The sequence below is a fragment of the Strix aluco genome, chromosome 1 (assembly GCF_031877795.1).
Source record: "Strix aluco isolate bStrAlu1 chromosome 1, bStrAlu1.hap1, whole genome shotgun sequence".
In the NCBI taxonomy this organism is placed as follows: Eukaryota; Metazoa; Chordata; class Aves; order Strigiformes; family Strigidae; genus Strix; species Strix aluco.
In genome coordinates, this window is record NC_133931.1 from 59,724,673 (window position 1) to 59,868,851 (window position 144,179).

The window sequence follows — 144,179 nt, forward strand, 5'->3', positions numbered from 1 at the left end:
ATATCATTAGAGAACATTCTGCAAAATATCTTCTAAAGAACATGTTCCTGAGCTTTGGGGGGTTATTAGGTAGGTGTCCATAATTACTGTGGCTCCACAATGGGTGGGCAAAACTCCTGGAATATAGGCAACAGTTGCCTCCAAAAATCAACAGTTGCCTCCAAAAATCAGTTTCAATAGGAAATTAAGCCATAACCAGGAGGACATGGAAAGGCAGAGACATTCCTGTATTGAGTATTTTGTTAAAGGCAGTGAGTGTCTTCAGTTGCAATAGGCCTTTTGTTATTCCTTCTGCTAGTTGGAGAAATGAAAACAAAAGAAGACTGAAGACCAGCAATGCTCGGTTCTAGATTTGAATCAGAGCCAGTGTAGCCACAGCAATGGTCAGTGACTTCCCATGTGATACAGAAGGTGAGAAATTCACATCAGAATTATAGCCACCTGTAAATGATATCTCTGGACAGCAGAAGTCCTTTTCTAAGAGTCATTTATAGAGACATTAGTGCTTGTATAGGGCAACCATGTGCTAATGGGGGTAAGAAGTGTTTTCCTTTAAAAAAGATCTTAAACTGCAAGCTCTCTGACTTGCCTCATGAAAGCCTAATACCCATACAAATTTTTAGGAAAAGTAAGGAAAAGTTATCATTTTGCCTCTGAGCATAATACATTCTCACATTGAAGGAACTCTGCAAGCTGTTGCTGAGTGCATAATGGAAGTTATTTCTGCCCACACAGTCAATGAATTACCAGCATCCAGGTAGCAGTTACCAGACATTGCTTTTTTTCAGAATGTATATTATGAGTTAGAAATGTTAATGTTGAGACACTGTCAGTGGCTCAGGGGACTGAAGGCAACTATAAAACTTTTCTGTTTTCTCCTTCAGGTCAAAATCCTCCCTAACCAGGGGCCATCAAAGCTCTCATTGTCTAAGAAGCATTTGAGAGCATGTTTCAAAGCAGATTTTGTGGTCCTAAATCTGCCTATAGATCCACTACACAGAACAGCAGCACAGCTTGTGCTGTGAAAAGGCATCCTTGACACTTTAAGAAGTCAAAAGATGGGAAAGGTGTCCGTACCAATGCACTCTTTGATGGCCTGCAGTTAACCTGTACAGGGCCTACCTAAGAGACAGTCTAGCATGGTCCAATGTTTGTTTTTACAAATCGTAGACTTTCCTCTGGAAATGGTACACCCTAACTCTCAAGATGACTGAATGCACTACAAAATATATTAGAAAGAAATACAACAGCACTGTAAGTATGGATTACAGCCAAAATGATACAGTCAATGTATTGGAATGGACTGACTCATTGGCAAAAACCCGCAATCAAGACAGTCAAGAACAAATTGTATTAAAAAAATATACATTTGCTTATGTTACTAAAAATGGTAGATTGCCAAAAGTGACTAAGAATAATTGCTTCTTTATATTGCCTGTGCAACGAAATTAAATTGCTCTGCTTAGTCACACTTTTTGCTTGGAGTCACTGGGCTGTTTTGCTCCCATGAAAGTCAAAGGGTTTAATACATTTTATTTTGATATGACAGCATAAGCATTTAGAAAAATAATCAGACAAAAATATCTATCCTATTTTCAACACAGTAAAAATAAGTTAAAATGTTTTTACAGACATATCATTTAATGAAAGGTTTTGCTTTAGAGAATATAGATTTTTGGAACATAAAGCACATCCTTGAGAGAGGTCTGTTAAGTTAGTAAGAACAAAATGAAATACTCTGTGAAGGTCTATACTTTTAATTGGGTGATAATTGGCTATTCCAATTCTCTATTAGTAATATCTGGATAAGAATCAAAGTTAATAAGAAAGAATCCTTCCTTTATAAAGATTTTAAGTGATCGTAAAACTGTTTAGTCCCTATTTTGAACATGAAGAGGAAAGAAAAAGTTTGAAGACGTTAGGTAAAGTTTATGAAATGTGTGACCCCTTGTAAATTCTCTTTCTGTAATATCCTATTCCCAAACAAAGTTTTTTTCCCTCTATTTTTAATCTGTTCTATTTTCACCACTGAAGTCATAGCTACCGAATTAAGTAGGAAAAGATAAGGTTTCCATGTACTGGTTACATCTCTGAATGAATTTGAAAGAAGATAAAGCAGAGGTGTTTGTGATATTTAGTGAGGAAAAAAGATAATCTGTCCTTGAATTTTGTCCTCTAAGGATCAGTGCAAAGAGTCTTATTTTGATTAGTTTGTGAAAGATGAATTAGGGATTGGAGGAAGGACAAAGGAAAAAAAGAATCCTTAATTACAATCTTAAGCAACTGTGTGCAATCATGTTTCAGGATTTTCTTGCCTGAATACATCTTATTAAGTTGTAACCATGCACTCAGACGCTCCATAACTTGGAGAATGAAGATTGCTTCTAGTTGCGCTCTTTAAACCACTTCTTCAGTTTACAAATGCTATGATGCTGAATTACCTCTCTCTGATTAGAAGGGTGACATTGGAAATCACATGTCAGAAAATTAAGCTAAAAGACAAGGAACACATCACAGTTACTCATTACACTTATTAAAATATTCGTGCATTTATGTATTAAAAGGCTACAAACAAATTCCAAACCTAAAATGATTAAAAATATCTTTTGAGATCCAAACCAATTATTTTGGTGTTTTTTTTTTTTTTTTAAGTGACTTTATCTTCACATTAATTCTTGTGGTGTTCTTGACACCACACTTCACAGTATAATGTATAATAGGAATGAAAATTAATTATAAATGCACATTATTAGTTTGTTCATAGTGTGTTGAGAATGCTTTTCTGGTAAAGTTATAAATCAAAAGACATTGGCCAAGGCTCATTTCTTACAGTTGCCCTTGGTAGGATCCATTGTTCTAAAAACAGTACGTGTTAAAAATATTTTTGTCCGTGGAAAATGTCAGTTCAGCAGCTCTGTCAACATTTGGAACCTCTGCCTTTTTTTTCAGGAGGCGTCCTGGCTCTTGGGTGATCACGTTTCTGTTGCAGGTCTGTTTCATTCTGCAGCCCCAAAAGGCTTCAGCAGTGCTGAAATGAGGCAGAAAGTTTGTGCTGCCGCTTTCGCAGCCGGACGAAGTGCAGACAAAGCGGGTGCTCATTTCCCAGAGCGGCTTCCCCGGGCAGCGCTGGGCTTGCGGGTCTCTGTGTGGGTGCTGCCAGGCACCAGCCCCCGCCTGACACCGCGCCTTCTCCTCCCACCGCTGCGCAGAGCTCCCGCACGGGCACAGGCGCCTCTCTCCACCGTTTATTCTATGGAAACACCTGGTTTTTTTTTTTTTTTTTTTTTTGCCTCTCCTCCCTCCTCGCCCCCGCCCCCCCCCCCCCCGAATCCGCCGCTTTAAACAGGGGCCGGGTAGGAGGGACAGCAGCACTAGGGAGGCTGGGGGCAGCAGGGGGGCGGGGGTTTAGGCCCCTTGAGTAGGTCCCTGGCAGGTCTGTGCCTTGTCCCGGGAGAGCCGCGCCGCGGCCCCGGGGCCAGGAGAGGGGACCCCGGCCCCCAGCTTCCCCACCGCCAGCCTGGGGAAGGGGCCAAGGGAGGAGGTGTGGGTTTTGCAAGTGGAAGCAGGGCAGGCTGAGGAGCCTGGAAGGGCAAAACTGCAAAGCAGGGACCCCGCAAGTTCGGACTAGTTTTACGACTTTGCCTTCACACCTAGGGAGCTCAATTGATCGCGGCTTCTAGGACAAGTTGAGGCGGGGGGAGGAACATATAAAAAAAAATTCTTAAACTCTCTCCTTCAGCTCCGCGTTTCAAATGCAAATCGGGAGATAGATTTGGCTCCCGCCCCACCCCCTAGCCCGGCTCCTGATTTTTATCCAAAGGACTCCATCTGTATATCCTGTCAAGGAGGAGGAGGAGGGGGAGGAGAGGCGGGGGGGAGTGGGGCCGGTCAGGCTGCTGGCTCCCTGGATCCCTTTTCAATAGCCACCGCTGGGTCTTCGGGAGGTACAAAGAGTCGCGGTGCCTCCGCCGCCCGCCCTCGGACGGAGCTGGCAGCCGGCTCCGGCCGCCGAGCGGTGATATCCCCTGCCCAGAGCAGCATCCCCACCTCCTTTGCCTTCTTCCCTCCTCCCCCCTCCTTCCCTCCCTCCTCTTCCTCCTCCTCCTCCTCCTCCCGCAGCCACGATCCGCACCCAGTCGGAGCTGGGCTTGGCACCGGCACCCACTTCTCCCACCGTGTGCCCAGCGGCTGGCCGTGCCGCGCCGCGCCGCGCCGCGCAGGAGGGGGAGAAGGAAAAGGAGGAGGAGCAGCGGAGCGGAGCGGCGCGGCGGCGCTCCTACCTCCGCGGGTGCGGGCGAGTGCGCGGGTGGGCGCGCAGCCCCCATGCCAGGAGGGAGCCCCGCCACCAGCAGCCCGGCCCCCGCCCGGCAGCATCCCGCCAGCACTTCGCCGCGGAGGCACCGTCGGCCCTTGGGATTAAAATCCTCACTGCGCCGGGGCGCCGAGGGAGAGGGGGAGCAGGTAAGTGCGGCTGCACCTGTGCCTTCCCTTGCTTCCCTCTCTCCCCTCCCCTCCCCTCCCCTCCTCTCCTATGTAGGCAGAGGGGGATCGGAGTAGTTGCAGGAGAGGGCGGTGTGCGGCTCGTCTCCCCCCGCCCCGTGCCCCCGAACTGCCGCCGCTCGGCCGCGGGCCGTGGCTCGGCGGGGGCAGCCGGGCGGCGCGGCCGCGGGCGCAGCGGCAAGTTCCGTTCTCCCAGTGCTCGGGGGCGGCCGCGGGAGCACCGGTACCAGCCGGGGAGGGGAACCGCGGAAAGTAAGAGCACTAACGCTATATGCGAGTGTGCACCTTCTGAAAAAATAAGAGAACAATAGCATCTCTCTGACTCTTTGGAGAAGTCTCACAGAGAAGCGGGGAGGTGAGGTGGGGGAAGGGAGGGCCTCAGACTTCTGCAAAATGTAGGCAGCACTAAGTCCTGACTACCTCAGTCCTTTATGCCACACCAGAGCGGCTGTCTTGCTTGATCCGAGTCCGGCAGTGATGCTACAGAGCAAAAGATTACTGAGGCCAGAAAATTTCCTGAGTTATTTCCCAGAGCTTTCCTCCTTTTATGTCAAGGATGTTCTAGAGTTTGCAAATGTTGAAATGATGGGAGCTTATTTCTTTCATTAGTATTCAGCTGGTAAGGCTAGCTCTGCAGTGCTTGGCTGATACTGACCCTTCCCCCTCCGCCCCGTCCCCCCATCTATCCACATATCCACGCACAGGCATGTCCTGCTTTCCTATAATAGGTTGTGTGCACCGGTAGCAAGTCGTTTGTGACCTGGATCCTCAGACTTCTGGTTGCTAAATGCAGGAAAAAATATCCCTTTTTGAGATAAGATTTAGCCTTTACACTCATGCTCTCAAAAGGTGAGGTAGTTCAGGTGAGCCAGGATCCTGCAAGCGACATCTTCCCCAGCAAATCGGGGCATTTAGGGAGGGATGGGAGACTGAGACTAGTGAGGCACTCTGATTCTGGGAACTGAAGTGTTGATACTTTAATCTTTTCCCATTGCAAGGATAAAATCTTGTGTTCTGATAGATAACTTCTCAAGTCAAAGTAGAGACTTGAAAGGGCAGCGCATACTTTATAGTCTCTCTAACAAGACATACTGCCTTGCCATTTTTCATCTAAAACATAGGTGATTGTACAGCTTTGCAGAAAATAAATCGCTTTTCCAGGACAAATAAGTAAATACATAAAGGAGCCGAACTCTTAAGAATGCCAGTTTCTGAACCAGTCTCTCCTTGACAATGATGTGTAACTTTACTTTTCTACCCTTATTAAATTTATTGTTTCCCTGTTACATTACGTGAAGTTTGCAGGGAATTGTTACCGGTGAAAGTTAGATATTTATTCTGTTTCTAAAAAAGATAGTTCTGCATAATCTCAGGTGAAGAGCTATTTAGATGGGCAATAGCATGAAAGTTGCGTAAGTAAATTGTTTACTTGGAATATAGCTTCTGAAGGTACAACAGGTCAACAGATAAAGATCAGTTGGGAAATGATGCTGATTTGCTTTTAGCAATATTGTAAGAGTTTTAAAGATGCAAAAGTGAAGTGAGGATGTTTAGAGATAATACAACTGTGCCTCATTAGAGCTAGTTCAGTGCAACCAGTGTGTTATCATCTTTGGGGGAAAAAAAAGAACAAAAATCCCACTAAACAAATCCAGAGGAACTATCTAGGGACCAAATGTGACATCCTGTTTAAAGTCCTTGTGCACACTTTTTAGCTCTCCAACCTGCAACTGCCAGGGGATCTAATCTAGACACACTTCTTTTTTAGGGTCATGAAGAAAGGCTAAGTAAGATTTAAAAAACAATTGCAAAAAAATCCACAGCAAAGTGAGAAGAACAAAGGAGCTAAAAGCTGATTCTGACAACTTTTAAGTATGTCAAATATCTTGGGTTTGAGTACTTAATATAGATTAAAAACTACCTGGAATCTTAGGGAAATATCAAAGGTAATCTGAGCTACCACTGCATGTTAGAAGTGTATATCAGTTAACGTGAATAAAAATACAAACATCAGTAATGTAGACTGTTTTCTTGCAAAAAGCCATTAAAGACTGCAGTTTTAATCAGAGGGTGTTTCACAGTTATAATGGGAAACTTTACTGTAATTAAAGGCTGATGGAGGTCATTAGAATTGTGTTAAGAGTCAGATGACAGCCTCACAACTCTCATAGGTCTACTTTTATTGATTTAATAGCAGAGCACTCTTGATTATTTGTTATTGATTTAATAGCCAAGCATTCTTATCTTTCTATATAAAAGGGTAACTATAAAGCATTTGTGTAACTGCAGATCATCCATGAATTATCTGATGAGAATGGATATAGCATCCATGTAGATCTTCGCCTATCCTGTGTGTATAACTGTGTGCATGTGCATGTTGTGTCCATATTTTTCTGTTTCTTCAGCAGAGACTTGACTGAAGAAAATCATTATTAATGCAAAACCTTAGGCTGTTCTACTCTAAGTTAAAGTCCTACTTTGCTATAAACCTAGCTAAGCCTTTTCTCAAAAGTATTCAACTCACAAATTTACTTCAGTGTGCAATGAAAATAGAAAATATTTTAAACTTCAAATGGTTTGCAGATGAATATGCTGCTTAGGAGTCAGTTTTAGTGACAGGCTGGCTAGTAAGTTTCTGTCTATGTTTTCGGCTATTGGCTTCTGATGTGTTCAGCAGTTCTTCAGTGAAGGCCTTTCTTGAGCCATTCAGTTTCTTTTAGTTTATCATGCACATTTTTTTTCATGTACACTTTCATGTTACTACTGGGTATTGTTTTCTCGTGGCAATAAAAATCATTAAATTCTAGCTGAGGAAGGGTGCATAAAATAGATGATGGTTACTTCGGTTCTTCCCATCAAACCAGGCTTAACTCTAAGCAGTAATGCAGGAGTGCCTCCTCTGGGAATTCAGCGGTTCTGCAAGAAAGTCATCCCTAGGTATTACGTGAAGTTCCTCAGCTTGAATGAGGCTGCAGAAACTGAGCTTGTGGAAATTTAAATATTTAACTTGATTGGTCACAGATATACAAATACTGCTAGCGTTTCTTTTCAATAACTGATCAAATTAGCATAATCCTTTCCAGCAACTTAGATCTATAAAATGTGTCATAGCAAGGTGAAAATCCAACAAAGCACTTTCACATGGAGAAAGTTATGTTAAAAAAATTTAAATGTTTCTTTTGTTAATTTTTCTTAGGGGAAAAAAGAAACCTATCAACAACCTAAACAACTTAGCACTCTAGCCACATACAATCTTATGATCAACTGCAGAGCAATATGAAAGACCAAAAGCTGTTGCTTGGTTTTCTTTACACATTTTTTTGAATCTGTATCATTTATTGAAGTGTGCCTAGTGTTTTTCTATTGTCTCATCAGGTCCTTCCACCTGAGTCAGAGGGTATTGGAGCCAGTTTAGTGTAACAGCACCATATGTTTGGAGTAGTGATAGTTTTTTGCTTGATAACCAGATGCAGACTGCAGGATGTGCACTACATTTACAGATCTCCCATGTGAATATTTAGGCCAGTTAGCGGCAGGAGGTTGTGGTCTGTAGTTGTAATGTCATCTGGCACAGGGAGTTAATAGGTTTCATTGTACTGCCTTGACTTGCAGAGCTTCATTTCATGGAAGGGTCAGTCCCCACCTCACTTGCTCCAAGGCACCCTCCTTTTTTCCTTTTTTTTTCCTTCCCTGAAAATATGATAACCAGACGTTGCGATAATTAGACATGTTATCTTCTATAAATCCTTTGTCTCAAGGATCACAGAGTTCCTGTGCCTGTGAAGGAGTCTCCCATGATATTTAGGGTGTGTGACAGAGAGGAACTGCAGGCTCATAACAAAGGGGAATTTTCTCTGCCATGGAAAGTGACACCCTTTCCAATGGGCATTGTAAAATTGAATGTCAAAACATAAATATTTCAGTGAGGGTAGTTCAGCTGTCAAGGGGCTCACCTGCTGATTCCACTGTGTTTAAGGGATCAAGGTTCAAGATCCAGTGGCAACAGTCACCCTCAGAATTATCTCAACACTCAAGGTCTTATTTTATTGAATGACTAAAGTAGAGGGAAAAAAACCCAAACAAGGGATAACTGTGCACTATTGACCAAGCTAAAGCAAGATTTACTAGCAGATGTCTGGGCTGCACTTTCAGAGATTGGGGTCCAGGTTTACACGGTAGATTTTGCAATGCTATCAAAAATTGAAGCAATGTTGATGAGAGGAGAACAAGGGGGGGGTGGGGTGGGGGTGGGCACAGGGAGAAGAAATGCCATAGGAGTTCAAAACTTCATTCTAAGATTTCAAAATCGACAAATGTAATCCAGACTGGAGGAGTTTAGTAGTGGAAAAGGTTTTGGATTTCCACTTCTTCCTGAAGAATTTTGTACATTGGAAAGACCTTAGGACCATATACGGTGAAGGACAAAATTCCATGTTAGATTGAAGAGGTTGACAGGGAAATTATGTGGTTCATAGATTATGATGGCACTGTGACACTGGTAGCAATGTGTGAGTGGAAGTCTGCAGGAATTTGCATTTTGACTGTAAAGGTTAGGTGGTACAAAGATGATCTCAAGACCCTTCAGCAAATGGCCCTACAAGGCTGGGGAAATCTCAGGGGTGGGGAAAGAGGGCTTCCATGAGGATATCTAGGAGACTGAAGATGTGTTTTGTCCATATCTACTGGTGCTCACTGCTACACACAAACAGCAAGGACTAGTCTTGATGTGTTGTTTTAGAAATTATGGAGCAAAGCAAAATATTCAGAGAGATTTTCAGTGGGTGTAAATTACCCTTAATTGCTTGCAGTGAGGGGAACTATTCCTTAAAGCTGAGGATCTTATTCATGATCTGAATGTTTTCAACAAATCAAGATTGTCCCTCAGAGACAGTGCATAATAGTGTCTTTTTGACACTAGCAGATTGTTTTGGCAAAGTAGAGTAGTAACATTTTTCAGATCAGCAGTGTTCACCAGAACACTTCTGCTACTAGACTGTGGCTTAAATATAGTTCCATTTCTATACAGCAGATGGGAGAAAATGTAAGTTTTATGGTATATATTGAATAAGGAGGTTATTATTTTTTCAAATGTATATTCTTCAGTCTGAATGTTTTATATATCAACCAGCTATTTAAGAACACAAACACGAGAGATTAGATATTTAGTGGATATTATTTATGTATTTGTTTTGGATTCTTATAGCTGTTCACATAGACAGCACGTTACTGCTCTGGCAAGACATACTACATGCACAGTCCAGATCACAGAACATACTCGTTGAATTACACACTGTTTTTTATACTTTATATTTTTCATATTTGTGATTGTCAGGACTATATGAAAGTAAATTGGGAATACAAGTTTAGAAGAGAAAGGTAGAGCCTAGTGCTTTAAATATACCAGCAGACAATTTTGTTTTTAAAGCTTAAATTACTTTTTATGTAGGCAAAGCTTGAGTGAGGAGACATGATTGCATTTTGTCCCTGTTTGGGGAGGGGATTAACATTTTGGAGATCCAGAAATAAGATGTAAAGGTGCACTTCTGTCTTAGGGTAATTAATGACATCAATTACAAGTGCAAATATGGTTCAGTTCTGTGTACTCTGAGTTCTGTTTGTGAAGAAAGTGATACCATTTTATAAAAGAACATCTTTAAACACAAAATACAAAATGGTTGCAGGTCAGTTTTGCCTTCACTTCACACTCAAGCTTGTAAACACAAATGACAGAGAAGGCACTGGAATCAGAGCACTGCATTCCCTCTATTGCTGTCAGTGTTAGTCACATCCACTGCTGCAAGTGCAACCCTGAACACTGAAGTTATGCCTTGAGGAGGATAAAAAAACCCAACAGCACCTTTTAGTTTTCAGTTTTATGAATGCTGTGATGTTGCTTATGTGGACTTGTGGACTCCATACTTGAGGACCTCACAGAGCAGGTGATGTTGAAGTGCTAGTTACGCTTGGGCAGAAATATATATATATATATATTTTAAATCAATATAAATATGTATATCTAGATCAGTAAAAAAGGTAATGAAATGCAATTTAATAAATAATTATTCCCAAAACAGAAAAGATTTTTAAATACCAGACACTTTTACTCTTTCTTTGGGAAGTATCACACTCAAAAGGCAATGTGCTGAAAGAACTATAAATAAAAACCTAAAAAAAAAAGGGCTCTAAGAGGAATATGAAGCCTTATCCTGAAGAAGGGGAGGAAGGGAGGGAAGAATGTTTCAGAGTAGAAAGTGCTGCCACACCACTGAATAAAAATAATTGGAATTCTGGAGACTGTGTTGTTTAAGCATTTGAGAATGAGTAAACGACAACAGTTTTGGTTGGTGGTTTGTTTTTTTTTTTTTTTTTTCCAGGGGGTGTGAGTATTCTGCTTTTCATCAGATTGTGCTGTCTAGCATATGGACTGTTTTTCAGTTGGTATTTTGGGTGCATTTTTCAGTTCTGTGCTGTGGTGTGTGGCTGGGGACCATGGCACTCCATATGGTGGCTTTCATACTTTCCTGCAGGTGTAAAAGAAAGGATATAAGAGAACACTGTTCGAGATAAAGGTTAGAGCAATTCTAGGTTTGAAATGTCTGCTCAGAGCAAGAACAAGACATTTTGAACTGCTTCGTGGAAAGACTATAACATATTGTAAATGTTTTACTGACATTTCTTAAGAAAATCCATTTCATATTTTTATCTCTGTTAAATAACAATCTGCTGCCTCTTTGAAATAAACTGACAGTTTATCAATATCAGATGTCTTTAACCTGATGTAACTTAGACACAGAGAGGGAAAGTAAAGGGTGAATAAACAGCCTGTACTACAAACAACACTTATTTTATTTGAACTGAGCAGTAGGAAGTGAACATATCACCAAGGAAGCACAGCTACTTTCCTTGACACTCGTGGCAATGCTCTCAGTAATTACTACGGCATATAGTCATGATTCACCCAAAGGACCAGATCAAAACTGGACTATGACTAGTTGAGATTAATAATTTTAAACTATGCTCTGCTAGCGAGGATGATGCTTGCGTGTTAATCCCGCTGCAAAAAGAATCTTGGTCCATGTTGGAGAGATGCCTGTTACAACTATAGTATCACATTTTGGAAATTAGGGTCTTTAGGTAAGACATTGCCTATTCTCTTTGTTTTGCCTGTAGGGAGACACTGGATTTTCACATATGGAAGCTTTCAAATTGCTGCTGCTTAGCAAACATGCTCAGTGGGTTTGTGGTTTATCCCACCAGTCTCTAAGTAAAGCCTTTCTGGTGCAGGGCAGTACCACAGAAGGGATTACTATAAAAAGGCTTTAAATACAGTCTGTAATCAGAAGAGCTTTTTATTTGTTTCATGTTTCTGCCCTCTAGGTACCTTTGGCAGAACAATGCATAGGCATTCTGTAGCTAAAAGAGCCTGACATACTGAAAACAGCAGAGATCACATTTCACTCAGTTTTAATAGTAGTGGGTAGGGATATAATGATAATCTATCTAGAGCATTTAATGTGTATGTGATTTAATGTCTAGCCTTTTTAGATTAATTAAATGTAGAAAGGATGAAATCTTTCTTCCATGGCTTCCTAAGTAGTAGCGGTTTACTCCAAATGAATGCCTTATTATCTGTTTTAATTTCATCCTCATTTTCACCTTGTGTTTGGCACATCTTAAATTCTTGTCTGCTTCATTGCTCCCTCAGACAAGGAGGATGTGTATTTCAGAGAAAGCATTGCTTACCTGGGGATAGTGCAGGTGATTCCCCTTGAAAGGCAAAGCTACTTTTAGTTCTGACTGATAGAACTTATACTTTTAAAAACTTTATATACTAAGTATGAGTTTTTACTTGACCAGAGAAGGCTCACAATTGTAAAAGGTAGAAAAAAAGACTTGTTTAATTATTCAAGGTTTTGTGGGGGGCTTTTTGTAAATGATTATTTTTTTTTGTGAGTTCTACTAGTTATTAAATGATCAAGATTTTGAAATAAAAAGAGACAAGATGCACAAAAAGACAAAAATGGTATGTGTTAGTGCTGAAAAATCATTCGTCATTAAATCAATGTTTCATTAAAAAAACACAAAATCATATTATTCTCTGATTTTTCTGAACATATTTTTGTATAAGTATCTAAACTAGTGTAACATACTTCTTACCGTACCTGACATTTGCTTTAGGAATGTAGTAAAAAGTGAGGAGACTCTGAGAGCTTTTTAGCAGGTCAGATTCAGATCAGAACAAATCATAACATCTGGTGTACTGTGACTAAGAATCAATCAGATTGTTCCGATTCATCTTATACTCCTTTATTTTACTTTTCAGTTATATGGAAGAGAGTTAAGCTAACATATGTCCTTGCCATTAATATAACTTCCAGCCTGTAGCTGGTTTGTCATTATATCATGGTAATGGCAAGTAAAGCAGACTGTAGCAGGCAGAGGAGGAAAAATCAAACCAAATAACTGTAAATAACTACACTTGCTTTAAAGAGAAATAAATTCAGCATTTGTACTGGGGAAACTGGTGTATTAACAGAACAGTCATGAGAAAACTTTATAGCTATAAATACAGCTGTATCAGCAGTAGTAATGACATCCAAGGAATACTCTCTAAACTCTCAGAGACTTATTATGTAAACTCAACTGTGTTGATGATGAGAAAAATAATAAATGAACATGTTTGATACATTATGTGAAAGCTGCAAAGAATTTGCATTCTTTTTTTTTTAAAAAAAGAAGTTCTGACAACAGTTCTTGTCTTTTTCCCATTTAGGTACCTATTACACCATTTCTTTGGTGAAGGCTATTCAGAAGTGGTGACTTCTTCCAATCGACCACTCCACAAATTATTATCTCTGGACTCCCAGCTGACACCCTGCCGGAGGCTAGAGCTACTGAGACAACTGGAATTGTGCCCGCTCTCATCAAGGTTTTTTCTTTCACGGGAAAAAAAAAAAAAAAAAAAGATGAAGTTGGGCAAAGTGGAGTTCTGCCATTTTCTGCAGATACTAGCTCTTTTCCTGTGTCTTTCTGGGATGAATCAAGCAGAGGTCTCAAGGTCCAGGTCAAAGCCCTACTTTCAATCAGGGAGGACGAGAACCAAACGCAGCTGGGTGTGGAATCAGTTCTTTGTGCTGGAAGAATACATGGGTACAGACCCACTCTATGTAGGAAAGGTAGGGGATTTAAACAAACTTTGGAGGGTGCAGATGTTTGCTTTTTGATGTGTTTATATAGTGCAACCTGAAAATTGTAATTCTGTCAACATGGTTAACTTAAGCCAGGTTGGAACAAAGTTTCGTAGTTTGAAAAAGAAAAATGTTTAGCACTTGAAAACAGCAACATATTACGTTCCTGATTTCTCTTGCAATTTTCTTTAAGAGCTCTAAATATTAGCTATGCTTCTTTAAAGGGGTATGATAATGAAAGTGTTTTACCACCACTGATACAAAGAAAATATTTTATTACTAGTATTAGATGTATTTTTTTACATAAGAATAGAGAAACATAATTATGAATATTCTTTTATAAGAGTTAAAAGCTAGTCCCAGAAAATAGAAGTTCTGTGCTATGTTGTTTGCTCCCTAAAAATCAGCACTACTGAAGGCAAGAGAGAAAGAATCAGGCATCTGAGGGTGTGACAAGTAAAAAGGAGGGCATGTCTGCATTACTGCTTTGCTTTGACGTTGCCTGACAGATTGACACCCTGGGGGCCTTGCTGCCCTCAGTGCATAACATAGCCTTGTGGCTTTACCTTCCTTCTGATGGGCACCAGGCCAGTGCAGAGCAAGCCCTTACATCAGGGCATCTCAAATGGCTCATTTTGCATGCCCACCGCTGCATGTGGAGTGGAGCACACTGAGTACAGCTGTGAATCTGGGCCTTAGCTCATTCGCTGCCTTGTGCTGGTGGGCAATACACTTCTTTCAGCAGTTATGAAGGAAAAAAGCCCACAAACAAATAACCCTCTTGGTTTCTATGTAACGTTTATGTGTAATCATCTTATTGAAAGAAAACCCCATTTTTCTACCTAATATCAGAATCAATAAATAGAGTTTCTCATTAAAATATAGCAAATGCATAGAAAACAAGGGAGTGACAGCTTTTGGCAAAATGGCATGCTTACAGGAAAGGAGATGAAGTAATCTGAAATCCACCGCTTCAAATATACGAGTGCAATGAATTTCAGCTTACTAATTCATCCTACTGAGACAAAAACCTTGATGTTTATGTTAACACAGTTAAGCACTTAGAATTTAATCGTGCCAACTGAATAATCAAGTTAAATGCGGAACTACTCTCATGATTACAGCTATGGTTGTGTTTAGGTGCTTTTCTGAACTTGGGCTGGTACTTTGCACAATTGAGCAAAGAAAGATGTGCTACAGTCAGAAACATCATCTCTTATTACAGCAGTCCTGAAAGTTTTTAAGTTTTAGATTACGTAGCAGTTTCCATTCTGATGCCATGCAGCTGCTGCTTGGCTTTGTGAGTTTTGTCTTTTAGACAAATTTGTTCTCAGATTGGAGCTTCTCTTGTGCCTCTGGAAAATGGCATATTTGGCATTCTTGCCCACTGGTGAAAAAGGAAGTGTGGCTCTCAAATTAGAATTTCTCTCCTGGAAAAGAAGTGTCTTTAAATACTCGACTGAAGACTGGTTTTGGTCTATAGCAATTCTCATATTCATTCAATTGTTATGTTATGGCCAAAGATGCTGTGGTAGCACTAGAGTACATGATATTTGCATGTATATGGTTATTTTTAGCTTCACAGTCTGCTCTTTCCTGTCCTTTACAGAAGTCCTAGCATTCACAAGCAGATATCTTCTGAAAAGCAAACCTTTTTTTCTGAAACAGTCTGTGCCCAGCCTACTTTTGTATCAGCAGTATGAATTGTTGGCTCTGGAACTCACATTTGTACCAGCAATTCATTTTGTAAGAAAAACAGATAAAAATTTGCACTTGCAAAAGGAAGCCCATCTTCCTGGAAACAGAATCCTTGCTGAGCATCTTATAAGATAAGATGAGCCCAGTTCCTAACCTTCTCACTGGAGAGGCTTTTTATTGTGTGGTTCCTGAGGTGCAATCATGACCAAAGCTGCATTCCCACGCAGGGGAGCAAAAAGGTGAAGAAGTGATTTTCTTTCTGTATGTTAACATATTATGTGTAGCACCACTCTGAAGTGAACAGCAGTCACCTTCCTCCCCCTCTTCTTCCCTTAAAAATATTGCCGTTCTTGTTTCAAATCCTTTCAGGAGGGTAGGGACTGAGAAGACTGAGATTTGGATAGGAAGGTTGGGGGGTTTTTGTTGTGGTTTTTTTTTTTTTTTTTTCCTTTTCCCTTGGTGAAGAATCTACATCAAGCAAAGGGCTGGCATAACTCACTTCTCTCATCAAGTGAAGTGCAAGCAGCAACCAGACTCTGCCTCATGTTCTGCAGAGTGCTCTGCTCCTGGGGAGGTCAGTTCTGCACTGCCTTTCGTTCAGGATGCTTTGCAGGGTGCCAATCTAACTGTACATCCAGAAACGAGGAACCTTCCTCCAGATTTTAAGGGCTGTGAGATAAAAATGCTTCAGAAACACTCAGGCAAATGGATCTGCAATAGGGAATATTTTCTCCCCACCACTATTCAATTTTACAAAGCCCTAGGCAATTCTGTTTGGAAGGCAGCATTCGATGAATGTTAGGGTTACACAGCAAATCATTCAAGAGTCATGAAATACCAATGTTAATTCTGTGTTCAGCATTAACTCTGTCCTCCTGGGTGTGTGCATTCTGACACTTTAATTACATGATCATGCAGGGTAAAATCCTATTCCTTTTAAATAATGTAACAGAATTCCTGTTCACCTCAGTAAAACGAGTCTTTCACCTAAAATAATTTTTCAATGTTTCCATGTGTCTTTCACAAGACTTCAGATCCATACCTGAGGTATATGACAGTATTCCTTCTTGCATCCTTGACATCCATTTATTGGCAGAATATTTTTTGTTGTTTTTCAGAAAAATGTATTTACTTTCTTAAGGTGGCAGGGGCCTGTTTCTCACATTGCTTTGGAGAAACCTCTGGTCCATCAGTTTTACACTAATAGGAGTAAGAGGTGACTGAGGTTTTTTTGCCCTTTTTTTTTTTTTTTTAATGTAGGTCTTTCTTTTCCATGGTACAAATTTTAATCATCTTGGATTTAATCCTGAGTAATTCTGAGTGCCTCTTGGGAGGTGCTTAACATGTAATCAGATTGTGGACTGAACCATATACAATTTTTTTCTGTCTGTCAGCACAGCATATGTTATGTTCACTTAAAGGGCTGAAGCATTTAACTGTTTACCCCATTTACCTGTTTGGATAGGCACTATTATCTTCCAGACATATATATGTATATATGGATATACATTTGCAAAAGGGGTGCAGTTAAAGTAAAACTTTAACATTTTGCTGATTTTTTTTTTTTTTAGTTGTTTTTTACATAACTGTCAGACATCTAGGGTTTGTTTTGGGTTGTGGATTTGGGTTTTTTTGTTGCTGTTGTTTTTTGGTTTTTTTTTAAATTTTATTTCATTTTATGTGTTCTGCTGCAAGAGTGTCAGTCTCCTCAAAAGCGTTATAATGACACAAAGACTCAGTAATCCTTTCATTTTTCTTATATAAAAAAAATTTAAAAAAAAATCAAAAGAAGCCACAAATAAACCTGAAGAAGTGAAACAAGGCTGTGATCTCTATGTGAGATGCTGATTGATGACTTGCTTCACTGTTTTCTTTTGGATCCAAACCAGAGCACTTCTTCCAACAGCTCTAAATTTAGGTATAGTTAAGGACAGTTTCAAGCTCTTTGCTGAGTTCAACTCTTTTTTTTTTTTCCCCCTGAAACCTCACTAAGATATGAAGAACTGAAAAAAAAAAGAGAAAAAGTCATAGGCTTGATTGAGCACAAACCTAAGAAGCTGATATTTAACTCTGAGAGGCTCACTGGTACTTCTCAAAAATAACACTTGGAAATTGTAAGGTGCCCTGCATGTAGTTTTTATTTATAACATATGGGGAAAGAAAGCATAAATCTTAACCTTCATTTTCTAGGTGGTAAAATCAATAAAAAAATGTTAAATAAGTGGACTAAGATCATGTAGTTTGTTAGAGCTCACAGTCATGGCCTTCCAGTTCCAATTTACCTGCCTCTTTGTTTCTCTTCTAAGCATTTTAAGATAAAAAGGCTTGTTGAATTCAATTTTCAAACATGGACCTAAGTGCATAAAAGCTAATATTTGCATTATTATTTTATGGAGTAGCACCAAATGAGTGAAACATTAAAAAAATTGCAGTGAACCTAAACATTTCCTAGAAAATTGGTGCATTTAAGAGAATATACAGGTTTCTGCCAAGGCAAGGTGGGGAAAGGGTTTTTCAAGCAGCAGAATAACAAGAAGTGTATGTTATTGTTGGCATAGAGAGTGCGTTGTTTTTTCCAGCCTCATCATTTTGGAGGGAAGGAGGCCGGACAAGGAAGGACATTGGGTTTTTTTGTGTGTATTTTTTGTTTCTCAAAGGTGTTGGTGAATGTGTCAATAGGATGACAGAATTATTCACATATGATTTTTATCTGTGGTGTGACCTTATATCAAGCCATACATATGTAGTCTGAGGTTAGACTCTTTTTCTAGATCATAGCCTGACACTTTCAGATGTGGCTGATGACTTTTTGACTCACTTGGATAATCAGTGTGTTTACTAAAATACATTAAGACTGTGAGTACCTGGAAATGCTGGCCACTCAGTCAAATTCAGACTGATATGTGGGAATATCAGCTGCTGAGAAACTGAGGGAATGTCATCTGTGATGAAAGAGCTGAGGAATTCTGTACAGAAATTAACCCAGATAGCTTTTCTTCTTTCTAGAAACTACACTACAACAGTTTTATTGGCACTTTGGGAAATGGAGAGGAGATGGGGTGAATTTATGAAGGCTAAGTGTAGGTAAGAGGCTAGGCTGCCTCATTTTCAGATAATGGAGCAGGAGGTGAGTCAGATGCAATTTTCTGAAGGGCTCTGTCCTTCCCACTGCCTCCAGAGGTAACCCATGGGGACCTGTGCTCTCTGTTCAGCCTTGACCTGGGGTCTCACCCCTCCAAGCGTCCTGCGCTAGATAAATGTTCATGCCTGCTCTGCAAGTAAGCTCCTGACTGAGAGTAGCTACAGCTCTGCACAGATTTTTTTATTATTATTTTTTTTCCCCCCAAGTACTTTTGGGAATAAAAATAAATAAAAAAAGCAACAGCAAACTCAACCGAAATCAACTATTCCTCATTGGTCTTTGTGGACACTATGTGAAAAACAAGATGGCAAAACTCAGAGAGAAACTTCCCCTTTGTTATATTTTTTTCTCCTTTTCTATTTATGTTATCTTTACTTTTAGCATAATCTTTGAAGCACTGTTGTTTTATATATTCTCAAAAGGCCATTTATGAAAGTAAAAAAGCAAATCTGCTGTATTTCTGATATTTATCTATCTCAGGAACTCTTTGTTGTTCTGTGCTATAGAAATTGATAACAGCTGGCCTTTTAAGTATAACGGGACATGCCATTCCTGTTAATGGTTTTCTACCACAAATGCTGCAAATGAAACAAATGAACAGACAAAATAGTCAAGTCCTGTTTACCTGCTTTGTGGATTGAATAGTTCTTGGCAAAGGGATACTTCAACTGTACAACAGTGGTATGAATTTACCATCTCAGTTTATACTGCGCAGTCACTAGTAGCACACTTTTCTTCACTGGATAGTCACTGTGGTCTTTGTGTTGTTCCATGCTTTACTTTATTTGGATTACACCAAATAACTGAGAACTGATTGACAAACTGAATGTTTCCTATTTAGCATGCAGGGCTAAAATGTCTCTGGGGAGAATGGTGAGATTAAGGCACACAGGAAGAATTATCCAAAGGGATAACCTAATATCTACTACTTTTTCCTGGTTGATTTCATTAGCCTGCACAGCTATAGTGTAATTTCCTCTTTCCCTCGTTATAGGAAGTCATCTTCTCACATAGCTGAATGGATACAGAAATGGGTTTTATGCTGGGGATTTAAAGTGATGACAATTTCACATGCTCAAGCACTAAAAGACAATTTGTATGTAATTTCATTATTAGAAGTGATAATAGAGTTGAGACACTTACGGTTGGATATTGAACCAGAACATGCAGCTTTTTGATCTTTTAGTATAATATAGAACATTGATCCTTAACATGTGGCATTACAGAAGAGGAAGGTTAGTGAAGGTGATGACAACATCTGTAAATTATGTAGCCCTCATCGCAGCTTTTTATTCAATGGCACAGCCATGCTATTTATATAATCCTGTAATACCAGTTCTGTATTTCAGTAGACTAATAAACTACCTGCAGTGCTCTGCTCTGAATTTCTTTTGAGTATTATTTAAAACTATATTTTATAGGTCTTTGACAAAATAAAAAAGCTAATTTTGCAATGATATGTAGATGCAAGTCTCCTGTATGCTTGTCTGATTATCAGAAAATGCCTTCTTTTCATGAGAGCATGAGATTTACAGTTTTCATGTCAGTCAAGCTCATGCTGCTTCAGCTGACTTTTTTTTAGCCATGTTCTAATGTTCCTTCTCCTTTTCATCTGCTGAGTTTGTTTTTAGTCCTCTAGTTCATGCTATTGGCTGTCACTCAATATCCAATTTACCTCTGTCGTCTACTCTCACAGTTGTGTATTAATGACGTTAGAAATGCAGCACTGTAAAACTAGGACTACCAAGAACTGTATCTGCATTATTCTAGGGCTAAGGAAGTGCAGTCATGAACCAAATTCCCACTGTGCTAGGCATAGTGCAAGCAAGAACAACCCTTGACCTGAGGCAGTGGTCTTGTAAAATAAGAGGCAATAGCAGATTAAGAAGCAATGACAGAATGCAGAGAAATATGGAGATGTTAGTCCACATCCTGAAAATATCTTGAGAACAAAAGCTCACTATTGTTCTTTGCTATGAAGATAGAATATAATTTATTCTGAAAATGAAAATCATGCAATATTTTTAAATGTTAGGAACATATAACAGGGAGTTCTTCCTGCCTTTATTTTCCATCCCTTATGGTTGACAAGTTAGTTGACATTCATAAGTGCAGATCTATTTGATATCCGTGTTAGTACAAGGCTACTTCTTCTTTTAGACCAGTGAAGATAAAGGATATTTTTCCACTCTTTTCTAAAGATCAAAATGCATATGTTTTAAAGTTTTACATCTTGTAGCCTGCTATCACGCTACCTTTTCCATGTTGCCTTTTTTCTTATACCTGTACTGTTAGACATAATTGTCTGTCTACAGACTCACTGGACATTCATTCCATGTATTTAGTATTTTCCATGTGTCACAGTTTAAAAGAGCTGCCAGGACTATTGCTGCCTTGTCACAATTCTTCTGTTGAATTTCTTCTTTACTCCACACTATCGTGGGGGTTTTTGTGTTTGTTTTTTATTTTTTTAAATATTACATTGCACTTCTCGAGTTCCTTGTCTTTTTTTTTTTTAGTAATCACTTAATAAAATAATGCCTGTGTACACGTCAGTTTTGCAGCGCTAATTTTTGCCAGTTAAGGGGAGTACCTGGAACAACATATTTAGAGATCCTGAAAAAAATCAGAGAATGGTTGCTTCATGTCCAATAATTTGGCTTTTATATAAAAATATTGGTGATATATCCTGGAGAATGTGTGCAGTATAATCTTTTTCTCTTAGGATTATGCATTTCCCTTGAAGAGGTGGCTGAGTTAAGTGCTAATGGTGGAACTGCTGCGAGAAGAAAGAAGTCAATACACTAAGTTACTCACTTCTCTCAGAATAACTATTAGTTACCTTATGCTACCAGTGTCCTCTCTGCCACTTTTGCATTGAAAGAGACACTTACTGTCATGTAAATTAGAGACAAGTAGCTCTTAGAAAAAGCAGTGGTGTTTAGGCTGTTAGGAGAACTCTAATTCTATCCCAACTGTCCAAACCATAGTCATGATGTGGATACCAGCCTACACCACAAGCAGAATTTTGAGGCAGTCATAATGCTTAATCTCTGATAGCTTCAAGGCTGTAAGGAGGATCAGCCAGTTAGAAATAGGGGGGTTTTGTTTACATGATATTAAAAATATGTTTTTAACACCTAACTGCATATCACTTGACCTCAATACATAAATGGGAACCACCTTAACCTTCTCAGGCTAAGTGTAAATTTAGCCAATGAAGAAGCTTCATTGACAACAGAACACATCATGAAAAGATGCTGATCACCAAAATTAATAAACGTGGTCATAAAATTATACAATATATTTAGGATTAATTCTTGCAGATGTTTTTGACTTAGCTAAAAATTTACTACCGTTAATAGTTCCTTCCATATTCAAGTATTTGCTGGTGCTACAGCCCTGTGGTATTGCAAAAGTAATATTGTTAATTACATGGATGTAAAGCACGTAGTATGGTAGTAGTACTCTATAAATCATAAACAATATAGCAAAGAATAAACATTATTTTATCTTTCAGATAAATAAAAATACCAAGACAAATATAGCTCTTTTGCATATAGTAGTTCATGTGCAATTATTCATGCACCAGAAAATACAAAATATGCCTTGCTGTCTCAGTTTCAGGCTGTCTTTTTCAGAATGCTCCCCTGGAAGAAGGAGGTAGTTCTAAACAACTAAAAAGAAGGCAAAAGTTTTTCAATATGTGATGTTTATTAAATTGTGTTGTTCATAGAGTAACTGGAGATTTAATCCAGAATCATGAAATCAGCTTTATCGACTCTAATAGACTATTTGAGAATATTAATTTTGGAATACAACTGTTTGGCCGTTTTAAAATTGAATTTTTAACTGATGTTTTATTCTGTAGGTTAGTAAAAGAGGAATACTGAGGACAACATTTAGCCACATATTCCAGATTTTGACAGTGAAAAAAGTGCCTTTCTTTCATATAGTCATATAGTCATTCTTAGAGCACTGAAGGTCTGCATTACGTTGTTTCATATGGGTGAATAGGGTATATGTTGAGAACAGCTAAGGGCTGTGCAACATAATGTTCTGCCTCACAGGAGATTCTTTGGCCCTCTCTGAGTAGAAAGAAATAAATTAAATGTCATTTTCCAGGTGATATAAGGAGATTTTGCTGCATGAATTCCACAAAATGTTGACATAGTCATACTGTCCCATTTAGTTTTTCTATTCCTGTAAATCATGAGAAATTACCTTGAGGACTATAGAGACATGCAATTTTGTTGCTGTGGATTGCCTCTGAGAAGAATTGAGCCCACAAAGTTATTTTCCATTTGAAATGCTCCCAAAATATGGAAACTCTGGTACTTGGATCCGTGTGTAAGGATGATAAGCTGCTTAAACATTTCATACTGAGGTACCAAATTGTAACCCTGCTGACTAAGCACTCAAGCTATTCATTTTCCTTACAAGGTAGGCAGGTGCTGTATTAGGCAAAGTTTAGCTTGTTATTCAGTAACAATGAAAATTTTCCAAACACAGTTGGGAAAAGCAGATGGTCATTTCTGAAGTTTCCATAATCATGGTATAAATGCAGTGCCATAAATTAGCAAAATACTTGCCTTTCTTATACAATTTACACACATTATATGGGCAGAGTAGGCATTTGGGAAAGTACTTGGCATATTTTTATGTTTCTTTTTTAACTTGCAGGACTACAATGCTGCATTGTGCTTATGTTAAAAACTGTTAAATAATTCCTCTTGCTCCTGGATGTTCATAATCTTCATGCATATGCAGACTGTTGTTCTCCCCACCCATCTTTTACCCCTTACTATTTAACTGTTGCTTAGCCAAGCAAAACATATTTCACACTTTCAGGAAGTTTTCCTCATTAGTCAGCACTGAAGTCCTGTGTTCATCTTTACTGCTCTTTTATTCATTCCCTCTATTTTTTCAATATCTTTCTGACAATAAAAAACCATGAACAAAAGCACTCTATTATACCTTCAGCTAAACAGGAAATAAGCCAAGTGAAACTGTTATTTCTTGTCTCATTGTATAACTCAAATTGCACAATTCATGTTTGTTTCTTCTTTGCAAGCTCATGTCCATTACTACTCTGAGGATCTTAAAGCCTTATTGCTTTTCTGTTTTATACTTTCTGCTGAACCAAGTGTACTCCTGAGTGCGTATCAATCTCTCTTGAACAATTTGGAGAGCAAAGGAAATATTAGTTGTTTAAAAAATTGCTTCAATTTATTTGTTTGACTGATAAACTGAATGAAGCCATGTCAAAGGAGGTTTTATGGAGGAAACTAGCAGGAATTGGAGTGATAGCAGTGTACTCATAAACATATGTATATATATATGTATATAAACATATGTATATATATGTATATATATGTAGGAAACAATGGGTGTACCTTACATTAAGGAATAATTCCCACTTGTACTGATATATTTATTCAATTCAGATTTAACTTGAGATTGAAAGAAAATGTAAAAATTCTATTCTTAATGGCTTTAGTACAGGAAAAAGGAGATTGAAAATGTTTAAGGGAAGAAAAGCATCATAAAGAGTAAGTGTGAGAATGAAAGGACCATGGTGAAGAAAGATGCTATGTTTTTCTCACTCCAGAGCCTGATGTAAAGCTGAAAAGAACATAACAAAGGAATCAATGAAAAGATTAATTTAGATTAAGATAGAACAATCATATGTATAAGACTTTGTTCCCTTTGCTCTTTGCTGAGGATGCTATATACGTGTATATGGGGCATACATTGGTTTAAGTCACATCAATCCACCACACAGAGGTTATAGAAAGAAGATTTTGTAGGTACCAATACTAGCTGACTTAGTTATGTTAACACAGATAGGAAAGGTGGGCAGCTAGCCAGAGATCCAGTACACCCAGGTTTGAGAAATATGCAGGAGACTAGGTAGGTTAACCAACAGATGCAGTTGAAAGGGACAAAAAGGTGAGTAAAGCTCATTTGGAATCAAAAGAAGAAGATGCTACATACAGCAAGGTAATATGTGATACAAGACAGCAATAAAACCAAATATCATCAAGATACAAAAAAAAAAAACAAAAACAAAAACAAAAAAAAGTGATTTTATGTTTCTTTTCTGGGAAGAGGGAAGAAAAGGAAAGATGTAAATATTTCTTATAAAAAGGAAAGATGTAAATATTTATTATAAAGCGCTCCTGGAAAGAGCTAGAGAATTCAGAATTCGGTCAAAAAAAGCCTAAAACATGAGCAACATGACACCAAACAACATAGGACAAGAAAGAAAACCTTTCCATCCATAGAGATTCCGAGAATTAGTGGGTCAAGATAGAGTGTGAACAAGCAGAAAAGCAACGTACAGATCTGGAGGAGTCCAAGCAAGTCTGATCTCTCAGCAGATGGATGGAAGGATGCGAATATGTGCATCTGTCAGGGCAGCAACTGGGCCACGTCCAGACTGCTTCCAAATTAAGAGCTGAAAATCAAAAGGATTAATGCTCTGGTCTACTACTAAGGAAGGCAGCCTGCAGTTCGTAAAATAAATTTGTGTTTGGAGTTAAGAGCATGAAATAATGACACTCGTGGGTTTTCTAGGTCTTTCAGAACCTCAGTAGATGTCTTTCCTTCTAGACTGGTATTTTGACATTCATCATTTCATGTTACTGTATTTCCTTGAAGCTATTTGCAGGCTACATGAGAATTTTTTCCTGCAGAGTGATTTCAGTATTCTGTCAAAATTAGATTTTGTTACGTACTATGTAAGCCACAGTATCACATTCAACAATCTCTCTTCATCTATTATTTTAGTAAATAGGGCTGGGTAGAAGATGATGGCCCATTCTGCTAGTCTGATGGCAAAATCATTATTCCAGAATGATTTTTTGCCAATTTTACTTCTGGTAGTGCAAAATGAAATCAATGACTGCTTTTCATGTGGGACGATACAGACTGAGGGCCCAGGTGCTTTGTCTTGCTTCCAAAATATCTGCCAAGCAGGCAATGAGGCTATGAGGAAGATGGAAAGATTAAGATGTCCACCTTGATGACAGATCCTTCTGATACCTTTAGAGACATAAGTGTCTGTATCTGCAGACTACGCTAAAAATTGAAGATATTTACCTTTGCTTCTGAAATAATTTTATCTTCTGTGTATTAGATACAGTGGCCCACCTTCCATTTCTGTCCATTTCATGTGTGCTTTGTACTGTGCTTAAACTGCAAATATCAGTTTGGAACACAGTTTTGGACTGTAGCAGGATGAGCTAACAGGTTGTGGATCAGATTCAATTCTCCGGAAAATTACTTTGTAAGGTAATTAGCAAGATACAGGGGAAACATGCTGCAGCTTAACCATCAAGGTCAGAAGAGTTAAGTTTATTACAGTGAACAAAGTGTTCGGTGATATTGCAAATTTTCCTGGAGTCAAACTCTCTTGCACCTGTAAATAACCTTTACTGATAACAGAACTCTGACAGAACCAATACAAGTGCCACTGTAGAGAGTAATGGGGTGAAACCTGATCTTTTTCCCCATAATTACATTGATCTGTTGGAAATATAAATACAACTGGTGATGAAAAGTACATCCAATGTTTTCCTAATCTATTCTCAAAATCAAAGTACAGTTTTGGATTTGTTGGTGGCAACAGAAGTAACGTGTTAAAATAAGGTAGATTTTCTTAAACTCAAACCCATTAAGATAGTATTTAGTAATGTTTGCTAGAGGATAGCATTATTTTATGAATGATGTTTTGAAAGGCAAGGTAAGAGTTCTGTTCTTCATACTCCTGATGTTGTGCATGTCATTAATCAGTATACCCTTCCTGATGATTTGCTGTAAGGTTGGGCTCAAGGAAAAAATTCAATACTGTTATTTTTTTTTACCTCAACTGAAGATTTAAATGCCTTCAGGGTGGAGTGTGGGATTGTCAGAAGAAGCAGCAGGTTGCCACATGGAAAAGGCAGCTCGGGGATATGAGTCTTCACAATGGCTTAGAAACTCTGGGTATCTTCATTAAATACAATATGATGGTCTAATATACATCTGATTGTTTACAGAGTAGCAGAAAATTTGCTCTTAAAAGTGACTGTATAAAATTATACTCCGTTACTCAGTAGATGAATTCTATGTGTGAGTCACACCTGCCTGTTCTGGTGATAATTTTTTTTCTACTTATTATTGCTATTAGTCCTGCTGAGCTAACACAGCTGAGAGACAGCAAACTGCATTCTATTATTTCTTGAGTGTCATACAGACGTGTTTGTTATGTTCTGCTAATGTACACCTGCACAACCCAGTTTTAAGCTATGGGACCATACATTTTTACAATGAGAATAGAATCTGAAGATAGCAGGGGGTTTGCTTCCTTATGTAACCGGAGGCATAATTCATCTCCTGGAAAGAAAGAGCTTGTCTTTACAAGAGTCAGCTAAGGTTGCAATATGAACAAGCTTACATATGACTTGCCCACTGAAGTATTTGAAATGCAAGTCACAGAATGGCATTGCTAATTTTAAGCATGCAGCACATTAATAGAAAGCCTGTTTTCCGTCTTAATGCTTTTTTTATGATCAAATTGGTTTTCGGTTAATTCAGTTTGTTCTTTGCCAGTTAACATTGAATGCACTGGACTTGCTATTGAACAACTACTACCCTTCCACTTCTACTACTATTTTTGTGTATACATGGACATAACAACATGGCTCTATTACTGAATTTCTCTTTGATAAAAATTGAAGAATTTAACAGTGCATTCTGGTTCCTTTATTCTCTCATATAGCCGTTGTTTTTGCCTTCCAGTCTTTCACCTGTTTTAAAAGTAGTTGCAGAGCAGACTGAAGGGTATTCCTTATCTTGTGCTGTCATGAGCACTGACCACCAGTGTTTTATCACTTCTGAGAACAACATGCTTTAAAGTTTCTCATGTATTCTTCACAGAAAAAAAAAAAATAAAAACCAAATAATCTTTTTGCCTTCTCATAAATTTTATTGAGCAAATATGAGTAGACAATAATGGAGAAAACAATAGAGGAATAAGCAATAAAAAAAGATGTATGTAGGGAAAAAATAAGCTAATACTAGCCAGTCACAAACTTCCAGATGAGCAGAGGATCTGTGGGACCATTAGGAGGACAAAAGATTCCCCAGTTAGGAATGACGAATAGAGTACAGTTGAAGAAACATGATGACCTTTGAAGATGTATATAAACTAGAGACAGGTGTGGGATATAAATTCCAGCTGTGAACTACAAGTGAGATTATTCAGTAGAATTTCCTGTTCACTTTAGAAAGTTTGATTTTAATGATATTTGAAATTTATACATCCTTAATCTTCATTAGTTTGACTGATCAGCTTGTGACTTTTTTTTGCAGATGCTTTTGTTTACTTGTGTTATTTTCACAAGCTAGATTTCACCTAGTCATAAGTAATAAAACTTTTTTACTAAACTGCTATTGTATTTAAATGTCAATTTGCACAGTTTTGAAGGGAAAAAAGTACAGAAAAATAACATAAATAAGAGATTTCTATTTCATGTGCAGAAAGAGTTACTATTTGGAAAATATTTACTAAATTTAAAATAACATTTTTCTTTTAAAAGATACAAAATTTGTAGAAGTATCTATTAATGTACAAGGCTCAGAACTTTATGAAGGGGATATAATTAGTTGTTTTTTATCTCTTAAAAACATAGGAGCAAACCCTTAATAAATGGAAATTGCTCTCTCCTTCCAAGGTGGAGAGCTGTGCTGATTTACACCAAACTGCATAGAACTTCCCTAAGGGGGGATATTTAGCACAGTTTGTTAAATTAAGTGATCGTTTTAATGGACCACACAGAAGGTGTGAGACAAAAGTGAAAATGCCTTGAGTATAAAGTCCTGAACATTACAATTGGTGACAGAAGGCCTATCAATGAGACAGTAATCCTATAAAAATACAGAAAGATCAGATTGCTTGTCGAATTAGAATTGCTTTAATATGGATGCATGCAAGGGGATAGCAACGGAGCTGGAAACTTTCCATCTGCTTTGTATACAAAGTGATTAGATTGTGATCACTTAGTCCAAGAGGATAGAAATGATGCACAATTCTGCCAGGATGAGACATGCAAATTGGATCAATTAAGCTTTGAGAGTGCTCAGACAATCTGGTAGAGAAGTTTACATGCTGTGTCAAGTGAAACTTAGCAAAGATCAGTCTTGAATGCTAGGGGCAAGTATTATGGTGATTTAAGCTCTAATCTCCAAGAGTAATTCATTGTTTTTGGTTTTGGTTATAAAACCGATCAGATACTATGATAAAAGATCCCTTTAGGAGATGTTTGATGGTATACTCAAGAAGTATGACAGACAAATTAGTAACAGTCATGTGAGCTGAAATATTTAAGGTAGAAAAGAATAAATTCAGATGACTGCTCTTGTTTCAGTTAATGGAATACATGATGCTAATAACTTCTGTACCTTCATGTTGACCACAATGCTTCAGAAGCAGGGAGTGTTCTCATAAGGAACTCACTGTGTGTTCTATTTTTACTGAACCAGAGCTTACTCAAAAGGGAAACAACGTGAAAATGATCATTAGATGAGAGTGCTCTAATTTCATCAGGGACCACCTAAAAATTTGAATTATTTACGTTATACAATGTCTTTTATAGCAGCAAAAGGACATGTTTTTTCAGATAATCAGAGGGGTCTTTACATAAATTGAAAGTTCTCAATATATGTGAAGTACTGGAAACTTCAAAAATGAGTTTCTGAAGGGAGACTTTGAGCATTTTCAGTAGATTCCAGATGGCTTTCAGAATTAGAAACAGGTCTGCAAATTTGAATTTTAATGTAGATTCAGCAAGTATACATGACCAATGTAAGATAACACCTGCCGTTTTAGTATTTTCTTATAATTTGTTTATCAATGGCACATTGATTATTTTCCCAATATTTAATGGCAGTGAGTAAGAAACACAGCAAGAATGTGTTCTGGTGAAAACACGAAGAACAGATGAAAAAATCCTGGGTTGGCACTGGCGTTGTACATGGCAAAACTCATATCTATGGACTTTTTTTTGAAAATCGATGAGTGAATTTAAATTTTAATTCATAAATATCTTCTCTCATCATTAGAAATGTAGAAATATGATTTAAGGAAACATGGTGTAATGACTGCATAAGAATTTGGTGAGATTGTCTTTATAACACTCACCGTACTCACCAAAATAGAAAAAGGCACCAGGAGAGCACTACCCTTTACATTCAGCTGTTGAAATCCTTCTAAGCTAGAAGGTTTTACAATTAGCCTAGTATTGTTCATGTTAAGACAGTTTGTTATGGTCTTGAAATACTAATGCATTATCCTCCCCCCTCAAATGTTTTCTGAAAAACAGCACAGAACAGGGTATTAAAAACATTACTTTACCAGCCGTTAGTCCTATGCAGTAAAATTGCCTATCAAAATACTAATTGCTATCTTGAGATCAGTCTGGTTATATCTGAAAGCCCTGGCAGACCTGCAAATTTGAATGGTTAAAAAAAAAAAAAAAAAGTTAAGAAGAAATCAAACCTTTTAAAGCATTTATTTGCAAAGGATCACTTTAAATGATCTGAACAGTTTAAGGCAGACTTTCAAATGTCCGTATTTACTGTGCATACCCTACTTCAGCTTGTTCTGAATACTGAACAGCTACAGTGTGAATTTATGTAATGGAATCACTTAAGCTTTCAATTCTGCTTCTTACAATTAGTCTGTGATGCACATTGCTGTTCATTAAAGCACCCTTCCTTTGCACAGGGATTAAGGCTCTATTTCAGAAAAGCGCTTAGACATATGCTTAGTACCAACTTTCATGAGCGTTAATCAAGTCCTGACATGCTGTACATGGATAATGATGATATTTAATTTGATGTAGCATAGGGTTAAATTTCCCTACTCTTTGGGGTAAATTTTGGTTGGTAAAAATGGGGTTGTCTGTTAATTAACTAGCCAGTATATATGAATGGATGGATATGTATTTCAGAAACACTTTTGGGTAAAAATCAATGTGATAAGCCATCTTCAGTGAAATACATTAGAGTAGGGGAAAAAAGAAAAAAAGAAGAAATTGTCCTATAGCCTACTGAGAAAAAACAACTTATTTGTCATTCTGTGTTTTACCTTTACTGAACTGCAGTGTTAGTAATCACTCATAGTAGTTAATAGAAAGCACTACAGAAATGTTAGGGTGTTTAATCAAGCCAGACTGAAAGAGAGATTTCTAAATGAAATGTAAACATGCTGACAACAGTAACTTGTGTTTTAAGCTAATAAGTTAACCAAGGGATTCTTCTCCTCTTTTTAAGTGAACTCATTTTAAGACGGAAGACAAGTGTCTACAGGAAGATATCTAATACTGCACTGTATTTGGTCATGCATTGTTTTTTCGTGTTATATTGTCATACTAGCAATGAAACTGTAATGTTTTGCTATAGATTTTCATTGCTGAATTTTCCATATGAAATAATTTACTCATATTAAAATTTTATAGTGAAATTTTACATTAAAAATTCTCTGTTCTTGCTTTATTTCCTTGACTGTCAGCTCTGAGCAGTTATGACTCTCCGCAACACACTTTCCCAGGGACTAATTGTGTGTGATATGGGCATTGTGTCAAATACTTAATTTTGTCCTTTAAATCTAGGAGTACTCCCATTGATTTCAGTGGGAATACTTATGGGATTAGATTTGTGAAATGAGAAATATCTGGGTGGTGTAAAACATTTTATATTATATAACCAGCAAGATCATATGAAGAATTGTCAATTTCAAGTTGACTATAAATCTTTCAGGAAAGTCAGCACTAGAGTATTTCATTTATCCAAACACATAAAACTTTATAAAGAAAGACAATAAGAATTTAATTGTTAAGAAGCAACACAATAACAAACACTGATGCCCTGACACATATTTTATCATTTATGTACCTTAAAAATGGAGATGTAGACCAACATGTTAATTCTGCTTTGTTTTGACAGTTTCATAAATTTTATTTAACAAGTCCTTAACTGTTTTCAGGGAATTACAGGTTAGTGTGGCTGTGGACCCAGTTAATTACATATTTTTCTGTATTGTAAATCTTTCATCATTGAAATGATTAGATTGTGCTCTCTTCTGTAGTCCAGTACTTTATAAGCTTTTACAGACGCAGTCACAGTAATTACTTCAACTGCTTTACAGTTACATATTTTACCACTGTCGTCTAGTCTGTCAGGGTTTCAGCACCTTCCACTAACGTGCAAGGTAAGATTATAAGTGGATTTTTAGAAGGATTAAACTTTCAAAAGCAAATGAAATTTGAGGAATTGATGCAACATAAAACCAAACCAAAAACAACAAAAAAAAGCTCTACGCCCTCTGGGTATCTGTTCCTTGGTACTAATGTTCTTTGGAAGCAGGTTCCTATGGGAAAAATCATTATCAACCAAGCAACGCTGCAAGCTATTTTGGATAGTTGCAACAGAAACAGGATAATCTCTCTAAACTATAGATCAGTAGTTTGACAAAGAAGAGACAACATGGGAGGTATAATTTCCACTTTAAAATAAAGACATTCAGTATAAGTACATATCTCAGAAAATACTTTAACACAGAATGATTTTTTGTTTGTAAATTTGATATTACTGATATGGTAGTCAAATAAGAAGTGTGTATGATTATTTTTCCTGCTCAGTGCTATTACAGATAATTCTTTAGATTACAGACTTAGATATGAAAAAACAGATCCTCTAATACACTCTCATTTTCCGTGGTTGAAATCCTAGGCCTGAATGATCACGGCTAAGTAGAAAACGCAATATGGGAGAGACAACTTTCCATTCAGCATATTTGTATTCTTTTTTCTTGTATCTATTTTCAAGAACAAGGAAAAAGTAAAAGCATTAATTCTGCATTATTGTAGGTATATTGCTATTGCTATTGCTTTTCTTGTTTCACCTCCCCTCTTTCCCTCTTTCCCGTGCCATAAAGCAAAGTGCATTCATACATTCTCTGGTCATATAAATAAATAAATACGACTTTAAAATCATAAATAGTTAATAAAGAATTAACATATTTTTACAATGTATAGTGGTATAAGAACAGAAAATATATCACTAAATATATATGTATTTATGCATACATACATATATGTATTTCATTCAAGATAAGCATATGCTCAAGAAACAGTTCTTTACTGTATGTATGTTAATACTGTGCAAGCAGAGATTGTTTCATGTGTAGGTGGGGAAGTAATTTGAGAAGAAGGAGTGAAGTTCCTTGAAGGCTCTGTTTCTGTAAGCTGCTACACGTGCATAAACTTTTCAAGCCCTTGGACATCTGCCAGCCCAGAGATACTCTTCTATGAAGCATACTAGGATCTTTGTTATTTATTTGCCATGCTACATTTTTTAAGCCTGATCACTTTCATAGAAGATATATGTGGGGAATGCAGGGAGAGAGCATCTTCACACAATTTTATTGCACTGCTGAAATAGAGAGTAGTGACTTTAAGAGAATTTTGTCTTAGAGCTTCAGTGATTCTCAGCAACAAGATAAATCAAATCACTGGACCAGTAAATATGTTGGTTTAGTATATAACAGCAAGTAGTATGGTGCATTATGAATAGATATGAATCATGTGAAAATACTATTGGTGTGTATGGAAGAGAATTTAGTCCCTTTCCCGGAGAATAAGTAAATGCAGGGACCCAAATACATCTGGTAAGAATAAACATTCAGGAATTTGTAAATAGAATTTCACTCCAGTGGTATTTTCACGTGATTTATTTGTTTTAGACACTTGTATAAAGGAGGTTTGAGTCACTGGTTTCTTTAATCAAAAATTAAATATATTTGGATAAAAACAGAGCAATTTTTAAATGGTAAGTCAGATAGAAAATCCACTACTATATGGTTTGGTTTGTCAGTGATGCAGTTTTGTTATTGAAATACTCAGAATGAGTACACCAAGGAATAAATACTGATGGACTGAGAGTGGTTTGAGAACAAACAAAAAATCCCAGAGCTGAATATTGAACAGGTCTGTAAGGATTCCATGTGCATATTGTTTACAAACATTGTGGTCTGTTTCCCCATTCTAAATTCTAGCAAGATAATTTCTGAAAAGCTTGAAGTGTGTGTGAGGGGGAAGCAGGTCCCTTTTTTCCATTCCGATTCTGAACGTGTTATGTTGCCTGCAGGCTCTTGGTGGTGCTACAATACAATATTGCTGTCCCCCCACCCCCAATAAATATTATGCAATTAGTACGTGATGATACACGGCATACAGATGGCTTTTACCTCCCAAAGCTGCCAAACTGTCTTTTTAAGAGTGTGAATGACAAATAGTCATTTTGGAGAGTGACATGTCATGATGATGGCCCATTAAAACTACTCAAGAATACTCAGCCGGCTACATATGCCCACTCAGCTCCATCTACAGCAGCAGCTGCTTCTGAGTTCCTCCTGTAGCTGCACTAATCTTAATGGGCTGGCTGCACAATTCCCTGTTGCCACAGGGCATTTCGTGTCCTTACTAAAACTGGGGTGGGGAGAAGGCACAGATCTGTGAATGCATCATCTGCAGAGACTGGAAAAGAAGAGGACAGAATAAAGAAATGTACGTGTGTGTGTGCATGTGTGCATATGTAGGTGTACATGCATACACTTAAATGTACGCATACATTGTATACATATACACGGTCACTGTATCACTGGCTGTATAAAAAGCTAAATAGAAGTATACAGAGAGAGAACGTTATAGACACAATTGAGTGTTATTAAGGGAAAAAATGTCATAAAAATGTGACATGGTTGCTCTTATCATATCCAGTTTTCAGCATTTCCTATTAATTATTCAACTCACTAGCCTTTAGATGACAGTATCTCCTATTCCTAGAGGAACCTTTCATCTGAACTTTGTCTTCTACTCAGAAACCTTGAGGGCTTACTTAGATACTGACTGGAATGTTATGAATTGTAAGTTTTAGAATTTTGGTAATTCTATTTTGAATTTTGTTTGAACAATAACCATCAAGGAACTAAAGAAGTTTCACTGTTCTCTTTCCTGTTTCACCCCACTTTTTCAGAAAGTTGGCAAAATTAAATATTCACTTCACTTCATGTGGCTGAGGTGATAAGGTTATTATTCTCCTGGAGCACTGATCAGTCACTTAAGAGTGTATATATATATATATACTATAGGGCTATATATTTTTCACTAAACTCTTCCACCAACCTTTCTGATCCCTTTACTGGGGAAACAACACAGGGGAGGGAGGGGATAGTAAAGTCTAACTGCTTATTTCAAGTTTGATATTGGGAGAGAACAAGTCTGAGTAAATTAATAAAAATTCTTTTTTAATTTCTTAGACACAGAAACATATTCTGTAGCAGCAAAAAAAGTTCAGAAACTACAATAGGGGAAATAAGGATTTTTTTAAAAAGAATGTTAATTCAGAACAACCTAATACTTATGCTACTCTCCCTGCCCATGTTATGTTTCTTATGTTTGCTTCTCTGGTTCCAGCACTTTAGGATCAATGACAATTTAAATTGCACACTGTTTCTTTTTTTTTTTTTTTTTTTTTCCCCTCCCCTCTTCAGAGTAGGCTTTTTTTTTTTGTGATCTTGGAGTAGTAGTAATACATACCTTCAGTAAAATCACATCTGACCAGACTCAAGTTATCAGCCTTTTTAATTCCTGTTGCATTAAACAGAGCATGAAAAGAAGATGCTGGTGAAGCTATACAGCTTTACTCTCAAATATTGTTCTTTCCTAACTCCGATCAGTCACTGAAGATTGGCTCCACTTATTACTTCAGCATTTTCTTTCATTTGTATTTTTTATTTTTCCTTGCTCTTTCCTCCCATTTCAACTTGTCATTCTTCCTTTTGACTGTCTTCTTTTGCCATCCTCTTGCCCCACCTCTTCTGCCTCATCACATTCATTTGAGGTCTTTCATTAGTCTGTTTCCCATTCCAGTTCTCTCCTGGTCCATGTTCTCATCCACTTTTTTAATTTGTGCATTTTTTTACCTTTTTTTTTAAAAAAAAAACCAACCCAGCAACTTAGTTTCCTCTCTTTCCTCTTTATCTTTCTTATTTCTTTTATTCTTATCCTATACTTTCTTAATCATACGCCTGCATGAATACCTTGATGGAACTTTGTTCTTGCCAGCTTTATACACTGTTGAATATGAAGATCTCGGAGGTCAAAATGCACCAAATGACATACAATTTGCCTGCAGGAAGGCTAGTAAGGACAAGCTGTAGGATGACACAGCTGGTACTCCCAAAGGAATGTGCCCTGGTTTTACCTTGAATGTGAAATGCTCTCATGTGATAGGTAACCTCTCATTATTTCATTGTCTTTGTGGTGATCCTGGGTAGACATATTGGCTTGTGGTCATTCATAGGGCTCTAGTATTACCCGCAAGACAAAAGAGAATTCAGAGACAGTCTGAGTTCAGACAACGTATAAGGACAGTGCCGGATGTGAGGAGATCTCAGGAATGTCTTGGACCTTGGCTGTCTCAGCAGCTCTCAGTCTTTGGTCAGCTCTGAGCACTCTAGAAACAATTTTGGGAGTTAGATCAACACAGAACAGAAGTCTTGTCTAGGCTGACTGGCTTTTGAGCAAACCTGCTATCAGCTGCTTGTGTTAGATAAATATCATGTGGTTATACTGTGGTCTACAGCATGGGACCTTGTATTCCCACATGACTATCTCTGCACTTGCCTGACAAGGAGAAAGTCTGGACACAACAAAACAGTGCCTGAAATTGCTATCAAGTCAAAGTGGCAAATTCTGCCACTGTGGCACAGTTGTCTATGCTGTTTCCTTACTATACTGACAAGGAAAGTCTGGCAGCAGTACAACTGTATTCCTTCTTTTAAAACTCTGATTAAAAATGTTGGCTATAACTGTTTATATTGACTTGATCTCTTGTCCTCAGTATTATCTGTTATGCTGAAAGCACAGACCAGCATATTTCTTTCTGAGCTCAGGCTTATAATATAGTTTTACATAAATTAATAAAACCAAAAGCAAAACAAAGTCCTCCAGGAGCTTCTTTATTACTTTCTCAATATTTCTTGGAAAAAAGACTTTTATAAGAAAATCATTACCTGTTGAAAAATACTTTCACTAATGCCTGGGCGTAAAGTCAATTATATGAATTACAAACCTTTGTTGACATCAATGAAATGTTGAAGAATCTATTTCTGACCCACATGACTTCTGTAATGAGACTGAAAAGGAAATTAAAAAAGATGTCTTAAGCTGTTGATACTGAAATATGGTTACAGTTTACAAGAGTGAGTTTCATAGCTCTAGTAGTAGTAACTAATGTCTTTGTGAGACTCTTAAACTTGCAGAAATGTGATATGTGTGTCCATCGGATTTTACTTAAATGTTGACTCCATTGTCTATGCTGAATTTTAGATAGTAGTTATTATTTACATTGAAATTGTTCCAAATCAGCAACATTGCACCCTTAATTAGCCTGATAATTAACAAATATAGTGTTATATCTTAAAAAAATGAAGGAAAAAATTTGCAAATATCTAGCAGTTTATGAATCATTACAATTCAAAACACTTAACTAACAGTGATAATCTGAGGAGAAAAGGGGTTATAAAACTTCTATGTGCAACCACAGTAAATAGTGAACCCAAGAACAAAGTTTCAAGAATCTGGCTGTTGTGATGAGCAAGATTTAATAAAAATAGTCAAGTTAAGTCTTTGTTTCAAATCACCTACTTTCTTTCATCATCTGGCAATTACATGTTTAATCTGTATACACACAAGTTCCCTTTTTAAGTCTTCCCAGAAAGCAGGGGAGCATGTTGTATATGAAGACAAGAGTGTCTTCCTCCCACAGTCAATTCTCAGTTTGTGATAGCAAGTTGTAGTTATAAAATGGACAAGAAGATCATTCCTGGCTTGGTGTTCTTTCTTCTGTTTGTCCTTTTTTACTTCCTAGTCCCTCCTTGCTTTTAGTGAGAAGGCAGGAATAAAGTTGCAGTTGCGTCAGTTCCATATCACCAAGAACTATGAATGCTTGCACAGTCATGAGGAGGCAGTTTTCATTCCTCTCCTCCCTTTTTTAGTTACTTTCACAGTGAGAAGGGAGAGGGTTCAGGCAAGGTAACTCATCCTTGAGAAAACTTTTCACTTATTCTGCCAGTAAGTGTACATTTCTTATGGTCTCAGGGAGCTATGGAACTAACTTGTATTGAAACATCTCATGTTTGCTCTGTCTCTTTCTCACCATTACCTTTGTGATCCTGCTGGTGCTGAAAATCCAGCTATTTCTCATGTTCTCCCTGTGCTTTCCTTCTCCCAGAATCTGTAAACATTGAAATAAAACATTATCCATGCTGTCACAGGGAGGAACAACTGCAAAGATAGATCTTTGGAGAAGAAAAAACAGAGAAGAAAGGCATATGGACATTGCACCTGCTTTCAGGTAGTCTGAACTGAAAATCAGAGAAATAACAAGCCTCTCATTCAGACCTCAAACAGATCGGCGGTGGCCAGAAAAACTGCTTTTAAGGCATTACAGTATCTCTGCTTACTGATAAAAATAAATGTCCTTCTCTATTGAAAATACTTCATTAGCATATTTTAATGGCAAGTGATGCAAAATCACATCATTTTTGGTTGTACAGATCTGTACCCACAAAAAGACAAAATCCAGAAACTAGTGAGTATTAGAGATCTTGAAGAAAATATATTATTTAGGTTCCCCTAGAATAATCATCATCTTAAGGGGCCACATAAACATAAGTGCATTAGGTGAGACCCTATTCTAAGCTATATTGCTGCAGGGCCAAAAAATATAAGTGAGGACAAAATCACATTAATTAAAGGAGTTAGGGTAACAGTGCCTTTGCTACTGGTAAAGCTTACTGCTTCCTTCTCTCACACATAACCAAACAAGGATTTTCTAAAACTGAGAGGAGTTTTAGGAGTTGGGCCTAAGAAGATATGAGTGCCCTCTTTTTAGGTTGAGATCAGAACAGTAGAGTGAACTCAGTAAATTATCTTCTAAAAAAAAAAAACCCACACTTTTTATATGCACTGGCCCACTCTGCCTCCACAAGGCTTGTGTGGCTTTTTTTATTAGATTTGTTTACTCTCTGCTAACTATCCTAGAATATCAAAAGTTATCCTATTGATAAAAATGCATTATCTCTCTGCAGAAGCTTGCTGCTTCCCTTTTCTCTTCTCATGTACTCTTTCTTGTATATGATGTAATGTAGGGAACACCCAACAACAAAACTCTTAAAATCTTTAGCTAGATGTATGTGGAATGTAACAAAGAAGTAATAGGATCAGCGTATAATAACTGGATCATGAATCTCATACTGGAAATAAGGTTAGTTGACAGCCAAGGAAAACTGGAGATTGCATGGATATTGTGTGGAGACAGCAATGGATGGAATTAATTGGAAGTATGCAACCATCGTTACCTATAACATTCCTCTTTCAGAAAATAGAGAGGGGCATTTTATTTACAATATTTATTGCAAAGTCTTTCTGAAAGAATATGTCTGGGATGTTGCAGAACAGGATCAGGTGAGATTTACCCAGTGAATCCTTGAATCCTCCATGTCTCTTGAAACAAGAATTTGAAAATGCTTTTGTCTTGATCCTCTCTACTTGTAAAGTCATAGTCCCCATGTGCAGCTACAGACTGAGCTGCAGTTGTGTCTCCTACATGAATGTCTTTGTAGAAAGTGGGAGAAGTGATAGACAAGCTAGTAGATAACATTGCCATGGATGTTTTCTGGAGCCTTCCTGTAAAGTGCAACTGTCCTGAGGACTAATATCATTCTGTAAAATTGTTGACAAATTAATCACAAGGTCTCATTCTTAAACGTACTTAAAAAAAGGGTGAAAAAGCAAAACAAATCAAAACAAAAAAAATCAAGAAAAAAGAACATGCAAAGTGTTTTCTACAGTCAACATTTTAAGGAAAATATTTCTTTTCACTTCCTAAGATGTTGAACTAAATAGCTGGAAGTACAGGTAGCTTCGGTAGTAGCACAGCTGTAAATATGGTGCAGGACTGCTGCATTCAAAAATGTTCTTTTTAGTTACAAATCACTGATGCTTCTACATTAACGAATTGGAAGATTTCTGTTTGCAAGGATTATATTGGGTGGAACTGGAATAAAGGTGATCTGAAAACTGCACCAAACATACATCTGGATTCTGTCAGCCTAGTTTATTTTTGCATTGTTATCTTGCACTGTACTTTGAAGTTATCTCAGACTGACACTAAAATGCACATAAAAGTGATGAAAAAAATTCTTTAGAGTGCTTTACAAAGAATTGATTGTAATACATTGCCACAGGTAAACTAAATCTTGAGCTATATCGCCTTCCTGGGGTTAAGTAAGTAGAAAATGGTACTTTACTAACTTGAGCATGGGCCAGCACTGTTTTTTAAAGGCTTAGTAGAACACACTTTTAATAAAAGGTAGAAAGAATTCTGCTCTCCCGGAGCCTCAGCCTTGAAGTAACAAGGGTCAGTGCTAATCACTTTAGTAATCCATGTGGTAGCAGTTTTCTACCAAGGCATCATTCCAAAAAGTGGCTTCTATTCAGCTTTTCACTCCAGGGCATCAGCCTGTAGTGTAATCCATGAGGAGATTTATGGACCTCAGAGTGGGACTCCTTAAAACACAATGTGTTAATCAGTGAGCCACTGAGTGAGCAAACGGGAAATGCTGAAGCTACAGAATTTCTTCTTTGTCTGGGATGTGAAAGCCTTACTAAGTGCACCTTTGAGAATTTACACTTATGCCCTCTCCCCTGAAGGTCTATTTTCTTGCAAAACACTGCTACAAAGTTATTCAGGATAGTATTGGGTCTAAAAATGAGGGGAAAGGGAGGCTGTGCAGCATGAGACCCGGGTGTGAGAGCTATACTCCAGTATGTTGATGGGCTAGGCTTCACGCCCATGAGAGAACGCTATGTTGCTCTCAACAAATTGAGACATGGAATCCCTTCCTTTCTCTGCCTGAAGAGATCTACGTGAACATTTCTAACCTTCAGAAAACTGCTTTGCCTATAAATTGCTGGGTATGCTGGTGTCATCTGCTTTTCTCTCATCCAGCATATCCTTATGTATGTCACAAAAGTTGGAATAACTTTTACAGGTATAATGGTAGAGTCTCAGCCACACAGAAAGATCAGTGCTCTGCTAGAATATAGGATATGGAGAAAACTCAATCATTTCAAGAAGACAAAGACATTGAAACTTTGCATCCCATGACTTCAGTTCTTCAGCAGCATGATGCTCAGTATTTCAGTCTAGACTGTAGGATTCTGGCTATGTAGGGGAACCCACACAATGCCTCTGTAACATACAGGGGACTTATGTACCCTGAATTAGGTCACAGAAGAATAAAAGAGGAAGAAAACCTAGTAAAACAAAATCAAGCCAGACAGGTTCTTACTTGCACAGGCTACTGCTCCTTCCTAGGGAAGATGGGTACTTTTCCAGTCCAGTCTGAAAAAGCAACAAGAGCCCCAGCTGCCAGATTTGTGAGATGAACAGAAGTATGTTTTATTGAATAAACCCCCAGCCATTAGGGGCTGATGAATATGCTAGTGCTGCAGATCTTGAAAGAGCCTCAATGTGAGATACATTTTACCTTGATCTGCTCACAATGTCAGCAATGACTATTCCTGAGTGTGCTGAAAAGTATGACTTTAAATGTTGGGGGTACCCCACCAAAGAAATCTCAGGTTTGTTTAGGTATCTCAGGAGTTAGGTAGCAGTAGAATGCGGATAAGACATATTTTGGAATAATGTAGCTATTCTGATTTAGACACCTTAGTTCTGTTTTTTGATCCAGCCCAAAGTTCAGACTCCATTTCTGTCCTAAATGAGAGAGGGAGTGCACTGTAATTGCATAAGTGCAAGATATCCAGACAGTGTAGGTGAAATAATGTCTAAGAAATAGGCAGCTTCATATCCAGCTGCAAAGTTCGAAAGTGATCACAAATACTTCCCTGCTGAAATAGGAAAAGGTTTTGCAGCTGTGCTAAGTTATGCCTGAGATAGCAATTTTCTGCATGTATTCTGGAAGTGGTTACTATCTCAGTGATACTCCCAGATGAGAGAAAAAAAATGTTATCAGAGAAAATGATGATGATGATTACAGTAGAGTTACCTCCAAACTCAACATGACATGGAGCTGGGACAGGTATAAAGAAAATAAGAGACATAAAGAATCGAAACATCTTTAACACTGTCCTCAGCTATTTACAAGTAATAATCCACTTTCTAACAAACAAGCAAATACTTTGAATTTTACTGTTGTTCTTTTCACTTTTACCATATTGAATATATCATATGTGTCTGTTACTTTAATGTGAGATTCAGATCAATTACATTGTTGATACAAGTTTGAAAAGCACATGAGAATTTTTTCTCTGCTCTGTAACAGGAAGGTGAGATTCAGTAGTGAGCGAACTATCAACCAATCTATTCTAATTCATTTATTTGATATGTTTTACTGCTCTACACAGTAAACACTGAGGAAATCAGTATGTTGTTTCCCATACATGCACAGGAGCAAACACACACTGACGTTCAGTTTATTGTGACATTTGTTTGAAGTCTCACCCTTCAGTAGGATAATAAACTGAAACCAACAATATAGTTAAATTCAGGTAGGAATAAAATCACGGTTGTAATCATATGTGTGCATGTGTGTATGTGTGTGGCTATGTAAAACTCTAAAACTCTGGTATGAGAAGACTGTAAGACAACATCAAATGCATTTGAAAATTAGATTGTTTGCAGGAAAGAATTAAATTATCTTGCTCAAAAGAGCAAGCTGACAGATTCTAACAGTCCTTCACATGCTGTGCATGATAAACATTCAGCTTATCTTTCCAAGAACAATAAAATTTCATGTACTACTGCTTGACATAAGAATTATTTTTACATATCTCCATGCCACTGACTCTCTTGTAAGTTAATCTCATCTCTCATCAATTTTTCACCAGCTTCACTCTGATGTTGATAAAGGAGATGGTTCCATCAAATACATCTTGTCAGGCGAAGGGGCAAGTTCCATTTTCATTATTGATGAGAACACGGGGGATATTCATGCTACAAAGAGGCTGGATCGAGAAGAGCAGGCCTACTACACGCTCCGAGCACAAGCACTAGATAGGCTGACTAATAAACCCGTGGAACCAGAATCTGAGTTCGTCATTAAGATTCAGGACATCAATGACAATGAGCCAAAATTTCTGGATGGTCCTTACACTGCTGGAGTTCCGGAGATGTCTCCTGTGGGTAAGTGCAAAATACACTGTTGGTGGTGTGGGAAATTTGTTCCTATTGCCTTTTTAAAAATGTAATTATTTTTTACTGTATCACACTAAGCTACTTAATTATCTATGAGGCACCTGCAACAGTTAGATATCTCAAGACTTAACTGGAAATAACATGCTAGATTAAGTATTTACCCTTTCAAAAATGTTGTGAAACTCAAATAGCTATGTAGGGATTCAGAGAAGCATTTTATGGTGCATTTCTCATTCCAGAGCCCAAAGGCTTTGTTTTATAATTCTCATTAACAATAATAAGTTTCACACCTATGCTATGGTACTCAGAGGTGATAATATGTAATTTTGTTCAGATAAAGTCCGTTCTTAACAAACTCTTCAAATTCCTGCTAGTGCATAGCATATTTTTTTTGTAAGTGTTGCATATGTCAATTACAGTTTACTGTATATCTTTTCTAATACTGAAATCCAGCTCTCTGGGAAATATATGCAAGCAGCAAGGACAGGGGCACAACTTGAGATAGTTTCAAAATTCCAGTGGAATCAGAGAAGAATGGCTTTTAGAGGCTTCAGACTCTGTTGGAAAAGAAGAAATGCTAATTTTTCCTAAATCTGAAACAGAGAAGAATCTCAACATCAAATCCACTATCTCTTAATTTCAAAGAAATTAAATGCTCATTTGTTGTCAGGTGCCACTGTTCCTTTGAAAGCTGACTGATTCAGACCAGATTAGGAATTTGCCTCAGAGATATTTTGGTAAATTTTACTTTAACCTGAAATTACAAATGCAAACATGAAGTTAAAAAAAACAGAAGAACTTAATCTACTTCAGTGGAAATATGCGTACAAGAAATCTCACTTCAGATTAAGAGAGTTATATGGTGACTGAAATTAAGGTTTTCTTTGCTTAACTGATTTTAAACCATATCAAAATTTGATAATCTATACAGTAAGCCTACCCATGTAAGATTTGCTATGGTTTCCTCAATACCATCTCCTGTGGTTTTGGATGTTAAACACTGCCTCTAAATTAGAACTAGAGAGAGAAAAAGAATCTTCCCTGTCTAAGCGCCCTGAAACAATCATTAGTCAACATTGTTTTTACATCTGAAATTCAGTTTAGGAGCCAATAGGAGATAAGTAAAACATTGCTAATGAGTTTTCTATTTCTTTATTTTACTAAGCACTGAGCATAGACACTATTTCTCATTCAATATTTGACACTTGTTCATTGTCACTCAAACACTGTGTGGATGGCTGAAGAGGCAATAGTAGCCTTGGAAAGAAAGATGGACACCACAGCTTTTGAGGAGTATCAGGGAGGAGATAAAGTTGTGATACATTGCTGAGAACTTTTTACTGCTACACTTCAGAAAAAGAGAGAAAATCAGATAATCTAAGACTGTAAAACCTAAATATCTTCTGTAAAAAATGTCTATTTTTTAAAAAAAAATGTAGTTATATTTTAGAATTAGATTAAGTGAGCTGTAGCATGCAGCAATGATTAGAGTTTTGCACCTTTGTCTTGTGCCCTGAAAAACAATATCTGCATTTCCCTTTTGCATGAGTTACCTCTGTCTTGTCCTGTACTGACATATTGACATATGGACAACTACTACAGATATATGAGGTTTACCTACACACACACACAAATCCATGCCTCTACCTCTCATGCATGCTCCATTTGTTCCAAAACCATATTGGGAATCAATCTGTGGGGAGTGCACAGTGTTCAGTGGAGAACATAAGGATTATTTTTCAAAACGAGCTGCTTTTGCATATTTTGTTGAATCTTTACCACAAAAATGACTGAAAGAAATTCTCTCCCATACTGACTGAAGCACCAAATATATATTCAACTTATGTGGAATATTGTGCAAAATCAGTAACTGAGACTTGTGCACTCTCTGGGATTTGTGTCTTCTAAGGATGATTTCATCTTCATGAGCTTTCTGTAACTGTACATTTTAAACATCTTCATGGTTTGTACCACACAACTACCGGATACTACATTGTTACTGAATTAAGGATTAGCATGAAAAGCTTGTGTGGCACTTGTTTTACATAGTCACATTGCTTCATAGTTTATTCATATAACACAATTTTTAATTAATCACCTAGAGCATTCATGAAATATTAAGGAGAGAAACAAAGTATCTCTCTCCTATTTTGTTTAAAATTATATCCATGACAAGGATTTTTAATTGGATATTAAACAAAATGAAAGAGATCACAGGATTATAAACCCAAATTAACTATAAAGCTAGGAGAACTATAACCTTTAACCTAAAGGGTGCTTATGCAAGTATAATGATTCTATATTTTATTTGACAAATATTTTAGGACATTATCTAAGGCTAATTGAAGTCAATCTTTTCTATTATTTGAAATTACTTTGGGTCAGGTTCAAATTATATTTTGGTCAGGACCAATTATATTGATTATCCTAGATAGGGTAAATATCTTGATGGTTTATAAATGTATTCATAGGAAAAACCTCAAAGATATGGCTTATCTGAAAATCATAGGGCTTTTTTCTAGCAGTGTTATATTTCAAACAAAAAGATTGCAAATTGTAGTTAAAAGAGTATTAAAAGTGTGTTCCTATGATGTTGACCAAAAAAAATAGCTGATGTGAGATACTGATTTGTTTGGCTTGTAGCCAGGGGAACTGGGGATAAAACTTCCAATACCCAACATCGATTTTCTTTTATTTAATCTTCTTGACTCTCCAGACATATCAAGAGCTTTGCTTGTTACCCAGCACAAGAAATACCTTTCTTGCCAAATTTATTATTTCTGATTAAGATGGATAGAAGTATTTAATTTTTATACTAAAGGAAAAAAAAAAACCACAAACAAAAAACTCTTTATATCATGCTTAAATATTTGGTACAAATGGGTAATGGATTTTGAGAACCTGGATGAAGGGAGAGTGTCTCTTTCCAGTCACGGGCCCCCTCTGCTTCAATTTATCTGACCTTGTTGCTGGGCTGGGACCAGTCTTGGACTTTGTCTCCAAGTGAAGGCAACATAACAAGGCTGTGGGAGGAGATGAAGAGGGTGGAACCTGCCTCCAGGTGCTCTCTTTCCCTCTTTAAACTCTTGGAAAGGAAAGGCTGTGGGAGGTATTGCTTCATCAGTTCTGGATGAGAGCCAGTGGTAGAAGCACAGAAATTCCAGATGGTATGGAGCAGAACCAGGCTGGGTTGTCGCATGTAAGGATTAAGCAGGTATTATGGATAGCTTGATAGTAAAGGTGTTTAATATTTCTAGTAGCAGCTGATATCACACAGAAATGTGATGTCATTATGGATTTTTTTTTTGTATTATACATATAACCCATCATTAATTGATATCAGTCAATGTCTTTAATAACTGACTGCCTTTAAAGATAGTTTTTAATTTATTAATGTGGCTACAATTCAATTTATAAGGGATTGCACAGTTTCAAAAATAAGCATTTTTTAAGTTCATCTAGTTTTAGAAACCGGTTTTCCCTTAAATGATTTCACCAATGTTAAAAATGGAAGTCACACAAGCATTTCTCATACAAACTCATTTAAAAGCTTTGGTAAAATACCACAGAAGTTACTAGCAAGCTTTTTAAAAAGCTCTGGGCAGAGGTTTCTAAAATAATAAACTCAGAGATTAAAAAAAGGATCCCTTTAAAGGATCTCCAAATGAAAATAAACTTCAGCAACCAGTTAACCTTTATCTAACCCTATCACAGAAAAGGTTGATCTCTGCACCATCAGAAACATTGTTGAATCTTGACTTGGGTAAATTAAAGTACAAAATAATGTCCTGAATTCAAGATCCTCTCTGCAAAAACTTCTCCCTTCCTTTTGCCCTAATATCAGAATTTAAATAGGTCAAGTTCTCAGATTATTGTGATTCTGTAATATCTACCAATATCTATTAATGGTTAGGTTAAAAATGGTAGCTTACACATTCTGGAAAAAAACAGAAATCTGTGCCAGTCACACAAAATTCAGTGTGTTATTAGCTAGTATCAATAAAGAAATATGTGGAACACCCTTTGATTAGCAACATGGATTTTTCCCTCAGTATTTGCTGCAATTGCTGAAAAAGTTTATGAAGTTGCTACATGTAGGATCTTTTTTAATGAACTGATATTCAAGCTTTGTTACAATGATATAATTGTAGAGAAAAATAATTGTAGAGGAATCCATATCTGAGAGGGAAATACACTTTTTCAGTAAATAGCCCTTATTTATTTTTTCATCCTGTATCAGATACACAAACTGTAAGAAATATTTAAAGATGTAGTTGTGAAGCTACAGGTTGTAACAAGTCACTAATTAATGTTTGGGGTAGGGTCAGTGTCCTATTTACACCTGTAGTCTTGGGATCTGAACAATGCTGCCATAAACAAGATTTATGAGGACACTCATTTTGTTGGATGGGCTGAAGATGTGGTGCTGTTTGTTGACTGTCCCATGTTAGCTGTAAGTCCTAATCTTGGACACATATATGACAGCTGACCACCTCTGTTATGAAGTAGGGCAAAGTGTTCAGGAATAAAAGGAAGACTTGATTTCAGTGCAGGAACACATCTCTCCTTTTGTAAGATGATGTAGTTGGAACTATGATGTAACTACATTTTTTTTTCCTCAATCTATAGATTTATTGACTATCCATGAGTAACCATAGAGCTTTATTGGTTACATTTTTTTAAAAGGAAAATAAGCATATGAATTTAACATCAATCCATTGCAAGAAAAATTAGGACAGCTCTGTGTTGCAATGATCATCCTTTGAAGGAATTCCTATTCTTCAAGAGAAATTTGCTTCTTCTGGGAAAATCTCTGGAAATCTTCACATACCAATCTTTCCATGCATTATGTTTCCTTGGAACTGATTTCCTACACATAGGACTTTTCACATAGTTAGCATACCTTATGTTAACTTGCATATTCTTTTTAAAAAAACAACTTAGGGAGAAATCTCCCTCTTGGCATGGGACTTCTGGAAGCTCAAAGTTTTTGTGTGCAACTGGTAAATAATTAATGACAATAGCAGTTGTTTCAAAAGATCTTTTCCCTATGAGGTTTGAAGGAAGTTGATTAGCACAAAGGGACTAGAAAAGTATCAGTGTTTTAGTTGCTGGTTATACTCAAATGGGATGAGCGTAGAAAGATTTGGCATTAGAATTTCTACCTAAAAAATAACTTTTCTAAAGGATCTCTGTGTTTTAGGAGAAAGCCAATTATATTCAGATACTGACTTTATTCATCTCACAGAATGGAGAGGGTTTGTTTTCTACATCAATAGATTTTTACAGCAAACAAGCACTTCTAAGCTTACAGGATTTCCAAAATATCTGTGTTGACGTTGCAGAGCTCGTAATTTTTTGATCTTGTGTGGTCTGGAGTCCTTGAAAGCAGCAAGAGCAAGGAGCAAAGTCGTAACTGTGTGTGAGGTTTATAAACACTTTTGCCAATATTTGCAGACATTGTAAGCTTCATTGACAGGGCTTAGGGACTTTGTAAATGTGGTAAACCTGTCATTCAGAAAGAACACAGGATATGAAATAGGCACTATGATACTCTTGTACTCAAAAGCTGGAGAGACTCTGGCAAGTTTAAAATAAGACCCTGTATGAAATTACATTATAGAGTAATCTGTAAAATCAGTTTGACATACTGAAGCAAAGCTCTTAGTTACTGGTGAACAGAAAATTGATGTATTTTAAGTCCTATAACTGATAAATGGCTTGATGGATTAACTACCAATTTTCTTTTTAAACTTTCCATCTACTTAATAGTTGCCTGTGAAATTTCAGGTTGAGAAGAACCTTTTTCCTGTCCAAAAATATTAGGCAGTCCACAAGAGAGAAAAATTGCATTTAAAATAGAATTACAATCATAATACTTTGTCATGGATACCTCAGGAACAGAGATCAGGAATGTGGGTTAGCTAGGCCATAACTTAGGTTAATAAAGTTATCATATGGATGATCATTTCTGGTCAGAATTCATCCAGGTAAGTCCCATCCTTTATAATATGTACCATTATATGGAGGGCTGCGCTTTATCCTCTCTCTCTCCAAACCTTCAGCCTTGTCCCAGGACCCATTTATGGTCCTCAACTGCGAATTGAAAAGCTGAGAAAAGCGAATGTGGGACTGAAGAATTTCAGAACTTCCTCCTGCCCATTTCTTGAAAAAATCCAAATAAAACTGACCGGAATACAACTTATTGAAAGCTCACCCTGGATACTTGCGATTGCAGTTTGTTCTTAAAGGGTGACTTCTAGACTTGCTGCTCTCATTTCCGTGTGTAAAAAATGTGTTAATTCAGAAAATGAACACTCTCTTTAACAAATGTTTTTCTCTAATCTTATGTCTAAATCCATTAAAGAAGGTATCTGATCCTCTGTTGAAGACCTTTACTGGGCATCTGCCAAATTGCTACAATATTAATTTTCAACCTAACCTCCAAATGGGTCCATGGACTGTTGAATGGAAGGTCTCAATGTTCCAGACAATCTGCCAGTGAGAAAAAACAATCCTTTCTGGCCATCAAAGGATGGTGACTATGGCTAAGGCCCTGGCTCCCAAGTGTTGTTTTATTCTGCTCTCAGCATACATCATGGAAGCTGTTGTACAGAACAAAACAAATGGGAACTGACATGGAGAACATAATGAATAGGAGCTGGATACAGAGTGAGATCCTCACAAAATATACCCTTCTTGCTAACCAGTTAGAGATTTCGCTTTCTTATTCCTGTCAACAGAGACATTTCTTGCTCAAGAAATTTTTATGCAACAGATTATTACCACAACTAATAATGAAATATTTCATATTTTTGAAGGAAATGAGTACTTTTTAAAGGAATGTAGAAATAGTTCTCACCAGTTTTTCTCTGACCCGAAACAGAAACTCTTCAGTCATCTCTTTATAAAAGGGCAAAAAATTTTATAGACTAAAAATATTTTTTTATATATGTATGTGTACAGTTATCAAAATATATAATACTTGTATGTGTATATATATTTGAATCTAACTACTCATTACCATTTTGGTATGCAGACTTCTCTTCAAAGGGAAACTATTACTGTATTTCATACTTAAGCATACTTCAGGCATCACCATTGTTCACATACCCTCCACCAAACAAAAGCAGAGATAGAGAGGGGGAACTGAGTGAGATGGTTTTTACTGCTGTAAGTCAAAGGGTGAGACTATTTGGGAAGACAGAACTCCGTAATAGCCAATACTAATGGTTTACAAAGAGGACCTTATACTCTAAGCTGAATCAGCATGAAGTGATGAACAGTTGTGAAAAAGTCACCTTACACTGTTCCAGATATATATTGGCACAGCATGCTGAATAAGTGTAGTTAAGATTTTTGGATCTTTTATGTACAATAGTCCCTTAAAAATTTTGCAGGTACCTCTGTGGTTCAAGTGACAGCCACTGATGCAGATGATCCTACCTACGGTAACAGTGCTCGAGTGGTTTACAGTATATTGCAAGGACAACCTTACTTTTCTGTGGAGCCAAAAACAGGTAACTTTTCATAAACTCTATGCAATAATGCTGAGAAAAAAAGAAAATGTGTATTAAAACTTGTTAGGAACTTATTAATGTGGTCTCTTGGTTAATGAAATACATTTGGATTTTCTTGATCTTTTAATTTCTTATTCTTCAGAACAGATTATGAAAACCATGCATCTGAACAATGTGATAAGCAGACATTGCTGGAATAGGAATTTTTATCTTCTTGTCAATCTGCCAGTTCCCTGGTCTGCTGCCTGTTGTCTTTCTGATCAAGGATAATTTTCAAGATGCTGTGAACAATTTTTTTTGCAGATGTTTGTTTTAGAAATATCTAAATGTCACATAGCAAGATTTTCTTAAGTATACATTTACAGCATGATCACCTCCCAGTTTTACTTTTTAGACTGAAGTTTTTTTTGTGGAAAAACACTGTGCTTCCTATCCTTATCTGATGTAATGTTTTGCTGCCACTTTCAAAACAAATTACTGGTGGAATATTTTTTACTATTTTACTATTTTTATGAAACTTTGTGAATATTTTAAGCCACAAGACTCAACTTTTAATTCTCTGTAAGTTTAATAAACATTACCCATTGTATTGTATCATTTCACAGAGAGGGAAAATAAGTTCTTGCTCTGCTCAGTTTAATTTGGTGTCTGAGCCTTCACTTACACCAACATGGAGAAGAGTTAAAATTTCTTTTCAGAGATGGACAGGTTGAAACAAAAGAGAAGCAAACTATTTACCCTATTTATCATAAACAATCTGTGATGTGAATCAGACCTGAAACCCAATGACATGACCAAAAGATCACACTCTAAGAACATCTAAATTTGCATAAATAAGTACTATAATTACCTTCATATTGCAACAGGTCCATCCTCAGCAAGGATATATAGCACTTTCTTTTTCCCCTCAATGAGTATGCTTTACAATGATTTTCCCCATCTCTCTCCCTCTTCATGTATATGTACGTACAATGTATATTGTCATAATGACTGCAGACAGCCCTTGAACAATAATATGGTAGTTTTTGCTAAATCAAAATCTTTAAGGATCCAGTCTGAAATGTTTGCATACATTTTCACTTTGATGTGATACTCAGATTTCCTGTGTGCATGATAATTATCTTCCAAATGATTGGGTAACATTGTCTGGCAATTTAACTATGATAGAAAAACAAGCAGGCCAGAAAAAGCTGTGTAGAAACAATAATGTTATGGAATTGTATATTAATTGTATTGTAACATGTTTTGTAAAACGGGTGAAATAGTGCCAGAAAGTCTGTTTGTGAAATAAATGTTTCAACCCAGAGATGATTAACGGCAAGTCCTGCATTCATAAGGGAAGAAAGAAATAAAACTCTAACTAAACATTCAACAAATATCAGATGAAGAGATATGTGTCCCAATGTGCCTCTCCTTTATTTAGTTTGTTTATGTTTCCTGTGCTGCTGACACTAAGTGCTGGTGGAGTAAATGGCTGCCTCTCTGGAAATCAGAGTTAGCGGCTGTACTGTGTACTGAACATGAAATATTCATAAAGTCATCACGTTTTGAGAAGGCATATTTATTTTTTGATCTATATCAACAGAACTGAAAGGATGAAACGTGGAGGTTTCTTGTGCTTTTCCTTTCAAATCAGTTCATTATAAATTGTATGCAGATTATCAAATGGATAACAAAAACTACTTCAGATATTACAGTATTTCCATTAATAAATCAAAAATCCCTTAATTACACTAATGCTTTAGAATTGGGTATTTTTAAAGCAAATATATGGTAAAATAAGGTAATTTCTTATACATGCAGAATATGGCATGATATCAATATTAGTAAGAGTTAATGAAGTGAATGACTGTTCAAGACATTGTGAAATGAATATTGACCTTGGAATCTTAAAAATGAATGCAGAATATTCTGTTCTTCCTAGCTCTAAAAGAATGGGAAATCAAACACAGATCATATCTTCCAGGGAAGGGAGTGTTACTCAAGACATTATGAAGTCTGTAGTTCAGGGAGAAGATAATCAGAAAAAACAGTCATGGATGGCATTACCCAACGAATCTAGTACTAAATAAAAATTGATGGGTTTTGGTGACTACTTAAAATAAGTTTGCAGTATGTCAGTTCAGCTCCTAGTCAAAAACTGTGATATTAGTGTTGAAAATTATTTCCTCTCTTGTTGCAATCATTGATCTGCTACTACCTTTTAAAGGCAAGCTCAGCGTTCATGGTAACATATTTGTTTGTGCATTGACATATCTTGTCTTGCTGCAGGTATTATCAAGACTGCCCTTCCAAATATGGATAGAGAAGCCAAGGACCAATACCTACTAGTTATTCAAGCAAAGGACATGGTTGGGCAGAATGGTGGATTATCAGGGACAACGTCTGTAACTGTCACTCTGACTGATGTTAATGACAACCCACCCCGCTTTCCACGACGTAGGTTGTTTTGTAAAAATATGATTTGTAATATTATTTCTAAACATTGTTATTTTATTTACACATCATGCTATTTCTAAACAAAGAGTAAAAGTACTCAGCTTCCATGTTAAGTACTTTGAGAATCACTGAAAACAAGGTTGATTATTATTACTATTACTATTATTATTATTATTATTATTACTACATTGGAAGAATCTTTTGTCTTTACCTAATATGTTTCAGATCAGTTGAAATGATGTACAGCAGGTACATGTTAAAGGCAAAAAAGATACACATTAATAGATATTTATCTCTTGCCAGTTGGACTTCAGGATACATTGTCCTGTAACTTGACTCATTCCTTCATATTCCTTTGACATTTTAGCAGGATTTCTCTTGTGCATACAGTGTTTCCTAAGGAATTAATCACAGAGAGCTGGAAAGTCATCTTCCCTCCATTTACTTTCTTTGAGCAAGGTGGCTCTCTTCCTAGCCAAAAAAAAGGAGTACACAGGTGTACGCATAAACCTGAAGAGTTCAGTTTAATAGCTTTCTGTCTGGAATGCTTTTTTCTTAAAAAAAAAAAAAAAAAAAAAAAAAAAAGTCCTTGCTAAGTAGAATTAAAATAATGTGAAGAATATATTCATGTCCACTCCAGCCTCACTTCCAATGATATAAAAAATAGATCTATTTCAAGCCACCAACTGCTTGAATAAATAATAGAATAACTGAAGTTATTTTTGAAGGTGAGGGTGTTATTGGCTACAGACTGCACTCAGATACCCTTTCGACAGCATATATATCATTTTGTACTTGAATGAAGAAGCTGGAATTTTCAAGAATTCAGATGGTGTACTTACTGTTAAAGAAATGAATATATATCAGTTTCTAGTCATAGTCAGATTGCAAACTGTCTAATCAAGACACCCAGCTATAAGAGAATAAGAGTTTATATTGATATTATTTTACTTACTTGCTTTTTTTCCTGTTTTGTGAAAAACAAAGTAAAATATTTTCTGCACTGGAACTCTGTAGCGGGCATTCACCTCATGATTTGCACTTAAGTTTTGAATTACGTTTTTGCATTTTTTCCTTGTACTTCTCTCGTCGTAGGAAGAAATTATGCCCATAGTACTTAGAGTCCATTAAAAAGAAAACCTAGCAAAAAAAGGGCAATTCTATTTTAAACTGAATATATTCTGTTAGACCGAGTAAATATTCAAGTACATGATTTAAAGGAAGGAAGATTTTAAGGGGGCTAATTTTTTTTTTTTTTTGGCCTACAGTCCCACAGGACTCCAAATTAATTAAATTTTCAAATTTCACAGGATCATATCAATACAATGTCCCAGAGTCTTTGCCAGTGTCTTCTGTGGTGGCCAGAATAAAAGCTGCAGATGCAGATGTGGGATCTAATGCTGAAATGGAGTATAAGATTGTGGATGGTGATGGTTTGGGAGTATTCAAAATTTCTGTTGACAAAGATACCCAGGAGGGAATCATAACAATTCAGAAGGTAAGTCTGATTTTTCTCACTGATTCTGTTTAGATCTGTGCAAGATGAGGGCAGGTAATGAGAGTATGGGCTTTTGTTTCTAAGAGCCTTATCTGCTGTAAAATTTTCCATTGGCATATTTCATCTTGACTTCAGTGTGCGTGTGTGTGTGTGATTTTGAGCTGTTTAATGACTTACTCTGAAAGTTCTGGTGGGTTTTTTTGGCAATAGCTGTATTGTTTTGATGAGTGTTTTTTTAAAGCTCCTGCACATACAAGTTTGGATGGGAATCCAAGATATAGTCTCATTTGTTCTTGTATTAAAATGTGAAAATCTATCTTACAGTAAAAATGTAAGCTCCAATACAAAATACAAAATAGTTCCCAAATGTAATTTTTTTTTTTTTTTTTAAAAAACCTAATTGTCTTTGGATGATATTGTTCTATTCAGGAGGCACACATTGCTAAAGTTAAAACTATGTATCAATAAGAATAGTTGTTTTACAAGATAATATATTATTAAAAAATATTTCCAATAAATGGAAATATTTAAAGAATTACTTTTTCTTCTTAGTATTCTATATGTACAGTTAGAAAATTAACATTTTAAAATTGAAAAATCATGTTTATATAAAAAATATTAAACCTCAGCAACACATATTAAAGAGTATTCTTTTAAAAATAAGTGTGCTGAAATATTTTGTAAGAAAATTTAAATTCTGAGGAGAACAGAAAAAAAACCTCAGCACCTTAGACAGAAGAATCTGTTGTCATATAATTTCATACTCTTAATGTGTGAACACTTGGCAATGACAATACTGAATCCATGGTCCTAACTCTGCTAAACACTTTAATACCCCCTAAAATGTGGGAATGATTTGATATTTTAGAATATGTGTAAGTATGTTCCTGAACTAGGAGCTACGTTTGTGGCTAATATAATTCCATAGCAGATTTTTCTTCCCTATATACTTTTTAATCTCTGCAAACTTCACTTACCAGTTGTGGGGTATTTTGTTTGTTTTGTTGTTTGTTTGTTTGTTTGTTTTTCTTTTCCTCTTCTGGTGCATCAAATCCTTTCTAAAGCAATATAAAGCTTCAGTAACATTTCCTCTTTGAAATAACTTAATACTGCATAATGTTGTAAAGTAATGGGCTAATTCTCTGATGCCTTGGACACCTGCTGAGATCTGGTAAGCATCCATAGATGTTACAGCAAACAGAGAATGTTCAGCAACCTTGAAAGATCAGGCTCTAATATGTGTAATGTAAATCATCTTTTTTCAAGGCAAAGACATCCTTCTTAAGCTTCTTGCAATCTGTGCTAATTTCTGCTTAGCACATTTGAAATACAAGTGATGAAAAGTTAGTTTTCTCTTTGTTCAACAGCCAAATTCAGTGTGGCTCCTTCAGTTTGCTTAGAAAAAGTTTTTAAGCAAAGATGTGGAAGAAATATACTTATCCTAGAGAGAGAGCATCTATCAGTGCCACAGTGATCAATGCTGAATGAGTTGGGAGCTTCAGTTTCTAATTTGAGAACTGAGTTCATTTTAATTTTTAGTATGCTCCTGTCGTCATGGTGTTTGTTCCTGAAATATCCTTATTCCAGTGTTGTACAGTGGACCAAATAATTGTCATTTATTATTTCTGTAACCACTTTAGCTGGGGAGCTGAACTGGACATTTCAGTACCAAACATTTATCCTGAGAAGTGCTCTATGAAATAGCTATTAGACTACAGTAAAAAGGCTACAAAATTTTCACCTGTTGAAATGCACCAATTTACTAATCGTTTTTAAACCTAGATGCTGCTATATTTCACACAAGAAATCAGACATTTTTGTCTGCAGTGTTAGAAATTTTCTCTCATTTTCCTACTGTTACTGACTTTCTTTCCTCTGTTATACCCAAAGGTGAGTCCCCATGCTGGATGTCCTTAACTCTTCATTTGCACTCCAGGGAACTTGATGCCTTGTTCAAGGCTGAAAGATCTTCCCTGTCAACCTGGCAGAGAACATTGGCTAGGAGTGAAGAAAGTAAAGGAAGAGCTCAAGCACAGTAGTTAATGGGCAACTGTACCTTGTTCTTCTCTGGAGAACAAGTACATAGAAGACCATTAAGGACAGTGTATGCAGGTTAAATGGGCTTCAACCACTGAACCTTAGCTGCCAGATCACTGTGGAGTTGGGCAGAGGTTATCCCTGCATGATAACATGTGCTTCTTAGTAAGGAATCAGGGAAGAAATGAAGTCTGTAGCCTGGAATCTGCCCAAACATTTTGCTAACCAGCACGTGACATTCTGTACACCTCCAAGTGCAATTAGCTCTCTCCTTTTCATGTCCCTGAAATCATCTGAGGCATTGAGAAATAGCTCAGCCTTCAAACGCATGCCCATCATTTTAAACTTGTGTGTATTTATATGCTCAGATGACATGTCTGTGTACACATCAAGCAGTAAAATGGCAAGACAAAGTTTTCCGAAAAGGCAAGCTTTGGTTCTAAATGCAAATGCATGCTTTAGCTTTGCATACTTGTGCTACAATCGTACATATAAATCAGCAGGCTGGGCATGAAAATCACAGCCAGTATTTCTGAGCAGCTGAAGGCACTGCTCCATTCATTTTTGTGCTGGGTGTTTTGGAGAAAGTTTGGCATCTGGTTGTCAGTGTTCCATACACAAACCAAGTATTTTACATTCAGTTTTTAGAAGAATAACTGTTTTGAGACAATTTGAAAAGTTGACTTCCTCACTAAAAACTAAGACATTTTTTAACACATAAGAAACATCAAGTAAAAAAACCAAGTTTTTGTAAAAAAAAAAAAAAATAAATAAGAGAAGTGAGATTTAAGAATTCGGTGAGCAAAGCAGGATTTCTGTATGCTCCAAGTGGATAGAATATGAAAAAAAAAATGCTCAAGGATCAGCAAAAAATGGAATTATTTGTATATATAAATTTGGGAAAATGATCTTTTTTTAAAGAGAGATACCAAGAATTGTGGTATTAGAAAGAGAAAAATGTTACATGGCTAGGTATTTCCCAAGATTACTTGTGTATAATGGAATTGACTAATACATATATTGATTTGAAAGTTGGCAAAATTGATGAATAAGATTTGGGTATGTTTAACTTTTGGTTTGGTTTGGGTTTTTTCCATGCACATTTGAACACATTTCTTCTCTGCACCCTATGTCACAGAGAATTCAAGACATCAAAAGTCAGCAGGAAAAAATACACTAGCTACCAGACTAAACCTCAGTTCAAGGTAACATTTTGACAATAGACTGGCACTCTTATGATAACTCCCTTGACCATATGGAATCAAACAAGGGAGGAATACTTTCTCTGTGTTTTCATCCTCTTAGTTGTTATCCCTCCAAAGAGTCGAGTAGGACTGCACTACCTTATGCAGCACAACTAAGGAGCATGCATGCCGTACCACTGTACAATATTTGCTACTATATGGTTTTTCACATACTTGTGACTCCTTATTTTATTTTGTCCAGGTTAGGATGTTTGAATCAGGATTGAATGACATGTGAAATTCATGTATTCCAGCAAGTTTCTTAAATTCATTCTAGATTAAAAAACAAGCAAACAAATTTTCAAAATATTCTTTGGGATAAGGACTAATTTTTGTTCATGAATTTGTGGTTTAAATAATAAGAGGTTAAATCTGGGTAGAACTGATTTTTTGGTGATATCAGCAAAGCTAGAATTTCAACTTATGACAGGAGCTAGTAAAACCAGTATTGAACAATTTACTTGGTATTGGCACTAAAAAATAAAGTCTACCTTCTTCTGTAATACATTAACTGAATTAATTGACTGAATTCATATACAAAAATTTTACCCAGCACATATCTAGGATGGTATATCAAAGTGCGTAAGTTGTTTTAGGCTGCCATACACTTGTTTCCAACCTGCAATAGGATATGAAAAATGCTAGAAGATAAACTTTATTTTCCAGAAGCTGGTATAAACAATGAGTAAATGGGACCCATAAAACCAGTTCAGATCAGTATTCTCAGCTTACAGGAACAGTGGGAAAGTGGTGGGAAAACTAGTGAAGATCTTTTCCTCTAACCTGCTATGTCCATATAATTTCTTGCCTAGTAGTTTCAAGTCACTGTGGAAACCTTCCTATTTTTTTCTTGTCCCAATTTCTCTTTTATTAAATAATAATGATAAATAAATGAAAAGTTCTTGCTTGTCAAATGAAACAGAATAAAATTCTATTTTTATCTCGTACAGAGCAGTCTAAAGATACCACCTACTCAAACTTCATGCTAGAATTCTGATGTTGGAAATAATGGGAGAGTTTGTCTATTCTCCATCCTATAGACACACTCTCTGTAGTGAACTCCCGAGTAAAGCTAAAATAGATGTGTAAATTACTTTTAAGCAGGATTTAGGAAAACATTGATCTTAGGTCATCTTTTCAGGAGAAAAAAAAAAAAAAAAAAGTCTTGTACAGTTTTTGAAAAGGAATTGGGCATTTATATTTCTTAGAATTATTTGAAAATTTTATCCTGGTTCACACTGTGACTCAGTTCTCCATCTGTAGAGTAGGATCAATTCCTTCCTGTGGTTTAATTTGTGATTTACATTCTGCAATCAATGCTCTGTTAGTAAGGACTCAGATCATTTGCATAGCTACATTTCACAGTGGTGAGGGTGTTTGGAAGAGAAGTGTAATTTTTCTGAATATATAGGAGTTTTAAAAAATGTGTTGGATTTGTCTCTGCAGTAGCAACCTTAGAATTGAAGAAATATTTCTGGAAGTGAATGATGATCCAGACATTTAATACAACAAATTCTGAAGTGTCCATGCAAACCTATGTGTGTATGATTTCAAAGTCAATTCATGTTGACTATTCACAGAACCCTGATTGTAATACACATGAATGGAATCTTGGCTTCACTTTCTAAGCAAAATACATAAACAACACCATATAGCTTTTCGTTTCCAAAGCACTATTCCTAAAAATAGTGTTCTGAAACAGGCATCATATAAGTACAGATCTCACTTTATTCACAAAGTTGCAGTTTATAGTTAGACTTCAGTAATAATTATAGCTTATTAGCAAAACATCTTAAGATAAAAACCTGATATGTGATCTGTATACAACTCCACCTTTATCAAATACTTGGTGCTTAAAATAGTAATGGTAATTTAATAATTAAAAAAGCTGCAAGGTATATTTTTATTGTATGTATTATATGTGACTTTTTGGAAGGTTATGAGATCTGACTGAAGACATTTTGAACTCTGTGGAGAGATTTTAGTGAATTTAAGTGAAAAAAAAAAAAAAAAAAAAGCCTGAAGACTCTGAGGGTTGTCATGTCTTATTGTAGCAAGTGATGAGCATTAAGATTTTCCATGGTACAGTTCTTGCTCTGTTTGCCTTCGTTTCTCACCCCAAAACATGGCCCTACCATCAATATCACCAATCAATTTGAATATTAGAGGGCAAAATGTGAAAATAGCGTTTCTATGTTTCTTACAGAAATGGACTACTAAGAGATTATTCTAAAAGCTGAGCTTGTTCTAAAAGTAATACTGGAAAATATGAAAATGGGGTGTTTATATGTAAGTTTTTGACCAAAAAACCTTTGTATTACTGTTAACATTTCATGTTTTTTTTCAGCTAGAAAATTTTCTTTCAGTTCTATATTAGAGTTTGGAATGTAAGAACTTGAGGCTTCCATGATTTCTTTGAGAGATAAGGTGCATTTGGTTGATGTACTGTAGTTTTCAATATAAAAACTTAACTGGGTTTAAAAATGGGATTTTCACCTCTGAAAAGTACATTATTGCAAAGTTATCATACAATAAAAAATTAGCATTACAAAAATGGACTTCCTGTGAATGATAACTTCATATCCAGCCTCTGTAATATAGATGAATTGTTTTGTAATTTGCTTCAGACAGGGTAAAATTCTCACCCTTTAAAAAAAAAAAATCTAAAAAAAAAAAAAAAAAAAAGAAAGACCCCACAAACCCCCAAAAGAATGGATCCTGCACAGGATCTAATCAGATAACACTAATGCAGAGATATTAATGAAGCTGTTAAGATCTATTCACTGTCCTGAAGGACTGAAGTATGCATTGCCCATTTAACCTTCAACACTAAGGAAGTGATTTGTAGTCTGTTGACCTGGTACTCCATTACTGGAATCTTGTGCTTTTGTTATAGCAGGACATAATGAATGCATGATCTGAAGGCCAGTTAAATAATGCTCTCCGTATAACTGACATCAGTGATAATTAGATAAGAAGAAACAAAAAAAGGAAATCTTTTCAGTTCACTTTTTCAGTCTTTCATTAGTGTCAGTAGTATGTAATGTCTTTATTATACTATCTATGAATTGTTGAAACATTTCCACCAGGTCAAAAACTCTTGCATACTAATCATATTTTAGAGATTTTGTTTATTTTCCCAGATTATATTCTGCCTCAAAACCTGGTACTTGTGTATTCATCATAGGATCTGTGGATGTGTATCTTATAGGAACAGACTGAGAATGATGACTGTAGATTTTGTAGACACTGTCACACTCCACAGGAGTCAGACTCTGCTACAAAGAACCAAAATAAAATATTACTGCCCCTGTATAACACAATAGCATTTGATGTTGTAAAACGCCTTTGCCAATACATACTTCCGCTCTCAAAACGCCAACTGTTCCCTACTGTATATATACACACATCAGATTATTTATTTACTTATTTTTCATTAACAAGGACTCTTATATCTTTTGGAAACTATCAGCAGCATTGGGTACCAGAAGATATCTGATGGAATTGTAGGGCAGGATTCATATTGCTGAAAGCAGATGTTTACTTCTTCCAGTTATTGAGACTCCCTTACTAGTAGCTGGTGAAAAACAGGCATTTGTAAGTAGACCAGCTGATTTCTTCCCTAGAAGAATTTTGCTGAACTCACAGTAAGCACCATATGGTGATTTTCTCAGATGTACATGGCTAAGTTAGAGAAGGTGAAACGTGCTCTTAGTAAGCAAGACTGTTTAGAATATGCATCTACACTATCATTAGTTTTGCATCCTTCTCTATGAGAAAATACCTTTCTAATGAAAGTGGTTTTTGGTGTTCCTTATTAGTCTAACACTCCTGTAATCCAGTCAAATAAAGAATTATCTCTTTCTACACTACAGGAATGAAATATAATGATTTAAAAGTGCGTGTCAGCCCTTGTGATAAACATTCACATAGAAAACACATTTTTATGATTTCAATTATTAAAGTTCTCATTTAGTCTTCCTTAATCAGTATAGAAACATGGGAATGTCTTAAAAAAATAATTTAAATAGTATTTTTTCATTATTGTGCTTAGTCTGTTCAAATTAAAACATATAATTTGTCCAGTTACATATATTGTTCTCTATGCACTTTCTCTATTAAATCATAATTTTCATAACCTTTTTTTCTTAGATATGACTGTGGTGTTGATGTTAGTATGTCATAAGAAGCTATCTTCTCTGCAGTCTCATGATATATTTCCATGTGATTGGTTAAGTACTGCTGTAATCTCAGTCATCCAATTTCAACAGATATCACTGATTAATGAGAATGATTTATCCTTCCCTTCTCTGCTATATATTTTTGTATATTTTTACTGAAAATATACTGTTTGGTAAAGGCTCACTTTTTTTTTTTTAGCTCAACAAATCTCAGCCTTTTTTCTTTGACCTTCTTCAGGTTATAATTTCTTTAGTTAATATGATGCTTTTATTGGAAAATGAGATGTCTTAAGATATTTGTGTGCTTGGTTGTTTTCTCCTTAACCTTGATGCTTATATCAGTTGCTTAATTGTTATCACCATACAGTTATGAGACTTTTTTCATCACCCTAACACTACATGACATTTGCATTATGGCTGTGAGGTTTGATTCATAGCACATATATTGTACTTCAAATATAAAACCAAAATTAAAACTAAAACCAATTAAACATGCTTTAGCAATAAATACTGACCAGTATAGTGACCAGAATCCAGACAATTTTTCTTTTATGGCATATCTGGTTTGGAGAGCTATGGATGCTACAGCTCTGATTCAGTGCAAGAAGTAAGCACTTGCTTAACATGAAGATCACATGTATTCCTGTTTGGAGAAGTCTTTTGCTGCCACACAGAGTTTATAGAAGTTCAGTGCCTTTCTGAGTGTTGCAATTCATTTTTCATTTTTAAATCTAGACTGTTTACAGCTGTGTTATAGCATCAGCATAATCTCTGATTTTAAGATGCTCATTTGGGATTTTTCCTACTGTAACTGGATGGAGAACTTAGACCCTTGCATTTGTAGGTCAACAGATATGTGTTTCACTTCTGCTGCTCCTCTGAGTGAGTACAGGAATGTTTTGCAGATGTTGTCAGATTATTTTGCAAGCACATTTCAAAACCCTATGATGTATTCAGAATCAGAAATGCGGAAAACCTTTTTTTAATCTGTTATATACAGTTGGAATTACAGTGTGAAAAGATAGTTGAGTAACCACAGTGCAGTTTTAGAAATGCTTGGGTCTTTTGTTGCTCTCCTTAATGATTAAACTTGGAACTGCAAAGGAATAGTTATCCAGGTATTTGGTGCAAGCTGACAAACTAAGAATATAGATATAGGTAAATGGTGCTAATATTAACATGAGGCTTTCTTTCCATAGTTGCCTGTAAGGTAAGATGCCTTTTTGCTTTCAAAATAATTTTCTTCATAGGACTGTCCTCCAGATCACAGATATCCCATTAGTTGTGGGACATAATTTTTAATTCTAATGCAGTATTTATTCCAAAAGAAACTATACTGTCATCAAAGAAAATTAAAGCAGAATGAAAGTGGAAAAATTAATATGCATTTTGTTTAATAAGCAAAACAAAACAAAACAATCTCCAGACTGCATTTCAGTATAAAATATTGTTATCTAAACAATGCAGTTTAACTGATTGCCACATTTTCTACACAAATTTATACAAAACTTGAAGTAATAATCAATTAGTCAATCCCAATGTTATGCAAAAAAACCCCAAACCCCACAAATTTCTGAATGAGATGTTTTCACCAGTGAAATATATTTGAGTTGTTATGTCTGGGTAGTATGGCAAATTGTATCTGACATTACCTTAGATAAAATATGAGTAAGACAAAAATCAGTATTCATTCACAATGATGAAACAATGGGAGAGAATTTGGTCTTCACAGAAGTCACAAAAAGATTTTCCATTAACTCAGAGAATTCTTTCATTCACAGGGTAGAACTACCTTTATTGTTAAAGTCATTGGGGAATATTCACTAGCAAGACACTGTGAATAGAGTTTTGAGAAAGCTAAAAAATGAGCTGTCAACTATGCACTGCCAATCAAAAGTGCTGGTTGGATACAAATGGGAAAGTTCATTTTGTACTTACTGACAGTTTTAAGTGAAACAGTTTTACGGCAACATCACTGGATAATAAAATTTCCGAATAACTTTACCTGTATAGGAACTGGATTTTGAAGCTAAAACAAGCTATACCCTGAGGATAGAAGCAGCCAATATGCATGTTGACCCTCGTTTCCTGAGTCTGGGACCCTTCAGTGACATGACAACAGTGAAGATCATCGTAGAAGATGTTGATGAACCACCTGTGTTTACTTCACGTTTGTACTCCATGGTGGTGTCTGAGGCAGCAAAGGTCGGCACTATCATTGGAACTGTAGCGGCCCATGATCCAGATGCCTCAAGTAGTCCTGTCAGGTAATTATAAGATGTCTTAATTGTTTATTTATTTAGCATTTGTATTGAAATTATTAATTTTGCTGTGGGGGGGTCTTTGGTTACACTGAAAGCAATTAGTTTTTTTCCCTTGAAGAGGGAGGTTGAGATGTTCTAGGGGTTTGCATATTTTGACTTTTATACTTCTGAACTGCAGAAACTTTGAAAAAATAATATATTTCAATCTCTGTAAAGTGAAGAAGAAAAGATATAATTTAATGATTCCAAAGAAAAAAAACCTCACCTATTATTCATATTTATTTCTCTCTAAGTTTAGGAAAAGTCTGTTACTATCTATAACAAGTTATGTTCTCTTAAATCAACAGCACCAAAATATATATACAAAATATACTTATATGTGTGTGAGTCTGTGTGCATAATGGTTCATATCATGCATGCACTATGCACAAGAATGTAATAGCATATAGACTCTTCTATGGCAAACCAGAGCTGAGGTCCCACAGAAAAAAAAAATAAAAAATTAGAAAAAACTCTTTACATGAGAGAAATGGATAGAACAAGACACATCCTGTCCTAATCAAGATGGTTAAAGGCAATAATCTTTTGGCTTTTGTAAACTCTGCTGCAGACAAATATCTTCCATTCAAATTGGAAGATATGAACACTAGAGATGCATGAAAACTGTCAAGAGCCTCTTCTTTTTTCTTCAGTGTGTGAAGAACCTTCAAGTCTTTCACAATCCAATGCCCAGGATCATAAAAAACCCATAAGAAAGCACAAAGTCTTGACCTTATGCCTTCCTGTATCTAAGGTTGTTGCATTTAAGGGGGGAATTAATTTGGTAAGAGATGAATCCCCTTGCATTCCAGCTGGTCCTCAGAGATTAGAGGGGTTAGTGGCGGCTGGACTTATCTCTTCATAAGTATGCCAATTAGGGCTGTAACTATAGGTCTGACACCGAATGAATGAACAGCCCGTATGCTGTAGGTCCAGTTGCATTCAAAAGAAGCTGTCAAATTCACAAATAGTACGGTTTATTCTTATGCAACATCTACAGATTCTTTGAGATTGCCTACGATAAATGCACAAACTGCAGGTTGCCTATATAGAACTACACAAAAGAAAAATGATTGCAGTCACACCCACTTAATTCCTGGGTACTCACTCTGCGTAGCCAAAGGCTCAAATCTTACCAAAAAGCATCCCTTCTGGGGGGGGTGGGGGGAGGGCAAGGAGCACAAACCCATCGATCTGTCCTTCTGATTTGGTGTTGGATTATCGTCCCTCCAAGTTAGGTACAAACTTGGGGGTAGTATTTATCTTAGTATGTATGTGTGAGTAGGTGGGACTGTAGTCAAGCCATTATCTTTTGATTAATGACACGGCACATTCCTTGGTGCGAGGGCAACAACTATTTTTTGTGGGAAAAAGAGGGAGGATGACAAACAAGGCTGACTGGCTACTGCAATAATCATCCCTTGAGAGAAAGGGGTAGAACAGGAGATAAATCTGTCCTTGAGATAAGCGAAAGAATGAGACCGTGTGGCCTACACCTTGCTTCGCATTCCTCCTTGGCGCCACGACAAACACAAATCACCGGATCTCTATCCCGTCCTGTGTTTGTTCTGGGCACCCTGTGTCAAGGAAATGTGTATTTTACAGATTTTTCACTGTTTTGATTTTCTCACGCTTCCAACACCTAACAAAGGTCAAATCTCAATGATAAAGACTCACCACCTAGGTTAAACCAGTAATGAGTTACTTGTTAATTTTCTTATACAGAGTAGTAATATTAATTGTCAAAGGAACATGCAAAGGATCTAGAGGGTAATACTTCTGACTCAGGAATTTTGCGAACTTAAACATCTGCAGGAGGAGGAACACATACACAATTAAAAGTTAGTACTAAGTTTCATTTGTTTTTATTGTTCATTTAGGGCATACATAGAAAAGAACTTTACAGGTACAAAACTCATTTTGATGTCACCTTTTTTGATTATGTTAAATTTTTACTTTCAGGCGTTGAAGATTAACTTGGGACTCTAGTGTAGCTCTGTAATTTCTAAAGCAGCAGTCCTAAGTTGTAAAAATAAAGCATATGTTTCACTCCTAGAGGTGACATAAATGTTCTCTCTCTCTCTTTCGTTATATTTGCAACATATTCAAAATAGATGATTCCTATAATGTATAAACAAGTCCTAGATGGATGGTTGGCATGGATTTCCTTGTGAAATTTATCTTTGCTGAGCTCTTTCATTGCTGTGGCAGTGTTTTCTGGCACTGATGTTAGCATCTGGTGTATAATGTCAGGTTTAGCAGAATCATGTAGGGTAGGATTAAATCCAGTCCCATAAATGAATTCTCCATGCTCAGAATGCTATTGACTCCTGTGTAAACATAAGGATGAGTTTATTGGCCTTGATCTGGTTAATTTTTACAATTCCACCATAAAAAATAGTTATATCACCAGCTTAACTAATATCCTGAAGATTTCTTCTGCTTTGAAGTTGTTTGGAATTTGAGAGGGAAGAAAATAAACTTAGTGAGGGTTTATCTACACACTTGCGAACCTGCTATGTACATTGTTGGGGATACTGACAGATCATATAATTTAAAGCTGTCCTGCATTTGCTATGATATACATCAGAGACAGATTCACCTAAAATTGGAATGTGTTGAGGAAGATTAATGCATAATACCTTTCATGATCTATTTAAGAAGTTTAAATTATTAATCAATAAATAACTATTCCAAATTCCAAACATTGGTTTATATTTATATTGATTTAAAATTAGATTGGTTACAATTCAGATAATGTTGAAACTACAAGATCAGACACAATTAAAACTTAACAATAGTGGGGGGGGGAAGTAATAAATATTTTGAAAATAAGAGGTTATCTCATATGGACCAGAGAACTATTGATGTTTGAACTAGCTTAAATAAAGGATTTAAAACTCCTGTAGCTCAAAGATTTTCAAGTATTAATGGCTGAAAGGAATTAAAGCATTAAAAGTATTTAAAATCATTTTTTTAGAATAATAATATGGATACAACACTTGTAATTAAGTTAAGGGAAACTGCTTGTTTCCTATCCATAAAAATAATTTTTCTTCTTGCTTCATAAGAATCTGTCATCCAATTTATAGAACTTGTTTGCTTTCCCTCCCTCCCTCTTTCCTTCCCTTCCTCTCTTCCCCTTTCTTCCCTTCCTTTACTTTCTTTCCTTCTTCTCCACTCACTTTCTTTCCTTCTTCCCCACTTCCTTTCTTCCCTTCCCTTCCCTTCCCTTCCCTTCCCTTCCCTTCCCTTCCCTTCCCTTCCCTTCCCTTCCCTTCCCTTCCCTTCCCTTCCCTTCCCTTCCCTTCCCTTCCCTTCCCTTCCCTTCCCTTCCCTTCCCTTCCCTTCCCTTCCCTTCCCTTCCCTTCCCTTCCCTTCCCTTCCCTTCCCTTCCCTTCCCTTCCCTTCCCTTCCCTTCCCTTCCCTTCCTCCCTTTTATTGTTTTCTTGCTTTCTTTTTCTTTCTCACCTCTCTCCTTCTCCTTCTTTCTTGCTTTCTTACTATTTTTTTAAAGAAAGATCTTTGGCTCTTCAAATTGTGTAGTGATAGTGTTAATAATTAGAGATCTAGGGGTTGGCAGGAGATTGACTCCCAGCTACAGGGCCTGCCAAGATTGACTACATAGCAGAGATGACAGGCATAGTCTCGTGGGGAAACCTGCCAGCCTCAAAACAGCTGAAGAACACTGCTGAACAGATAAATAATAGTGCTGGCATGAAATAAAGTAAAAAATGAACTACAGTTAGCATAACATGGGGCGGGGGGGTGGGGGGGGAGGGGGGGAAGTGAAAGAGGGAGAGAGCCTTAATCCATGAAAACTGCTGTTACTGTTGTTTCATCTCTTTACTCTGGTCTCCCTCTCACTGTGACATAATGCGGTAAAACAATTCTAATTATGTAACAAGTGTCTGCTCTAAGATATTGCAGCCAAGAGGGGTAGATAAAAACACAATAATACAACAAAGTAGAAGCTGTTATATTACAACACAGAAAAAACATGTAGTGATCATTAGATCACTATACCTGGGATCATAAGTCATAAGATCAATATATCTGGAAAATCCTGTTTTTTAACTATCTTCCATAATTATTTCCTTCCATGTTGTTCAAAGGATTTGGTAAACTTTATATCAATAATCTGATGTATCATCAGTGTGACAGTATTTGTAATGATCACACTCAGTCTGATTCAGACACTTTAATTCATCCTAAGTGTAGGGAAGTGCTCTGGAGTACATACTTGATCTAAATAAGAGTGCAAGAACCTGACCCAATATTAAATCGAATGTCAAGAATATTCCAGTTGTAAATCTGCCTAATCAACTGTCCCTTTCTCTCAAAAGGATTATAAGCAAAGCACTCACAGGCATTTTGACCTTTTCCCTTATGCTATTTTCTGTTTGCTAAGGAGCTCATTTCCCCTTCCTAAAACAAATTTGGAGGTAAAAGATATGTTAAGCCAAAGAGTTAAGGGCATGAGCCTATGTTTGTCTAATGACAGTAAAGCACCAGGAGCTGACAGCGATGACATGCAATCCCTTGACCTACTCTGCATCATCTCTCTTTTTTTTCCCTGACCCTGCAGCTCTGGGTGGCTCAGGGGCTCTTCTGCTGGTGATAGAAAGCTCTGTGCTCAAACTGCCAGCCCCCATGGGAGCAGTGCTCGGCTGGTACAGCCATGTAGCAAACTTCCAACTCACCTTCTCCTTAGCTGGGGTTCAGGAGAATGCTATTCCATGAATAAATTAAAGTTTGCCTTACAGCAGAGAGGAAGAAAGGAAAGAGAGGGGAATACCTATAACCTCACTTAAGAGGATGCTGTGGGAACAGAGCCTGCCGCTGTCAGCACAGGTCACTGTGTAACTCTCACCTCTGTATACAGCTTTGCTGCTCTCAACACCCCAGAGAAACTGGACAAAACAAAGCTCAAAATGGGGAAAGAGTGGAAAAAGGAGCTCTCTAATAAGAAATCAATGAAACTTTTTCACAAGCTGTAACTGAACATAAATCAAAAGTTTTCTTTCATTCTTCACCTAGGTACTCAATAGATAGAAACACAGACCTGGAGAGGTATTTCAATATTGATGCCAACAGTGGAGTCATTACAACTGCCAAATCTTTGGACAGGGAAACTAATGCTGTTCATAATATCACAGTTTTGGCTATGGAGAGTCGTAAGTAACAATTTAAAGATTTTATTGGCTGCTTATATGTAAAACTTCAACTTGATTGTCATCAGCTGCATTGAGAGAAATCATGACAGTTTCAAACCATGGAAGATAAAAATATCTTTTTGCTCAATGTAAAAGAAACTGATGTGATAAAACTTCAGAAACACAACAGATTAAGTATTTGCTCTTTCCTCTGCCTCACACGTTGTGTAGTCTTTTGACTTCTGAAAAACAAGTACAAAGGAAGATGAAATATGTTAAGTCAGCAGTCTCAGCTGAAGTATCATTAGAGGAAAAGTGATACAGAGTATAGAGGAGAGCAGTTAGCCCATCTTAGTGATGGCACTCACTTAGAGTTAATTGTTGTTGGTCAACCACAGCATTCTTAAAAAGTATGAAGGAAAGGCGATGTGAATGTGTGGTTTCAGCTTCCTGACTCTAAGGTAAGACTGTAGAGGATATTTTGTACTTGGTATCTTTTCTAGTGTAAGAGAAAAAGTGTTAAAGATTTGAGCACTTCAAGCACATACAACAAAAATTCTGTTAATGCAAGTTTAAACCTAAAGCTCTGACTACATTCTATGAAAAACTATATATATTTGCCTTTATGTTTGAAGGATTTATTTCTTCAAATTTTATCCTTATTACTGCTCTGTTGCACTGTGATAATAAAAGAGTTATCAGTTCTCTGGGCTGCAATTTTCAAAATCTTCACTTCTTGTTTTCAATTAGGTTAATTTAATGTTTAATGTGAAAGCTAGCTTTTATAATTTAGTGTCTGTATTAATTTGTCTTGTATTCTCAGGAGTAGAATTTTGGTCTAGGAGGCCAGCATGGGAACCAAAAACTTTCCTGGGTAGTAACAAAACTGACAAGGTAGCTAAGGGGTATACCTGGCACAAGTGAGAATCTAGGAGCACAAATAATACCTTACAATGTTTTAATACATATTCATGACCAGTTTGGTTTTCAATAAGCTTAGATCAGCAGAGAAAAAAGTTGGTATCAAAACTGATTACTCCTCTGGTATTTTACATGTGGAATAAAAAAACCCAAACCAAACCACTTTACATTTGGATGTATTGCTTTAAATACTTAGAATATTTGCTGAAATCTGGTTGCAATACCCTATAAAAAGATAGATATGTATTTGAAGGTTTGTACAGTTTTTTATTCTGCCTTGCTCCATCACTAATATCATCACTTGTGGTAAAAAAAATAATGCAATCTCTCATTTCCTTGATCTAAAACAGAAGTGTTATCTAGCAAAATAATGAGTACACAGTAATGTCTTTTATGCTTAGTCCAAAAATATCTACTGTTTAAGATTAAATTATGACATTGGACCCAGAACAGATTCAAATTTTGGCTAGAGATCTGCATCAGTTTAAGAATGTGATTCATGCTTAAGGTGTTCAACATTTTAATGACAGTGTTAAAATACTTAGTTGTGTGTGAACTTTAAATAATTTGGGATTTGCTTGGGAATACAGCTTCCTCCTTTTTTCTGTTATACATAGCTGATGGAATTCTGATTTTAACTTCTTAATAGCCTGATCAATCTGAATTGCAACAAAGATGTTTTTAACCCATAACAACCATGCTATTCCTGAAATAGATAGTGCTGTTCTGGCTAGCTATACCCCTTGGCAATGGTTTTACATCATATTATTCTTACATATGATGTGATTCAGTGCTGTGATTAATGAGTTAGATTTTCAGTTTATCCCTGAGAGTCAAATCTTAGTTTAATCGAAGCAGCTGGAAAACATAAACATTGTTTCCACTAGGTCTAGAAGAACAAGCCAAGAGCTTACTTTGTCTTTCTAGTAGGGTTTGTAATTGATTTGACATGTATATGCAAAAGAATGAAAATGGAAAATGTACTGACCCAAAGAATAACTTGAAACGATCTTGATTGTTTTGTTGTCTTATTTTCCTATAGAGAATCCAGCACAGATTGGGAGAGGTTATGTAGCCATCACTATCCTTGATATTAATGACAATGCTCCTGAGTTTGCCATGGAGTACGAGACAACTGTCTGTGAAAATGCTCAACCTGGTCAGGTATGGCTTGTTAGTTTTCTTACATTTATTTTTTTTTTCAGATAGGAAGCCATTCCTTATGAAAGCCTGCTGGCTTTAAGATAAAATATAATCAGTTTATGGCAGTAAAAAAAGATGTTTGTTGTGGAATACAAGGAAATACTAATCAAACACTAACATCTTCACCATAACTCTGAAGAGAAAGATTCAGGTGTAAAAATTACTTGTTGAAGCTCTGTCTTTCTTACTGGTTTAACTGACACATTTTTCTAAACGAACTTAATTTTGAATAGTATTAAGAATGCATACTGCCTCCTAATTTTTCTGGGAACTGGGAAATCATAACACGGAAGTTATTCTGAGACTAAAGGACTACCATTCCTAAAATGAGTACACACTTTTATTTCCTTTAGGAAGTATGGGCCATAAGGCCACAATTTCACAAGGGGGATGTTTTCCTACCATATTCTCCAGTGTTTTTAACTCCCCAAATGTCTTTCAAGTAGTCCCAGACTCAACTAAAAGTATCTGGTGTTGTTCATCCTTGGTGTCTCTCATATTTGGTCTTTTCCTCTCTACTTTGTAAAACCTCAGGAAAAAAAAAAAACAAAAACACACAAAAAAAAAAAAAACCACAACAAACCAAAATCTCATTTTCTCTTCTCTCTCACAGAAAACTAGTAGATGCTTCACCAACATAGATCCCACATATTCCTTGGGCAACTTTGCTCTTCTGTGCTGTCTCCCAGAATATTGTCCTTCCTGTGGCAGGTGTTGATTGTTGCACATTTCAAAATCACAGCATAATTTAAATCCTTAATGGAGAACACTGTGATTATTAGTTTATGTTCATGTGAAACACAGAATATGCATGCTGTTATTGGGGTACCTGTTTGTTTTCCCTGTGATCTAGTCAGAAGAGTTAGTTCTGCAGGTTCATGTTTTATGGATTTTCAACAACAGTGACACTTTTTTAGAGGCAGATTTTGACAGAATTTTAGAAAATAAAACTGGAAAAAATAATGATAATAATAAAAAAGAAATCCCATAAAATATTAGTATACTTATGACTTGGCTTTTTATTTGTCATGGTATTAGAAAAACGCCACAAATGTGTATTTAAATGCTCAAAAGCATAATCATCTCCTTGCGAAAGTTTACAACGTTGATTGCAGCCACTGATAACTACATAAAGGGCATCCAGAAGATACAGTTCTTCCACTGTTATGCAGTTCATACTCCAAGCTCTGGTGAATGACAGGACCTAACTTTCTCACAGGCCCTGCAGATCATTACTTTTGGCCAATAAGGTTGGTAAACGGAAGTAAAGAGTTGAGTAAAATTTTAGTTTTAATAGTGTCTGTTACATGTTCAGGAGATTAGAAAACCAAAATGCAATATGAGCAGGACTCAAGGGAGGGTTGATACTTTCATAGGTTATGCAATGTACATGTATTTATGCTTCTTACCATTCCAAATAATAAAACCCCCATGTATCTCAAAACAGGTGATCCAAAAAATCAGTGCAATTGATAAAGATGACCCACCAAATGGCCATCAGTTCTACTTCAGTTTAACAGCAGAGGCAGCAAATAACCACAATTTTACACTGCAGGACAACAAAGGTAAGGACATTTTGTTTGGGTAAATATTCACCACTAATACCTTTCATTTTGAATATGTTGTGCTGATTATGACCTACATGAACTTCTATTCTGGTAAGGACATAAATTAAACTACAGTCAGCCTGAAAAATAATTTTATCTACAGATTATTTGTCAAGGGAATTAAGATGTTGTTTGAATCATTTAAAGCCTTGAGCCAAGCAGAGCAGCTTCAAATCTTTCTTTTCTTTTTTTTTTTTTTTCCTTTTTTTTTTTTCCCTTCCTCCCAGAAATCACTCTTCGCACATTTTTTCTTTTGTATTTATAGGCTTTATCTAAATAAGATTTTACCTTGGGGCAGTGACTGAAAAATGTCCAGGAATTCATGTTTTATTAATATAAGTCAGGGAATAAAAAATGAGTGCGTGGTAAATGGAGAGGGTCTTTTTTTTTTTTTTTTTTTTTTTTTTCCCCCAGCAAAACACATCTTTCCAGTAAGTACACCACCTGTTGAAGAATGCTGTTGATAATGGAAGCTGCCTATGATATTTACACTGACGTCTTATGAGTATTTCCCTAAAGACTTATGCAGACTCCCATTGACATCACGTTTCTATTAGTTAAAATATCTGAGAACACGCTTCTAATTAGTGTTCTCATTAGTTGCACTGCATAGTACAGCAGCTGGGCATGTATCAGTCAGTTTAGCTATTAGTTGTAGCAAATAAAACTGAATAGACACTATGTTACTCCTGCATTGCTCTTTTATGGATCAGTACTAAACTAGAGCTACAAAGTCATCCTTATTAAATAAAACAAGAAAAACAGACATATGGTAGATAAAGGATACTGTTTTTACACACAGACTTTGAACAATATTCTCTAAGTATAACATGTGACCTAATAAAGTTCTCTCACACAGCTATTTGTTGCCTTACCCTGTGTATAGTTACGGACATGCTCAATTTTCTTCATATGAGCAGCTTGCAGTTCGAAACTAAAGACTGTAATAGTAATAATGATCAAAACAATAAAAATGCATTAGAATAAGACTCTATTCAGAAATCTGCCATTGTTAGAAAAGCTGTAAAGTATTTAATGAAAAGGCAGGTCCTCTTCCAGAGAACTTAAGATGTGGAAAAAGTAATAATATGCTTTGGCAATGCCATTAAAGTAAGTGGAGTTACAGGTCACAGCAGCAGTTGCCTCTTTCAATGTTAATTAATTTTATGCATATCTCATATGATTCTATATGAATAAGTGTTTGCATATTTTGCCAGATCAGTCATAATAGATGACACAGTAAGATAACTTTACAGGGCTATTGATATACCTGTCGATAAATAGATAACTAGATAGATAGACAGATCGACCGACCGACCTTTTCTATACATTCTAGGAGATGTAACTCCCTACCTCTCAGGAGCTGTCAACCTGTATTGAACACAGTGAGTTTTGCACATATTTTCTGGAACACATGGACTTTTTAATCACACAACTCACAGCAGCGTCGAATCACACATTTTAGACTGATTATATTAGTCATCTTGACTCTCATATGAGTCGGAAAACAAGTGCATGTCTTTTTTACATGTGCAATTACCTGCATTTGTGCACCAACTGGATTTTTTTTTACATTCAAAAAATATTTTATTGGTCTTCATAACTTATTCTCCTATTAATATGTTAATCCCTTCCACTAATATGCTATCTATATCTGTAAATAATTGAAATAGATCCACAGAAATTAGACCTGAAACAGGTATGCAGGTACTTAATCTGATCACTAAAGGGTAATTTTTTCTTTTTTATAATGATCTCCTCTTCAGCTACCTATCAAGAGTTTGCAACTGTGATCTTAAGTAAAACCAAATAGACCTCTGCAGTTACAGTTCTGAAACAGTCTTTCATAGAAAAGAGTAAATCTTTTTCTTTAGTTGGGTATCATTTCTCAGCTGATCCTATCTCTGCAGCTTCAAAAATACATGACCAGGAAAGGTGAGCTTGTTGAAATAACATAAATGTGTTTGTGAAGTCTTTTAAACAAAAGACTGTATTATTTATAATGTTGTGTTTTAGAAAGGCCATGTATTTTATATTTATCTTTTTATTCCTTTACCTAGATAACACTGCAACAGTATTAACCAGAAGAAATGGGTTCCGAAGACAGGAACAGTCTGTTTTTTACTTGCCAATATTCATTGTGGACAGTGGATCACCTTCACTTAGTAGCACTAATACCCTTACCATCAGAGTCTGTGATTGTGATGCAGATGGTATTGCTCAGACATGCAATGCAGAAGCATATATCTTGCCTGCAGGACTTAGCACTGGAGCCCTGATAGCAATATTGGCTTGTGTCTTGACACTGCTAGGTATGTCTTCTTCCTGTTACCCTTATATTCTGCTCAATGTATAGTAGCAAAAGATATGTATATATATATTTATGTATATGAGCTTCAACACACACACACATCCCGATTTCTGTAAACATGGACATCTAACATTCCAGGCAGAACAACATTCTGTATCATGAATCACACAAAATCTTTAGTTTGGGATTTTCAAGTTCAGATACTTAATTTATATATCAAGCTGTCTCCAGATGTATCTATGAAACAATAGTAAAAGAAAAAAGATCACTTCCATCAAATGTAATATTTAAGAGATAAACAATGCAGTTTACAGAAGTATTTGGTTTAACATACTCACCATATAGCCAGTATCGATGTGTGTCCCTTTTTCAGAGATATAACTATTTTTAAACATTTATTGATTTGCATAGAACAAAAGACATTCAGAAAATATAACAGGTGTAATTTACTGATGGGAAACATTTAATTGAATATCTTCTACAGAATGATCTTTTGTTAATTCTGCAACTGGTAGCACAGTTGGATTTTATGTGGTGTAGTGAAACTGCAACTAGATAAAAGACAGTGGAAAACAGTGGAGCAGTGTCAACATGTTAGTTTGGTTAGCATTTCTCATTTCATGCCTAGTCCTTAAACAAAGTGACTACATGCTATTAGTAAAGGCCCAAATCAAGGAGCAAAGATGAAGGATCATCCTTCATCTACACATTGCAGGATGCAGGTGAGCAAAAGTGCAGTTTTGCTTATTGTCAGATAGTTGACATGCTAACAAGGATATTGATTCAGCATGCAAGAATTTTCTTGAGTGTTGTTATCAATGGAGAGATTTTTCTATTTCCTGTCTGGACATACCAGTCTAAGGGAAAAGGGAAGGCCATAGTCTCCTCAGTTTGGTATAAACCCAATGGTGATATATCCATCACTGTTATCCAATTTGAATAGGTCAAATCAAGAGACTTTCATCCACACTCCTGTTCATGGCAGTGTTTCAACGATGTATAGATTTGTCCTCTTATTGACTTTGATTCACCTCACTGTAAACCATTAGAAGGAAATGTCCCTTTTGCTACAAACATTTCTAAAGGACTCAAAACAGGAAATTCTCTTGCACTGCTGTTACTGAGTAAGGAAAATCACTACCTCTGCAATGAACCTAACTGACTTACTCACTAGCTGTGTATAGGAGGTGGCATTTCCAGAGTTTTTCGTCTTTGTGAAAAAAACCCTAACAACATAAGATTGTTTAAACTCAACACATGGTTAGGCCTAGGTTTAAGGAGAAATGGAAGGAAATGATTGCCAAAAGTTTTAATGAACACTTTAAAAGTGCCATTTCTCTGGGAGCATTTCTAGGTCATTTATACACCCAAATGATCTTTATTTGGACATGAAACTAATGGTAGAGTTCAAAAAGATACAGAAAAGATTCTGTCATGTCAACTGGCATTGACATCAGTGGAAAAACACCAATTTAAAACTTTGGTCCGAAGTACTTCAGAAGAAAAGTTCTGCAACAATAACAATTCACTTCATCTGAAATTGAAATGTCACCATTTCTGTTATATATAAAAAGGGAGTTTCAGAAGGTTACATGAGAAACTATTTTAGATACAATGCAGCCTGGCCTGAGCATAAGCTTTTCTTAAATAAGAGCCTTATGTCTTAAAGAAGAGCATTGAGTGGAGACATAGCATGTTATCAGGCAATAACTTGCTTATTTTACTCAGTACACCAGAATTCACATACAACCAGTAACTCAGGAAATCTGAGGTTTTATTCTGGTCATTTTTAGAGTGTGCTGAACAAACATCTGGCTAAGAATTGAAGATAAGCTCTCTGAACATAGTGTTCAAACAACAGGATGTGCACTGAAGAGGAGTCTTGCACATGACTGTCTTACCATTAATTTTATTTGTCAAAGAATTACACTTCCAAATTCAGCTGTCTGAATATATCACCACTGTTGATCCAAACAGACAATTGTACGTGCTGTCATCACGTCCAATCTAAACTGTTCCTTTTGGGTACAGTTCAAAGCTGCAGGAACAGTTTAGGCTGCATTTGTATGCTAATCCTGGCTTTGAGTCTTGCATTTTGGTACTGTATCCTGATGATGATTTGTTCCCAGACAGCTGCCAGTCTTCACAAGGAAGAGGTACTTAAGCATCACTGCTGCCCAGTGAAACTCCAGTCAAGTCTTGTTGCTTGTCTGGTCCCAGAGCCTTTCTTCTTCTCTCATTTGCTCCTAGAAGACATTTTCTGGGATCAGCTGAATGGTAGTACTTCTAGGAATTTACTTTTTCCTTTTCCCTTTTCCCTTTATCTTTTCACATCCATTCCCGAGAACAAATCCTGAAGATCCACTAAAAATAGGCTTTAGCTGCTGGCAAGTGGTTCCAGGGCTGGGACCAAGGGATGAACCTTTTTGTGTAAGAGTTTATCAGTGAAAAGAGGAGACAGGCTACCGGATCAAAATTTTTTTTCTGACCCAAGATTAATATTCAGTGCAAATCCAGTCACATTCATCAATGTCATCTCAACTTGAGTGCCAGTTGTAAAGGGGAGGAAACATGAGATTTGCAGAAATGTCATGGATACATGCATTCTGGCACTAGTATCTTGAATTCTCAACAAGCTCTTGTCTTCTTAAAGTTAGTATGATGTACATTGATACTTGTTCTTACCCTGTGCAACTCTTTGTCTAATAAATAAACATTTCTCTTAACCAAAGCTCAGATTGTCTTAGTAGGATTTCTTAGTGTTATTATTTTTACTTAAGCAATCAATCAATTTTGTGTAAGCACAATGTTTTCACTGATGCTAAGAAGGAAGAATGTTACTAAATCATATTAATTAATTATAATTGCATATAACATGGTGTAGACTATTTTATTCAAACTAAAATAATTTTTAAAAGTGAAAAACTTTTTACCAAAACCTTTTTAATCTCCCCATATTGACTGATAGAGATTAAATTCTAAATTGTATTCCGCAAGAAAGTTCCAGTACTTTGTTAATTACTGAAAATAGCTTTATAATTATTCACTCTGCAGTGAGGCTACGTTTAAAAGAAAAAAATCTAAAAAAAAATAAATGCTTGTCATTTATTCTATTAAAAAGCATATGAAAAGCTAGTTTGTATTCATTTTAGACTGTACATTATTTTTAGAGAAGTAGGAATTTCTTAAGTCCTGTGACAATTATATGGTAATTTAATTCGAAGTAATTTGTTTTTCAGTTAACATCTTCTAGACACAATAATTACACAAAAACACAAAAAACAAGTGTTTAGCATAAAATGTGTACATAAAATCAGAGAAAAAAAAGAATGTTCACCTGTAGATAACCAAATCATATTTAAGAGGTTAAAGATTTTCTTTGTATCGAAACAATGGAAAGCTAGATTGACATAATGCTTTTTCATTATTTTTATCTTCCATGCTTCTGAATATAATCTATTAGTATCACCTATTTTCTTAGAAACACTAAAGAAAGCCTCCTAGTAGTGTGGTACTAGACTTTACAAGTTAATAATACATTGATTAAACCTCAAAATACAGATTAAAATTATTATTTTTTCAGCTGAAAGACAAGGAATTTGTTATTATTATCACAATACCTAAAAGAACCCAATTAAATCATCACATATAAATGTGTGATTCATAAACAAGAAGAACCAGTCCTAGTCATAAGCATCTTATTCTCTAAATAAAATGTTTACAGAATATGATTATGTAATATGTGTGGGTTTTGGTCTTGCAGTTTTAAAAGTGATGAATCTATAACTCTTTTAATTTGGAAGTATCCAAAAGATGGAAAGCTGCCAGTCAGAGAGGGACCTGGGGGTTTTGACTGACAGCCAGCTGAACATGAGCCAGCAGTGTGCCCAGGTGGCCAAGAAGGCCAATGGTATCCTGGCTTGTATCAGCAATAGCGTGGCCAGCAGGGACAGGGAAGTGATCTTACCCCTGTACTCGGCACTGGTGAGGCCACACCTTGATTCCTGTGTTCAGTTTTGGGCCCCTCACTACAAAAAGGACATTGAATTACTCGAGCGTGTCCAGAGAAGGGCAACGAAGCTGGTGAAGGGTCTGGAGCACATGTCGGACGAGGAGCGGCTGAGGGAACTGGGGTTGTTTAGTCTGGAGAAGAGGAGGCTGAGGGGAGACCTCATCGCCCTCTACAGCTACCTGAAAGGAGGTTGCAGAGAGCTGGGGATGAGTCTCTTTAACCAAGTAACAAGTGATAGGACAAGAGGGAATGGTCTCAAGTTGTGCCAGGGAAGGTTTAGACTGGATATTAGGAAGTATTTATTTACAGAACAAGTTGTGAGGCATTGGAATGGGCTGCCCAGGGAGGTGGTGGAGTCCCCATCCCTGGAGGTGTTTAAGAGTCAGGTTGACATAGCGCTGAGGGATATGGTGTAGTTGAGAACTGTCAATGTTAGGTTAAGGGTTGGACTAGGTGATCTTCAAGGTCTTTTCCAACCTTGATGATTCTGTGATTCTGTGAAATTAGAAGGTGATTGAGTAAGCAATGCAGAAGGTGTTTTCTGAAATTTATAGAGCCTATTAGGGTCACTCAATGTGGGCATTTAAAGGTTAGAGTTACTTTGCAAACATCAATCCAAACTGATTAAACAACAGTTATATATGAAGCTTGTTAAATGGGAAATTAAATCCTGAGTCTTGGCCTCTGTAATCCCCAAATCTTATCTGACTGTACTGGCAACTGCAAGGTATATCTAAATAGGTTATTAGTGTGCTGCTTAGATGTCTGAGGATCTCCAGTCATCAGGTTTATGAATCATGATACACCTAAGGCATAAACCAATGTGCAGATTTGCTTGCAGCTGATGCAGCTTATTGCTATAATAAATGCCAGGCTTAGGGGTGTAGCATATAAACAACATGATCCCAGGTTGTCTCAGGGCTTTTATGGCTTCCTTACAATTATGTTGCAGTTGCCTTGAGTACAAAAGGAAAAATTAATACTAAAACAGAGAAATATGCTCAGGTGACCTAAACCTGACTTTTTACCAGATCATACCAAAATGGAAATTTCATAATAATTCCGTAAAGCAAAATGGCAAAGCAAAAATCCACTCATGTAAAGGTGTTTGTTTAAAGACTGATTCAGGTGAGCTGAAACTACTGATATTATCATTACACCTATACTGACACAAGGATAAAACTGTATATTACCATAACTAAAATAAATAAAAATTACATTTTCTCTTGGCTATTGTACCTGTTAAGCAAAATCAAAATTTCTAATAGTTCAGGTAAACCAGAACACAAAGATTAGTTTAGTTCTATCTTTATTAGCTGGGGTTATTTAATCATTATAATTAGTTACTTCTAATATAGATTGGTTTATTTATTTGTTAAATGACATACAAAATCAGTATTGCCATTTCATGTCTTTAGGATGAGTTTGGTGTAGCAGTATGGAGAAGCCTCAATGTGCAATATATATGATCATAAAGCTTTTCCATCATATTATTTCTTCACTAAAAAGCATAAAATTAGGTTTTCTAGATGCTCAGCCAGTCACTAATTACTGACTTAATCTCTGCTTTTGTGCTAAAAAAACTCCAACACCATGATTTAATGAGAAATGGATAAACTTTAAAACCGTTTGCACTTGATTTAGATATCAGTGAAATTTGTTTTGGGCTTGTATTCATCTTCAGTTCCTGCAATGCAGCTAAAGCTTTGTTCATTTAGAGGTTAAACTTTATTGTTCATAGCTGTTGGAAAGGCTAGAAATTAATAATCTCATAAAGCCATCTAAATGCTAAAATATTTAACCTTTAGAAAGACTCTATATTTTTCTTGGCTTCAAGCAAGTGTGAGATGTACAAGGAATATTATATAGAACATTCATTGTATCCCAATTTTTATTGTACCTTTAGGTGGACTTGCCTAGTAAGTTTCATATTTTCACTTATTAGCAGGTATTTAGCTTTTAAAATGAAGTATGTTAACAGAGACAGTGGTGTGAAAATGCATTTACACTTGAGTAAAGGAAATTATTAGCTGCTTACTTATATAGCAATAAAAATTGTGGCAGTAAATGTTAAAAAAAAAAAAAAAGTTATGTCAGTAGCAATCCTGGCTTAAATGTATATTTGTACTGTCAGCAAGCTAATTGTCTTTCACTTTAAAATATATTTTAAAATAAGGAAAAATATTAAAAGTGGAGTGCAATTGTTGTCTCTGATGACAATTTTATGTTCTCTGCTGTATAATTTGCAGCTCAATTTGTATTATACAAATATCAGAATGTTCTGAATTTTACAAAAGCCATTTTAAAGGTCAAAATCTTATACTGTCAAACTGCTTATGTAAATATCGTTCAAAGCAAAATGTCCCAAACTAGTGGCTTCTGAATTCAATACATAAAGCATGAATTAGAGAGATGCCAGGGGCAAAAAAGTGAAAGAGTGATGCTGATGCTGCAGTAGTATAGTCACAAGGCATCTGTTAGTAAATGGATCATTAGATGTGTGCCTGGTAGCTACTGAAAAGAGGGGAAATATATTGCCTAAGATATTCGTCAAAAAGTTTAGAAAAAAATTGGACTTGCTCCACTTTTAATTTTAGACATGCATGGCTCCAACGGAAAATAGAAAGAATTGAAGAAAATCCACCTTTGAAATCATCTCATGCTTTATCCAATTACAAATAGTACCATAACATCCATAGACATATGATACAGTTTTCTGCATACACAGTCTCTGAATGACTGCTTTATTCTATGCAAGTGATCCCAATATTGAATCATGCCTCATGTTCACCAGATTGATATTGGTTTTAAGAATTCCTCCATGAAAAGGAGGGCTTTCAAGAATGGCAGTCCTACATCATACAACTTATGGAGGCCATTTTTGAGACTACCTAGGGAAGCTCAAGCATAATTTTATCTGTATCAGCTTTTGCTTTTCCATATGTTTCTCCAGCATTTATTGGCTATCAAAGTACTGTAAGTAAAGATTGCAAACCGTAGACATATGAATGCATATAATCAGATATTCTTAAGATTAAAAATAAACATAAAATCAGAAGAGATTAATTGAATGTGGAACGAGACTTTTCAACCTACTGTTATTTTTACAGTCATAGCAATGCTTGCTATCTTCTAGGAGTATCATTAACTCAGCAAATGTTATCCAGATGCTACAATATAGTATTAATCATTTTCTAGGAGGATGACTCACACTTCATTATGTCCCACAGATGGGTGAAATATTCATATTACTGGTTCCATATATTGTGTGTCAGCAATGATGTTTCTCTACCAAAACTGCGTTTAAATAAGAGGAGCCTTGAGTTAATTTCTCCCAGTTCTTTTGGGTATAACTGCAGTTTAGTATTAGCTTTCAATCTTAAAGAAATTTTAAGGATTAAAGTTTAAAAAACAATTACTTTTCTAGCACTGGCTGATCCAATAAACTCCAGTTCTAGCAGTTCTCATTAGATGTAATACATAAACTGCAAGTACAGTACTTTGCACTTTATAGAAAAATGAGGTCCTATATAGAGATATTTCTAATCCATGGACTAAGACAGTCTTATTTCACACATTGCTTAACAATTCCGTGTTCTCCAATCTACGATTTTTAAAATTAATTTTTTTTTTTCAGCAGAGATTGGCTATATACTTTAATTCAGTCGCTTCCCAAATCATGGTTGTTAAATTCTATTCAGTGACTTTATGAATGTGCTTTTATCACTTGGGCAATTAAGAGTTCAGGAAAAGGTCTTTTTTGTATTTCATGGCTGTGAGATTGCAATAGTCAGACTGAACCAGTCCTAAAATTTATGTTTAGCGGACAGCATAGGATATAGAATTAGAGATGAAGACGTTAATCCAGAATGGTTTTGGAAATAGATTCTTTAACATCTATAAAGCTTATGGTTTAAAAGCTGTTTCAAAACCTGCTAGGTTTCAGATGTAACTGCCTGTAATTTCCTTGGGTCTTTGTCATATAAATTAATGAGTACTTCCACCACTAGGAAAAAAATGAGGAAACTTCAACAATGCTAAAACTCCGGTCTTTCTGTGTTCCAGTTCTTGTCTTGCTGATTGTCACCATGAGACGACGAAAAAAAGAGCCCCTCATTTTTGATGAAGAGAGAGATATCAGAGAGAACATTGTCAGGTATGATGATGAGGGTGGTGGAGAAGAAGACACTGAGGCTTTTGACATGGCTGCCTTGAGAAACCTCAACATCATCAGAGACACCAAGACCAGAAGGGATGTGACACCTGAGATTCAGTTCTTGAGCAGACCAACTTTTAAAAGCATCCCAGATAATGTTATTTTTAGGGAATTTATCTGGGAAAGACTAAAAGAAGCTGACGTGGACCCCTGCGCACCACCCTATGACTCCCTGCAGACATATGCGTTTGAGGGGAACGGCTCGGTGGCAGAGTCACTCAGTTCTTTAGATTCGATCAGCTCAAACTCTGACCAGAACTACGATTACCTCAGTGATTGGGGTCCTCGCTTTAAACGGCTTGCAGATATGTATGGGACTGGACCAGACTGCTTATACTCATAGCCTTGGAACCTCTCTCTGAAAATGCACTGAAGAATACTAAAACAGAAAACTTAACCTTACAGACTGAAGAAAGTTGTAAATATTTCTCCATTTTTAACCTTTTAGGTTTTTTTGCCTTGGTGGAACATATCTTCATTAGACTTGTCCTAGGGACTGCACTGACCACCCAAAATATGAGCATTTGGTGGCATTTTTGATAAAATGAAACGCTCAGCCACGTTCAAATAGATAGCAACGCTCAGATACCTGCAGAGGCAACTCACTTTCAAGAGTATCTTATGCACTGTGACCTCAATGAGCCAGTGATACTTTGTAGATGCTTTAGCACTATTGCTGTATCTAGAACACAGAGTCTCTGGTATGAGATAAGCATAAGAAGAAACAAATTTACAAATATAATATATAATTCAATACAACTTTACAATATATATTTACAGATGCAAGGGTTTTTTAAATAAATTTTCTTTACAGTGTTGCATGCAGGTCGCTAGGCAAAAAGCAGTACAGACATGAAAACAAACAAAATCCCAGAAGATAACTTTTTTTTTGCTTCTCTCTGTTCTCAGAGCTATTTAATTAGAAGTCTATAATTTTCTGGGTAGATTTATGAAAAATTAGTGTTTATACTAAGAAATTCCATAATGTTTATCAATTTACTGAAGCAGTTTACAAACTACATAAAATGAGAAAAATGGAGGGATATTCTTATGGTTGAAAAGTTTTGTGATGCCCATGTAGGTATAGAAAAAATGTTGCTATCTATTTGCTCTTTTTTATTATCTCTTCTGATTTGTACAGGAGAATTTATCCTTTTTTATTATTATTTGACATAAAGTGTTATATTTATTTTGGAGCTCCAATATCCACTAAATTCAGGTCCATTTTACTGCCTCATGGTATTTAGACTTATCAGAACATGCTGATTTTTCTCCAGTCTCAGATAAATGTAGGAAATGAAGCATGGAAATGGAGAAATTACAGTAAAGCAATCTCGCCCACCATTCATCTCTCAGAAAGGAGAGCAGCTCCAAGGACATGCAGTTGTTCTTCTGAGCCATTATAAAGTCTGAGACATTTAAATAAAATATTTGTACATTGGATTTTTGGAAAGAAGACTACAGAGGTAACTGGGAGTGTCTTTAATGCAAGATTTAATTTTCAAGGTTAAACATGTTATATGCTTCCAAGACTGTAAACACCTTGCTTTTCTCCTTCCCCTTCTCTTTTGCTGCTGATGAATCACAGTAAAACACTCTTTTCAGTTTCTTTCTTATGTTAGCAAGTAATGCTATTAACTCCAGAAATCATCTTTAGATCCTGCTGCACATGAGTATTTTTCCCCAAAGGTGTTAACTCACTACACATAATTTCTACACTGGTTCAGGAGTGCCAAAACAGAAGGACAACTGCTGTTGGTTAAAATACTGTAGGATTTTGAAGTAGGATTTCATAGAATAAGATAACTTTTTTATGATTCTGACAATATTTATACTTCATCTTTCATGATTTATTACTAGATAATAAGGCATATATTCAAGTAAAATAGTGTTTTTAAGTATTATTTCAGATTGGTTTGTTTTAGGTAATCTGTAGATGAGTTCCTAAATTAGACTTTGCTCCTGCAAACTTTTTGCTTGTACCTAACTTGAAATGACTTGACTTGCCTGCAATTACTGAGAGACATACAGAATCATTTGCAGGACTGTGTTTGTGAATAGAAGGTATTCCATAGAGGATGATGCTCACTCTAAAAGTATTTTTCTGAAAGAAGGATCCTTGTACTAAAATTCTAATGTATGGGTGACACCAGGCTGGGAGATGGGAAATTATCATTAAGGCTTTGTAATTTTTGCAGCCCAGCATTATCTATTAACTATGTGAAAGTGGCCTTCAGCTCCATCAGAGAAAACAGAATAATTTTAATCATCTGCAACATATTTAATTTGAGTTACATTTTGGTAGACAATCATTGTTTCATAATTCATTAGATTTGCTTCTAGTTGTATTAAATATATATATATAGGTATATATATATATATATGACAGATTTTGTAATGGAACTGAAAGATATCACCCATGACTTTTAGTCATACATGTAAGATTTTCAATAAAAAAATTAAAAAAAAAAGGAAAATGAACCATGTGTATGCAGTTTAATGAGAGCGAGATATACTGCAGGAGTTAAGCAGGTATTAAATCAGCAAGGTGCTGAGAGAACACTTAATCTCCTTGTTGTTTGTGGGAAGATAATTCATGTGTTTGGATTAAGATGTCAAAAATGCTGATTTTAGCACATAACACTCAAATGAGATTTAAATGTAGTTTAGAATAAACAGTACAACTCCCTTGCTTTTCCACCTTCTATATCTGTAAAAGCCCACAAAGCTCCCCTCTTATGAAACTACATTAAGGGGGTTTTTTTTGTGTGTTTTTTATGGAAAGTAATATGCTTTACTCTAATGCCATAAAAACTCTTGCATATATATTTTCTGTTGCACAGTTCTAAAATAATTGAGTAAATTTGTTGTTACAGTATATATGATTACCTACTGATTATATTATTGCAATAAGAAAGAAAGAAAGGTGGAAATCCCTTACATTTGATGATAGACGTTACAACAGTATATACATATGATATGCATCATACACATACTATATAATGCTCTCCATAAATTACCATGACTATAGGTTTTCACAGCTTATAATCTGATTCAAATTCCTTCTTTGAGTGTTATTTATATCTCATAGCCTGATGTCATAAAGTATATTCTACTGACTAAATAGTGTACAATAGAAGAAATATTTTTTCTGTCCCAGAAAGTTATGAAATTATTTGAGGAAATTAATTAGAAAGGCCTTTTAAAAAGACTTCTCATTTTATTTATTTATTTAAATTTCTGAAGAGCTCCAGTATCTATCTAGATGCCAAAAGTCCTCTTTAAAAACTATGTCAAATATTGCAACCACTCCCATCTTATAGTGAAATGCCAACATCTCTTTCCTTCCACCATGTGACAATTGAATAGGCTTATTTTAGATTGAGATTTCAAAGCACCTTGAAAAACATATGGTTTTAAGAGTGCTACTAAAAAAACCTGCTTAAAGTTAGCACATCTGAAGAAGATTTAAAGCAAGACTCCTTACTCTGCTTTGACCAGTGTAAAATCTACCGAATTCAATAGTTAAACAGTGGACATTCTGACTTATATTTTTTAATCAAAAGAATAAACTTAGTGTTCTTTACTAAGTTATATCTTCACTAAGACATAATACAGACCTCCCTAAGCCTACTTATTCTGATGGCTAGGTTAATAGAATCACTGCAGGACTCATGAAAATTGATGAAACCAACTGAAACCTAAGAATTAAAGGGGAAAAAAAAGCTTCCTTTTTACCTGTTTTTTTCTTTGTTGTTTTGAAAAGGGGTGGATTCATAAAAATTTCCCTTTACAGTTAAAGTTTTTTATCAGTTATTTTATCCTATTTACCCTTCAGGTGCTGGCACTCATCAATAACAAAATATTTCCAGTCCTTTTTTCTTTTTAGAGATTTTGAAAGAAAGCACGTTATGAAATATAAAATGGCAGTATCTTATTTTTATGGGCAAGTACTCTTGTATGATATAAAGAAAAGTAGTATTTTGTCATTCTGAAAAAGAAATAAATATACTATAAAGCTTACAATTCCACTGACTCTTAAGATCATTAAAGAGTTGAAAGGCTAACACAATTACTTATATCAAACCTAGCATTAAATTCTTGGTTGCAGCCTGTCATGTGGCTAATTTTATTTTTCTATATGTAGAATTTTTCTCTGCTTTAGAATCTATGTAGAGTGATACTAGTTTGAGACAATATTGTATTCACCTCATTAGTGATACTTAGATGAAGTCAAGTATATTTTTATTGATCTGTGACTCTAAAAGTGAATTGCAAAAGATAGAAATGACATTTTATTTATTTGAGAGAAACAGGAAAGTCTACAAGTTACAGTCCTAACTATGGTGTAACTAAGTTTCCCAGATATATCCTAACATATATTTACATCCCAGCACCATTTCTTCCACATAAACAATTCTTCCACTGCTCAGTATCAATGCAGCTGAAAATGTATTGTATTGTTTACTGAAAAGGGGTTTTTTTATGGATATCTACCTGCAGTTTTGTTCTTTGAATTAGGAGAATCACAGCACACAACAGGAATAATTTATCTCCTAGATGAAGGGAATGAAAAGAAAAATCCACATATGAATGCTATACTTTGCTTTGTGACTATTGTTTATCATTTCTCACAAAAGAGAAAAAATGTCTTTCAATGACGTGACACATAAAATGTGTGAAGCCTTAGACCATACAGTTGCAGACAGAAATATTTTGGTGAAAAAACCTGATTTGCCTAAGCATTATATGACACAAGTTTGTCATGGAATCTTTATGCATCTAATCAAACACAATGAAAGCAGAAAACAGCATAGGAATTTCTTGGAAATCAGAAGAAAATCTGATTTGAAGCCACAGTAGTGTATCATATATTTCCTAAAATTATATGTATATTTAAACATTTCACCCCCACACTATTTATTTTAAAATACTTTATTTAACCAGAGAGTATTCAAAAGAATTAACCTTACTCTCAAAAACTTTGTCTATCCCCGTTAACATCTGATGTAGAAAATATAGTTTAGACTTAGGCAAAACTTTTAACATTGCCTCCACAATAAAAGGAAATTGTTTTTATTTTTTGACCCAAAATAGTTTAGAAGCTGTTAGAAGTGTTTCAAGGACTGCTATTTTCCTGATGATTTAAAGCCATAGATTATTTTATACTAAAATGGTATCAGATTGAAATTCCTATTACTAGAAATGGTGCAATGTTTAATGGAGTTTAATATTTGGTTGATTAACTAAGGTCATAAACCTATTGTGCATCATAGCAACAAGCCGAATGCTGAACCAGGACTAGAAAAACGTCAAGGATTTTATTTTCTCCATCTACTCCCCATCACCTCTGCCAAAGTCAAAATTTCTTTTCATTGTACATCAAAGCAAAAGTCATGTTGCATCTAAGTTAGACACAGTAGGAAATTAGATCTTGGTCTCCTGCTCGCAAAGGCTAAAAGTCTATTTACTAGGTCATTCTATTAGATTATTACCATCTGATGATGTCTTGACTCATAATTCATGCTACCTGAGGTCTTTGAAGCTGATTAGTTTGTGGTTTGGTGGGGTTTTTTTGTTTTTGTTTTTTTTTTTGTTGTTAAAACTGGTATTCTTGGTGAAAAGCTTACATTTGGATGAGTTGACTTTTTTTAATTGGAAATTTTGTTTTTCTTTTTCTTTGGTAAAAAACATACCAGCTGGGTATATTCTGACTTCAGTTTTGACTTCAAACCCACCTTTTGTCTTCTGTTAGTAGCACAAAAAAAAGTCCTGACATGTTCCTTCTCTTTGATGTCAAAAGTTATGAAGAAAAGGCTAAACATATCATCAGCGGACTGCAGTAAAACTAATCTGTCACCTTCTTTAAACACTAGCTCACAAACACTATAGTTAAACTTCCATTAACACCATTCAAATCATGATATGGGTCTAATCTTACAACCTTAAAATATACTGTCATTTTCTGGCCTACTATCAGCAATTTTTACATGTTTAGCAAAATCAAATTTTAGAATTGTCAGAGTTTGTTACCTGTAACTCAGTTTCATCGTTATTATATATATCATGATCTTGATTCACCAAAAAAGAGGAAAAAGTTACAAAAGTAAACCAGTACAAAATTCCTCTATGTGCACTGACTTTTAATGCAGTGTTTTAATTATTGCTCTGCCTTAATACTCCCTAATACATTGATAGCTTTTCCTTTCATTGAGACTAACTACTCATCAATTAGGATAAGTGTGATATCCAGCCAGACATTCAAGCCACATTAGACCATTCAAGTCTGACAAGAATGGTCAGTCTGAATTTTAATGTCCTTATATTTCCTTAATGATCAAAACATCCTTTATTATTATCACACTGTTGAAATTTTATGGAGAAAGAAGTGTTTACTGATGCACCTGAAAAATGCTTGGTAAAATCCTGACCATGTTGAAGTACTTGGCAGACTTCCCTATGGCTTTCAAGAGGTGTCAAGATGTATACATTGTTAGGGGAGACTGATAAATGACCACATACGTCACCAAGATGTGAGATTGTTGTGTTGAGCTGGATACCCTTTCTTTTTACACAGTCTCTTCTACAGACTTTTCCTTTCTAGAAGCCACAATCTGCATCTTTTAATGGTAATGCAAGTAGCTTTATAGGACATTTTTAACGGCATGAACTACTTACTATCAGCATAGTACACATAACCTTGTTGTAAGAAACATTACCTTTACTCAAAAGGATCATTTCTGTGCACATGATAAATACTGACAGTGTTACAAAAGGTCTACACTTGATGAAGTACCAATGGTGAAATACTGATGAGAAAAAAAACCCAAAACTCTTCCTCCCTAATATTAAGAACATATAGAACTTCTGAGCTGTGAAAATCAAATTATTATACCTTTCCTCAGACTGTGTGACCATCTGCAGCTTTACTGCCTTCCATGACTGCAGATACAATCCAAATGAATCATAACCTTCCTGTTTTGGAATATGTTCTCTTGCTGTTGCTTGAGATTTTATTAACATAGAAAGGGGCTGGAGCAACAAAATGACAGAGAGATTAAGAGTACCAAGCTTTTCCTGGTGTTTTTATTGCTTCATACATGACCTAATGATGTGAAAAATAACATTTTACCAGATGCTACTGGAATATAATTTCCTCTGAGCTAATAATATTTCCATCCTGTGGAACAATATCTTCTAACAGACTACAGTACATGGCCTCATCTTCTTATTAAAATATAAACTATTAAGAGGAAATATTAAACAGCTAAGTGATAAACTTAAGAAATTTGCTATTCCTCAAAACATTAAGCTTTCCTAGTTTATATGCAGTGAACACATAAATGGAACTGTTATAGGACATACAACCTGTTGATGCAGTTACTATTTCTGGGTGGATGTTTGTTCATATCTTTTCCCCCATCAGTTTCTAGTAGAGTTTGACTGTGACATATACAAAAGAACTACAGGGATGAAAAAGTGCAATATATTTACCTCCAAGGACACTGTGAAGATTCAAGCAGTGTGAAAAATAATTTCTTTAAAACAGGTTAGTGAAAAGATGAACATTTTGTCTCCCCCTTTTTCTTCTGCTCTCCTCTTCCATCCTCTGTTCTCTCAAAGATAATATATGACACTAAAGCTCTTGCTAATATATCATTTTGCTCTTTTGGGTACACATTTATTACCTTTTGTAGTAGTCCCATGTAGAAGGTGAATGGAGAACAAGCCAGTGTCAAAGTCAAAGCTTGGGAATTAAGAAAAAGATTTAATAGTTTCCTACTCTTTTTATATGACCTTGACAAACTAGCTTTGAGGTAGAACTATGATTTATCTTTCAGTGTAAATTATTATATGATAACAAAACAAAATAATACAAAAAATTGATGCTTAGTAACAGCTGATCATGAGAAATAGATTAATATATTATGTATGACATCTTTTTACTGTGGCTTAGCACAGGTCAATATACCTTATTCAGACTCAAAGATTAATGTAGACCATCTTGGCACATGCACAGAGCACTTTGAGGAGGGATTTTAATTCAAATAGCTACTGTGGAATGTGGTGTTATTTCAACATTCAGAAGCCACAGGTGCTTGGAAATAAGCAGAGGTAACCAACAATACAGACTTCTTGTCCTTCTGGGAACAAGTAGATATATGCAGAGAACACACGAAAGGGAAGCTTTTAGAAATTAACACCTGTACTCTTACCTGTACTGTTACTCTTACTGTTAGTAATAATGATGCTGCCAGAGAGTGATATTGTTGGGCTTGGAATCAGAATATCAAGTTATCTGTCCAGCTTTGTCACTGATCTGCTCTGTGACATTGGTTGATTCATCTGTCTCTGTCATTTGTTGATATAAAGGCCTGCAGAGTAACAGAGCATTTTCAGTATTTTGGAGAATGAAAGTAGTATGGTAACCTCTATGTAATAAGTGTTTGTTTGTTTTCTATTTTAAATTGAAAATATGAAGTATACTCGTGGATAGAATGCAGTCCTGGCATAAGTCTAGAGTAAACTATTCCTGAGCCAATGTCAGCAACAATGTAATTTCAGTGTTGTATATGGGATAGCAAGGGAGCATCAAGAGACAAGCATTCCTGAAAATGACTTGACATTAGGAAGGCATACGAATGCAATATGATAGTCATATTGCAGTGGAATGGAATGTTGTAGGAAAAAGCACAAATAAAGGCTGCTGATACTTTCATTACATACATCTTGTGTTCCACTGAGTTTCAGACAGAGAAGGAGAGATTGAATGAATTTGCTTATTCATTCTCTCTTTTGAAGTAAGTGTTCTCTCAAATCCACAAGGAAACAGTGGTGTACAAATATATTGGAGAGCTAGTATACTTTGTTCTGAGGTAAAAGACAGATTTACATCCTTCTGTTGAGTATGAACATAGATGAAGACAAATGCTCAATTGATGTTTTAATATAGAAGAAGCCATATTTGCAAGTAACCAGGAAAGGTTTTGAGAATGTATGTTCTCCTCAGCTAAATTACTTCGACAGCTGAAGCTTGTTACGTATCTTTGTAAACCTTATGGTTTAACTAATCTGAGATTAATAAATATAAACTTTATTGACATGGAAGCTCCATCTGAGGAGAGAAAATTAAGTCATCCTTCTTGCCATTCAATTATAAAAAAAACCCAATGGTTTTGTAAATTTAAAAATCTGTTCTCCCTTTGGAATGAGAAATTAAAAGCTCCCTCACTAGTAAGTTGTATTGGCAAAAAAATGTGTGGGAAAAGCTAATGGTCTTGAACAGACTATCTCATTGAATGATATGTCTAAAGTTTATCTGCCATATGCATCAGGAATCATTGCTCTGTCAGAAAACTAAAGTGAAGGCAGCTCAGGTAAGTTATCATCAATTTCACTAACAAAATAGGTTTTGCTTGATCACTTTGTCTTTGTAATTTGATGGTGGATGGAAATGATATAATTTATACAGACAAAATTGATACATTATTAATTTTAAAGCTGATCATATTGTTCAAAAATATTGTGTGAAATAATTTATCAAGATTCAGGCCAATAAAGTTGGACTGCTCAAACTTTTTCTGAGTGAATTAAAAAGGATGCTAATACTCTGATACCAGTAATAATTTCTAAAATGGGATCTCACAGAATGTGTTCCACTGTTTGCTTTCAACATGTTTAAATAAAAAAAAATTCAGGGAAACAGACGACATAAGAGTTCAAAGAGCTAAAAGAGGACTTTTTGTAACTACAGCAGCTGTTTTATTTGTCATCCAGTAGCTCAGACTTTGTGCACTATAGTGGCAATAATTTTGTACTAGGGCAGCAGTGAATTGACCCAGAGAACAATATGTTTTTCAATGAATGAGGCCAGGTTCATATCTTCAAAGGTATTTAGGCAGATGATCAATGACAGTGTGGCAGCTAAACACCTCTAAGGGCCAAGATCAAAACTGTTCCCTCATCTTCTAAAATTCCTGGAGACCAGACATCTGAGCACAACACTCTTTAGACAGTGAAATGTGACAAGACTTTCTACCTTAGGACATCTAGTTATAAGAGAAAAAAAGGTCATATATAACTTTCACCTTTTTATATATTGTTATTATACTGAAAGAGATCATACCAGTCTTTTATCTACAAATAACCAAAGCATTGCATGAAACTATCTGCACAATTCTCATTAAAACTGCATAAGCTTCATTCTTCAGAAAGACTCCTTGATTTTTCTTGGGAATCTTCAGTAGCTCACAATGAAGGCTTTTATAATTTCTAATTATTTTTCAGTTGCTATGCCTTCTTTCTCTGCTGCATGAAGAACCATACGGTAGGTCAATAATAAAGCTTCTCTTTTTACTATTTGTTTTTTTAATAGAATGTAATCTTTTGACACTCAATGTGAGCTGAAGTGTAAAATCAGAATATCTTGTATTTAGAAGAATAACAAGCGAGCTGGCCTTAGGACAGCTCCTGAATAGCTCCTGGAACATCTTATTATTTTTATTTTTTATTATTCTTCTATAAATAAGATCCTACTGACCTTTCCATTGCAAGACAGAGAGTAAATTTAATTGTTTCTATACATAAAGTCCAAGAATCTAGAGACATGTGTTATTTACAGCTAACAGGCAGAAGAGTGTGTATGTGCAAGGTGACATGATGTTAGACTAAAAGAATGCAACTTTAACCAGCTTAGAAACAGGACATCTTGTTTACAATAGAGTGTATTCATCAGAGAGCTGTTAAGTATGAATTATTAAACTTAGTGCACTTCAGAAAATGTAATTGAACAAGGGAGACAAAATATAAATTACGGTCTGCAAGCAAATAAATTTAATCTTCTCCTAGCTTTAAAATAGACATAAAGTATAATATTAACATACAATTTAAAGGTCAGTTAGTAGTTGTAGTCTGTCAGTATTATGTAGGTTAACCGTGTTGGCAGCTTGAAAAATAAATGACCAGTCACATGATTTTATAGACTTCTGTTATGCCCATACTCCTTCACCTTTCTCTGTTATTTTCCTCTCCTCATTTCCCTTCACTTCTTTCCTTCTTTAAAAAATATACTTTATTATAAAACGTCTCAATCTCTAAAAGGTTAAGAAGTACCAGGTACTCTCACTGCTTGGGTTGCAAAATTACATTGCAGCAATGGGTTTCATAATCAGTGCCTCTGGTACTGCTGCCTTCTAAATCCATCCAGAACAAAATTCTCTACCAATGTTTACATGTGGTCAGGATTTTACCTATTATAAAAGACAGACAAAAGACATAAAACCAATACACTGCCTGATGTCTTTTACTCCTGTCTCTATATTTTATGAATTCCAGAAGAAAAACTTTTCAAGAAACTGTGGTACTGTGTAGAGGAAAGGACAGAATAAGAAAGAAAAGGGACTTCACGTCTCAAGAAGTTAATAATGAATTAGGAAGACCCCCTACCTATGTAAACTGAGTTTTGAGTGGGAAGGAGATGATAGTCAACAATATTTGAAAGATATTACATTACTCTCAGCTGGCTATCAGAGAACCTATGTCAAATGGTTTGTGTTTTGGAACTAGGTCATAGAGAATAAATCTTACATAACTGCTGACCACTAATTTAATACTTTTGTCGGCAGTCTCAGAAAAAAACAAAAGGTACTGGATTAACACCCAGAGTAAAATACACTCTCTCTTTCCATCAAAATGTTCCCTTCAGGCCATTTTTTTTTTGGTCACACTGGTGAAGAAAACCTGTATTAGACATCACAGACCAAGATCAAGAAAGCTTCAGATCTTAGTGGACTGTTAATTCAGCATTTTTATAATAGCATTAGAAACAAAAGAAAATAGTTGACTAAGCAAAGATAATTCAAGTTAAGGTCAGTCATAAAACCTTTCTGATACTTAATCTGCTGCCATGGTCAACTTTCAAGACTTCTAGCAGTTATGTTTAAATCAGGTCAAAGGTAAGCATTAAACCAGGTATGTATTTAGATAGAATATAAATTCAATTTTTGACAAAGTTCCAATATCTTCCTTTTCTCTTACATCTTTTTTTTCCTTTAAACTCTATGAAATTGCAGATGCTCAGTATGTGATAATCTCAGTAAAATTCTGGAAGTAACAAGTAACATAATTATGAAACACTACAATTTTCTAGACAAGTATTGTGAAATATTAATCATAATAACTGTAGGAACAAGATATTCTTGTATATAGAGCTGGAAGACATCTCTAGAAAATTCTGAAATAAAACAGTGAAATAAATTATTTTAGATCAGAAAGTTTATTTGTAACAGAATTAGTCACAGAAAGTAATGTGTGACTGAGGTGTTGAAATGCAAGACAAAACCAAACCTCTGACTTTTTAGTTTCTTACTTCTAATTGGTGATGTTGACTGGCTTGAATGAGGAACACAATGATTTGAATGTGAAATAGACAAAGAATTATTTTCTGTAAAAAGAGCAAATTTGCACAGGATCTTTTATTCAAAGCAGGAGGGCAAAATAACTGATATGGAAGAATTACAAGACTCACTGAATGAAAGAAAAAAAACCCCAACAAAACAACCTCAAACATGTACAAAAGAATATTAATAAGGCAAGCAGAAAGTATGGAAAAATAATCTTCAAGACTGATGACTATGACACCATTGCAAGGAAGTACTGAAAGAAAGTGAAAATAGTCAAAAAATAGTTAAGCTGAACTTTTAAAATAAAACTACAGCTGTCAGTGAAAAGATAAAAATAGAAAAGGGTCATCAGGGATAGGAAGCAGAAGAAAACTGATACTAGTACATGCTCAGAAAAAAGTAAAGATCAAGGTTAATCTATTTCAGTTGCCAAAGGAATATTTTTACCTCAGGTTTTTGGTTGGTTTTTTGTTTGGTTTGTTTTTTTTTTTTTAATGTGACTGCTACACAGAAAAAATAACGGTAACCCTTCACTAAAAAAAAAAAAAAAAACCAAACAAAAAAGAAGTATGTAACAGAAATAAGGATACCTGAAATAGAAAAAAAGCTTAGACCGTATATTCTAACAAAATCAGGATACTCTATTAGTCTGTCCCTGAAGAGTCTATTCCTTAAAAGAATCATCACTTGAAATTGAAAGTCCAGAACTATGAATGAATGATGGCTATGCTCTCTAAATGGAGAGCAGGAAATACAACACTGTATATACATCAGATGCATAATCATAAGTGACCTCAGTGCTGCATAACAACTTAGAACATATTTTTGAGAAAAAATTACCAGATCCATGCAACTCTGCAGACCCTTGAGTAAATTACAAAATTTTATTAAAGATATAGCACATTAGATTCAGTCTATATATGTATGTTTGCAAGTATACATATATGCATATTTTCTGACAGCTGATCTATTAGATCATCATAGTCAGGTCAGTCCAATCTATCTAGACTTGCAAAAGAACTTCATGCAGCTCCCTATCAAAAGTGATATTTCAACTGGACTTGTATTTACCAGAAATTATGAATAGCTAGGTAACAGGAAAGTGACATAAATTACATCAAACAGATCAGACTGGTAAGAGATTGGACAGTGATTTTCCTCAGTCACTATACTTGGAGTATATTTGGTTAATATTTTCATTAGAAACCTTCATGCAGGAAGTAAATGGATGCTCTGAGATGTGCAGGTGATACAAAGTGGAAAGTATTATCCATACTCCAGAAGACCAGATCAATAAGTGGAAGAATCTGATGAACTTGTGGACTAAAGAAATGGAAATTAAATTAAACTTAATAATACAAAATGAAAAGATATATACTTCAGGATTAATAAGAATTTAAGCCTATAAATTAAACTACATCAATTGTAGGTGACAAAGGAAAAATCTGAATACATTGGTGAGTAATGGGATAACATGTGAAAATTGTAATGATATCCTGGGATGCATCAAGCAAGGTATTCTCAGTACAGATAGGAAAACATTGTTCCCATTTTGTAACATGTTGGCACGATCTTATTCAAAATATTCTATACAATATTACTCATCTGATAATGATGAAATTAACCTGAATTAAGTGCAGAAAAAGACCATAAGGATGATTATGAGAATGGAAAAATCCCTGTGAAATCAAGTTAGAAGAGAGAGTAAAACAAATGTTGAGAGAAGATTACTTTCTTTGTAGGTATGCAAATATAAGGACAAGAATGAACTGGTTTAGAAGACAGTGTTATGCATGACCATATAGATATAAAATTGTCATCAATAATTCTGTCATCACATTAGAGAGATGTTTTGAAGTGAGGTCCTGGGATAGCCTTTCTAATGTTTTTGGCTTTAACACAAAAGTTGAAAAGATTATAGAAGAAGGAATCACATAAAACAAAAATACATCAATCCTAATTCTCATGTTGAAAGGCTATGTGTATTCAACCCATTTAAATTCTCAAAGGCTCTTGAAATAAACTTAAAAGTTTCATTGATCAAATATATGGACCCGATTCCTTTGGTACCTCACAGAAGTAACATGTCACTGAGATTGTCTCCTAGGTGAATAAACTGGTTCTTTTTTGGCGTTCTGTTTTTCACTCTCCATCCCAAAAAGCACTTGGAGACCAATCACAGGCTACTGTACAGGTTCACAAGTGGCTCTAGCAATACTGAAAATTTTTCAAGTGCCTACATGGTATTTCTTGCTTAGATACTCAAGTGATCATCACATATCATTAAATTAGTAGTCAGAAAGTCATCCCAGACAGGCTGGCAGAAAACATTGGAAAGCTGTTTTAATTTGCTATGCAGTATCCTTACCTAGATGGTTTAATCTAAAAAATGCTCACATTCTCCCTGGAATTTAGGAGAGTGTCAATGCCCTTGATGCTCTTAGTTATATTTCCATACATTTCTGTAGCTTTTGATATGATGTCAAAATACTTAAGTGTTTGGTTTGTTGAAAGAACATAGTAACTTGTGAGACATTCAGGTTTTTTGCTGACTATCCAAATAGATGTTCTTTAATCTGTAACTGGTGAACACTGGACTCTATTGCTGTAGCTCTCCCCCCCCCCCCCCCAAAGTTCTATTTCCTTATTTATTGTATTGTATTATTGACTGTCTTTCCAACCTTGTAATTCTTGTTCTTTGTGACCTGAAAGCAACATTTTGGGTCTGTGTTACTGAATGGGTATAAATCTGATTTGGGATTAGATGAAATTTATGTAGTATTTTAAGATTTAGGATCAATATTGTAAAGAACAAAATTCTAGCTGTTAGAGTTTCTTAAATACTGCATACGTATATACCTACAAAATCACTGGTTTTAGTTAAGCACCTTTGACTTATGTTTTTTTTCCTTTATTAATACTTATCTCACCTTTCCTAATTTCTACCATTTCTGGCTGAATATCCGAAACTACTTGTTGTCGTCCCCTACTCTGGGTCACTCAAGACCACTTTCCCAGTAGTTCATTGGGAAAAGACAGCTCACTCTGGCAGGTTCTAGCCTCATGATATTTGCACACAGGAGTCTTTAGCACTCAGTTATCATGACATGATGCTGCTCTTTATATCAATGTATAGAAAAGAGCAAGAAATACAGAAGACAACTCCAGTATTTTTCTGTACAGTGCTCCAGAAGAGAAATGGGGGAAAAAGTAAACAAGTTTTGTTAGAGAGAAAAAAAAAGATAAATTTAGATTAAACAAAGGGAAATTCATATTGTTAATACTGAGGAGGAAACATAAGGTTTTCTTCATTTCATTTGCAATTTTACCATTTTTATATGCAAAAATAAGCAAATGTAGACCAGTATGGAAACAGGCTTGTATGACAATATTTTTTTGTTTCTTAATCTTTGTCTGCTCCACTTCTTTCTCTGCTTTATCATGACAAGAATGTTCCAGGAAATTGTAGGTTATATTTTTGCAATTCTTTTGTTGTGTTTTTTAAAGCAGTGTTTAGTAATTTATACATAATAGCTTTACAAAGTTTTTTTTTTTAAATGAATATCATTAATCTACAGAAAGCAGAATGCCTTATAATATTAGATCCAATGACAGCTGAATGATGCTGCCTTTAAATCAGAAATGTAATTGTTTCCCCTAATTTGGGAAAGGTCAGTGTAGAATGAAAATAATAATCATTGTGATAAAACTTTACATTTATATTACATGTTGTGTGTGAAGAATTCAAAGTATTTATCAAGCTTAATAGCATTTAGCCAAGTATTAGAGGTCTATTTACACAGAAGAAGCTAAGAATAAGGGCATAGACAATTTAAGCAATGTACCCAAGGCCACAAAACAATTCAATTCCAGTAACAAAAGTAAGATGTCATAATTTAAGTCTCCTTTTTTCCTAGCTATACCTCTTTCCTGCCAAGCACATGTCTTATAGACAAATACCTTTGTTCTCAATGGTAAAGTGAATTGAAAGGAAATGAAGCCACATTGTGTGATTTTATTAGCTGACCTGTCTTGATGAAATATTGAATCTTCTAAAGATGGTGCACAGAATTTATCTTTCTGGTCCTAAATATGTTAATAATATCCTGCAGAAATTTTGGATATAACAGAAATGTGGCAGTGTCACTAGAGGTGCATCCTTACAGCACCATCTTTTGCAGCTGGGTAGACTTAAGAGTAAAAGAGAGCAGATGTGATAGCGAAGGACTGACTGCATTAACAGCTTAAATAAAAAGTAAATGGCATATCAGACAGAAATGTGAAGGAAGTGAAATACCTTCTATCTAAATATACACATGCAGTCGCAGCTGTTTCCGAGGTAACACAATGTGCCTTTCTGAACAGTAATTCCCAAAAGCAGGTGTAACTTTCAAGGGATGAGTCAGTGCAGAAAGACGTTCAGACCCATAACATTTCTAACACCAGTAGTTAGTTATTTTAGGTGAATTTTTCCTTGTCACAGGCTTTTATATAATCACTAGCAAAACTTTGCCAGGAAAATAAGTGCAGTCTTCTGGCAATCTGTATCTCTGCTTCCTGTAGAGTGATCTGTGCTTCTGTATGTCAGTAAAAACAAGAACAAAAATAAGTTGATAAAAAAGTCAGGAAGAGTAAGAAAGAGTATTTGATTAAGGCTTCACTGCCTGACGGAACGGCTGTCTATAAATCTTTTGTGCATCTTCTGCGTTTGCAAAACTGGGCACTAGCCAGTAGTGTACAATGCTCCATAGGCAGGAAAACTAATTCTCTACTGCCTGAAGCCTGTATAATTTCTTATAGCTTTTCAGACTACATATAAAATACCATTATTCTGATCATACTCATACTTCTTTGCACACAAGATAGCGGTTACCTAAGGCAGTGTTGAAGCAGACCAAGAAAGACAGGGAAGAGGACTCTCTTTATGATCGATAATTAAGCGAGAAAATGTAAAATAACAAAACACATGCATATTTATGAGCTTTCTTTTTTTTCTCAGTGTTTGAAATAGCATTAATCAATTTTTAATTATGAATTCAGGTAGGTGTTAAAATATTCAAACTGTATAAAATTTTCCAGTGGATTACCAATGCATTCAAACCCACCTAAAATTACATTTTTGTAACTTACCTATAAAAGCTGTTACTTAATCATCTCTGCAGAAGATCTATTTAAAACCTATGCACAGATTAAGAAAACAAGATTCCTGCTCTATCACCTTTGGGTGCTATAATGTACCTATTAGTATTTTGCTCAGAGTGCTAGTGGACTAAAATACCTAACAGTGCACAGAATGAATATGTAACGTCTACTTGTTAGTCTTTTAGAGTCTCTGAGTATACCTTGCTGAACTTTAGTCAATTTGTCACATACTCTAAGAAAGGTTTACAGTGAAGGACTACAGATTTGTAATTTTAATGGTTTTTGTGGGCTTGTTTTTTGCGTGAGGTCCCACAAAAGCTTTTACAAGATGTGATTAACTATTTGTTTCTCAGTCATACTTACATTTTTTATTCTTAAATTGAAAGTAGAAGCCTACAGTCAAGGGAGATGTGACTGGCTGCCTTTCAGCACTAAAATGGAGAGTAATCATCCATCATTTATATTCTTCTCCCCCCTCACATACTCTTGCTTTTATGTGACAATAATTGTAGTCTAGATGAAACTGCATAGAATATAATATATCCATGTTCTGCTGTAGTTTTGAGAAATGACAATATATTTATGAGAATAATTTTTAATATTGCATCAGCATTTTAGGTAAGAAGATGATGTCACTCAAAGAAGCTTTGAAAATTTGGAGCGGTGTATCAGGACACAGACAAGATTAAGAAGTTAATAGCCACAAGAGAAAAAGAATAGTCATAGTTGAGACTAAAGACCCTGTAATCAAAAGTGAAAAATTAGTATAGAAGAAACCTAGCAAAGAATGGATGTGCTGAAATGTTCTCAAAAGACTTTCCCAGCCTTGAGATGGGAATTGCAGTTCCAGGACTCAAGCCAGCTGATATGTCCTCGTCTGTACTACCCAGTTGAAGGTTGGAAATGGAAAATGCTTTCACATCTCTAGGTGGATATATTCTTCCTGCCTTTTATTCCAGCCAGACTTTCTTTTCCTCAAAACAATCTGCCCATCATTGTATAAATATACTGCACTTCAGAGACTACATATTCTTTGGTAATGGCCAGTTTACTAGTCAGAGAGCCATGGACCATTACAAGTTCAATCATATTCCTCAACTGTCACATCTGACCAGACAGTAATGCTTACGGATTTGCATGGGTTACTTACAAACTATGTAAAAAACCTACCATTGCATTTTGAGAAATGGCTTTAATCTGTTAGCTGATGCAAGAGAAACAAACAGAAACAAAGGAAATTGGTCCTGCAACTTTCATTTGTAGGGACAGTAGAATCGTTAAGATTGGTGTGAATGGAGAATGAAGAGGATTTTTTGACTATAGAAGCAATGGAAGAAAAAGCAGAAGAAAGTGACATCTATGAGAATAACATGTGCTGATAGCATGTAGATTATCAGGTGGTCATCAAGACCCACACACACCTACATGTTGAATCTCACAGAAACACAGAATCACAGAACCATCTAGGTTGGAAAGGACCTTGAAGATCATCTAGTCCAAACTTTAACCTAGCATTGGCAGTTTCCAACTACACCATATCCCTCAGCGCTATGTCGACCCTACTCTTAAACATCTCCAGGGATGGGGACTCCACCACCTCCCTGGGCAGCCCATTCCAATGCCAACAACCCGTTCTGTAAAGAAATACTTCCTAATATCTAGTCTAAACCTTCCCTGGCACAACTTGAGACCATTACCTTGTGTCCTATCACTTGTTACTTCGTTAAAGAGACTCATCCCCAGTTCTCTGCAACCTCCTTTCAGGTAGTTGTAGAGGGCAATGAGTTCTCCCCTCAGCCTCCTCTTCCCCAAACTAAACAACCCCAGTTCCCTCAGCCGCTCCTCGTCCGACATGTGCTCCAGACCCTTCACCAGCTTCGTTGCCCTTCTCTGGACACACTTGAGTAATTCAATGTCCTTTTTGTAGTGAGGGGCCCAAAACTGAACACAGCAATCGAGGTGCGGCCTCACCAGTGCCGAGTACAGGGGTAAGATCACTTCCCTGTCCCTGCTGGCCACGCTATTTCTGATACAAGCCAGGATGCCATTGGCCTTCTTGGCCACCTGGGCACACTGCAGGCTCATGTTCAGCTGGCTGTCAATCAACACCCCCAGGTCCCTCTCTGACTGGCAGCTCTCCAGCCACTCCTCCCCAAGCCTGTAGCGCTGCTGGGGGTTGTTGTGGCCCAAGTGCAGCACCCGGCATTTGGCCTTATTGAAACTCACACAGTTGGCCTTAGCCCATCACTCCAGCCTGTCCAGGTCTCTCTGCAGAGCCTCCCTACCCTCGAGCAGATCAACACTCCCACCCAACTTGGTGTCATCTGCAAACTTACTGAGGGTGCACTCGATCCCCTCGTCTAGATCATCAATAAAGGTGTTAAACAGGAGTGGCCCCAAAACCGAGCCCTGGGGGACACCACTTGTGACCAGCCGCCAACTGGATTTAACTCCATTCATCACAACTCTCTGGGTCTGGCCATCCAGCCAGTTTTTTACCCAGCAAAACGTGTGCCCATCCAAGCTGCGAGCAGCCAGTTTTGCCAGGAGAATGCTGTGGGAAACGGTGTCAAAGGCCTTACTAAAGTCAAGGTAAACAACATCCACAGCCTTTCCCTCATCCAATAAGCAGGTCACCCTGTCATAGAAGGAGATCAGGTTTGTCAAACAGGACCTGCCTTTCATAAACCCATGCTGACTGGGCCTGATCACCTGGTTGTCCCGCATGTGTTATATGATGGTACTTAGGATGAGCTGCTCCATCAGCTTCCCGGGCACCGAAGTCAAGCTGACAGGCCTGTAATTTCCTGGATCATCCTTCCGACCCTTCTTATAGATGAGTGTCACATTGGCCAGTTTCCAATCTGTTGGGACCTCCATGGTCAGCCAGAACTGCTGGTAAATGATGGAAAGCGGCTTGGTGAGCACCCCAGCAGCTCCTTCAGCACCCTCAGGTGTATCCCAACCGGTCCCATAGACTTGTGTGTGTCTACATGATGCAGTAGGTCACTGACTGTCTCCTGGATTGCGGGGGGGTCGTTCTCCCAGTCTCTGTCCTCTGGCTGAGGAGGTTGGACTCCCTCAATACAACTAGTCTTGTTATTAAAGACTGAGGCAAAGAAGTCATTAAGCACCTCAGCCTTTTCCTCATCACTTGTTACCATGTTTCCTCCCGCATCCAGCAGGGGATGGAGGCTCTCCCTGGTCTTTCTTTTGCTGTTAACATACTTATAGAAACATTTCTTGTTGTCCTTGATTGCTGAAGCCAGGGTAATTTCCAGCTGGGCTTTAGACCACCTGATTTCTGCCCTTCATAACCTCACAGCGTCTTTGTAATCATTGTGAGTGGCTAGCCCCTTCTTCCAAAGGCTGTAAACTTTCCTTTTCTCCCTGAGTTTCAACCAAAGCTCCCTGTTCAGCCAGGGTGGTCTTCTCTGTCGCCGGCTTCTCTTACAGCACCTGGGGACTGCCTCTTCCTGAGCCATTAACACTTCCTTCTTAAAGAGTGCCCAGCCTTCCTGGACCCCTATACCCTTCAGGACCATCTCCCAAGGGATTCTGTCAAGCACGTGCCCAAACAAGACAAAGTCAGCCCTTTGGAAGTCCAGGATGTCAGTTTTGCTGCCCCCTCTCCCGGCCTCTCTAAGAATAGAGAACTCTATTATTTCATGATTGCTGTGGCCTAGTCGTCCTCCGACCGCCACATCATCCACCAGTCCTTCTCTGTTCACAAAGAGGAGATCCAGCAGGGCACCTTCTCTGGTCGGTTCTCTCACCAGTTGCGTCAGGAAGTTGTCTCCCACACATTCCAGGAACCTCCGGGACTGGTCTCGCTCTGCTGTGCTGTATGTCCAGCAGATGTCTGGGAAGTAAAAGTCTCCCACAAGAACAAGGGCAAACGATCGTGAAATTTCTCCTAAATACCTATAGAATATTTCATCCACCTCTCTGTCCTGGGTGGGTGGCCTATAGTAGACTCCTACTACAACAATCTCAAAACATCCATATCAATGTACAAATAACTGAGTAAATTTTGAAGACTCATAGAGGTTGGACAGGATGGAGAATTAAATCTCTGAAGAGTCCAACAGTCACATGCAAAACTAGCACACAGGCACCAACCTAAGAAAAACCAAGGAGATGATGAGTAGCAGGTGTTCCTTGGAATCTGTATCATTCTGGAACCAATTGATATTGTACAAGCACTTTGGTCACTGAATGCTGGAGAAGCTGCTGAGGCACAAAGATCTTGGTGCCTGTGAGTATGTGACTATGAGTGTTAACATGTTAAATTAGTTAGCTTTTTTGGTTTGGTTTTTAATAATATCACCTTTCCATCCTAGAAGGCCTGCACTAAATCTTGTTACATTTTTGCTACTATGTTATGACATTATTTCCACCCTTCTCTATTTCCTTTTCTTATTTTTTATTTTATCACATATCCTCCTTCTGCGTGAGCTGAAAACAAAACATAACAAAGCAAACAAGAAACCCCAAACACCCCAAATAACCAGTCAAGATCCTATCCCTAAACATTTGTTTCACAGATAGGACTTTCCAGCCATAGAGGTTTAGAAGAAAGAATGATGGAAACTGAAGTATGGCCAGACTATGTACAAGTTCCAAAAACGTCTCCCTTAAGAGTCATTAAACAAGATGCCTTCCGTCAAGAGGATCTAATTCAGTGTGGCTTTTGGTACTTCATAGATCTTTTAGGACTTTTTTGAAAATAATTATGTGCAATCCAGTAGAAGTTCAGTGGTGTCACGCCCCAATTTCTCAGGACAATGACTCAAATTCACTGATTTCCCAGGTCACAATTATGGTGAAACAACACCTGGGATTCTTCAATTCACAAAAGTCAACTTTTATTTGTTCACAACAGATATTGGCATGAAACTTTGTCAGTAAGCCTTGCAACGTCTGCTACAAGCAGTAAACTTCATAACATGCACAGAAAAACAGCAAACCTTACATCATACATTGACTAGCAGCAGATCTTATAACATACCCTGACATGTGGCAGACATGCCCCGACAAACCTTGCCTTATATGCAGGGATACTGGGATAGAGAATGAGAGGAAAAAGGAGGGAAAGAGAGAAATGGAAAGTGAGAGAGGCAGGGAGGGAGAGAGAAAGAAAAAAGATTTCACCAGTGCTGGTCCAGCCAGACTGGGTGTCCAGTTCCAGAGGGCCGCTGCCACCTGGGGCTTTGACATGTGTCTTTTTATAATTCCTTGCCCCTCCTCCAGGCAGGCACTTGGACTCATTAAGTTAATTAGGCATCATGCATAGTCTATGCTTCTAGAATTCTCCTTGCTTTGGTGCATGTGTAGTTTGTGCCTTCAGAGTTTTCTGGAAATGGGTCAGTGGGCTTGGGGGTCATTGGGGAGTTACTCCCCTTTCCCTGCAAATATGACCGTTGTCTGACCTTTCTTCTTGGTCACGCGTTATGAAAACTGCTTCTCTATTGGCTCTTTATGGAGTTGCTCAAGATAGGGAAGTTCAGCCTCAGGAAAGTGTGGTCCGACCTATGTGGGACCTCCTCCTCTCACCGCATCTTCCTGCCATTACCTGCACAACCTTGACATTTCCATAGAAACAGTTTCCTTTACAAAAATCCTTTATCAGATGTTTGAGACATTAACTATGGTTTCATCGGATCTCACAAGTGGTTGGTTTGACTTGGTGGTTACATGACTTCTCCATCTGTGTAGTTGACAGAAAATTAAAAGTGTATTAAAGGCAATTCAGAAGGAAAAATGTAGTTATTGATTATAAAAGTGGAACAGGAAGTGGAATGAAATACATCTACAATGGCTTTTACAGTGTGAAGTGCAGCTGTTCTCTGCATAGCCAGCCAGCTTGGAAGGCCAGTGCAAAGGGGTAACAAAAGCCACTCTTTCATTCAGCTTTTGAGACATCTTTTTTTAAAGGGGAATACATAGATAAAGTAAATTCTGATATTAAGGATAATTGTATAGATCATGAATTATGTACTCCAAGAAAGGACTATCTGACTCTCTTAAGTATCACAGCATGCTGGAGGGAGTAGACAAAAGACACCAGCCCTGTGTTAGTTCTGAGAAAGTAAAAAATTAGAGGAAATAAAAAGAAATACCTCAATTAAAGGCCTTTTTTTTAAAAAAAAAAAACCAACCACAACTATAGTGCAATTTCTATCAAGTCAGGTAGTTCCAAGCTCTACAAGCTATAAATGAAGTCTGTACATGAATGTCTCATATTTAATTAGTAGGTGACAATTTGGAATGTTAGCCACCAGCTGCCTACATGTCCAGATGATTCCAAAGTAAATAAGGCTTCCTGAATATTAGTTCAAGTTAGCTGCTTAACGCTGTATAGTTAATGTTCTTCCATTCTATACTGCCTATTAGTTTCAACACCACTGGTATTTGATTACTCAGTAAAAAGAAGGAAGGAGGAAAGGAAAGAAGGAATGAGACAGAAAGGTAGGAAGCAAGGATGCAAGACAAGAGCTATGAGGTATTTCCAGATTTTTATTATAACAGCTAGGAAATTTACGTATTGGGGGGGCAAGGGGGGGGAAAGAACTGTTTTTTTCAGTTTCAGCTTTTTGCTTAGACATTTCAATGATTCAGTTCTGACTAATACCCATGGCTTGACCCAAAGGTACAGACGCAGTCATACTGACTCTGCTTGCCTTGGAACATGCCATTGAGAACCAAATGTACGGACCAGGCACAGATTTAACTCTGATATCCTGAAGTTATTTTTTTCCTTGTAGAATGAAAAAGCAGGTGAGAACAAGAGAGGACCTGCAAGTCTGAAATTTAGCTTTATAAGCAATGAAACAACAGCAGCAGCATTTCCCAGCTGTGCTTATTACTACTACACAACAGTGATAATTACTGAATTTCGATATTTATAGAAAACTGGTGCCTCATAAGTATCCAACTGCGCTTTTATCTAAGTACAACATGTGACCATTTTCTATAAATACAGACATTTGGTAGAAACATTTTGTAACTGTTAAAGTACAGGATTAAGTTATGGTAATGTTCAGTAATTTATTTATTTATTTATTTTAAATACAGAAAAACACTGCCTTTCATGAAAATCAATATGACTCATTGCCATTTTCAGTGAACTCATCACTTGTCATTTAGTGATTTTTGACCATGAGGGCTATACAGGTGGGGTTTTTTTAGCAGTATATCTTGACAGGAAACAAGCAGATTACCAAAGTTTTTGCTCATGATGGCTAATGTGCAAAGTCAATGACTATGCAGGCTACAATGCTGGAAACACTAGCACCAAGAAATCTCTCAGCAATGTGGAGCTGTACAGGTAGAATAAAACAGAGACATTGATTCATATGAGATAGGTGGAACATTTCAATTATTTACCTGCAAATAACCACAGCATCAACAAAAGCCTGACATAACATAAGATGGTTAACTTTGAACTTGGAATAGATTTTAAAGTCACCAAGGTACCTCAGAGGCAGAAGGCAAGCTGTCAGTAATTAATGGCTTGTGGATTTAAGAAAAAAGCAGGGTGTCAGCATTTACACAATGAAGAGTAGGAGAGTATGTGGGACCAATCTAGCTGACAACTTCAGGGAGTTTTGCAAATGTTTGCAAGTGGCTTCTTAAGAAATATTCATCTGAAAATGACTATACTTATAAATGGATTATGGTATCTAAAACTCCACATGCCTCTTATTGTCAGTTCTGGCTGCTGGTCTTCTTCCATCTTATTTAACAAGATTTACCTTAAAATGTTTGTTCTATTTTAACAACAGCAGCAACCAAATAGAAGAAAAACAACCAACTCTTTTTTTATGCCACACAAACCTCTTTATTTTTATTAGTCTAAACGGTTCCAAGGCTGTTTTTGTATAGTGCATGATATGTGTGTGGCTGCAGTGGCTATATATAACATAAGTATACAAAACTGGCAAGGTGGATTTCAGTCTACTGCTGATGAGCTGGCTCCTTTTATTCCTCTTCCTTCCCTGAGATAAACTGCTAAGCTTTCAAATGCTATCCTGCCTCCATGTAGTCATTTAACTAAAATGGATTTTAAACTTTTCACCTGTTAAAGCACTTCTTTTTCAAACAGCACTGAGGGAACCCAAAGCAATAAAAAACTGGCAGAAGTCCCAACGTCATTCAGAGAGGGGGAAGGGGAAAGCTCAGGAAACTAAATTGCTGCTCAAAATGTCAGCAATTAAGATTAATTGAAAATAATTAAGTACCTCCTATCTTCTTGTTCTTCTTCAGTGTTTATTTAATTTTGATATTACTACTATAGTAACTTCATGCACAAGCTGAAAACAAGTTAAAGGTGATCTGCAGTTTCATTCATGATGCTTTGCAGAAGTGTGCTGTGGGGGGCAGGGGCCATGTCAGAACAGAGCCTGGCAGCCAGGACCCATCCCACTGCCCCATCCAGAGTCAGGGCAGCCAGGGGGCCATGGGGGCAACCCCAGCCCTGGGCATCAGGCACCTTCCTGGGGACAGGGACAGGCCAAGCCTTGGCTGTGACATGGGCCTGCGGATGGGTCCAGCTTGGTGGAGCCCAAGGCAGGGCTGTGGGGACATGGACAAGTTGAGGCCAGTCCAGGGTGTCTCCACAGGAAATCAGGGCCTCTCCCCATGGCTCCAGATGGACAGAACCCCCTCGCCCATGCCAGCTCTGAGCTGGCCTCAGTCCTCAGTGTGGTCCCATGCTCTGGGCCCTGCTGAATGGTGCTGCTGTGACCATTTCCAGGAGAGATACAACTGTACAGAGGTTTTTTTACTCATGGTCCAGGCAGGCTGCCCTCCATCTCTGCTTTGGGCAGGTGTGATGTGGGGCTCCCTTTTCCTATTTCCTCTCCTCTTCACCTAGGAAGGGTCTGGACTTCCTAAGCAAGGGCAGTCTCTGCTGGCATGTGGTAGCTACTCTGCGTGAATGTCCCTGGTGTCCCAGGGACCTCAGCAGAACAAGAGAGTGCAGTTTGTGATTGTCTTCTCAGCCCAGGGACCCCCAGCTCTGTAAAAGCCACATAAGGAAAAGTGGACTCTATCTGGGAAATTACATTTCAGGAGGTTTTGATAGCAAACATTTTTTTATCATCTAAATGATGAGAATTCAAGCACAACCAACACAATCATAACCATAAGAGAAATCTGTCCTCTTTGCTTTTAATAGCTGAACACTCTTCCATTCTTTTGTTTTCAAGCTAGGATTTTAGAAACTGAAAATCAAAATTTTTTTTTGATATTAAAATGGGGGAGGAGAAGACAATGCTTTGTAAACAAAAGCACTTTGTGGAAGAAAGTGAAACAAGGTTGTAGTGACAACTAATATTCTTAAATAGAGAAAATAATGTAGTTGTGAAAAGTAAACTTTTGAACCCATCACGTCTTCTTTGTATCTAAAAGGGAAGGAGAAAACCTTAGACTAAGGCCAGGTTGGTAGTGACTTTTAAGGTTCACAGAATCACAGAACCGTCTAGGTTGGAAAAGACCTTGAAGATCATCCAGTCTAACCATTAACCTAACATTGACCGTTCCCAGCTACATCATATCCCTAAGCGCTATGTCAACCCAACTCTTAAACACCTCCAGGGATGGGGACTCCACTACTGCCATGGGCAGCCCATTCCAATGCCAACAACCCGTTCTGTAAAGAAATGCTTCCTAATATCTAGTCTAAACCTTCCCTGGTGCAATTTGAGGCCATTATCTCTTGTCCTATTGCTTGTTACTTCATTAAAGAGACTCATCCCCAGCTCTCTGCAATCTCCTTTCAGGTAGTTGTAGAGGGCGATGAGGTCTCCCCTCAGCCTCCTCTTCTCCAGACTAAACAACCCCAGTTCCCTCAGCCGCTCCTCGTCCGACATGTGCTCCAGACCCTTCACCAGCTTCGTTGCCCTTCTCTGGACACGCTCGGGTAATTCAATGTCCTTTTTGTAGTGAAGGGCCCAAAACTGAACACAGGAATTGAGGTGCAGCCTCACCAGTGCAGGGGTAAGATCACTTCCCTGTCCCTGCTGGCCACGCTATTTCTGATACAAGCCAGGATGCCATTGGCCTTCCTGGCCACCTGGGCACACTGCTGGCTCATGTTCAGCTGGCTGTCAATCAACACCCCCAGGTCCCTCTCTGACTGGCAGCTCTCCAGCCACTCCTCCCCAAGCCTGTAGTGCTGCTGGGGGTTGTTGTGGCCCAAGTGCAGCACCCGGCATTTGGCCTTATTGAAACTCACACAGTTGGCCTTAGCCCATCACTCCAGCCTGTCCAGATCTCTCTGCAGAGCCTCCCTACCCTCGAGCAGATCAACACTCCCACCCAACTTGGTGTCATCTGCAAACTTACTGAGGGTGCACTCGATCCCCTCGTCTAGATCATCAATAAAGGTGTTAAACAGGAGTGGCCCCAAAACCGAGCCCTGGGGGACACCACTTGTGACCAGCCGCCAACTGGATTTAACTCCATTCATCACAACTCTCTGGGTCTGGCCATCCAGCCAGTTTTTTACCCAGCAAAGCATGTGCCCATCCAAGCCACGAGCAGCCAGTTTTGCCAGGAGAATGCTGTGGGAAACGGTGTCAAAGGCCTTACTAAAGTCAAGGTAAACAACATCCACAGCCTTTCCCTCATCCAATAAGCAGGTCACCCTGTCGTAGAAGGAGATCAGGTTTGTCAAGCAGGACCTGCCTTTCATAAACCCATGCTGACTGGGCCTGATCCCCTGGTTGTCCATTATATGACTTTTAATGGCACTCGAGATGACCTGCTCCATGACCTTCCCTGGCACCGAGGTCAGACTGACAGGTCTATAGTTTCCTGGATCGTCCTTTCTGCCTTTCTTGTAGATGGGTGTCACATTTGCCACCCTCCAGTCCAATGGGACCTCCCCAGTTAGCCACGATTTCAGGTAAATCATGGAAAGCGGCTTGGCGAGCACATCTGAAGGTTAACACACCTTCCACTGGTTTCTCGTGTTCTCAACTTTTTCTTCCTGGTATTCCTCATACAACTTGTGGGTGCTTCAGATGTGACAGTAAATATTTGTAAGCCACCTGTATAAACCAGATGGATCAAATGATCCAGAAAAATTACAAGCCTTGTGAACTAACAAATGTGGAAAGAACTATATCCGATCACACTCTGAGTTTAACTTACATTTACTGGTGTTATATGCTTTCAGACTTGATTTGTGTAGAGCAGAAAAAAATGTTAGGGATGGCAGAAGTAAGAAAGGTGTTTTAGTCTGAGAACAGGGAGAGGTAATTATCACCTGATAAACATTAACAACTGCAATGGCGAAAGGATGGGGGAAAATGCATACAGCATAAAAAGAATAGGCCTGTTGAGCTTTTGATTTTTTATAGTAATTTTCAGGGAAAAAAATAAAAAAGTTTTGATGGGAAAAAAGTTTCCCTGAAAGTGAAAAAAAAAAGTGAATAATGTTTACCAAACTTGACTCTGGATTAGCACTTCACAAATATTAATTATTTTTCTTAGGTTTCTTAGTTTTCTTCTATAACCAATATATTTTCCCAGCTGCTATTATTAACGTTATGCCTGTGCTGGCAACAGAACATGGAGCATTCCTTAGCAATAGCTTATCCTCTACATCTTGCTTTTTGAGATGTCTGGGCAGTGAATTTTCTCTACTGGATACTTGCTCTGTCATCAGGTCTTCCTCACTCTTAAAATGTAAACTAATTTCTTCTGTCTTTTGATTCCTTTAATTTATTTCCTGAATTTCATTCTGAATCAGAGCATTTCCTCCAACCAGTTGGTATGCTGCTGGGCTTCTATTTCTTTTGTATGTAGTGTCAGGTACAGACACATTTAAAGCTGCCCTCATCAGCATAATTCTCAACATTACAAGACATACCTGTATGGCACAAGACTTTTTATTACACAGTATAGACTGAAGCTAACCTAATCCCTTTTAAAGATGATTTACAGGTATAGCAGACTGGTGAATGTGGACTAATCAGGCAACCTTCCCCATTTCACAAAAAATCTGAATATATATAAGTACATAAGACTTGTTAAAAGATTGGCTTTTTAGCCCAAGCTGTTGAAATTCGTGTTCATATTTTTGGAATTTCCCAGTCTTTCTGCTATCATTGCTATCATTATTGACAGTTTTTCAGAACTCAGATGGACAAGATTCTGAGCAGCTTGATTTCAGTTTGAGTTTAACCCTGCTTTCAGCAGAAGGTTGGGCTAGGTGAGCTTCAGAGTTTCCTTTGAACCTAAACTTATCTATACATCTGTGAATTATGATTAACTTGATGAGGACAGGCCTCTGTTCAGTAATAAATTAAGACTCATTCTCAAAACCCTGTGACCTTTGTTATTTTTATTTTATTTTTATCTCAAGTGTTAAATAACTCACTGAAATTCTACTGCATTTTACATCTGGTATTTCAGCTGATATATTGTTTTCTTTTACTTAAAATAATAACTGAAGAATAGAAAGAGTTGAGACAGTAATAATTAGTATATTTACCACTTCTTTCTTCTTCTGATTTCCCATAATTCTATTACACATTTTGCCATGTTTCTTCCTTTGACCCTAATGTTGACATTACTGTTCTGTGAGCAGTCACTTCCATTTCAACAGTTACTGGTGAAAGGAACAACATTCACAAAATCCTTCATAAAGATTATTCTTTGGGAAACTAACTGACACCCCAACAATTTTCTTAACAAGCTACTAATTTTCTTGTGCCTTTCTTTCCACATCAGACGTAGAAGCTCCATACTTTTGAAGATCTTGTAACTAGGAAGGCAATGCAGTAGGTATTTCTTGCACCAGATTTTCCTTTCCATAGCTTCATTTTTATGTTTCTATGAGTTTTTCAACTCCTTTTGAATGCTATCTTTACCAAGCAATCAAGTGTCCCATGAATGCATAAACTTTTAAGGCCTAGAGATACTGAAAGAACATTACAGACTTCTCCTTTTGGGACATACCTATAAATCAGTTTAGGGTTGTTTTGCTGATTAAGGATACCAGTTAAACTCAGACACCAGAGTGGAAAGAGTAGACATATTTTAGTAGTGATAACCAAATAATGTAACAGAGTTATACAGAAAACATGCAGTAATAAAAGACAGAATAATGCACTTAAAGCAAACAAATAGGAAAATACAGGGTAATGCATCAAATCATTACTACACGAGAGAGAGAATAGTGATTAAGAAAGATACATCACCACTTGCATATGTTACCAACCTCCAGATCTGCAGACGCTGGGGAGCCCCGGTTACAGCGAGGATTTGAAGAGCCTGTCCCGGCAAGTGGGAAATCCTGCGCGGTGCGTCCACCCATAGGTGAGGCATCCAAAGTCACTGCAAATGGGTCCAGCCTTATATACCAAAAATCAACAAGGCAGAATAACTGGCACCTTTGTTTTGAGCGGAAAATATCTGGTTTCATTCTCCTGTTGAATTCCACCCAAAGCCTGGCCAGGGCTCAGGGGAGGAAACGAAGAGAGTTTCTAACAACACCAAATACATGGCCTTGAACAAAGCTGAGGAAAGAAAGTTGGATACATTCTCTCAGCATTTCATCCTCACTACTGATTATATTCTGTCTAAGCTGCATCTTTCACTGGTGAGTTTACATATTTTGTTAATGGCTACAGGCGAATTTAGCAGCAGCTTCAGCTCGGGGCCTGTTGTTCAGGCTTCAGTATTTCAACACTAGCACTTTTTACATCAGCATAAGTGGGTTGTTATAACTTAGTACAATACCTACTAGCACAATGGTTATCAGTTATAAAATATACAGGATTCATCTATAGGTCAACTCTAGCTTGGGCCTGTTGTCCAAGCCTTAACACTTCAAGGGTTACTATCTAAATGTTTTTAACATTGGAGCAAATATGCTGCAGAATTAGGTTAGGAGGAAATACAGCCAGAAAGAGCTCATTAATTTATTTCCCAAAACAAGAATAATCAAGTAATCTCAAGCAAGTAATCTCATTTTGTATGTTTTCATATCTTAACACACAAAGCAGATAACTATTGAATGTTTCATTGCATTCCTAAAGGTATGCAAGAAAAAAAGCCATTTCCTTTGTTAGAGATAAATATTGAAAAGGTTCATACAGATTATCTGGGTATGAAGAAACCCTCATTGAATATAGAATTAGTAGAAAACAGTGTTATGTTTAGTTTTCAGTTAAAGGTGTAGGATGAATGTTAATCTTCAGTGAATATCAAGATGATCAGGTTTTCTTGTACTTCACAGTAAAATCATTAGGATCCAAAGATTTTGGAAGGCACTTGTTTGGGACAGTAAATACAGGCAGGAACTCAAGATGGCAAATCCTTTTATTTGTGCACTGCCTTATTCCTTCATCAGTTTTCCAGATGTCCATCCTTTAAACAAGTAACCATCCTCCTACGTGATCTCATGCAGTAGTTGGTTGGCAATGACACTTTTTAGGTGTAAAAAACAAGCAAATATTTTAAATAAATTAAGGCTGACAAGAAAGACTATTGTTTGTTCTAGGTACAAGCAATAACAAGGTGATAATGTGAGAAAGCTGCATGTAAGTGCGACAAGTCACGTTTTTTAATAATTTTCACTTTCCAGTTACAAGATGTAGTATGTACGTGGGATAGCAGAGAACCATCTCTTGGACTTTTTGACAGATATAATCCACTTTATTTACTGTTACTTCTGACCTGCTAGCAGCATTAGAAAATTAGAAAATTAGATATGTTTACAAGGCATTACATACATTTTTATAAAAGTGCTTGTATTTGACTATAGATATGTTTTAGAGAGAGTCTTGTTATATTTGCTTAGATTTCTAATCTTACAAAATGGTTCCCTTCCAAATGTGTAGAAGCTGTGAATTCCACATGTTTTCTTAACAGCACCTTGTAGTTCTCATGTTCATAGTCACTGAACCAGAACTGAAGGGTTTTTGGATAAGGCTCATATGACTATGCAATAAAAGGAACACTATGCAAATAGTTAAATATTGATGTCCTGTAAAAGTGATGTGAGGTAGATAAATGTTCTTATTAGGCAGCATCAGCTTTTAATACAGTAATAAAGCTTCCTGTGTCTAGGTGCTGTAGTAAATTCCGGCAAGAGATATTTATGTAAGTGTCTATTGATTTAAAACACCTACAGTAAAGATTAACAGTGGTAGGTTTGGAGTGGAAAATTCTACAGATTTTCTATCAAATTTTCCTTACTTAGCAACTGCTCAGATTATTTTTTCAAAATAATTTTCAAGAAGTATTTTGAACAGAGTGGGTAATAATTATAAGTCAAGAAAAATCCATATTTTGATTGAATTCCTCCTCTATTCGACCTCTGTACTCATAACCTCTCCTCATTTAACACATTCCCCTCCTGCATCACTTTACACAGGTTTCTGGTCAGAAATTGTAAATGCTCTGATTCAGTGTTCCTAGAAAGATAAAATGCTTTTAAAATCCTTTCATTGTTAAATATTTAATTGACTTTATATGGACATTTTAAACTAATCCATACGTATACTAATACAAATCAGGCAACTTTTCATCTCCATGTGCACAATGGCATCTATAACTATTAAAACAGGAATCACAGAGGAGAGGAGACCTTAGGAAATAACCACTTTCATCACTCCTTTCTATTTCCAAATGCATCTCAGTCATTTGTCTTCCAATCACTATGCACAGCTCCAGCAGAGACTCTCTTCCTAGTTATTCCTATTTCTACTCATTCCTACTAAGAAATTATATCCGTGTAAATTCTTCTTAATAACATCTGCTGTAGAAAATTTAATTTTATTTGTCCTTTTTGAGTAACTAGGTTTTTCAAACCCATCAGCAAGACTATGAATTGTATAAACAGTATAGGTCAAGAGTATATGATTCTCCAAAGGCAGAAAAGCTGCAATTATTGAATGAAATAGAGAAAATAAAAATAAAAATTGAACATAATTCCTTAGTAGTTTAGTGAGAGAGTTTTCCAATATAATTTTCTTCTGTATCATTAATGTATTTTGTAAAACAAAAGGATCAAGAGAAAAAATGGAGAATAAAGAAGGATTTATGATAATAGTATTTGTCAGAACATTGTTAGAGGGAATTAAATAAAATGGTTTAGCATTACATGTTTTCCCTAAAGACCCCAGATAAAAAAGTTTGGGAGCTGGTGACCCAAATATAAAATAAATGAATACAAAATGTTCATCTGTGAAAGACTGGAGATAACCCAACATGATGATAGGGTAGTTTTTGAAGCCAGTGATAAAGAAGTGAAAATAAGTTGCCTCTGGGGCTGCTGATTGCCGCTATGTATATATGCCTATGGTTTGAAGGAACAGCTGCAACTATACTGTACTGGGTACATTTTTTCGAGGATAGAGATTAGTCTCAGGTAAGACTTTTCTTACTAGTCTGTCATCAATTTTTCATGCCTTTCTCGTGAAGAAAAACCCCAAATCACAGGCTCAACAAACTTCCAAGTAGACATCTGAGGACTATGAAAAAGCTCTTTGGGAGTGTTTTTTGTTCAGAAAAACTTCAGGCAGTAAGGAGTCTTCATTTTTATACCAATTTTTGAAATATCCTTCGTAGTTTCACTTATAAACTTTCATAAAAATCCCTACAGTTTTGCTGTAAAAACTTAATCAAGTTGGACTCATTTGGTAGGAGAGCATTCCCCCACTATTATAACCTCCTTCCCGCCCCCCCCTTTTTTAACTGTATTGCTTACTAGGTATACGGCGCTCTCTAAACATAGAATTAGTTCTTATTGATTGTTTAAAGATACACAGAAAGTCAAGAATTTGAATTCAGATCCCAGGTCCTGTGACACAGCATGAGATTAGTGCCCAACCTTAAGCCTTCAAAGTGACATTAGAGTGTGTTGTCTCTTCCTCATCAGGGCTAGGCATATTTGCGCACAAAGAGCTTTAAGAACTAAGCCTCCTCAGCACCTCTTCAGAAAAGACATTTAGAACTTCTTATTATCTCTCAACTTATGTTTGCTCTGTTCCACAGTAATTTCTCTCTCGGTTTTGGCTTGGTTTTTTTTTTTTTTTTTTTTTTTTTTTTCCCAAGAGACTCAGTGTTACCTATTTCTGCACAGCTCCTCCTTCCTTTTCCTGTCTTTGTACATATCCTTTAAACCTGCTATATCCCTTCATATTTAGCTCCCATTGATTTTAACTCCCCTGCCATGTTCCAGTTAAGCATGTTCACTTAAATGGAACACTGTCCTTGTCATTAAGAGGCACCCTGTATTAAAGAAGTTAAAGTCCAAAGAGCAGCATATCAAAAAGGTTAACGGCAAATGAAATGGTGCATTTCAGTGTTACTTTGGAACTTCATTAAAATTTAGTACCTATTACAGGTCTTTTTAAGATCCCAACTTCCATTGAATCATCTGATTTTGTCCTTGTAGTTTTGTTAATAATTCAAAACCTTTTGTTTCAAACACTTCATGTCAGCATCTCTGTCAGCATCATGTTAATAATTTTAACTTCACCTGAATATAAAAGGAGGGAGATGAACACAGAAAAAGAGAATGAAACCTGAATTTCAGCCTTGCAGTAGTGATCAATCAAAGGAACTGTATTTTCTACTGAGGGGTACCAGCAGGCTGAAAAGAACTTTTTTTTTTTTTTTTTTTAAAAAATAAATTTGTTGTATGTTAAATAGAATCATATGTTTGTACCACAGGGAATATTCATATGAAGCTTAGCTATAAAATGTGAACAATAGATCATATCATCAACACACCTTATAGCGGCTTATTGCCTACTAGTTAGCATTATATTAACAAACACTGTCATTCAAATGATGAGAAATAGAGTGTGGAGGGGGAGAGAGACAGAGGAAGGGAAGAAAAGATACTGTGTGTGAATCTTCATGTCCTGATTTTGGTATTAGTTAGGCTCATTAAAAAAGGAATGATCATTTAGGAAAGAGGAATATAACTTTATAATAAATTCCTATTTATTCCTTTACATTTATGAAATGCATTTATAAACGTCATTTCTGCAGAGATGCAATCCATGACCCTCATATTCTCTTTGTGAAAAGCGTTTTTCAAAAGATAAATAAAACCTTTTTAATAAACAGACAAATTGGCTGCCATAGAAGTAGCAGACTCCAGCAACCTTTTCTCTTCCTTTATGGACTCGAAACCACTTTATATTTAAGCAACATCTAAAAGATTCTTATGAATGCGTAAGTCATATCTTCTAAGATAAAAAAAGGATTAGTTTCACTTAGTACTGTAAGTGGCTCTTACTCAACAAATATGAATCTTGTTCATTAGAGGTTGATTTGTATTGCCCTTCAAAAATACCATTTTAACAGTTATTGTTGCTCTTAAGAAATATCTGGTTTTACCCTACTTTGTCGATTACAGAGAAACAGTATTCATCCACATTTTTTTTTTTTTTTTGCTGTTTGCAGAACATGAACAAAATAATAGAGGATTTCTTGAGAAAGAAGATTTCTTGAGAAAGTAGTATCATAGTGAATACTCATGTAACAAAAAATTTCTCTACTTCTGGAAAGTCTCAGGTAAATAAGTATTTCTGAGTACCTGAGTTAGTCTACTGGATCAAGGATTGGCTTTCTAGAGATTTTTCTGACTAATCAACATTCTAAGAGATTTCTTCAGTATTGGCCCTATTACATTCATAAAAACTTATGAAAATTTTAGCTTATGTAAGAAATTTCACTAAAACAATAATGGACAGAGAAAGGTTGTTTGTTTCCCCCTCAAAGGAAAAATGTTTCCCCTACAGGGTATGTTTTGCCCTCATCTATACTAAAATAAATGTCTATCTAAAAATCTCTTTCCCACATAACCATTGGCTAATATATCTGTTAAGGGTGACTATTGTATGGCAGCCACTTAAGCCTAATATAAAAGACTAGTCAATCTGCACACAAGGATTCCTTCAACACACTTCTAGGAAACCAAATGTTTTCTTCTAATTTAGCTTTCAGCTTGTGTCCACACTGTTTGCATCTTTTATATAAGTCACTTGTCAATATACCTCACATATGGACATCAGGTTCCATTGCATTTGAAAGTACATCAGCTGCTATATATATTTTAAATTCTATCAAATGGAACAGTTACCTTCTGAGCAACTCTCTTAAATATGCAGTACAAATCATATTACATAGGTGGCTTCACAAGAAAGGATGAGTAGGTCAAGTCCTTCAAATAAGGAACCCAAGAGATGCAGTTTCTTAAAATGATTGCATCTTTCCTCAGCATATAGAAAATGCATTATATTAATTGTGTTTGAACAGATACTTGTGAAATTTCCAGGGTAACATGAGGAGCAAACTGTTCCATTCAGTGTGATATTAACTGTCACTGTATTAGTACTCATAATGAAGAGATTACATGTTTTCTATCATATCTGTGTGTGTTGGTCTGAGTTTTGCAAAGAGAAGATGGGAAGTATCACTAATTTCTGGGAGTTCTGTGCAGGACCTTCACATACGATTTATGCTTGTTAATGATTCTCTGCACCAAACTTTTAGGTGTTATTTTCTAGCTTTTAGTTTGTTTGTTTTCCCCAAATACTTTCATAGACTCATAGAATGCTTTGGGTTGGAAGGGACCTCAAAGATCGTCTAGTTCCAACCCCCTGCTACGGCAGGGACACCTCCCACTAGATCAAGTTGCTCAAGGCTCCATCCAACCTCGCTCTGAACACTTCCAGGGATGGAGCATCCACAACCTCCTTGGGCAACCTGTTCCAGTGCCTCACCACCCTCACAGTAAAAATCTTCTTCCTTATATTTAATCTAAACCTCCCCTCCCTCAGCTTCCACCCATTACCCCTCGTCCTACATTACAGTCCCTTGTAAAAAGTCCCTCCCCAGGCTTCTTATAGGTGCCCTTCAGGCACTGGAAGGCCACTTTGAGGTCTCCCTGGAGCCTTCTCTTTTCCAGGCTGAACAAGCCCAACTCTCTCAACCTGTCCTCATAGGAGAGGTGTTCCAGCCCTCTGACCATCTTGGTAGCCCTCCTCTGGACTCGTTCTAACAGTTCTATATCCTTCTTGCATTGGGGGCTCCAAAGCTGGACACAGTAATCCAGGTGGGGTCTCACGAGGGCAGAGTAGAGGGGCAGAATCTCTTCCCTTGACCTACTGACCACATTTCCTTTGAGGCAGCCCAGAATCTGGTTGGCTTTTTTGGCTGTAAACACCCACTGTTCGCTCATGTTGATCTTATTATCCACCAACATGTCCAAGTCCTTCTCCCCAGGACTGTTCTCAATCCACTCATTACCCAGCCTGTATCTGTGCTTGGGATTTCCCTTGCCCAGGTGCAGAACCTTACACTTGGCCTTGTTAAACTTCATGAGGTTGGCTTGGGCCCACTTCTCCAGCCTGTCCAGGTCCCTCTGGATGACATCCCTTCCCTCCAGCATGTCAACCAGACCACACAGGTTGGTGTCATTGGCAAACTTGCTGAGGGTGCACTCCATCCCACTATCCATGTCACCAACAAAGATATTAAACAGTACCAGTCCCAGTACTGATCCTTGAGGGACACCACTTGTCAGACTTTGTACTGTATGATAAAACATGAATCTTAATGATAAAATCTATGGCAAAATGTGAGTATCCTTGTAATTTTTCAAATGGCTAGTGTTCTTCTAGAAAATATAAGGTAATCATAACTGAAAGTTTCCATGGGTTGGCCTGATTTGTTGACTTTTTAAATTATTCTGGCAAAAGGACATCAATTACTGATTTGGACAATCAGTTACTGATTTGGACATAGGTGGACGGGCCACCTTTACTTAACTTGGAAAAAGGTTTCTGCTAATCTATCACTTCAGAAATGCCTTTGATTTGGGTAGCTGTGTCTTTCACGGTCAGTTACAGGGAAACGCTCCTGATGTCTAAGCTGTCTAAAGATAGGACAGTCATAACACAGCTGGACTCCCTAAGATCCTGATGGATACTAGCTTGCAGTGAGGCTTTCAGAATTTAGGTTTCTGACTCTGAGCAGGGTGTCTTAAAATGTGGAGAGACTTGATTTTCTAAGACCTTTGCTATAGAATATTGGCCAGACACCATGTGTCTCCCAATGCACCAATGAGAAAAAAAAAAAAGAGTCAAGTGTCAGAGATTAAGCTATATAAAGAATTTTGTGCCAGTATTTTCCAAATTAAACTCTTTTTTTAAGACTTTTTTTATGTACTGCTCTCATCAATTCCCAATATTTTAATTACTTCCTAAAATATTATTGACAACTATTTTCTTTTTTCTCTCCTGGACAGTTGTGTGTTTTTTGTAATGCAAATCTCCTGAAAAAAATCTTAAGTTACTCATAATGCCTTCAAGAGTGAGAAAGCAGGAGAAATATTTAATGCCTCCATGAGTATGTGGAATACTTCTGGTGGTGAGAAGCTACCTACACTTTCACAAATTTCTTTTTACTTTCTGTTACAGTTGAAGCAAGTTTATACACTAGTTATTATACTTCAAGTACACATTTGACCAATTTATAGGAAAAAAAAGAAATATTCACACTGGATTCAGTTGTGGAAAAACCTTAGCTGTCACTCAGAAGATTACAGCACAAAGAAAATGTTTAAAACTTGAATTTTTGTACATTTTTCCTCCTTTCTAGTACATAAAGGGGAGATATGAGAATGACATGAGGTTTTTCTGAAGAGGAAGTTTTTGGAAGTCGGTCTTAGGGACTAGGAAGACAGCGTGTTATCAGTAATGAACCCCCACCTGACTGACAGTCATCCTCTGGACTGCTGCTATAGTTTCAATAGAGAGAGTTTTTGAAAGGCAGACTTTGTGTAAACAATAATAACTAAGAAAATTATCCATGGAACTGGATGAATAAAAAAACACCTGACTATAAAAAAGATGAAGACCATCTCTGCTGCAGAGCACAGTGACCTGGGACAAGGTTTCAGTGAGGAAAGTCTGGAATTGGCCTCCGTAAGACCTTTCTTGCTCCAGTGGGAACTCCGCTAGAGCTCAGGCCCTCAGCCTTGGCCCTCACCTAGACTACACTGTAGGGGTACATCTGCTGACCTGGACACCAGCCCAATGCATGGTCCCCACAGGCCTGCCCAGCCATCCTGGAGCTGAGTCTGCCCCTGGTTTCTGGCACCAGTCCTGCTCTGTCTCTTTGCTGGGGAGCAGTGGGACTGTATCCCACCTCCGTGAGGTTCCTGCCCTACCAGCCATGCTGTCACCCGTGGTTGCCAGCTTGGCACCCTTGTGAAGCCACCTGCCCTCACTGCTTCCTGATATTTAGACACCCCATGCAAGATAACAGGTTCGATGCATAATTCTATCTACATATGGGAAGTGTCCAAACTGCCACATAAACCTGCAGAAAGTAGAAAGAAGATCAAGCAGACATCTAGCCAGAAATGATGTAAAGAGGCAATGCCATGGACAGCAGTTTTTTTATGCATAAATGTCATGGTTGGGGATCACAAGAACAAGAACAAGCCAAATCTTGGATGGAGTCTATAAGCTGTAAAAAATGAGAAAATCATCTTTCAGAGTTTCTTAATCTAATCTTGAAACTTTTGTTTCAAAACAGTTATCACTTTTTAGATAAAGAGATAAACCAGACACATTTTTGATGGACACTATATTATGGGGAAATTAGATGTTAGCATTTAGAAGAGAGCTTCTGAAGTGATTGATTGGAAATTTTTCACTGAAATATTTCTGACAGTAAATGAATTGTCGAAATCAAAATTATTCCCAGAAAACTATTCTTGATTAAAAACTCAGTAAAAAAATTGAGAGCAAATTTAAAATTGTCAAAGCATTCTGCTTTTATACTCTTTAAGTAGGAAATTTACATTTTAATTTGTAAAAGACCATTTCCCTATAAAACTAGTTTCAGATTCTCTCTACATTTTAAATTTTAAACTATTCTTAGTGCTGGTATTCTGGTGTCTTTCCGATAATTCTTATTCCTTTTGGTTTACTGTATTAGATCTGAAGGAAATAATAAATATTTACTTTGGGAAGAAACTGTCATTCATATTCTAGTTTCTTTATATTGTTTTTCTATACTGTTGGCAAAATATTTTAAATTTTACTAAATAAAAAAAAGGTAAAACGATGGAGAGATCTTTAGAAGAAACCACTGTTTCTTCTAAATGCCAGGATTTGGATGATTTCAAAAAAACAGTCTTATGAATTGATAGCTTTTTGGGAGATCATAGATTGCAAAGGTAGTTTATGTTCTTAAATATTCACCAGTGAGCTTTCTAGCCCATGGACAGGCAGAACCATTTTTTACTTCAGGCTTTACTTCTTTGTTCTAATTTGATAATGTTTTCCTTCACAGAAAACTTAAAAATGGTCAAACTTAAAAAAAAAAAGTATTTAACATTCAGACAGAGAATGTTTAATATTGTTAGGAAAGCACACTTCAACTTTCGGAAAAGAAAGAAATGAATTCAATAATCAAAAAAATTTGCAAGCATTACTATAAAATATTTGTGTTTAGGGTCAAGGATTTATTTTATTTTACTTGTTTATATTTTAAACTTTCTGTATATTTAGTTTGGATGCTGCACTGAAAAGATATAATTTGAAGCTATAACAACAGCTGGACACAGATTTTTCATGTTAAACTTCTATTCTTTTGTCTTTTCTATAAATTCTCAAACTTGACTGAAACAGAAATAAATAAATAAGCACAATAAATGATACAAGAAAGAGGGAAGGTAAGTACCAGAACAAAACAAGCAACATTCTCTTGAGAAAATACTGAAAAATATTTTTACATATGTGTTACTAAATGCATTCAAAATGGTGGTAGTTTGAAAACATTTTATTGTATTTGCAACAACATAATGTAATACCATTCTGACACCATTAACTTTATAATTATGGTATGAACAATTCTTATCACCATTTTTCAATCTTGTATTATGTGTACTCCAAAACAGGTGTTTCTTTCCCACAATGTAATACACCTATATAATAATACTTTTTGACAAAATACCAGATTTGTGTCCAATGTAGGTTAATAATTTTTCATTGTTTGTTGGAAAACTCTGTGAATTGCAAAATCTAAAGGCTACTGAAATATTCTTTCACACAAAATTTGGTTAGTTGAAATTTCTACAGTGTTTTCTCAAGTCAGATAAAAATGCTTCAAATTTAAGTTTCAAGAATTCTAGAGGAATATTTACGATTTCTTTAAACTGAGGTTTACTGCTATAGAGGTATGATTCTACTAGTATGGTCAGTTGGAAACTATTCAAAAATATTTAGATTTCAAAGGTATATGATATTTAAAGATTTTTTTTTTTCAAGTAAAAATCTAAGACAAGTTAATATTGGGAAATTTCTATGGCCTTCAATTTGTCATCATAATTTAATACTTAGTAAAGTGCTTACAAAGATCACAGATTTCTTTTAGTTACAATGTTTTCTTCTAGTCCATCTAGATTGAAATAAAGGACTGGGGTGAAGATGTGATAATTTTTTATAAGATTTCTTATGGCATTACTTATATCATGGATGTAATTTTAAGGTCACAGTAACAGATTGGATTTTGTGATTATCACTCATGGACAAAGTTAAATATGTATGTAAGTTTCATATCTATCAAAGCAGCTTTCTACTCCTTCATTTAGCAGCATCATAGAACTAAATTCATGTGTTTGTGTACTTTCTCTCCTGCCCTGTTCTTTGTACAGTGAAATGAAAACCTCTCATTTGATAAAATGCAAGCAGCTGGTTTTATACTGGTTGTCTTATCTCAACTGAAATAGCACTTTTCAGAAGTGTTTTCCCCTGCCTCTTTTCTGTGAATTAGATCTGCAAAAACATAATGCCAGAAATAGTTTGGAAAAATAAGATTCTATAGTGTAGCTGGGAAACCATTTCCTAACATTCTTTGTGCTGCCTGACTTTTTATCCTGCCATCATATTGAATACATTCTTAAACTTTTTTTTTTTTTTTTTTTTGCTGGGCAGTGCCATCTTTTGCAGAACACACCATTGGTATGCCTTATTAATACATCATTTGCATGACAGATTCAATGGCATGCTGAAGCAACAGCTCATCAGAGCAGCAGCACACTGATGATTTATCTCTGTAACATATCATCAGAATGAGGCACACTAATAATATATAATTAAAAAAACCCTACAGGGGTATTATGCAGGAATGGATTCAATTCAGGCACTAGAATGAAGGTATAACTTGTCAACCTTCAAACCGTTGTCACTGATGTAACATCATTTGCATTCTTGCAGAGTGTCACATTATTGTCTCCTAGATGCCTTGTCCTCTGCATGAATCCCAAAGATCTATGGACATGCAAGGTGTCAGCTCACTAGGACAATCTCTCTGGCTTGTCTTGGCATGAGACAATGGTTTAACTATTCTCCAGGGTCTGATTTCACTCCCTTCTCTGTTATGGCTAATAGAGGCATAAGAGTATGGCCCATAATACACTGGTAATGTCCTTCTGAGAGAGGCTCTCAGAGATTATGCCCTGAAATATGATGCAGTCAAAAAGGACTGTGGCATTTATGATCACTAGTTGCAAGGTCAAAGTCAATGGCACACAAAACATGAAATGAAAATTGGATACGCAGGGAATGCATCGCTTAAAGATTGTCTACTTAATATGTTCTTGCTATTGGAAAGCTCTGCTACAGAGAATGATCAAATAAGCTGAAAAAAAGGGTTGTAAGAACATATTTTAAGAAAATTAAGAACTGAATTTAGTTTTGGAATGTTTACCAAATGGAAATTACATGACATGAGGTTGCAAATACTCCTCCTTTGGTCTCAGTCTTAGGAATTTAGGAACTCTGTTCCTTTCTTTCAGAAGACATAGAGGTACTCAGAAATCAGTTCTCTGGGCATATCTATAATTTTGTTGAAGCATCTCATCCTTTTTATTACATTATTACATTACCTTTGACTAGTATAAAAACATTCTACTCTGTGCAAGGATTTGGACATTTCCAGATTCATAATAATTGAAAGCATCATAAAAGATGAATCTTACAATTACTAAACATGTGCTTATTAATTTAAATATTTATGTAGTGTTATCTGTTAGAAAGCATTAGCAGACCAAGATACCAATAACTAAAGATGTTAAGAATAAATTAATTGTAATATTTGTATAAATATATAGCATCACAAGCACACATGCACTTAGGCACATATGGACACACAATTCATATAATAACTAAATCAAAATTATCTGGTACCAAGAATGGAATCATATCTCATTAGTTAACTGACCCAGAGAAAAATATTTTCTGCATGACTTATGCAAGCCATTTAGGAAAAGTATGATGCCTACATATCTTCAAAGTAGTGTGTAAAACTTGGCTAACTAATCCATTTATGTTAATCCATTTATTTAAAGCATTTGAATCTAAATGACCTTTATGAGTCAGGCAGTACCTTTGTATGTTTTCACAGATTTTTTTCTACAGAACCTTCCCTTATGGGTCATTTTCCTTTTTTTTTACCCACTTGGTAAACACTGAACAAAATAAAACTATCTGGAACTACCTGAATGTCAACTACAATCCTGGCTTTAGAATTTAAAGCCAAAAAGAGACAAACCATACAGTTTCATTGACTCTCCTATTTGGATTTTTCTGCCTATCACCAAGAACATTTCTTTTATCTGGAGATAGAACACAGTCAGCAATAGAAGAGGTGTAAGGTCTTTCTTCTCAAAGGGTTCCTACGTCTGTACATCTGTAGATGCACAATAGAATTTAGGGGGTTTTGTGGATAGACTTAATTTTTGGTGAGTGACTTAACTTTTTCTGAATACTCCTCTTCCTGCTGCAGCTTTTTACTGAACAATTTCAACTGGTATATCATTCCAAAACTAATGGCATCTAGAGTCCAAGACCTTGGCTCCACAGACCTATTCTTTACAAAGACTGTAGAACCATGTTTTCCTTTTTTATTCTTCCTTTTACTCCCACAGTTCAAAAGTATTTAACTTGTTTAACTGTCTCTTTTCTTATACTTGAAAAGAAAAATTATGTATCAAAAAACCTTGCCCTGTCATGTTATTACTATTTCAACATATAATTTCACTACAGATTAAATAAGTAACAAAATGTTTAGTTAAGATATTTCACACTAACAATATTCTAGAAAGAATTTAAATGTGATTAATTTTTTTAAACTCAGTATGACTTTTGAAAGTACACTTCACTTATTTAATCATCTATACACTACCTTATTTTTGGGCAATCCTCCTGAAGAAAATAATTATTTGAAAGAACAGAAATTACTTAGTGCAATCCCCAGTAAAACAATATATATTTTCAGGTTCTACCTTTTATAGCTATTCAACAGCAGAATTCCTGGACCTTTTCCAGAGATTGTCAGTGGAGGTGATTTTTCTCAGGCAGTGATTGACAATGGTTTGAATCATGACATATACTGAGAGTTAGTATACTCACCTTTCTGTGCTATGTCCAACATGTATTGAGGTGTCCCAGGGGTTCTGTTATAAGTCTCCCATTCTGTTATCTGCCTGCTACCTTTAGCTGCTCTGGTTTGACTGGGTGATCTAGGCTTTCATTGCTGTCCAGAAAAAAAATGTTGATCTACTTCACTTTTTCAATATATAATAAACCCATTATTATCCTACAGTCTTTTATATGTCCAGTACTGTTAGATCGATTAGCTAAAATATAAACAACACTGAAAGAAACGAAATTATTCCACTGATGTTGGCGCTTATTTCAAAGAGTTTTTAATTAGTGGTGAATTGACTGTACCCAGGACTAGGAACCTGCTGATGACAAGGACAAACTATTTTCCACATACCTAAATAATAACATGGAGATGATTCAGCAGGTTTTCTAGTTTTTTTCAGCTCACTCTATTGATATCCATGCAGGTTCAGTATCATTTTAAAATGTTTCTTGCCTCACCAGAGCTTGGTTGCCCTTGAATTCTCTTTGCTTAACAAGCTGTTCTTTCTTCATATTCTGGTCGAGTTCTAAGTGCTCAAGATGCCAATCTGCTGATTGTGCCAAAATTGAAGATGAATCAGCCAGTGAAATTAGTTTGACATCTACAATGCTGGAAGCATTATACTTTTCAAATACAAACTGAAGCCATTTCAAGATTATTTTTAGTTCCCTGAATTCAAGTTATTAAATTAATTAAATACACATAATGTTTTGGGGGAGTTTTGGTCTCCCCACCAGAAGAAAGACACTGCTGTACTAGAATGAGCCCAGTGGAAGGCTACCAAAATGGTCAGGGAGCTGGAGCACATGGCATACAAGGAGAGGCTGAGAGACAGAGGTACTTGTTCAGCCAGGAGAAGAAATAGCTTATTACTAGACCTTATTACTGACAACAACTACTTCAGCACAGACAGGGTAAGAGCAGATGCTTCTCAAAGTGCAAAGTGATACGACAAAAAGCAATGGACACAAACTAAAACATGGGGAATTCTAATTACATATTAGGAATTACTTCTTCATTTGTTTGTTTATTTTACCTTGAGGGCTGTCAAATATTAGGACAGGGGGCCTAGAGATGTTGTGTCTCCAACCTTGGGGGTGTTCAAGACAGAAGTCTGAGCAACCTGGTTTGATTAGACTTTCTTTAAGCAGAGGATCAGAGTAGATGATGACTTCTGGAGATCCCTTCTGACCTGAACTGTTCTATGATTCTGCTATATATATTTTTCATTCTCAGACACCTAACATTTGTAATAATTGTAACAATCTATGGTATGTTTCATACTTTTCATTTTTATTTGTCTGTGCTCCTTGTTTGAATCAATTAACTACACAATAGTATGAGATCGGGAGATTTTTTTCTTTTGTCTTTACGCATGTAACATCCAGGGCTGTAAGTGGAGTGCAACATCAAAAAATACTGAAATTAGTGGCACAGAGAGAAAAAGAATTAAATCTACAGCTTGATGAGAGTAACTTTGTGTCGCTTTCTGGGTAGAAAAGATTGCAAAAAAATGAGAAAGGAATGCCATCGCCACCTGTGCTTCTGGAAGAGTATCTGGATCAAAAGCAGTAATGTGGGCAACCCAAGTCCTCAGTTATGGGCTGAAGTCAGCTAGAAAGAAGTGCTGAGACTGATACTGCTGGGGTCATTCAGGTTCCAGATGTATGCCCAACCCAGGCTCCCTCTCAGTGTTGCAGGAGAACAGAAGGAGTTGTCATTCATTTCCTCTAAAACTTGCTTCTTTTAAGGTATTATGGCTTTTGGTAGAGGGAAGGCTTTAGCATGCAGTTCATACAGATTGCGAGGGCTGGTAACAGTGAGTTTATGGAGAATTGGAATCTGTCTATTTGGCTTTGGTTCATCTTTATATTTTATCTTGTGACATTTGCGTTGCACTATGGCAAATTATTCAGAAGTGAACATAAAATACTAACTTACTGTTTCAGTAGCATTTTACATTTGCTTTATACTTACTTTGTACAGATAACATTATTACACAAAGTGCAAGACAGTACTGGATAAGGATTTTGTTTTGTGGTTTTTTAATGGTTACTATTAATAAAGTCAATATTTGCCAACATATACCAGGCAATTATCATAGTTATGGCAATTGATTCTGATTAAAGAGGATATAATTTAATAGCTGACTCTATCACTTTTTCTAGTGACCATATTACTTTATTTTTAATGCAACAGGCATGAAAATTACCACTTATGTAGCCCTGCAGCAGACTGTCTTCATGTTCTTCAATAAAATGCAGATACTGTTTCTAATATGTGTGTTATGTTTGCTGTTTACAATACATCCTGCTCAGAGGTATGGCAAGATTATGACAACAGCTACATGTGACATGCTGCTTTTATACTTAGGAATACCATAAAAAGAAACATACTGTCTTCCAGTTTTCTTTTTTACTTTTGATTCCAACATTTGGAAGTTTAACCAGCTTTGCTCTTAAGTGTTTTCCAAGGATTTTATCCAGATATATTTAACAGCATGACAAAATGTATCTCTAAGAAACATTTGTTGCCAAAAATTAAATTCTGAAATATAATTATAGTTTACCTATTATCTTTCAATGCACAGTGTGACACTGTATTATGCACAAAGAAATATGATAGATATGAGAATGTAAAGAAGGAATGTCTCCTGTAATGGGATTACAAAATCAAAACAGACTTTTATGTAAGTTTAGTAATTGCTACAATGCTCTCCTAAAGTGGGTTGTTGAAGAAAATCAATAATTACATTTTATAATTTATATTATTAAATAGAGGTTGAACGTGAAATTTTTTAAACCTATGGAAACTCAAGGTAGACTAAGTTAAACTAAATATAAAATATAATAATAAAATAATCAAAAATAAAAAAATGATAAAAATCAAAATAAGATCACATTTTTGTTAATGACACTGATCTAGTCTGTTGTTCTACTATGAATCTATATCCACTGATGTCCTGCTTTCCTACATTGATACAGGTGTCCATGTATCAGAGGACTGCATTTCACAATTGCAATGATACCAGTCAAAATGGTATGATACTTTAGGTATGTGTGCACAGAGCATTAGCTCTGTAAGGGAGAGGGGGCTGTGACATTACTTCCCATGACAGGTTAATTCTGGATTACAGAAAGTCTGTTCTATCCTATTTCAATTTGATAATTCTGCCCAGACACACTCTTGAATGTCCTCTAAATGACTACTGATGTTTCACTACAAGAAAAGGTATCATTAAAACACTCAATGTTCAAAACATATAAAAATGTTTAAACAAATTTCTGTCTCCAAGTGATATCTAATGCCCATGGCATTCGTAAGTAATGAAGCCATCTCCAGTCATGAAATGTGAAGTTAGTCAGTATAAAGCCATTAATTTTATCTATTTAAATACGTTAGGAGTGCTACCTGCATGTACATCCATGGCTTTCAACGCTTAAGTATTAAAAGACAACTAACATTCCTTTCCTATAGGAAATAAGAAATAATGGATTTTATACAAGTGATTTTCTATTTAAGCAATGTTAAAACACCAATCAAGGTATATTAAACTTGTTCTTTGAGGGGTAAAACTGTAAATTACAATACCATATTTTAAAAATGCATAATATTTTAGTTTCACAACAGGCAAACAGTTATGTTGTATGCATGGAATTTCTTTAGAGTTCTTCAGGAATTCAACTATTTGCATTTAAGATAACATTTAAGAATTTATTTCGCCAAATATTAACCCTTCTTTCTACTTTTTGTTTTCATTTACCCTGAAGCATGATAGCTTCTTCATCTCTAAAGTGGAACATCAGGGACCCGAATTACATTGCATTAAACTCTTTGGGCCCTTTCATTTCTGCATTTTGCTTACTCAGCCAGAAATAAACTTGGTTTGGGATTGGTAAAAGGTTTTCCTGGGTGGAATAAATAAGGACTGTTGGAAGTACTCTCCTCCATCTGTATTATTCATTACTTCCTAAAAGAATTGAAATAATTTTAAGTAATAACTCCAAACAAATGTAAAAAGTGTCTCTAATGTATTTCTGACATATTTTACTCTTTCAATAGCATGGTACAAGATATTGTGGGTCTGTCTCCTATGCTAATGTGTTTGAGTGGTCAGCAAGCTGTGAAAATGATGTGTAGCTTGCGATGTGAGAGGAACTGTACAGTTTCTTAGAGATCAATGTAAACTCATGACTGCTACAGAGCTGTTTATTATTATGTTTGACCATGGAGACCCTGTCACTTTTGGTCATATGTTTCATGAAAAAATATGTTGATAGTTGATCAAGATAAGCTAAAATCTATCTATTGTCTTATTAAAGAAAGTATAGGAAGAATTTGAATAGTACAGCAAATCTCTCACAGTATACACAGTTGCTTTTCGAAAGTCCTTTTTCCTACTCCTTCAAATTGTTTGTAATTCTGATTTTTTGTATTACTGTGGGGGTCCATAATAGAAAATAATAACTCAAATTCAAATAAATTAAATTCAAATTCAATAATGTTAATTTTAAAATGTTTTGGTGATTTCAACATTGCTGAAAATATTTTTATTATATTTCAATTTGCATTAATAGGAGTAGTTTATTTACAACAAAATTTTGCAATTGAATGTTTGAAACTAAAAATAAAATTGTCAACTAAATAATATTTAAAAATATAAATATATAGTCTTATTAAAACAAGCTTCATGTGGACAAATATAAGTTGGACACTTTGATTAATTTCAGTGGAAAAATAATACAGCTGAAAAGTTTTAACCAGTTCCATTATTATTATTCCTAGTCATTTGATTTTGAGGTAAAAAAGCTCCACAAACGATTAAATATATTCTATTTCATTATTATTATTCCTAGTCATTTGAATTTGAGAAAAAAGAGCTCCAAAAAACGTTAAGCATATTCTTGGCAATATATTAGAAAAGTTTAAGGAATTTTTAAGATGGAGTCCTCCATTTTAAACTTCCATGCTGAACCCTGTAACTGGTAGCATATACGTTTCTACTCTGTTGCAATATACATAAACCAATATTGGATTTATGGGTGTCAGTAGAAAAATATTCATTGTAATTTCCAAATCTTCAACTGTATTAACAATTTTAAGATATGATATATTTGAAAACACTGTGAAGAAGGCCTTATTCATTAATAAAGAGGAACATTTTTAATTACCCTATTTTAGCTAGACAGAGGTAATCTCCATCTGGAAGGTAATATTATCTTGAGCCATCATTTGTGGTAACTAGATTTTATTGTTAGTCCCCACATGTTACTGTTGATGCAGTGATCTCTCCATGATCTTTTACTTTCTCTTGCATGATCCAGAGATTTATTCACACATCTATTTTGAGAATTATTTAGTTATATCAGGGAAATCATTCTTACCTCATGACATTGAATATATGCAGACAAGTCTCCTGTTAACAATAAAATTATATCCTTGAATATTTTACACATATTGAACGTGGAAAGAACTAATTTCTCAGACTTCATTTAAATTTTCACCCCAACATCCATTCAAAACAGAGAACAAACATGGTTAATATGATTCTGAGTCATACTGGAAGTGAATTTCATATTGGAATAACATATACTGTAAAATACAATATAAGATAAATTGAAAGGGCAAACATTTGAGTTATTTTTTTCAAATAAAAATATATACTGGGGAAGGAATATTATAATCCTTTTCCTCATAAAAACCTATACACAGTGTTACTTAAATTAGTCACACTATACACTATAAATATGTATTCATTTTGAGTTTATGCGAAAGGAAGTTGGAAAAAAATACCTTTACTGTGATTAAAGAACACATCAGGTTTTCTCTATGGATGGCAATTCATTTGGTTTCATATGATGCTGTCATGTATTTTGTTCCTCTTTGTTAATACAAAAATTCTTGTTATATCTTTCTGTCATTCTGCAAAGACATTTTAATATGAAAAACAACCAATCAAACAAACAAACCACTTGTGGCAATCGAGCCAGGAGTTTTAATTCTCAAAAAAAACATAAAGCATTTTATGGCACTCAGAGGGAATGATGAATTTGAATACACAGAAGAAAAGTTTCCACTTCTTCATCTATTGCCATAGGAAATATACTGGCTTGTCCAATTCCTAACACCGCATTAGTTAGTAAAATGGCACCCTCTGCATAGTAACTGAGTTTTATTATTAACTTTTAGTCTATTTAAAAAATACAACTTTGGTTATGCCAATGTAATTATTTTTGGAATAAAGTAGCAAATTACTGTGAAATTCTAGGTATAAACTTAAGATTTTCCATAATGTTCACATGTTTCAGACAGTTCTCAAGCTCATTAAATTTTTTTTTTCCTCAAACTTAGATCAATTGGGTTGTGCAGAAAGGGTTACTTTTGTGACATAATTTAGATATGTAAAATCTGATAATTTCCTTCCTCACTAGTTCATTTCCACTTAGGACTCAGTAAAAGTAGAACTGCCTATCAAATATTCATTGTACAATGAACAATTCTATTTTTTGCTCATGCTTAAGCAAAATTGATTGAGCAAGGAAGAGAAATATTCCTTTCTCAATACAACTGGCTTGCTTCATCCTCTCCAAGAGAATATAAAGACTTCCAGACTGAGGACCCCCAACTCATATTAAGAAACAGATTTCTATAATATAGCTAGAATAGGCCTTCATTAGTATTTTTTTAATACTTTAAGTTAGTGGTAGTTAATGAGAAGTCACTGAGACTTTCCTTCTAACTTAAATATTCTAGTAGTCAATAATAGCCATTGGGACAGTGTAACAGCTTTTTATGAGACTGTTGTCTTCCACAAAGCTAACAGCAGTCTTGTCTATGAAAAAGATAACAGTAAAGCCACATAAAGCTGTCTCCTGTATGATCAGCAGTTAAACACATTAAAGAATATGATTTTCACCCCTGTAGACAAGAACCACAAACTAATCATAATCTCATTAAAACTTTTTTGTTCTTTGTTCTTAAATGTGGAAAATGCTTTCTGTCTCCTTGTCATCTGATTTGACATCCAGATATTGTCCATATCATTAACTTAATTCGTGTTGTGCATTGTGAACCTGGAATTCTACCAGGGCTGCCCCTCCTTGAGTATCCGTCTTCTCACTCAGGACATTTATGACTTTAGTAATGTACTTTGTTCCTTTGATCTCTTTGTTGTCTCCTTCCTGCTTTCTGTCCAGTAAAAGTGATTTGAGTTCATATCTCAGTGGAACCGTCACCTGGTGAAGTTCCTGCTGGCTGAAAAAGGGGAAACATAACCCACATTTTTAAAAAGGGGAAAAAGGAAGATCCAGGGAACTACAGACCCGTCAGTCACACATCTGTGCCTGGCAAGATCATGGAGCAGATCCTCCTGGAAACTATGCTAGGGCACATGGAAAATAAGGAGGTGATTGGTGACAGCCAACATGGCTTCACTAAGGGCAAATCATGCCTGACAAATTTGGTGGCATTCTACGACAGGGTTACAGTGTTGGTGGATAAGGGAAGAGCAGCTGACGTCATCTACCTGGACTTGTATAAAGCATTTGACACTGTCCCTCACGACATCCTTGTGTCTAAATTGGAGGGACAGGGATTTGATGGATGGACCCACTTGGCGGATAAGGAATTGGCTGGATGCTTGCACTCAAAGAGTTGCAGTCAACAGCTCAATGTCCAAATGCAGAGCAGTGACAAGTGGCGTTCCTCAGGGATTTGTACTGGGACCAGTGTTGTTTAACATCTTTGTTGGTAACATGGACAGTGGGATTGAGTGCACCCTCAGCAAGTCTGCCAGTGACACCAAACTGTGCGGTGCAGTCAACACGCTGGAGGGAAGGGATGTGCCATCCAGAAGGATCTGGACAGGCTTGAGACATGAGCCTGTGCAAACCTCATGAAGTTCAAAAAGGCCAAGTGCAAGGTCCTGCACATGGGTCAGGGCAATCCCAAGCACAAATACAGGCTGCGCAATGAGTAGATTGGGAACAGCCCTGTGGAGAAGGACTTGGGAGTATTAGTGGATGGAAAACTGACTGTGAGCCAGCAATGTGCGCTCACAGCCCAGAAAGCCAGCTGTATCCTGGGCTGTATTAAGAGAAGTGTGGCCAAAAGGACAAGGGAGGTGATTCTCCTGCTCTTCTCCACTCTCATGAGACTCCACCTGGAGTACCGTGTCCAGCTCTGGGGCCCCCAACATAAGAAGGACATGGACCTGGTTGAGCAGGTCCAGAGGAGGGCCACAAAGATGATCAGGGAGCTGGAGCACCTCCCCTGTGAGGACAGGTTGAGAGAATTAGGATTGTTCAGCCAAGAGAAGTCTCCAGGAAGACCTTATAGCGGCCTTCCAGTACTTAAAGGGAGCCTACAGGAAAGATGGGGAGGGACTCTTTGTCAGGGATTGAAGTGATAGGACAAGGGGTAATTGTTTTAAACTGAAAGAGGGTAGATTTAGATTAGATATTAGGAAGAAATTCTTTACTGTGAGGGTGGTGAGGCACTGGAACAGGTTGCCCAGAGAAGCTGTGGATGCACCCTTCCTGGAAGTGTTCAAGGCCAGGTTGGACGGGGCTTTCAGCAATATGATATAGTGGAAGGTGTCCCTTCCAACACATTCTATGATTCTGATTATATGAAAAATCCGCTTTAGCTACCTGAACAAATGTTACTTCATAGTGCATTATATCAATGCAAGAGAAAGTTTGAAACAATGATTTCTATGACATTATTTGTTAACTGTGTATATTCATTCAGTCTCTATAAGATTTGCTTTGGAGGAGTCAATGGAGGAGTTGCAACTCCTGAAAGAGAAATTAATTTGTTTTATCTTCTTATAGTCTAATCTACTTTGACAGGTGAAAAAGAACATCTTAGATGGTTGGTAAGTGAAGGTTATCAGACTAATATTCACTATATCCAAGTGCATTTAGGTAATTTTGTATAAGCAATATTAATTTATTAGATAAGAGGGACATTCAATTTAATCTGAATACTGGAAACACAGGCATGGGTCAGGAATTAATCAATAAAAATAGAGTAAGATTGACTTTTGATTGAGAACAGCAATATTTATTGGACTCATTCTCTGTGTTTTAGAGTGACGCTGGTAAGGAACAACAGTTAACTTGCATTCAGAAATGATCTGTTTGACAATTTTTAACTGCTGTATTTAATTTGCAATGTTAAATATAATTTGAAGCATAAAGTTTATGAATATTTCATCCAGTAAATATAATACTACTCAGGTTAAGACTGCAATATTGAAGTTCTTTAATTCATTTCAGACACATTCCTAACACTTTGAATAGACACAAATGGATGTGTTTCACTGCGTTCAATAATCCCCATGTGAATGCTTACATGAAATAATGAATAAAAATGCCTATGATGTTAATATTTTCATCATGACATTTAAGAGTGTATAAACATAGCAAGGTTTTGAGAAAATGAATTAGCATGAAGAACAATTATAATTTAAAAATGTCATGAACTAGATAAATGCTGATTTCCTTAGTGAGATTTGAAATATACTTCATACATCACAAAAGGAAGACAGAAAATTCAGTTAGTTTAAATTACATTGGTTTTAACATGGAAAATTATTCATATTTACCATACTCTTGGGAAGTCTGAACTTCTTTGTAACAGAGAATGACATATAACAGAAATTGAAAGATGGAATTAATAGAGAAGGTTCAGATTCAATGATAGAGTGTTTAAGGAAAGGGAACTTTAATTTAAAACATACCTTGGAAAATAGATAGAATTATGATGCAGAGCTATACCCTTCAATAACACACTAGCTTTATTTATAAAATAAATACAAGAAATATAGGAATGAGATGATGTTTCAGAGTTAATGTCAATAAAATTTTCTTAGTAATAAAAAAAATTGAAGGAGAGCCTGGTATGAAATTGTTGAGAAAACAAGAGCATAGTACTGGAGGTGACCCTTCAATTTGTTGCTTCCATTTCCTCTTTAGATCAAGTATCTTCTTATATATGTTTGTTTATCATAAGATTTTGCAGTTTAATCTTTAAATATTAAAGCTCTGTTAACCTTGTTGAAAATACAAGACTTTCTTCCACTGTCACAATATTCAATTAGCTGATTCCTGGTCTAATTTTCTTCAGGGTCTTTTTATGGGTGTGCAGGTACTTTGCTCTCATGCAATACAACCCTTTGCTTAACAGTTCTGTAAAATCAACTTCCTTGATCATCTGTCTTGGATGATCAGTACTATGCATAATAGTCCAGATGAAGTCTCCTATAGCACTTCATACAATGACACTAAACCACTTTCTGTGTCCATGAAAATTAATATAGCAACTTACAAACATATTTGACTATCCTTCCATGTGTCATGTTAATGTTTTATAGCCATGTTGTACTCAGCTAGCAAGCCCACGCCTTTTTCTTCTCTGGTCCTTTCCAGATAATTAGTTCCTAGTTTATAGATTTTTTTTTGTTATTCCACAGAATTGTTTTGTACTGTTGAAATTAATCTTGATCTTATTGCATTTCAAGATTTTCTCTTACACTGTTTTTCCTTGATGATATCCCAGGCTTCTTCTGCACTGGAAAAAAACCTTTCTTGCAGTTGTTTCCTGACTGATCAAACTTCATCATATTTGTATCATAGTCATATTTGTATCATAGTCATAAATAAAACATATTAAGCAAGAAAGATTCTTAAGGATTTTACAGCAACCTGTAACTTTCCTTCTTAATGTTACCTCTTATGAATTTTGTGAATCCTTGCGATCTGTTACATGTTTTGTGCCAATATGGTACAGTCTTTAAGTCCAGGTAAATGAGTATTTTTTGAGATCTTAGATTAGAATTTTATTGTCTTATCAAAAAACACCTTCTTAGATTAATCTAGCAGTATCTCTGATAAACCCATATTGCAAAAAAACAAAGGTGGATAGGGACTATTTACAAGGGCATGTAGTGATAGGACAAAGGGTAATGACTTTAAACTGAAAGAAGGTAGACTTAGATTAGATATACGGAAGAAGTTCTTCATGGGAAGGGCGGTGAGGCACTGGAACAGGTTGTCCAGAGAAGCTGTGGATGGCCCCTCCCTGGAAGTGTTCAAGGCCAGGTTGGACGGGGCTTTGAGCAACCTGGTCTAGTGGAAGGTGTCCCTGACCACGGTGGGGGTTTGGAACTAGATGATCTTTAAGGTCCCTTTCAACTCAATCCATTCTATGATTCTATGATTCTATGAAATGCCCTAGGATGCTGAATTTCAAATTGTACTCTTATTTCTATTCTCTAATAGAAGAGCTAAAGTAAAATCCTGCCACAGCTCAACCCTGGGATGTGGACTGGTGAATTTGAATTTTATATCTTGAATGATTCCTGCATCAAACAGTATGGACTTGTATCTCCTATTTTGTTGCCTGTAATAAAGGAAAGATTATTTTCTTTTTGTCTTTTAGGAGAGGGAAGGGAATATTATCATACCTTCTAAAACATATTACTATCCTCAGTAACTAACATACTTAGTTAGATGAACCATGGCAGTACTCCTAGGAAATGGAAAAAGAAAGTTGGAAAAAAAAAAGTGGATTTTTTTAATTATAGGGAATTTTGACTGGGAAAAAAAAAAAAAGTCTTATACAGTGTAAAGTTTAGAAGTAAAAGATCTCTTTTTTTTTTTATATATATTTCTGATAGTTTTTATATATCTCTTCCACCACTCTAGTCTTATACAATTTCCCCTTTCCTGCTTTTCTGCCTTTCACACTTCCTTTCTTCCTTCTCACATATTTTCCCATATGTTGCATAACTTCTCTGCATTCTGTGTTTTTATGTTCTTCCACCTAATTTTCTCCACTTCCCTTCTCTCTCAAAACCTGTACATTGTTTTAAAAATTTGCCTACTTTTCCTATTTTATTCTTCTTCAACTCTATTCTACTTCTCTGTATGTTGTCCTTTCTACTTCTCTCTTCCTTGAAAAAGAGTACGTTGAAACAAATGCTGATCATATTAATATTTGTCTAACTTTATTTGAACTGTGACCCCCCTCTGTTTTCATTTGTTAAATAAAACCCATGATACCACATTTTGCAAGTCCCAGGTATAACCTTGCAGAATATGTGACTGAATTATTAATGAATTTTTGAGCAAAAGAAGCATGTGTTCATGCAGTTTATTTGTTAATTATTCTTGAAGCTAGAAAATAAAAAATTGCCATGCACTGGTTTTAGATTTTTTTTAAGAGGACAACTCCAAAAGCTCTATTTTCAAGAGAGCATAAAGACACTGAAAGTTCAACATACCTCTTTTATAAAAGCAAAGGAGACAAACAGAACAGTGAAAGCATTTTTTTAAGACGCAAGAAGAATATTATTCCTAATATATCAATACTTTGAACAAGTTTTAATTTGGAAACAGAATGAAAAATATTAATTTTTACAACCAATAGGTGTACAACAGAAAAAACAGAGACTTTTTGCTTGTGGTATTGAGTTTCCAGTTACTTCAGCAACAGAACTTTCTTAAGGTGCCCTCCTCCAACAAGTCTTAACCTTCTTGTTGTTCTTTCTTGTCTCATAAACTATTGACCTCTGAGCTGTGCAGGAAACATGAATGAACTGTTGGAAACAAAAAGGGAGAAACTTGGATTCCCTGTAAGGAGACATGTAACAAATAACTTTGGTTGTAACTTTGAAAAGATGCTAGAATTAAGAAAACAGCCCTTCCATATATGTACAAACTCTCAACTCAACTGGAGCTACAGAAAACCTTGAAGCACAATTTAGTAGTGATCAAATATGACTTCTTATTGTACCATAATATGTGTTTAATTTTGACCTTACTGAGAAAAGCTGCACAAAAGAAAGCAGATTAAGTAATTGTCTTTTTTACAGATTTACCTTTACTTCTTACTGAGACACAGCAGAATTTCAAGAAGTCATTAATTTTCTATAGGAGTTACCATTTGTCTAACTTGGCAGCCAAACTTGATTTTAGAGGGCTCATGAAAGCTTGTAAAGGAAATCTGTCTAAACCCAGGATTCCAAAAATTCTGAAGCTATTTGCTGAAATAATAATATTTAACATTTTTTCTAGAAAATAAAAATTACGTCACTAGACACAATAGTATTTATTTCAATATATTTTAGTGTATTTGGAAGTAAAGTTAGCTATTAATAAATGCCTGTCCTTCCTCTCCTTTTTCTGATTCACAGTTTATTGACTTAGGCTGCAAATTAAGGCATGGATTATGGAATTTTCTTTCTAGAAATACATAATTTAGTATCTTAGCAAGAGAACTTGTCTTAGGGTTATGAATTTACTTCAGTGTTTCCACTATCTACACTTTAGACAACAAATACTAATTTTTGCTGAACAATAGCATCAGAAGAGCCAAACCCTTTCCAGACTTTTAATGGGATTTTAAATGATTTTCAAGTCATCAATTTTTACTTTTATTTCACTTCTGACTTCCATGTAATCATTTCATCCTCTCACCTTGTTCTAAACTTGCCTACTCCTCTGATATCAGTAACTACCCTGCCTGATCTCCTAATACTGCATACAAGCTAAACCCAAATCTAATATGGAAATACAATTAGACTTATCCAGGATGAGGGAAATTAAATTATTAAAAATATGCATTATATATAATTTCTCACAGTCTATATACTTAATTTTGTAATTAAATAGTTGTTTTTCTGGTTTTAGTTCTAAATGAGAGACAATTTACTGCAATGTGTTATTTACAGAGACTTTGATGCTTTTGATCAGATCTGAAAATGCTCAAAATGTAATAGGTTACATTGTCAGGTGCAGGTTACTGTAGTTCAGCTAACAAACACAGAATGATTCTCCCCCCTTTCACTCCAAGCGACAGAGATTGAGGTCAAAGACCCCAATTTCTTCATTGAGACTTCTCTGTCACCATTTAAACATCATATTTTAACCTCTGAGTTTAAAGCATGGAGGAAAAATTGCAAACATGACCTTCCCTTAGCTGGGGGATGAACAAAAGAGTTTTGCTGAGCTAAGGCTTTATAATTTGTGTAAATATACAAGAGAGAAAGAAGTGTTGCCAAACAGTAATTGAGGTGAAATTTGAAGTCATATCCTAATTAGAGCTTTACAAACCTTACAAGTTGGCCCAAAAAGAGGTGGAAGAGAGCTGATTAATTCAGAAAGTCAAAACCATCTTTTTATACTGGGTTCCTGCATAAGTCCTCCAACTTTGAAATTGTCACCCTGTTAAAGGAATCTAAGGATAAAGAAAAAATAAATTAAATCTTAACACAATTGACAGGGAAGTTGTCATTCAAGGGAAAGGTGGTGGTGATACTAACAGAGAGAGATTTGACAATTTCTCAGGTTAGAGAAAGCTCTTTACTCATATTGTCTGAAACACCTGAAACATATGAAAATTATGCACATTGGAAACATAAACCCAGCTTCAGCCTGACTGGGATGATATGTATCTATAATACAGATAATTATTGAGGGGTACAAGGGGGATGTAAATATACTCACAGGCAAGGCTGCTGTTCAGAGAGACCTAGGCAGGCTGGAGACACAATGAACATAAACTCAGGAAAGAGGTGTTCAGTCTGGATATAAAGGAAAGACTTTTATCCCTGAGAACACCCCAGCAGTGGAGCAGTTTGCCCAGAGATGCTGTGCAATCTCCATCCTTGGAGGTTTTCAAGACCCAGCTGGAAAAAAACCCTGAGCAACTGGAGGTCTGACCTCAGAAGTCTTCCTGCTGTGATCAGGAGATTAGACTGGAGACCTCCTGAGTTCCCTTCTGACCTGAGCTATACTTTCAATGTAATTGAAAGATACAAAAATTGTAAGAGATGTCTCATTGTCCAGGGCACATGTGTAAGAATGAAAAGATTTATATTCACTCCCTTCTCTCGAAGAAATTCCTAATAGGAACTTTTTCAACTTCCTTTCTTTCTGATCATCTTGTTCCCTATTACTTAAATGGGATTGAATAAGCATTTCTCTGCCTTTTAGGTGTTATCTAGGCAAATGTTCATTTAAAAACTTCTAAATATGATAACAAAGCTCCTAAACCAAAAACAATCATCAATTTTAAAAATGTGTGTAAGGCTAGGCCGCTGTACCTTGAGTTCCACTTCACATTCTTTGAGCCTTGCCAGCTATTAATTTTAGGTACTAGAAGCTATGTTGACACTAAGTTTTAATTGGGCAAAATGTAAGTGAAAGGTATTGACTCATCAAATATTTAAGTCACAGAGTATCTCTATTTTCTTATTTAAAAGAAAAAGTAATTATTATCTTGTGTGCATAGCATTAAATTTGGGATAGACTTAAGGGCTACTGTAAGACTGAACCTAGTACTCTATCTAATAGATCTTTGCTAGCTCTAATGTCCCTGTGTTACATAAACTAACAGAAGACATAATGTGAGTGAATTAGGAACTTCAGATGGCTTAACAAAAAGATATGACTTCCTCAGATTAGTTTACTTTTGGGTAACATCAATTCTGACACCAGTTAAATACAGAAAAATAATAAAACATAATGAATGGTCATTTAGTTGATGGAAAACTGACAGATAAAAATTATGCAAATAGAGACCTAGTATATTTGAGAATAGGAGGATTTTAAGATAAAGACGTGGTGGTTTGACCT

The 144,179-nt window shown here is 36.2% G+C and overlaps 1 protein-coding gene across 1 annotated transcript; it reads left to right on the forward strand.

Annotated features, from left to right (window-relative positions):
- Positions 1 to 3,945: 3,945 nt before the first annotated feature.
- Positions 3,946 to 86,440, forward strand: CDH7 (cadherin 7). Its single transcript, XM_074822718.1, has 12 exons — positions 3,946 to 4,461; positions 13,274 to 13,676; positions 42,555 to 42,849; positions 50,262 to 50,381; positions 52,653 to 52,820; positions 54,131 to 54,318; positions 63,794 to 64,047; positions 69,124 to 69,260; positions 71,203 to 71,324; positions 72,811 to 72,928; positions 75,031 to 75,282; positions 83,359 to 86,440. The coding sequence occupies exons 2-12, from the start codon at positions 13,467 to 13,469 to the stop codon at positions 83,850 to 83,852; spliced, it is 2,358 nt and encodes a 785-aa protein (XP_074678819.1). The 5' UTR covers positions 3,946 to 4,461; positions 13,274 to 13,466; the 3' UTR covers positions 83,853 to 86,440.
- The last annotated feature ends 57,739 nt before the right edge of the window (positions 86,441 to 144,179 follow it).

Coding starts and splice junctions, on each gene's coding strand:
- CDH7 (XM_074822718.1), top strand. CDS start 13,467: ATGAAGTTGGGCAAAGTGGAGTTCTGCCATTTTCTGCAGATACTAGCT. Junction 50,382..52,652: donor TTCTGTGGAGCCAAAAACAG/GTAACTTTTCAT, acceptor GTCTTGCTGCAG/GTATTATCAAGACTGCCCTT. Junction 75,283..83,358: donor TTGTGTCTTGACACTGCTAG/GTATGTCTTCTT, acceptor TCTGTGTTCCAG/TTCTTGTCTTGCTGATTGTC.